The sequence below is a fragment of the Pelobates fuscus genome, chromosome 11 (genome assembly GCF_036172605.1).
Source record: "Pelobates fuscus isolate aPelFus1 chromosome 11, aPelFus1.pri, whole genome shotgun sequence".
NCBI classification, from domain to species: Eukaryota; Metazoa; Chordata; class Amphibia; order Anura; family Pelobatidae; genus Pelobates; species Pelobates fuscus.
Genome location: NC_086327.1, coordinates 91,278,090 through 91,422,268, shown reverse-complemented (window position 1 = coordinate 91,422,268; position 144,179 = coordinate 91,278,090). Strand labels below are relative to the sequence as shown.

Sequence of the window (144,179 nt, the reverse complement as noted above, 5' to 3'; positions counted from 1 at the left end):
TGACTGGCCTACAACCTACCCCCTCCCTGTGGTGTTCCCTGCCTATCATTGTGTTCCAAGTTACATAAAATTGACATTGATCACGTAAAAGTGAAAATTCCACATTCTCAATGTGGCTAAGCAAAGGCAGTTCTGGGCACTGAGGAGAGCCCTGTTCCTAAACTGTAAACAGAACAACTAAACTAAACTGTGGCAGTTATGTTGCTTATAGTGTGCTTTTAATTGCAATCATTTTGATATAATACATTCGTCAAATATTTAGCCGTTTAACAGTATTGTATGCATTATATGCAATTTTCTATCAAACATAATAGGATTGAATCAAACTTTGAAAGATGAAGATGAGAAATGTGTTAATCGCTAAACTGTGAGATTATCACAGATTAGGCAAAATGTGCTGAATTCTACAATATGGCTAATTTGCAATTCCACTGTTGACTTGCCACAATTTATTGTTTAATTAATATGTCCCATTCGATTTCTATGATTTCTTTGCTTAACAGTCTTAAAAATATATTTATCTAAATTTTCCGTGTTATTTAAAGTTAATGATTTTTGTTTATCTCTCTCTCTGAAGATGCTCAGTACTGCATGACAAATGATCAAGATTCCTACTATGAAGGTTACTATCTGTGCCTTAAAGAAACAATGGGTTTTCTGCATAAACAGAACCCGGAACTGTATGTACAATCACAATCATTACATCATCTTGACTTGGAAAAAAATGGAACAGACTCCAAAAAGTGCCTAGTACGTTCACCTAAAACAGTCTTCCAGCTAAGAACTTCCTATCAGACTTCACAATGTCCCGAGAATATATGGAGACCTTGGTAGTCACCTTTATACAAACTTTAACAGAGTGACTACAGAAAGCACCCCTCATTACCCACTGTGTAAAGTGAATGGAGACCTTTATATGCATGAGCGAAACTTCTGCCAGGGTTACAAAATGAGGGCCAAGTCTTCAAGCTTGTCAATGTTAAATCTGAGGCATTTTAAGACAGGAAGAAGACGCACAAAACAAAATGATATCTTGCATTAAACTGAGCAGGCATATAAAATGGCTATAAATATATATTTTGTAGCATACTAAACTCGGAAGTGCCCGAAGCACCACTTGACGTGTTAAAAGGTGCCAATCATGGCTTGCCAACTACTGGATGTCAATTGTGGTTGGAGAGAAAGTCCTGGTCTGGGCCACCACAGGATATTCGGGGCAGTAGAGGTTTGAATAAAACTATGTAACATTTACCTGACTCTCAATATCTTCAAATAAAAATACATATATAATAATATATGTTTATATATAATAATTAATATATATTTAATGTTAGCAGGTAACAGTATGAAAAGCAATGAGTATTGAGGTGCTATATGTTTTTATTGGCAAGATTTGTATTTGGAACTAACTAGACAAATCTAGACCAAAACAGCAGAGATCTAAATAATATCCTGTTACCATCTCAGCTACATATAATATGCTAGCTGTTCAGTGTAACTCACTGTTTACTGAGCAATCCACAAAATATGCAAACAGGGTAAGAAAAGCAAGTGCATGCTTGGAGATCTCATCAGCTCAAGAGATGTAAAGCATTTGGAAATGTCAAAGACTGCCCATATCACCTTAATGTAAATGTTAACGTAAAAGAAACTTTAATTGACTGATATAATGCTTTACCAAATGTCAGGTCAGCAGCTCTTTGAAGTGTTTTGCGGGGAAATAGTGTTTTTGTTTTTTCTTCACAGGGGTAACGGGTGCAGTGCATCCAGGTATCCCTTTACAGTCACCCACCATCCTAGCTTATTAAAATTGTGTGTGGTTGTAGTAAGAACCCACCCTTTCTCCTCGCCTGCCCCCATAAACTTACAGTCACCTGTCATGCAACCAATCTGTCTTATACTGTCAAATCCAGTTGCATTCACTCAGTCACATAACATGTTACATAGCCCAATCCAGTCACACACAACTACCCACCTATTCACATTCACCCAGCCACACACACTGTCACATACAGCTACCCACCTATTCACATTCACCCAGCTACACACACTGTCACATACAGCTACCCACCTAATCACATTCACCACACTCTAAAATCCACCGATTTATTAACAGGCCCTCATTCACACATTACAAACAGGTGCACATGCACCAATTACATATGTAATCACGTACACACATTTGTAAGACATATGCAGCTTTAGGCTGGTTTAGGATTTTGGGAATGGTAAGTATGTTCCACCAACCTATGTCTTATGATTATTATTACTAGTGACCATGTTTCCCTGGATTTTTAAGAAATGTGCTTTCTATGGTGGCCTTTATTATAATAGGAGTGAGGCATATAAAACAATTTTTTTTTAATTTAGTCATATTTTTTCATGGTATCCAGAGAGGTCAGATACTAGAATTAACAAGAAGGAAAAGTGGTATAATATTTCCAAATTGGGAGCATTCAACATAATCTGGTCTGACTGGTTTTATTAAAGGACTGGAATACGCTAATTGTGTCCATAATTGCTCTGATATATTTGTATTTTTTTATATATATTGAATGCGTGAATCTAGGGTGTTAAAAATAAATTGTAAAATAATGCACTGACATTGTATACCAAAAGACTATACAAGTAATATATATATATATATATATTGTTCAATAAAAAGTATTTTGATAATGAATTTTGTGTTTGATCTGTTTGCTTATAAGATAACACAGGACGAGTTCCATGAACAATCCAGCTACATAAAACCCTTATTTTTTTTACGTAGCAGATAGAAAAAGTAAATTCAATTGTTTTATATAACGACAAACTGGGGGAATTTAACTCCAAATGTTGGCTCAGAAAGAACAACCAAGAACAGCAACTCACCAAGTTTAATGACATTTACCAGTGGGGGATAGAGATTTGTTAAAAAATTAATTCTACTAATAACAACCGTCGAATAGTCAAGAATGGCAGACTTAACACCAAGAATAATTTATGTATGTAGCCAGGGATAAAGGTACCCCTCACTGCACTGAATGTGGTGGTTATTTTAGATTTGAGACAAAGGAAATAAGCATTTAAGCATTCCGTGGATCTCTTTTGGGCTTGGATTGAACCAGAGGGCTTGAGGGGGTATATCTGGCCCAATCAGGACATCTCTTGGTTAACAAATTATTGGACAAGGGGGATTGGTGACTGCAATTTATTACCTTCCTCCATGCCATGTGAAAAGTATGGAGGAAGGAGGAGGGTCTTACCCATCATGCTTACCTGGTTTTGGTAAAGCGGTCATGTGGGGAGGAGGAAGAGGGGATTTTTCATCAATCTCCATTTGTCTGGTTTACTGGAAGGGCCATTTGCTGTGCTCTCTCAATTTTGGGGGTTTCCCATTCATTGGTTATTTTTTTACATTAAAATAAAAAACAGTTAGCAAAATGCTAAAATTGGGCCAATAGAATTTAAAATTGATTTTACCCTGGTTTTAATCCTGGTAATACAAGCTTTTTGTAACAAACAATATTCTTTTCCTAAAGGAACACAAACATAGTATTCCTGACACTATAGTGTTAAACCCCCTATTTAGGTCACCGAGCCCCTGTTAGAGCAGTGAAAATTTGCTTTTTACTCACCTTTTCTCCCACTCCACGCTGGCCTTGTCTTGCTCTGCCCCCATGGGTGAGATAATCAAACTTAATGATCTCAGCCAACCAAATGCTTTCCCGTAGGAAAGCATTGGGAGGCTATTGCACATGCGCTGTAAAACACAGAGCTGCACCAATCAGAATCTCTGCATCGGGATTAATTGAATCAATGCATCTCTATGGGGAACGTTCAGCGTCTCCATGCAGGGCATGGAGACTCTGAATGCCAGTGCTGCACACTATGACACTGACACAGAAAACATGTCTAGAGGGCGTCTGAATGACTGCCACTAGAGGTGTTACTAGACAGTAATGCAAACACTGATTTTTCTCTGATTAAGCTGTAGTTGTTCTGGTGACTATAGTGTCCCTTTAACCTTTCCATCCCAACAGCCGATGCTGGAAGTAGAAGAGTGCATCTGCACCTCCCCATTCAGTGTAGTGACGACCATCTAGTCACACATGAGGCGGGGGAATTTGGGGGCCATTCATTAAGTACAACCTTGTGTTTTTTTATCTTCAAACCATCACTCATTTGGAATGCCAACTTCATTACCATCTTTTTTAATTTTTAAGAAAAATACTTAAAATGTCAGACTTTGGTGTGTAGTCCAACACTTTATTCATAATTTTCCGCCAAATCCTTACAGCCTTCTTGTGATAACATGGGTGCAGTGTAAAAAAAAGATCGACCAACATAACCAGAATTTTGGATGTGTCACGACTACTAATGTGATCCAACGCGAAAAACTATGTAACATCTACATAGAATAGAAAACAGACAGAACGTAAACCGATCCTTTGAATGGCCGGAAAGATAGAGAATAGTCAAGGGAAAGCCGAGATCTAGGGAGCCATAAATACACAAGATCGATAAGAGAGCCAAGTCAGGGAAACCAGAGATTAGAGTAGTCAGGAATAGCCAAAGACAAATACCAGGAATATCAAATACAAGGACAAGAAAACGCACTCTCGGATACCAGGAACGGAAACCACGACAGGGCAATGGGCTAGGGAATTCAGGAGTTTAAATACCCCTCCTTGGGCTGTGATTGGTCAGAGCTTGGCCTCTGACCCCAGAACGTGCGTGTGCGTTGGCATTGTGATGTCATATGCATGTTTGCGTGACCTTTGGAGGCAGGGCTACTAATGGCCGAGACCTCGTGGTCGGCGCCATTTTGGATCCCACGTGTGGATGGGACAGATGCCCCAGCGGGTCGGCTGAACAGGTAATTTTGCCAACCTGGGGGTTTCCCATTCATTGGTCACCGACCCCCTGTTAGAGCAGTGAAAATTTGCAGTGAAAACTTTTTACTCACCTTTTCTCCCACGCAATGCTGGGCTCGCTGTGGCTGGCCTTGTCTTGCTCTACCCCCATGGCTAAGATAATCAAACTTGAGGATCTCAGCCAACGTGGTGCGACCACGTGAAGTCGCGAGCCGGGGGCCGTGACAGGATTGAAACACTCTAAACCTTTGCAATAACACACACTGTTACATCACTATAGTGGACTGTTACTGGGTCAGGAGATTGATTGAATCTCATTGAAACCTACATTTTGTTTTTATGAGAATACATATATATCTTGATAAAGACACGCTGGGGGTCAAAAATAGGTGCAGCCTTTATATCTATATATTTAAAAATATTTTAAATATATATATATATATATATATATATTAATTGTTTATTATTATTTTTTTTATTAACTTCAAATCCATTGCAATATAAGAAAATATATTAAAACCACTTAGAGCTACATTTTTTTTTTGTTTACAGATCAGTCTAATATTGGTATAGTTTATACTTAGTTTTATATTGTATTCATTTAAAAGAGTAATTGGTTTCAAGAACATTAAAACAAACACATGTTTTGCATTGATGTGTGCAATGTGGGTTGAATTCACATGAGTCCAGGTCACAAAATTAATTAGTGAATCCCTTTTGAATTGTGATGAAGTGAAGGTTCCCAAGGGACAATCTGCAGGCCAGAGATAATGGATCGACTCATCATTAAAAACCTATAAATGAATTTGCAACAGCGGAATCAGTAGCTCATTACTAGGAGAAATCTTTATTAACGTGTCACCACCTGATTTAAATGGTAGAGACCTTAATGATCACATAACAGCCTGTTAATTTTTTGATTTTCTAAAAATTAATTATTATTACATTTTCAGGACTGATTTACACACATTTTTAAAGTTCTTTTCATGGTGTTTGGTTCGGATGCTTTTTCGCATTATGCTTTTCCAGGCATCTACTCACTTTTCTGTTGGTGGATGATTTAGGCCCTGGGGAGATAGCGCAGCTAAGCGGACAAGGGCACATGTAGGAATGTGGGGATAGATGCATGGGATTGGTTGGGAAAGAGTGTGTGGGTGGGATTATGTTCTTTTTAAGTTAGTGTGGGGGAACATTAGGTTGCCTGAGGTGTCGTGCCCATCGAGCGTGGGGGAGTAAGAGGGGAGGTGGGGGAGTAAGAAGAGGGGAGGGGGGGAATAAGAAGAGGGGGAGTAAAAAGAGGGGAGGGGGAGCAAGAGGGGAGGTGGGGGAGTAAGAAGGGGGAGGGGGAGTAAGAAGGGGGAGGGAGAGTAAGAGGAGGGGAGGGGGAGAGTAAGAAGAGGAGGAGAGTGAGGGGGGAGTAAGAAGAAGGGGGAGTAAGAAGAGGGGAGGGGGGAGTAAGATGGGGTGGGGAGTAAGAAGAGGGGAGGGGGAGTAAGAAGAGGGGAGGGGGAGTTAGAGGGGAGGGGGAGAGTGAGGGGGGAAGTAAGAAGAGGGGAGGGGGAGTAAGAGGAGGTGGGGAGTAAGAAGAGGGGAGGGGAAGTAAGAAGAAGGGGGAGTAAGAAGAAGGGAGGGGGAGTAAGAGGAGGGGAGGGGGAGTAAGAGGGGAGGGGGGAGTAAGAAGAGGGGAGGGGGAGTAAGAGGGGGAGGGGGATTTTGAGGGGAGGGGGGAAGTAAGAAGAGGGGAGGGGGAGTAAGAGGGGAGGGGGGTAAGAGGGGAGGGGGAGGGGGGTAAGAAGAGGGAGAGGGGGAATAAGAAGAGGGGGAGGGGGAGTAAGAAGAGGGGGAGTAAGAAGGAGGGGAGATAAGAAAAAGGGGGGAAGAAGAGGGGGAGGTGGAGTAAGAAGAGGGAGAGGGGGAATAAGAAGAGGGGGGAGTAAGAAGGAGGGGAGATAAGAAAAGAAGGGGGTGAGTAAGAAGAGGGGGGAGTAAGAAGGAGGGGAGATAAGAAAAAGAGGGGGTAAGAAGAAGAAGAAGGGGAAGTAAGAAGAAGAGGGGGAGGGGGAGTAAGAAGAAGAGGGGGAAGGGGAGTAAGAAGGAGGGGAGATAAGAAAAAGAGGGGGGAAGGGGAGGGGGAGTAAGAAGAGGGAGAGGGGGAATAAGAAGGAGGGGAGATGAGAAAAAGAAGGGGGTAAGAAGAAGAAGGGGGAGTAAGAAAAATAGGGGGGAGTAAGAAGAAGAAGGAGTGGAGATAAGAAGAAGAAGAAGGGTGAGTAAGAAGAAGAAGAGTGGGGAGTAAGAAGAAGAAGGGGGAGTAAGAAGGAGAGGGGGAAGTAAGAAGAAGAGTGGGGAGTAAGAAGAAGAAGGGGGAGTAAGAAGGAGAGGGGGAAGTAAGAAGAAGAGGGGGGAGTAAGAAGAAGAAGAAGAAGGGGGTAAGAAGAAGAAGGGGGTAAGAAGAAGGGGGTAAGAAGAAGGGGGTGTAAGAAGAAGGAGAAGAGGGGGTAAGGAGAAGAGGGGGTAAGAAGAAGAAGGGGGAGTAAGAAGAAGTAGGAGGGTTAAGAAGAAGAAGGGGGAGTAAGAAGAACACAGGGAGGAGGGGGGTAAGAAGAACACGGTGGGGGTGAGGAGAACACATAGAGGGAGGAGTGAGAAGAACACAGGGAGGGTGGAGGGGGGATGAGAAGAGCACAGGGAGGGTGGGTGAGTGTGAGAAGAGACCGCTAAGGGAGGGTGGGGGAGAGCTCTAAGGGACAGAAGGGACAGCTCTATAGGACAGGGGGCAAGACAGGGAGCTCTTTCATACTATGCGCGCACGCACACACACACACACAATGCATCCCTATACATACACAGAAACACACAATGCATCCCTATACATACACAGAAACACAACATGCTTCTCATACACACAGAGAAACACACAATGCATCCATTACACACACACACAATGCAACCCTTACACACAAAGACAATGCATCATTTGCACACATACACAGAAACAGACAATGCAAACACACACACACTGCTTTTCTTACATAGAGACAAACACAATGCATCTCTTACACCAGGGCCGGACTGGGAAAAAAATTAGGCCCGGGCATTTTTCAATCAGAGCGGCCCCCTAAGAAGGGGGCGGGGCCAGAGAGGGTGTGTTTTGTCATCACTAATGACAAGCACACCCCCTCTCAAAGTGAGCAAGTTGGTTCAATGCGCAGAGCCGCGCTGAAGAGCTCTGGCATTAGAAAAAGGCTTGCGCTGTGTTTGCTTTTAAATTGTCTCTGGTGTCTCCACAAGTGGGATACCAGAGGACAATTGGGCCAGGAAAGTGTATGGTGCATGTGTTTGGAGCCTGCTTGTGAAATTGCGTGTGTGTTGAGTGTGGTGTGGTATTGTGTAAATAGGTCAATTTCATTTGTGTTTGTGGTGTAATATGTGTGGCTAGGGGCTGTAGATAGTGTGTGTATAGGGGGCATAGTGTTATAGGGGATGTAGCGAGTGTGTGCATACAGGCTGTAGTGTGTGTGTGTGTATAGGTGACGTAGTGTGTGTAGGGGTTGTAGAGAGGGTGTGTAGGAGATCTAGTGTGTAAAGGACCCAGAGTGTGTATAGGAGATTATGTGTGTGTGTGTATATATATAGAGGATTAAGAGTGCATATAGGGTAAGGGATCTAGCGTGTATCTGGAGCGTAATGTGTGTGGTGGTGCAGTGTGAGGGGTGCTGTAGTGTGTGTGTTTGTATATATATATATATATATATATATATTTGGACGTATTGTATGTGTGAGGGGCGCAGTGTGTGTGTATTTAAGAGGGGTGCTGTGTGTGAGGGTGTTTTTATCTGCCGTCACATTCTAGGTTTCTAATTTTCTTTGTCTGTTAACTCACTGAGGGTTATTTTATATATGTGTATGTGTGTGAGCGAGGGTGCTGTCTGTCTGATGGTGCTGTCTGTCTGAGGGTGCTGTCTGTCTGAGGGTGCTGTCTGTCTGAGGGTGCTGTCTGTCTGAGGGTGCTGTATGTGAGTGAGGGTGCTGTCTGTGAGTGAGGGTGCTGTGTGTGTCTGAAGGTGATGTGTGCTGAGTGTCTGAGGGCGCTGTGTGTCTGGGTGCGCTGTGTGTCTGGGTGCGCTGTGTGTCTGGGTGCGCTGTGTGTCTGCGTGCGCTGTGAGTGTTTGGGTGCTGTGTGTGTCTGGGGGTGCTGTGTGTGTCTGGGGGTGCTGTGTGTGTCTGGGGGTGCTGTATGTGTTTGGGTGCTGTGTGTGTCTGGGGGGGCTGTGTGTGTCTGGGGGTACTGTATGTGTTTGGGTGCTGTGTGTGTTTGGGGGTGCTGTGTGTGTTTGGGTGCTGTGTGTGTTTGGGTGCTGTGTGTGTCTGGGGGGGGGCTGTGTGTGTCTGGGGGGGGCTGTGTGTGTCTGGGGGGGGCTGTGTGTGTCTGGGGGGGGCTGTGTGTGTCTGGGGGGGCTGTGTGTGTTTGGGTGCTGTGTGTGTCTGGGGGGCTGTGTGTGTCTGGGGGGCTGTGTGTGTCTGGGGGTGCTGTATGTGTTTGGGGGTGCTGTATGTGTTTGGGGGTGCTGTATGTGTTTGGGGGTGCTGTGTGTGTTTGGGGGTGCTGTGTGTGTTTGGGTGCTGTGTGTGTCTGGGGGGGCTGTGTGTGTCTGGGGGGGCTGTGTGTGTCTGGGGGTGCTGTGTGTGTCTGGGGGGGGGCTGTGTGTGTCTGGGGGGGGCTGTGTGTGTCTGGGGGGGGCTGTGTGTGTCTGGGGGGGGCTGTGTGTGTCTGGGGGGGGCTGTGTGTTCTGGGGGTGATGTGTGTGTGTGAGGGGGCTGTTGGTGTGATTTTTTTTTATTTAAATATTTTAATTTAAATATATTATTAATAATTACAAAAAAAAAAAAAAAAATTAGATCCCCCCCTCCCTTCTTACCTTTAGCATGGGAGGGGGGAGCCGTTCTGCCTGCGAGGAGCCGAGGAGCAGCTTCCTTCCCTGGTGGTCCAGTGGTGAGAGTGAACTCTAACCTGCCGGCTAGAGTTCACTCTCGCGAGATCTGAGCGTTGCCGCGGTAACCGCGGCAACGCTCAGACCTCGCGAGAGGACCCGGCGGAGCTGCTGGATTGAGCTCCGCCGGTCCTCTCTGCTGCTTCCCTCACACCCCACAGCCGGCGGCCGCCTGTCAGTGTCTCTGGGCCGGTGAGGGAGATCTTTGATCTCCCCACCGGCCCATGAAGGCTCAGAGCAGGGCCGGCGCTCGGATAGCGCTGGCCCTGCTGGGGCTGGCAGGGGAGATCCTGTGATGTCCCCTGCCGGCCTCGGCCCCACGGCCATCGCGGCCCACCGGGCATTTGCCCGGTATGCCCGATGGCCAGTCCGGGCCTGTCTTACACTCAATGCACACACATACAGACACACACCTTGCATCCCTTATGCATACAAACACAGATTCACACAATGCATCCCTTACACACAACCAGAAACACATAATACATCCCTTATACACAAATACACACTGCTTCCACTACACACAAACACACTGTATCACCTACACAAACTGGTATCCCTATACACTACATACCATAAGCACACATATTAGATCCTCTACAATAACACATAACACATCCCCTACACACTCCACTCCCTGTGAGTGAACTCATGGGTGGGTGGAACATATAAGTGGACTTATGAGTGGGCCTTATGGGCATACTCACCGTCAGGCCCTGGGGCCCAGACCTTGAGCTGTGTAAGGGGCCCCAAAAAATGGAGCTGCTTCCAATTCTCCCAGAACATTGAATTTTGTGATCACAGTTGCAAACAGCCTCCAGAGATCCTGTTCTACGCCAGACCAGTGGAGCCAAACTGCAGCCCATCATCATCCTCATCTAATTGTAAGTAGGAAATCTAGTATATTATTAGTGACACTAATCTATAATTTACCTCACATTAAAGGGACACTATAGCTTAATGAAGTGGTTCTGGTGTCTATAGCTGGTCCCTGCAGGCTTTTTAATGTAAACACACACTGTGTGCAGCACTGGCGTTAGTTCATATGGCAGATCATATGGGTGGGGCATTGTGATGTCACATAGGGGGGCGGCAAATTTATATTTTGTCTAGGGCGGCAAAAATCCTTGCACCGGCTCTGATCCTGGGCAGGTGCACCAGTCTACTGGTGACCCACAGGAGGGGAGTGCACTGATTGCACTGCACTCTCCTCCTGCCCAGACCCGTCTTGACCGCAGTGCAAGTGCCCTCTGCCCCTAATTTACAGTGGCTGACACTCACAACAAGCAGTGCCTGGAGCCCTTTGCAGAGACGGAAACAAAGAGGTTCTGCGGCAGCTGGCCGTCCTGCAAGCATTACATTAAACAGCTGTTCCCCATGCAGCCACAGGTGGCGTTGTGCTGGGAGACTGTGATTACTCTTCACTTCCTCCCAGCCTACAGAGCAGCGCATGGGGGAGAGAGAGGAGGAGGCATGATTTAATCTTACAATAAATCCTCTATGCAAACCTTTATAAATTTGGGGGGATCAGCTCTGTTTCCACAGTTTATTGGTGTTTACTCTGATGTCTGTATTAATATTGAGGGCTGTCTAAGTAGTTACATGAGTGTGTGTCGGCAGGGCCAGCCGTCGGGGTGTGCAAGCTGTGTGGTCACGCAGGGTGCCATGACAATAGAGGCGCCCGGCGGCCGACACAGCTCACAAGTTGGGTACACCAGCATATTTAATTTAAACAATTCGCTGGTGGTCGGCTGGTGTGCACCAGCAGTAGTTGCAGTCAACTCTCCCTCGTGGTTCCGGTGCTCAGTTAGTGAGTCAGAGCACAGGCTCAGAGATTCTCAGCCTGCACTCTGACAACATTGAAAGTCAGAGCCGTGAAGGAGTGGGTATGGCAAAGAGCTACTGATTAGTATAACATCAATCTCCGTTATAAAACCAGGAAAAGGTGGGCATGGATGGTGAACTGATTTGGTGGTGCAATGTGCCACTTGACTGGTTGTGCCCCTCAGGCCTAAGGCTGCCAGCCCTCCCCTGAGCATTTTCAATGCATTAATACAACCTAGCTACGAGGTACTGGTCCCACAACAGCCCTCCAGTGTTTGGGTTATATTAGTTTGTAGTGTGCAGTGGTTTTGCTTCAAGATAATATGTTTTTAAGTTGACAGATGTGTGCCTAAGTAAGCTATTGTGTCTTTCCTACATTCAAAGTCATATAGGCTCTTCAATTCATTCAGTTGGTGATGGAGAAGATGCACAGGAAGCACCGTATTATTCTTGTAAAAGGACACTTTGCCGTACGCTTCAAGGAGCGATATTATGGGCTTGAGGGAGAATTGTGAACAAACAAGAAATAGAAGGATGTCATCCGCAAATAAGGCAATTTTTTTGTTGTGTAGGGACTCCCTCTATATCCCGATCATGTTTGATCTGATAAACCAAGGGTTCTAGTGCCAAAATGAAGATCAAAGGCCTTGTTCCATTAGTGAGGTGAAAACGGCGGGATATAAAGCCTGCATTCAACACCCTAGCTGATGGTGTGGAGTACAAAGACAGTAGCCCCTGCAAAAATTTGCATGGGAAGTGATATTTCTGTAGGACCGCAGTCATATAGCTCCAGTGGAGATGGTCAAAAGCCTTCTCTGTGTCTAAAGCAAGGGCAAGGCTAGGCAGCTTGTTAGTCGTCATTAGTCCCAAGAGATCGTCGGGTGTTGTCTTCTACCTGTCGATAAAACCTGTCTGTTCAGGAGATACAAAGATGGACAGAAGGGGTCTTGTGCTATTGGCCATTGCTTTGGCAAACAGTTTTGTGTCAGCATTTAACAGCGATATTGGGTGGTAATTTGCACATATTGTGGGTGGGTTTTCTGGCTTGGTGAGTGTAACAATAGTCACCTCCAACATTTCTGGAGGTAGGTGTCCTGACTCCAGAATGTGGTTAAAAAGGGCGGTCAAGGGATTAAAAGATCTTCAAATTTGGTGGGGAAAGTTTTATTTGCACATGATGTTTGGTTGGGTTATATTGGATTGATGTTTTTTCTGGATTAAGGCTATAGACAATATAGTTGTTTTGTATAATAGTGGTGGCACTACTGTGTAATGTTTGTAAGTATTATTAGGTTGTTACGTTTTTTATTTTTACGAAGTCTTGGTCTATTAGAGGAACACTATAGTCACCGATATAAATTTAGTTTTAGTAAATAGATCATGCCCCTGCTGTCTTACTGCTCAATTCTCTGCTATTTAGGAGTTAAACCACTTTGTGTATACAGTTCTAGTCACACCTCCCTGCATAAGACTTGAACAGCCTTCCTGGACATTTCCTGTAAAGAGAGATCTAATGTTTACACTTCCTTTATTGTTAATTCGATTTAATTTAAAATGTCTTATCTCCAGCTCTGTTAATATCTTGCTAGACACTGCAGGAGACTCCTGTATGTAATAAAGTCCAATTTACAGAGCAGGAAATACAGACCTTTAGAGTAAGTTACATTTGATCAAAAATTAAACCATTTTGTTTGTATGCAGGCTGTGTCGGTCACTGCCAGACGTACATAATCTAGGACTGCATAAACAGAAACAAAAGTGATTTAACCCCTAAATAGCAGTGAATTTAGCAGTGAAATGAGGCATGATCTACACACAAAAACTGCTTTATCAAGCTAAAGATGTTTTGGTGACTATAGTGTTTCTTTAATGATTATGTAACGCATTATGTAAGCGTTACATCCTCTATTTTATTGTATATTTTATCAATCACTACTTTATTTCTGATCGGAGGCCAACAACTTTTCATTCTTTGTATGAACACTGCACAGTGATAATAAAGTTAAATCTAATCTAATCAATAGTCAGCTCCAAACAAGAGAGGGCACCAGACAGCAAATGGCGGCTCTGGCCTCCCTAGCCTTTCTGCCTATGTCTTTTCCTCAGCCTCTACTCCTGAAATTCTCACCACTATGGCGAGGGGGAGTGAAGAGAACCGAGGTGCATCAAGCTGCAGGGAGAACTTGAAGCTGTAACGTAGTAAAATTTTTGCTGTTTTCTTAATTTTTTTGTTTTTTTTGTTTTTGGAGGAGTAAGGGGAGATCCTATATAGAAAGGGTTTGTCTAAACAAAAGGCATGTTTTCTTACAAAACTGTTTTTTTGATTGGATGGTTAACAACATACCCCAAAATATTGTTCAAACATATTGGTTGGACTTTGTATTTTGATATTGTATATTATATTTTAACACATCTTGGTAAATAGGCCATATTTATCTACAAAACAATGTGCTGTGTGGGTGTTAGAAAACTTTGTGAAATCTAGGTAAAGATTATTTTTGTCAAAGCACATGTTAAAAAAAACTTTTATATCTTCATACACTTTCTGTACATTGAAGACAAGTAAGACAACTATTTTATCTCATAATCTGATACATATATTTCTTGTAATGTCACTATCCTCACATGAATTGCCTCTCTTCTGTAATGTTCGTTCTCACGATGAACAGAAGATGTTTATCTTCCATAAATCAAAATAGAGACTATGTAGGTTATTATGCTACGATCAAGTAGTTACTCAAAGGATTATGCCAACAAAAAAAAACTATTGTTTAAAAAAAAAAAAAAAAAACACTAGTTTTGGTTTTAGTAACCATTTCTATGGTGCCCCCCTCCAACCCACAATTATTTTACAGAAAATGCGTATACTTGCCTTTTTTTCCCTATGCTGATGTCACTCATCCTCACCAGGAAGGTCAGGGAGAGTGGTCTGAAAGGAAGACATGGAACATGTTAACATTTTCAATGTCAGTATTACTAGCTGGTCAATAAATATATCACCCTCACACTCATTATAATTTATTTCTGCTTAGCTAACATTTTAGTGCTACTGATTAACGAAAGATAAAAAAAAAAGTTTTAAAGAAAACCCTCAGTTGCAAGTATCTGTCTGGGTATGAAAACATTTACCTACTGAATATGAGAATTATAACACATATAATATGACAGCTATATATCCCTACAATTAAGTATAATGGCTAAGGCGGGGAACTTACTCTACTCCTGATCCATACCTCCAGTGTGTGGGGCTGGATGTCAAGTACCCTGATTCAGTCTTAAACCATTCAAAACATTGAACGGAGGAACTGCACCAGGGGACTCCAGGCACAACAACCCCTTAAATGGGTTGCAGAGATTATAGAGTGTCTAATGCATCAAGAATTCAGTACTTTTGTTTAACTTCCTCAAATAACCAACAGATTCACCTATATTTCTCAAACAATGAAATATATCACAAATATTCTGTAAGATTAAAAGCAAAAATAAATAATAAAAAAAAATAAAAAAATTACAATCCAACCATACAGCCTTCAGCATTCGAAACACGTGCACTCCCCCTTGTGTCCAGATTCATTAATTACAATAATGCAAGTAAGGATAGAATACTATTTCTTTTTTTAAAAGTAAGAAGGCAGGCTTATGGAGAAACTATAAAAATAGTAAAATAATTCAGAAGTCCATTCCCTAAGAAGTTGCATGTGGAGAGTTTTGGAGTACACACAATTGCGATTTTAATTCAAATTGAAACAAGAGGTACTGCAAAAAAAACAACAACATTTTTTAAATAAAGCAAAGCGGTTGATTTTTTTTTTTTAAAGTCAGTTGTCCAATTGCAACAACATAATATTTAGCGAAAAAGGCTGATTTATTTGAGTTCTTAATATTTCTTGCCAAGTTGCAATGTTCACAACCAGATTGACAAGATTTCACATTTTGTTTATGTTGTTGGCTTGAGAAGTGGGACTTTCTAAAGGTTGGATAATTCATGCTTATATATGGATTCTCAAAATGACAGTTTTTGTAATTAGTTTGTTTTTGAGTTTAATGTTAAAATCTCCCATGGAAGCTTTACGAGAAACCTAAGAAAAATGTAAATTTTGGAACAGGTCCTTCAGCAAATTTTCGATTCTGAGAAAGAGATATAAAGTTTGTAGCATAGCCGAAGGGCCTGTTTAAGCACTGAGGAAAGCAATTTGCAGCTATTAACACAGTACATTACTTAATACATATTTAATTATATGAAGGGAACAAAGCGCAAGAGGAAAATATTTTTCTCACGAAGGTTGATATTTAATGTTTAAATCAGAAAACCGTGTATTAGTTGTTTTTTTATGCCAGCTGTCCTGGGTTGGAGGCTCTTAAACTCTACACTCATTGTTCTACTTCTAGCATCAGCCTATACGAGATGACTCAGACGCCTCTATTCCATTTTAACCTATTATAGTCCAAATGTTAAACTTTTCTCTTATAATGATTGAGTTCAGCATTACACATTTTAAAAAGATTATTAAAGGAACACCATAGTATCAAGAAAACAAAAAGTATTCTTAACACTATAGTGCTAGAGTAAATATTCAGGTTACCTCTTCAGAGTGGAAAGAAAATGTACAGGGGATCCGTTACAAGAGCCTACAGAAGTTGTCACATGTTTAGAAGACAACAATTCTATAGAATGTCCTGATTGTACTATCATAACTCGTACAAGTGGATTGACAGAGGAGTTACCAGTAAACCTTGGTCAGCCACAGTCCACTTTGGGTTGTCATCCTGAGTCTACGAATCTAGATTTTTAGGAGGCTGTCACAGTTCAAGAACAAGGTATTCTTCTCGAGGGCCCAGTTAGCCCCTCCAAACGATACACTGGTGAAATGTTAAAGGAGCGGCCAGTAAACACTGACACTGTGATTTATAACTGTGATTTGGATTCTCATATTGTTCAGCCAGAGGAGTTGCTTCTAATCAAACAAGAGAGCACGCCCTGAGCAGAAGCAAACTGAGATAAAGAATAATAAACCTGGATCACATGTGATCCTGAGCTGTGATCCTGAAGAGCAGCCATTGCCAGAAACACAGGGCCGGCGCGTCCATAAGGCAGCACAGACGGCCCGGAGGCGCAAATGTCGGGGTGACTGGCCCGGAGGCGCAAATGTCGGGGTGACCATCAGGAAGGAAGCGCACAGCTCCCCTCTCCTGCCGGTCACTTCTTGTAGCGTGGCCGAGCGCCAACCTGCATTGCTGCGGACTGTGTGGAGGGGGCGGGGATATGAACACGTCATATCCCTGCTCCCTCTGTAGCACACAGCATGGTTGGCGCCCTGCAGGGGCGGAGCTATTACCGGCCACCTTCTTATCGGAGGGGAGGAAGTCATGTCCTCCAAAGAAGACTGAAACAGGAGAAGGCAGAGAGGAGGGGGGCTGGGCAAGACCAGCTCCTCCAACTCCCAACTTCCTCAGGCAGCACTTTGGATGAAAGGTAAGCCACCCTCCTGAACCTGTCTGTCAGTGTGTCTGTGTGTGTATATGTCTGTCTGTCAGTGTGTCTGTGTGTGTATATGTCTGTCTGTCTGTCAGTGTGTGTATATGTCTGTTTGTCAGTGTGTGTGTGTATGTCTGTCTGTCAGTGTGTGTGTGTGTGTGTGTCTGTCTGTCAGTGTGTGTGTGTGTGTGTGTGTGTGTATGTATGTCTGTCAGTAGGTGTGTGTGTGTGTGTGTGTGTGTGTGTGTGTGTATATATGTCTGTCTGTCAGTGTGTGTGTATATGTCTGTCAGTGTGTGTGTATATGTCTGTCTGTCAGTGTGTGTGTCTGTCATAGGCGTGCGCACGGGGTGTGCCGGGTGTGCCTAGGCACACCCTAATCCCCGCGGCACGCCTGTGAGTCCTGCAGGAACGCGTGGGAACAATGTTCCCACTGTTCCTGCAGGCACTCTGCCACCCCCAAATGCCCTCCGAGTTCCCCCCGAGTTCCCCCTGTCTTGGGGGGAGAAGGCAAGAGGTAATGGACCTCCCCCTGCCGGTCTCCATCTCAGCCGCGGCGAGAGAGCTGTGTGCTCTCTGCTCCCTCTCGCCACGCGCTGTTTGCTTATGCCGGGAGCCGGAATATGACGTCATATTCCGGCTCCCAGCTACAGCAGACAGCCCGCGCGGCGAGAGGGAGCAGAGAGCACACAGCTCCCTCGCCGCGGCTGAGATGGAGACCGGCACCCGACCCACTGGACCCCAGGGACAAGTCCACGCCAGCACTCCAGGTAAGGAGGCTGGGTGGACAATTTTTAATAAAAAAAAATTTATGAGTGTCTGTGTGTGTGTCTAAGTGTGTCTGTGAGTGTCTAAGTATGTCTGTGTGTGTGTGTGTGTCTGTGAGTGTGTGTGTGTCTAAGTATGTCTGTGTGTGTGTGTGTGTGTGTGTGTAAGTGTCTGTGTGAGTGTGTGTGTGTCTAAGTATGTCTGTGTGTGTGTGTGTGTGTGTGTGTGTGTGTGTCTAAGTATGTGTGTGTCTGTGAGTGTGTGTGTCTGAGTATGTCTGTGTGTCTGTGAGTGTGTGTGTCCCCAAGTATGTCTGTGTGTGTGTCTGTGAGTGTGTGTGTGTCTGTGTCTAAGTATGTCTGTGTGTGTGTCTGAGTATGTGAGTGTGTGTCTGAGTGTATGTGTGTGTCTGTAAGTGTGTGTGTGTCTGAGTATGTGTGTGTCTGTGAGTGTATGTGTGTGTGCGTGTGTATGTGTGCCTGTGAATGTATGTGTGTGTGTGTCTGTGAGTGTATGTGAATGTATGTGTGGGTGTGGGTGTCAGAGTATGTGTGTGTCTGTGAGTGTATGTGTGTGTACGCGTATATATATGTGTGTGTCAGTGTGTGTGTGCACTTTTATATATACACACACAAGTGTATATTTTTTTTTGGGGGGGGGTGGGAATCTTGGGAGAGTTCTTACACTTTATTCCCAGGACTTGACCCCTGCCGGCAGGAGAGATCTCCGGATCTCCCCTCCCGGCTCATGCAGAGCCGGCACTATTTGAGTGCTGGCTCTGCTCTAAGCCTCCATGGGCCGGCGAGGAGATCAAAGACCTACCTCACCGGCCCACAGTAGCATGGAGGGAGGCAGGAGAGGACCCGGGGAGCTCTAGACAGAAGCTCCGCCAGGTTCCTCTCGCGAGATCTGAGCGTTGCCATGGCAACGCTCAGATCTCGCAAAAGTGAACTCTAGCCCCGCAGGCTAGAGTATACTCTACACTGGACCACCAGGGATGGCACATGGCAGCAAGGATCTCCCCTCCCTACATAAGGTAAGAAGGGAGGGGGGATATTTACTAATCTGCCCCCACCTTCACAATCCCTCCAAACATACAGCACACAGCACACATACAGCACCCTCACACACACAGCACCCATACAGCACCCTCACACACACAGCACACATACAGCACCCTCACACACACAGCACCGTCACACACACACAGAACCCTCACAAACACACACAGCACCCTTACAAACACACAACACTCACACACAGTACACTAACAGCACCCTCACAAACACAAGGCACCCTCACACAAACAGCACACTCACAAATACACGACACAAACAGCACCCTCACACACACACATATCACACAAACAGCACCCTCACACAGCACACTAACAGGACCCTAACACACAGCACACTACCAGCACCCTCACACACAACACACTAACAACACCCTCACCCACATAGCACACTACCAGCACCCTCACACACACACACACAGCACCCTCACACAGCGCACTAAGAGCACACACACACAAACAGCAGTGTGTGTGTGTGTGTGTGTGTGTGTATGTATATATATATATATATATATAAATAAATAAAAAATATATATATATATATATATATATATATACACATACACATACATGCGGCGTGTGTTTGTGCTTTAGGGTGCACACCCTAATGCAATAGGCTGCGCACGCCTATGGTGTCTGTCTGTCAGTGTGTGTGTTTGTATATGTCTGTCAGTGAGTGTGTGTCTGTCTGTCTGTCTATCATTGTGTATGTGTTTATCTGTATGTCTGTCTATCTGAATGTGTGTCAGTGTGTGTATCTTTGTGTATGTGTATCACAGTGTGTGCGTGTGTGGCAGTGTATGTGTATATGTTCATATATCTCAGCAGTCAAACACCAACACTACACACAAATAAACACCTGCATACAAACGTCAACATAACATACAAACACACCCCTGCATTCAAATGTCAACACTACATACAAACACACCTCTGTATCAGACACCAAAATTAATATAAATGGCTGTGTGTCTGTATATCTTTGTGACTGTGTGCCTGAATAATTATGTCTGTGTGCTTGTATGGTTGTGTGTCTGTATGTTTGTGTATTTGTGCATGTATGTATGTCTATGTGCGAGAAAAAGAGAGATAGATAGGGGCCGGGGGGAAGAAAGAGACAGAAAGGGGCTGGCGGGGAAGTAAGAAATACAGAGGGGTTGTGGGAGACACACTAAAGTGGATATGCAACACTAATGGTGGTAAGAAATTCAAAAGGGGGCTACAAGACACAGAGGTGAAGATGCATTGTTTATTTTTTATTTTGGGGGGGGGGGGGGGGGGGGGGTGTCAAAATGCATCTTCGCCTGTGTAGTCAAAAATCCTAGCACCGGCCCTGCAGAAACAGAATGCAAAGAAAAAGAACCACCTGGTGAGGCTGATATAGTTGCAAAGCAAATCACAGAAAGCCAAGACCTTGCAGTACATTTACTCCAAGAGGAGCCAAATATCAAAGCAAAGGTAGAAAGGATATGCTATTACAGGGATTTTTTACCTCAATTAAAATCTATCATCACACAGCAACCAAAGGACTTCTCTGAAATCTGTAAAACCTACCAAGGTATGGTTATTAGACCTCACCTTTCGACCAGTAGATTCATCACAATTGATCAGAAGAAATTGTACATCTCTATCTGCAAATTTCTGCCCCCCTGTTAAGGGTAATCTAGACTGCCACCTGGAACAGGTTAAATGAGATCTCAGCATGCTCCTTGTAAAGAACCTCACAAAACTATTCAATTATATTAAAATGTTAAACAGCAAACATCTAAAAAATCTTGGAAACCTCCTATGAAAAGGGCAAATGAAGATCCCAATAGTGTGAAGACTCAAGAACTGTTTTGCAGAATACGCAGTATTCTGAATAAGATCACTCCTCAGACATTTCAACACTTAATAAAACAGGTTAAGGACCTCTTTATAGACACAGAGTATCAGCTGAAAAGTGTTGCTGAACTCATATTTGAAAAAGCAAAACAGAGCCATATTTCACAGTTATATATGCAAACATGTGCAACTAGCTAATGATGCTTGAGGTCCCAACAGAAGACAATTGTAAAAGTCGGCATTACGTTCCGTAGGCTGCTACTAAATCTTTGCCAGCAGGAGTTTGAGAGAGGTGAAAATGGGGTTGAAGGAATTCAAAAACTGCAAAAGGAACTGGATGCAGCTATGTCACATAAAGACAAAATTCAACTAAAGGAGAAATCGAGTGATGCCTGTAATAAGGGAACATCAAAATTATCAGGGAACTATTTAAATGAAAATGGATTTCAGAAAACATTATGAACGACTGTATTATTAATCTATTGAACAGGAACAGCAAGGAGTCCATGGAGTGCATCTGCATTTTGCTTAAGTCAGTTGGAAAATACCTGGGAAGTGGAAAGTATTTCCATTGACGACTTTTTCAGGAAGATATCTTTATTAAAAACAGGAAATCATCTTCTCTGATTGGATGTTTTGTTAACATTCTTTATTTATTGATGTTTTTCCAAAGTAAATGGGATACAAAAAAGAGTGGGTAGGGTACCGCATAGTTACAATATGTCAAGCAAACAGCAAATATAGCTACAACATCAACCCTTCGTATAGCAAGGGAGTTTATCTGATGGTTACAAACCAGTAAGTGGGTAGTGTTCAGGTTTTTTTTTTTGTACTTTATTTATTTTGTTTGAGGTGTCTTCTCGTGGGGGATAGGCCGTGTACACAATTGCGAGTATTCCTTTTAGGGAGTTTTGACTCTTTTGGCAATGTCAAGTCTCACGGGGTTCTGGTTGGACGCTGGTCAGGGAGTGCAACACCGTAAGGGTGTTATTTACAACAGAACTGGGGTGGGGTATGAGGGTGTTTGGTGTTCAGGCCTCTTGGGATTCCAATTGTCTCATGGTCATTGTGTGGCTGCAAAGATTTTAGGCCCGGTGTTGGTCTCTTAGGGTTGGGGACGTGGGTAAGGGTACATAACTATTTACAGGTTGCGGGTATGGAGTGTGTGGTGTTTGGTTGTGAAATTGTTAGTGGTTAATGTGGAGCGTGGAGATGTGTGGGAAGAAAAGAATTTATCAGTTTGTAAGAAGAGTGGGCGGTCCTAGAGAGCCTCCCCCCATCATGCCCCATAGGGTTGCGGGATGCAGGGTACAGTTCCTACAATGTGGCATAGAGGGCGTGGATTTGTGTCGGAGAGTGGATATGAACGGTTTGTTCTTGTAATTGGGTGGATCACATTCCACTGTTGACCCATGGGTCCCATATTCTGTGAAACACCTTAGGTGTGTCATGGAGTTGTGCCGTCAGTCTGTCCATTACTAATGCTTTGTTGATTTTACGTTTCACTGTGGTGCGCATCGGAGAGCATTTGTCAGCCCATAAGTCACCAATCGCCCTGTGCACTGCCAAGGACATGCGTGCTGCTAATTTTTTTTAATGTCTGGTCATTGTGTCGGTCGGTCTAGACAGTAGCAGGGCCCAGAGGTTTTTCTAAAACTAGTTAAATTACTTTTTTAATCTCTAGCCAAAATAGTTGTAGTTTGGGACAAGACCACCAGCATTGGAGATATGTGCCCTGTTCGCCACATAGTTTCCAACAGCCTACTATCGGGAGTCGACCCATTTAGTGCAGTCTGTGGCGTGTGAGGTACCAGCAGAAGAGTGTCTTGTAGGGCTGTTCTTTATGTGTCACATAGATTGTTAAGGTGCTAATCTCTTCCCATATATCCCCCCAGTCAGTCTGGTCATCTGGTGGGCCAAGTTCTTGTTCCCAGGCTTGGATGCACGGCAATTTGAGTTGTGAGTGTGTGTTGTCAGGGATATGTACAGTGTGGAAATTTGTCCTTTTCATAAGGGTGAGACCATGCTTTGTCGTTCGAATGTTGTGGGTGGCGCCGTGCCTGCCTGTTTGACTGCTGGGTTATTTGCCAAGTCTCGCAATTGGAGGAAGCGATAAAAGTCTGTGGTTTGCAGTCCATCTTTGTCTGGGATTTCTGCGTATTCTAATGGTTGTGAGTTGCGGTAGAGATGCCTAAGTCTATATATATCTCGCTTTTCGGAGTTGCGAAAATGGCGAGCTATCTGACCTGGCGGGAATAGTTTTTTGCACAGTATTGGCGTTAGTGGTGAGAGGAATGATGTGAACTCGTATTTAATTTTTAGTCTGTCACACAAGTCTAGGGAGTGGGTCACCACCGGTGAGGTGGGCGGGGAGAGAGCCCACAGGGCCCTAGGGGTACACATTTATTGGGTGTTCAAAGTCTACCCGGCGTTTCCGTTCTGGTGGTGCGTGCCACTGCTGCAGAAATAATAGTGCAGAAAGTTGGGTAATCCCAATCCTCCATCGGTTTTAGGGACGTACAATGTGGCCCTCTGTACTCTCGGCCTCCCACCTTTCCATATGAATGAGTCTATTGCCGATTGTAGTCTTTTTTTTTTTTAAATTCTTTATTTGTCAGGTCATGCACAAACTGGGTACAAAAGTGAGCACATTACTCATGGTAACATATACATAGGGAAACATATTCAATCGATTTTGCTTAGTCTCTGAGAAGGTCTAGGAAAGATGTCGGGTTAGCCATGCACATTTTACATATCTGTTACACATATACAGAGGGGCGGCCACACAGGGATGCCAAGATGGACACATGTTCATTGTAAGCTGTCTATTTACATTCAGTATGGTGGTTACAGAAAGCCTTCACAGTGGTTATATACAGGCATCATTGCTTTTGTGTACCAGAGCCACAGCCCCCATGCGCGGACATCCAGGCGGCCACACAGAGACACCAAAGATGGCCCTGCACAGCCGCCAAGACGGCCACACACAGCCGGCCACTCGTTCCCACCCCGACACCGGCCAGGGGCACCCCACACGATATACACCTTCAGTTCTTCTGGTTGCTGTTGGTGGTGCTTTTGCCAGTACCTGGCCATTGTATCTCAACGTTGCGTATTAGTGTCGTTCCCTATCCGTAGTTTGTACTTTAAGTACTAATGCCACGATCGAGAGTGCTTGGGTTTAGGCATGAGTTTTCCTTTATTTTAGTAGAGGTGAGATGCAGTATGAGGTAGTGAAAAACAAGGAGAGAGAAAGAAAGAGAGGTGGGGGGTGGGGAGAAGCTTAGGGGGGAGGAGCGGGACGGACTTACACTTTGCAGTTGGAGCCTGAGCTATTTGTCTGTAAATGCGCGCAATGTTCTTGCATGTGTGTGCGAGTCGGTGTTATGTCGTCTAATGGTCGGTATAGTCTTCCCAGGGTTCCCACGTTTTGATAAAGGAGGGGTACGTGTCTCTGAGTTGAGCTGTGAGTTTGTCCATGATATGTGCCTCTTTTATGTTGCTAGTAACTCTGTCCATTGGGGGTAAGTCGGCGTGCAACCACGTCTGTGCCATGGCTCGTCTGGCAGCTAAGTTTATTTTATTGAATAGTTTTTGTTCCCTGTGTGTCAGAGCATCTAGTGGTTTTGCGATTAAGAATGCACCGGGGTCCGGTTGTATGTGTTTGTGTAGTACTTCTGTTTGTAGCTTGGCTATCTCGCTCCAGAAGGCGCTCGCTTTTGGGCAAGTCCACCACATGTGGAAGTATGTCCCCTTGTCCCCGCATCCCCTCCAACATGTGTCTGTGGTTGTTTTACCCATTCTGCAGAGTTTGACTGGGGTGGTGTACCACCTCATCAGGGTTTTGTAGCATTGTTCCTGGTGTAGGACGCAAATGGATGCCTTTGCTGCCGCCTCCCACACGTCCTGCCATTCCCCGCACTCAAGGGGTTGTTGTAGATCTGCCTCCCATTGTGCCACATATGTGGATGTCTGTGTGTTTTTTGTTGGTGCGCTTAACTGTGTGTAGAGGAGGGTGATGAGGCCGGTACGTGGTCCCCCGGTTGTGCACAATGTTTCGTAGAAGGTAAATTTGGCCTGAGCTGCTGTGCGTATTTGCGGTTGTCCCGCAAAGTCACGCAGTTGCATATAACGAAAGAAGTCTTTCGTGGTTAGTGGGGCCAATGCTTTGAGGTCGTCAAATGTTTTGATGTGATTCCCCTGATATAGTTGGTGATAACGCTGTATGTCCGTATTTTCAATGTTGCGGAAATCCCTCGCCACTAGTCCTGGCGGGAATGCTTTATTACGGAGGTATGGGGTTAGTGGCGACACTTGGTGTGTTAGGGCATATTTATGTGCTGTTAAGTCCCAGATCCTGATTGAGTTCAGGATGGCCGGGCACCTCGTTCGAAGTTCTGGTCTGTCGGGTCGTGGCACCCAGATCCAGAACTGCGGGAGGTCGGAGCTCATGAGCAGGGTCTCTAAGTCGACCCATCTATGGGCATCTGGTGGTGAATGCCATTCGATGATTTGTGCAAGCTGTGCTGAAAGGTAGTAGAGGTAGAGGTTCGGGAGCCCTAGTCCCCCCTTGCTCTTTGGAGTATACAATGTCTGTCTGGCTATCCTGTGCCTCTTGTGCGCCCAGATAAAGTTGTCTATGGATGTTTGTAGTGTTTTGAGATCTCCCTTAGTTACTTTGACTGGTAGTGCTTGGAAAAGGAACAGGAGGCGAGGGAGAAGGTTCATCTTAACGCTATGGAGTCTCCCTATCCAAGAGATGGGTTTTTCGTGCCATTTATCAAGGTCTTTTATTAGGGTGGTCATGAGTCTCTGATGGTTTTCCGCGTAGAGGTCTTTGGGGTCGGCGGTTAGTTGTACACCTAGGTACTTGATTGGTCGGGGGCTGATGTGTAGGTTCGTGGCTCGTTGCAGCCAAGTCACTTCCGTCTCTGTCAACCCCAGTGGCATGCCCACCGACTTGTCCAGATTGATCTTATAGCCAGAGACCAGTCGGTACTCTTCCAGTAGGGTGATGAGGTTAGGTACTGAGCGTGTTGGGTCGGTGAGGGTGAGCAATATATCATCTGCGTAAGCAGAGACCACGAAGTCTGTCTGCGCTATAGTCATGCCCGTTATGTGGGGGTGGGCTCTGATGCGTTGTAGTAGTGGTTCAAGGGCTATTATAAATAGAAGGGGCGAGAGGGGACAACCCTGGCGTGTTCCGTTCGTCAAAGTAAATGGGCGTGCTTCAGCGCCTTGGATAAGCGTTTGCGCTCTGGTGTTGGAGTACAGGGCCTTCACAGCCGTTATAAAAAGGTCTGGTAGTTGTAGCTTACGCAAGACCGCGAACATGTAGTGCCACTGGATTCTGTCGAACGCCTTCTCCGCATCCAGAGAGAGGATCAGAGAAGGCGTTCGAGTCCTCCCGGCCCACCACATGAGGTCAGTGGCCCTTCTCGTGTTTTCATAGAGCTGTCTGGTGGGGACGAAGCCCACTTGATCAGCGTGTATGCATGTGGTAAGGAGGGGGTTTAATCTATTTGCAAGTACCTTGGCATAGACTTTCACGTCATAGTTTATGAGAGAGATGGGGCGATAGTTGGTGACTTGCGTGGCATCCCTCCCTGGCTTGGGGAGGAGTGTTATATTCGCGGTCGCCATGTCTGGGTTGGGGGCAGCCCCCCCAGTCCACTGTGTGTACATTTTTGTTAAGTAGGGTGTTAATTCGTCCTTGAAGGCCCTGTAGTAGGTGCCGTCAAAGCCATCGGGGCCCGGGGCTTTGTTCCCCTTGAGCCCTGCGATTGCTCTTTCTACCTCTTTCGCATCTATGGGCTCTCCCAGGGGTGCCACTAGGTCGGCCCCTATCTGTGGGAGCTGGGTTTCAACTAGGAAGGAGGACACCGTTGCTGCGTATGTTGCATTATCTCCTGCTAGTGTGGGGGAGTGGTTATACACGGACTCGAAATAGTTTGTGAATTCCTCATTTATCTCTTTAGGGGTTGTGAGGACCTGTCCATGTTTGTTTCTTATAGCTGTTATTAAGGTGTTGGCAGCTCTGGGTCTAAGGGCTCTCGCAAGGAGGGTGTCCATTTTGTTAGACTTTTCATAGAAAAGTCTTTTAGTCCTGAGGAGGTCTTTAGCAACGTCATCTGTCATGAGTTCTCTGAGGGATCTTCTTGTGTTTGTCAATGCGCTAGTCGTGGCCGGGGTGGCTGTTTGCTTGTGTTGTGCTTCTAGCTTGCGTAGTTGATTTTGCAGGTCTACTAACCTCTCGTGTTTTTTTTGTTTTTGTCGTGTCGCTATCTTTATAAGGAGACCCCGGATTACTGTTTTATGGGCCGCCCAGAGGGTGGTTGGGGATATATCAGGGGTGTCGTTGGTTTGGAAGTAGAGGTCTATTTCTTTGAGGAGGTCCTCTTTGATGTGTGGATCCCTGAGGAGGGAGGCGTTTAGTCTTGCTTGGGGTTTTTAGAGTAAGAGCAATGTCTGCATGATCAGACCACGATATGGGGTTAATCTCGGTGGTCTTAAGCCAATGCATGCCGAGTTTGTTTGTAAGGAACAGGTCTATACGTGAGTAAGTGGTATGTGCCGCGGAAAAGAACGTGTAATCCCGTTCACCAGGGTGCTGGAGTCTCCATGGATCCAGCAGGCCTGTGCTCTGGATAAACTGGTGTAGGAGTTTATCTTGCGCTCCCCTGTTATGCGAACGGGGGAGGCGTGTGCCTCCACTACGGTCAGAAGCGGGACAGGGTGTGGCATTGAGGTCGCCTCCCAGGATGAGTATCCCCCTGGGGAGGTCCCTAATCAGGTTGGTTAGGTTCGTCCAGAACTGCGGGGTGGGGGTGTTTGGGGCGTATACATTTATTAGGTGATACGTATTAGCGTGCAGCGTGCCTGTGAGTACCACGTACCGGCCTTCAGTGTCAGTGTGTGTGCCCGTGATTTGAATGGGGCACCTTTTATGTATGAGGATCTCCACTCCGTTTTTTTTATAAGGAGCTCTGGAGGTGTATGCTTTCGTGAAAATATGGTTTGTTAGCTGCGTTTTAGCTGAGCGCGGTATGTGGGATTCCTGTATGAATGCAATGTCTGCTTGTTGTCTGCGTAGCTCCCTGAGAAGTAACCTGCATTTGTTAGGGGCGTTAAGTCCGTTAACATTCAGTGAGGTCAGTTTGAGGTCCATTTTTTGTCAGTGTGCGTCGTAAAGGTGTACTCACTCTGTGCCTTGTCGCTTACTGTAGGTCCGAGGCTCGTCCGTCTGCGTCCGTGTTATCTGTGTCCTTTCAGGTGTTGTAGCTCCTCCGAGGGGGAGAAGGTGGGGGGGGGCGGGGGGGAGAGAGAGGAAAGCAAGAGAGTGGTAGGAAGAAAAGAGAAGATGAGGAGAAGGGGTAGTAGACGATAGGTGGTCTGCTACCTTAGAGAAAGCAAAATACAATTTAGTATTGATCTGCGTGTTTACCGTTCACAGTTCTAAAATACAACCCCCCAAGTGGTGGGTCGGTATAACAGTGTATAAATACGATACTGTAACAAAATAATAATATAACAATTCCGGGTCTTACCAGTCGCCAGGAGCTATGGGGGTGTGCATCCACCGCGCCGAGGGATTCGCCTCAGGCGGGGTGGAGGCTCAGCCGCCTAGCACCCTAACGAGGCTCCCATTTAGAACAAATACAACCTTAGATAGTAGGGTTCACATGCTGTAGTTGGTGGGCAGGGTAGGACTGGGGTAGGCATAGGGCCTTTCATTTTCCTTCTAGGGTTTTAGTATAGAGTTCGTAGGTGGTTGGTGCTTGTAGTTGTTTTTTGTTTTTTTTTTTATTTTTTTTTTTTAAATATATCAATATACATTTTTACAATCATATGGTTATTTATTTATTCCTAGTTTTTCTTATTTTTTGTGCGTGTATGCTTGTGCTGGGTCTCCCATATCATGCCCGTAAGACATCGCTGTCCGATGGCTGCGGTTAGGCAGAGGTGACCAGGCTGCCCCCCGCAGGGCGGGCATCCAGGCCGCTCCCTGCTCTAGTTTGGCTAGCAGGCCTGCGGGCGTCCCCCTATGCTGGTGGCTTATTGCCACGTGTTTGGGTGGTCGGGGTTCCCACATCACCCCCTGTCCGCACAGTAGGTGGGCTGGTGCTTGTATGAGTAGCCAGGGCCCCTGAGGCACAACTCGCCTCCCCCTCCATCCCCCCCCCCCCCCCCCCCGCCCGTAGTAACATAGTGCAAATTACCCCCCTACTATCCTATGTCCCAAACATAATGAGCTATCTTAGGTGCAATAACAATATGCAGTATGGCAATGTAAAACTTATGGTTATCAGCTGAAGCTTGCGTGTTTTATGTCCTTCTTATCTGGAGTCCCCCGTGCTGGGGTGGTGTGAGCCGCCAGCTCCCCACGCTTCTGGTAGCAGGGTTAGTCCCTCCGTGTTGCTTGTGGGGATGTGGAGGTCCGCAGGAGCCGTGATGTCGACGCTCTTCAGAAAGGCATGAACGTCCATAGAGGGTAGGAGGACGGCAGGCTTCGCGCCATGAAATGCTATTATCTTGAATGGATTCCCCATGCGAACCGGATTCCCTTTGCTCTGAGGAGGTCTGTGATCGGTTTCCATTCTCGCCTTCGCTGTAACGTTGCCGGCGCTACGTCCTGGTATAGCTGCAGCTCTACTTCGTTCCATTTATATATTTGCGTTCTGTTGCGTTTCAGTATGGCTTCTTTGGTTTGGAAATAGTGCCACTTTATAATCACATCTCTGGGTGGGCTGTTGTTGGGGCCCTTGGCCCGGAGGGCTCTGTGGACTCTGTCAATTAGCCAGTGATGATCTGGTATGTCAGGCAGACCTTGGCGGAGGCAGTGTATAAGGGTAGTCTCCAGTTCAGCATCTGGTACAGACTCAGGTAGGCCGCGGACGCGCAAGTTATTTCTGCGCGCTCTGTTAGAGATATCTTCTATCTCGAGTTCCATGTCCGTGATTCGCTGTTTCATGGCGTTGGAGGCTGCTGTGGAGCCGTTGTGTGCTGTAACTATGCGAGCCATGCGTTGCTCTATGGCCGTGGTGCGGGCCCCAATGGCGGCGATTTCGGCCTTAACTTCCGCCGCCGTTCGTGCGATCTCTGCTGCTAAATACCCCTTTACCTCTGCCAGGGATTGGAGGATGGCAGCGTTGGAGGCTTCTGGGGGGGCATCCGACCACGCGGGTGGACTCTCGTCTCCTCTCTGAGATGCAGCCTGGTCTCTGTGTGCGCCACGTGCAGCGGGCCTCGGCGTGGTGAGCATTTCTGCTACTGATACTGCCTCTTTGCGGCTGTGCTTGCCGGTTTTGCGGCTGGACATCCGCGGGTAAGTGGGTGCACCTCCTCGGGCTGAGTCAGGGTCGGGATTTTATCGTGGTGAGTCGAGGTTTTCAGCGGGTTACAGGGCGGTATTGGGAGTCTCGGGTGCGGAGCTCCTTCTCTAGGCGGCCATCTCGTTCAGCGCTCAAACCACGCCCCCTCCGATTGTAGTCTTTTAAAACCTGGGAGTCTTATTGGGATGGGAAGCATCTGGAATAGATAGAGGAACCGTGGCAGTAGGTTCATCTTGATGGTGGCGACCCTTCCCAGCCACGAGATGCCCACTGAGTTCCATCGCAGCAAGTCTTCATGGTCTGTATGGAGCAGTGGCATGTAGTTTAGTGTGTAAAGCTTGGTTAGGTTGGGCGGTATACGTATACCAAGGTAGGAGAGCGAAGACTGGAAGGTGCGGAAGGGTAGGGTGCGCTGTATGTTACGTAGTTCGTTTGTCTCAAACGCTATGGGTAGTAGCTCAGATTTCGATAAATTGATTTTGTATCCTGAGAGGTCTGCATATTTATCTATTAGGGATAGTACCTTGGGTATGGAGGTGGTCAGATTTGCAAGTTTGAGGAGGATATCATCGGCATACGCTGCCACTTTATATTCTGTTCCCCGCACTCGAAAGCCCGTAATGTGCGGATTCAGGCATATTGCCTGTAGAAGAGGCTCGAGGGATAGGGCGAAAAGGAGAGGTGATAGAGAGCAACCTTGGCGTGTGCCATTGGAGATTGGAAAGGTAGGGGCCTTTGTGTTTGGCAGTAATAATTGGCCAGTTGGTGCAGCATATAGTGCTCGTAACATGGTCATGAATCCTGGTGGGAATTCAAGATGTTGCAGGACCTGGAATAGGAATGGCCACAACAGGCGGTCAAATGCCTTTTTGGCGTCCAGGGAGATCAGTGCCATGGGTATGCTATGGTGTTGGGCGTACCATACCGTGTCTATTGTTTGTCTTGTGTTGTCTGCCGCTTGTCTATTTCGGATAAACCCTACTTACTCTGGGCGAATGAGTCGTTCTAGGTAATTGCTTTTCTGAGCAATTTGAAGTCAGAATTTAACAAGAATATTGGGCAGTAGTGTCCTGGGTCTAGGTGGTCCTTTCCTGGTTTAGGTATAAGGCAGACGTCGGCTGATTATTTCGGGCGGCAATGGTTTCCCGTCCAAGAGGTTAAACACCTTGCACAGGTATCGGAGCAGTTGGTCGCTGAATGTTTTATAGTACAAGGCTGTAAAGCCATCTGGACCTGTGCTCTTGCCTGGTTTACAGGATTGGAGGGCAAGTTTGAGGTCCGTGACATCTATTTCCCTCGATAGGGTGTCTTGCGCTTGTAATGACAGTTTTGGGAGTTTCAGGGGTGCCAGGAAGTTTGTGATCTGTGCTAACAGTGCGGGCGTTGGTGTTGTGTGGTTTGGGGAGTGGTTATATAAGGAGGAGTAGTAGGTGGCAAACGTGGCCGTCACTGTCCCGGCGGTCATGCGGATCTTGAAAATGCATTTGGTCTCTATTTTGCGCTTGAGGCAGTTGGCCGGCATGGAGTCCGCTTTGTTCCCTTTTTCATAAAATTTTTGTTTGGTCCACATTTAGATTTTAGTTTGTCTCGGGCTGCAGTCAGTTTTATCAATAAGGCTTCAGTCGGTCGGCGTTTGTGACTATCTTCCAGACGTTTTAGAGTGGCCATTGTTTCAATTAGGTTTCGACTATAGCTTTGTCGTGTAGTAGTAGTGGGTTAAGCCGCCAGGACCATGGGCGGGTAGTGTCAGGGATGGTCAGTGTCATTGAGATATCTGAATGGTCTGACCAAGATATGTTCCCTTTAGACATTTAGGAGAGCCAGGGCTGTGTTTTGGGTGTGACTAAGAATCTATCGATCCTAGACTAGGAGAGGTATGTGTGTGAGAAGTAGGTGTAATCTAGGGTTAAGGGGTGTTGGGCCCTCCATATGCCTATCAGTGGGGACGAATCTATGAAGCTTGAAAATATGTGATTGTTCAGTGTGAGTTGGGGGGTACCCCTGTCTCTTGACTTTCTGTCAATGGTCGGCGTCAGAGTTGCATTGCAGTCTCCGCCTACTATCAATTGTGTGTTTTGGAGTGTGGCGATGTGGGTCTGAAATATTCCCAAAAGGACTGGTCTGGCAACGTTGGGGCGTACAGAGCGCAGATCGCCAGCTTATGTGTGCCCATGCTGACAGTCAGGGTTAAAAAAAAATCCACCTGGGTCTGCCGTTGTCGTCAGGTCAGTTAGTGGGCAGCTGGACTGGAGAAGGATGGCTACCAAGTGTCGGTTGACTAATGAAAAGTGGCGTGCATTAGTGAAGTGGGTCTCTTGTATGAATAGTATGTCCGCCCGTGTGCGGTTAGCCCATGTCTTTTAGCTGGTATGTTGAGGCCTTTATGGAAACACAGGTTAGTTGAAGTGGCATTTTGGGAGTAGTGTGGCCGTGCGTGGTTTTCTCCAGTGGCTGCTCGTGGCAGGAAGTAAGGCTAGTTCGGGGAAGGGTCAGTGGTGCTCCCCAGCAGCGCAGTAGCAAGAGAAAGTGGGAGCAGTAGGAGGAAACTGGGCTTATCATGTGTGCCAGTTGATGTTGGGCGGGCAACCGCAGTGGGAGTACGCAGTAGTCCCCTTGATGTTGGAAGTGTCAAGTGGTGGAATAAGAAAGTATAGAGAATGTCGGGCAATGGTGTATAAGAAGTGTGTACAGAGTCGGTCGCGGAACTGACGTGGTCCGACCATTTGTAAGGAATTATCCCCCAGGTAAGTGTATGGGTAGGATGGGTATGGGGGCACGGTCGTTGAGGCATCACAGTTGGGGTTATAACTAATAGGGGTGGAGCGTGGCCCATGGCTCTGCAGGAGCTCGTGTGTCAAGTCTGAACATGAGAATTAAATTTCAACATTAAAACAGTATAAACCTAACAGAGTAGTTGTCCCCAGCATGCAATAAGATGTAGGAATATAGAGTTACTCAATCATACATCGGTAACAGGTTAGTCATTAACATCATTACCAGGGGGAAGAAGTGATCAGGCCCTTGATCCCTTGGATAGGTTATGCTCTGTGCCCCATGTTTGGCTCAATCTCTTCTCCTTAAGTCTTCCTCCTCGCTTTCACCTTTTTCCCCCCCTGTGCCCTGTTGCTTTCCCCTCGTATTCCTTTCGTTCCCTTCTCCTGTCATTGTCCCCCCGCTCTTCCCTCATTTGTCCCCCGTTACCCTCCTTGGACTCACCTTTCTGTCTCTCATTGCCTTTTCCTCTTCCCGACCCCTTTCTTTTAGGTGTCCCACTCCTCAGATAGGTATGCGTTCCTGGCTATGGCTTGCGATTGCGGAGTGGAAGGGATTCTTCCCAGCCTAAGGGGTTGGCAGTTGGGTTCCCAGGTAGCATCTGTTAGCTTAGGGCAAGGTACTGGTGGTAGTGACAGGATGTCATGTGGGCATAGTGTAGAGAGCGGGATCCAGGAGTATGTGCTCTTCCTGTGTGTGCCTATGGGCCCTGGGGGATTGTTATCCGCTATTCAACTGGGGGTGTGCCAAGACAAGCATTAGTTTTCTACACTGTGGAAATTAGTGCGTGAAATGGGACCCAGGGTCGAGTAGTCTAGCCCTGGTGGTACGGGACATTAGAGGGATATGCCTTCTCAAACTAGTAGTTGGGAACTATAGTAACTATAACACAGGTCCAATTTTAAGCAGGTGAGTTAAGGATTGATCAATAAGGTTACATCTCCCCATTTCCTCCCATCCCCAAAAGTGTAACATGCATAGTCTGTTTAGTTTGGTTGCAGTTGTTGATCCGGGTAATCAGCTTACTCACGGGTCAACACTATATATACCAGAGCAAGTCTTGCTCTGGAAAATGTGAGTATGCTACTTTATTTATTGGAGTATTCTTTTTGTATCTATTTCTACAACTCCATTTGAGCCATTTGGGACGCCTAGAGCAATTAATATCCTTAGACTGGGATTGTTCCATCCATGCACTGAAACAGCTGAGCTCTGGAAAAGCTCAATCACGTACTTATAGTTCGTACTGTACTGCACTATTATTGTTTCTTCTGTTTCATTTGAGGTTCAATACGTGTATAATTTCAAAAGACCTGTGTACATATTAAGTTCTGTACATAATCTTTAGGCGCGGTTACTTCCCTTTTTTTTCTTGATACACATATATTTTATATAGTGTTCATTTTATTATAACAAACTATGTTCTTCAAATTAACCCTTTTATATTGATGTTGGTTTGTTCTTTGGACTTATTTTATTGCCGAGGACATTGCTAGGTTTCAAATATACCCATAGAGCCTACACTTTATCTCATGGACAACATTCCTAAAGCCTCATCCCTTGGTTTCTCTGTAGCTGTATAGTACACACTCCCTAAAAGGAAAACTCCAAGCACCAGCGGGCTATAGTGGTTATGGTGCCTGGAGTGCCCAGCTGCCCTCCCAGGATAAGTAGTCAACCATTTTGAGACAAGGCACTTCCATCTGTGTGCTTGGAAGCTCCTGCGTTGAGCTAACCCAGCAATCCAGGGTTTAGCTCATTGGTTGAGAGTGCTTAGCTTACCATCTCAGCCAGCGGGCTTAAAAATGTGGAGTTAACGGAAGCTCCTTATTTGGCTATTTACACTGCAAGGGTACATCTAGCACCATAATTACTGCAGCAGACTGCCTATGGTGCTTCAAATCAGTGGCGTACACACAACCCATGGGACCCCGGTGCGAAACTGATCCGTGGGCCCCTACCCCCCACCCCTGATTTGTGGGCCCTCAGACACATACATACAGACACAGACATACATACAGACACACACACATACACACATACAGACACATACACACACAGACAGACACACTCATACATACAGAAAGACACACATACACCCCCAACAGACACACATACTTACATACAGACACACATATATACAGACACCCCCCCGACAGACATACACACAGACACAGACACATACATACACACACACAGACACATAAACAAAGACACATACAGACACACACAAACACAGACAGACAGACACACACACACACGCACAGACACATACATACAGAGACACACACATACAGACACACACATATACACAATGTTTAAGTCACCCTCCTGTTTCCTACCTTTTGCAGGAGGGTCACTTTCCCTGAGGTCCAGTGGGGCCTCAGTCTGATGAGAGTCAGAGTTCCCACTCTGACTCCCTCCTCTGCTTCCTCCCGCATGGCTCTCTGATAGCTGGGAGGAGAGACCGGGGCAGTCACTTCCTCCTAGGGTGTGATGTCATCACTGGGGGCCCGGGACGCACTGTTAAAGCGCCGCAGCGCTGAACGGGCCCCCTGAAAATCCATATCCATCGGGCGGCCCTAACAGCATGGGCCACCTGATGGGCCCCTTCATGTGTGGCCCCGGCAGATTGCTGCGCGGGCCAGGGCCGCAAAACATGGCGGCTGGTACCTGGTCGCAGGGGTCCGCAGGGCAGCCGGACCCCCTAGAGTGAGGGGCCCGGTCGCAGCTGCGACCCCTGCGACCGTGGTATGTACGCCAGTGCTTCAAATAATTCTTTAAACCCTTTCAGGGCTGGAGTATAAATAGTGCACTGAAAGGGTTTCCCTATGCAGGCTGTTAAACTATGTATCTCTTGTTGTAGTCCGGTGGGCATTAATACTAGGGGGTTAAAATATTCATTAATAGTTATTGTCTACATTATGACTTGAAAGTGAATTTGAAATTTACAGACAAAATAGTCAAATTGGAAGCATAGCTGTTTCCATTTCGGCTTTTTGGCCTCAAATGTTAAATTCACATTGAATTCCCAGTACTTCTCACTTTAGTGCATAACTTGCTGGCAGGCTGAGAATCATCTGTGTTTGATGAAATTATTATCAGTGCAAAGTTGTCCCACATGTATCTGGAGTAGCAATGCAAATCAGAAATATCCTTTAGTTATGTACAAAGCTGTTATTGTACTTTTATAAAGAACATCAGAAAACATTTATGTTGCACATTGGTACTCCAAATAAATGTGTGTGAAACTAGTGCATCCTTAATATGCCATTTGCACGTTTAGCTATTTGTCCTTGCTTCATCCTGTAAATTGCATTGTAAGAATCAAACAGTGCTACTGCTAATGACTATATTTGGCAGCATAGGGGCAATCACATTTTTCAGTTACCACATTCACCTGCTCTATTTTTCAATTTGAACTGACGTGACTATGAATTCAATACATTTTCGAACGTGTTTTTGCAAGGAGTGAATTATCATTTTAACACTAAATATTTGGAAAAATGTTACGTGAGGGTACTATATACACCTAAGAGCATTTGGACACTTTTTATATATGTATCAATAACCTCTGCCAGAACAGCTTGTTATATAGTTAGCACTTTGTGTTTTCCACAGAGATATTTTAATTCAAGGTGAAATTCACAGACCTACTGTGTACCATTACAGTAAATACTGAAGATGTTTATTTTTGGGAAGTTATGGGGTTATATTAGGGTCATTTCATTTTCAGTGTTGCAATTATGTCAATATGCTTTATTGGGTCCACGTGAATATTTTTTATTTTAATACAAATATTCACAAACTGTACTTTGTCGCCATTGTGGCTTTCTCTTTGCAAAAGAAGACAAACTGGGCTATTTCATGTGAGTGTTTTTCAAGGCTTTTAATTTCATCACCATTGTTTTTTACATTTGTTAAAAAAAAATATTTATTTTGGTGTGCAAGTTCAAAAATACAAAATGCAGTACACATGCATATAACTCAGCAAGAAAAACCACATAAAGCAAGACCATTTACAAGAAGACATCAAGAGCATATATAAATGATAACCACAACCAAGACAGGGAACTCGCACTATGGTAAACTAAGCTATCTGTAGGGTCAGTGTTAAATATTATGCTGCGCATTATGAGCTACACTACCAAAAATGAAGAACTACACTTTCAAAAAAAAAAATTGTAACTAGGGCTTTGTATACGAGTCCAACTCCGAGTGGCCCTCAGTCTAAGTAGGCATATGGAGTGAGTAGAAGCTTGGAAAGCTGCTGTGCCCTGAGGGGGCCTTCCGACCTCTCTCCAAAATGCCTCTGGTATCCCCATGTATAGGCATAGATTCTTTAGCTGCTGAACGTTCCCCCAGCCCTGCCTTGGAGTGCTCGAGGATAACTTCCAATTTAGCCGCTATATGTTGCAGTAAGCTTGTCTGATCGACTTGAATAGGCAACAGGCCTTGCAGGAGCTGAAGTTTCATCCATTTTGCTTAATATGGTCTGTTGCCGACCATGTGGTGTATCGGTCGTCCCCACCGTGCAAGGCTATAGAGATTGAATCCAGCAGGGAAAAACCCCTATGGTCCAGAGGGGGAAGCGTGACCCAGACTGTGAAGGGGGAGATCAGATGCGTCTTCCACCCAGGAATAAGTCGGATGCCACAGGAAACTTCAGGCCCTGCAGGGCAGCCATTGAAATCGGCAAAGTAGGTTCAGGGGCTGCTAAAGTATATAGTTCCCTCACATAACATTTTCCCACATATTTAGCGTTAAAATTATAATTCACTCCTTGCAACATAACGTTCAAAACTGTATTGAATTCATAGTCACGTCAGTTCAAAATGAAAAATAGAGCAGGTGAATGTGGTACCTGAAAAATGCTATTGCCCCTATGCTGCCAAATACAGTCATTAGTACACTAGTGTACACCAGATATACACACATACACCCAGGTGCACACTAACAAACACATACATACAGATAAACACTGACACAGCCAGCCTCCTGTTTCTTACCTTTTGGGTGCAGGCGAGTGGTCTCTGCTAGCCTGGGCTGATGTTAGGGTCTGGCTCTCCCTTCCAACCTGCGTCCCCTGTGCCTCCTGCGCGTGTGTTAGCTGGGAGAAGATGTGACCAGAGTTCACTTTCTCCCAACACTGCCACGGTCATTAAAGGAGCCCGGGCGCTATTAGAGAGACACAGTGCATGACCAGGCCCCTTAAGACATATGTCCATCGGGTAGCCATAAGTGCATTGGCACCCGTTGGGTTCACTTAGCTTGCAAGCCCTGGTGCAGCCACACATGTCTAACCAGAGGTAGTTCCGCAGCGGCACAGAGAACATATATATAGTGATACTCGCTATATATATATAAATATATATATATGTGCACATTTGGAATGGGGACTGGGGACTGATCTCCCCAGGACCTCAGGGCTTGTGACAACCATCACGGCTGTTGCTGATTGGCTGAGAGCTTCCGCTGACCTGAAATGCATTGCCGCTATTTTTAATATACCGGTAATGGCTGTGGTGGCAACCCTAAATATCCTACTAAAATGTAAATTAGAACAAGAGCAACGTATATTATTTACACAAACTATTTTCTCTATAGATTCAGACACACATTCAAGACAAAAGAGGGACAGTGGGATTTAGGCAAAAGTAGGTACTGTCCCTCCTGAACTCAGACACTAGTCTTTTTATAGATATGTTATATTGATACCGGAGAAACTGACGGAAGCCAAGCACAGAGAGATGGACACAGGTTTCTTCAGGAAGGAAGAGATTCTTTATTGGATCACCGATCGGGACTCAGAGGGACTAGCGTCACCAAAATACAGCAAGTTCTGAGCCCCGGACAATAGTGCAGGCTCCTTATATAGGCACATAACTCCTCCCATATTAAGCTCCACCCGCACATTCTCTTAACCAATCAACACAAATAAGAATTAACTTCCTGTTTGACCGCATGGCTTGTCCAGCACAATGGAGGAGGGGAATACTATATCCTGTATTCTTGCACATGCTCCGTACACTACTGATCGTATCTTGCCTCGTGCAACCAACTGATCGATACGTCAGCATATGCACGTACACATGCCACGTGGTAATCTCGGCCTACTAAATTTATTTTTACCGAGATTCCACCACATTCCCCCCTTTGATGCCTCTTGATATTTTACAATTACTTGAGGCATCACTTAACCTTAGTTTGCTTACACCGCAAGTTACCTTGAACCAGACCAGACTTATCTTATGATGTGAATCTTCAACATTCATCTTCCTGCATTGGTTCTCCCTGATCTAGAGCCTTATATTTATATATTGCCATTATCTGTGCAGCAGCCTTCCTCTCTGCTATATTTTCTATCAGACTTTGCACAGATCTAACTACTAAAGGTATAAGACAGGTCTTTAATCTCCACTCAGATTTACCTCTAACACTCATATGATAATCGGCTTGTGTAGATATTAGTTGGTCAACTGCCTCAGAACCGGACATTAGCTCCTTTGCTTCCCAAGGCCATTGGTCTCCCATGTTAGTACCTCCACACACATAGCAGTTGGTAACATTAAGACTACCGGCAATACTTTCGGCTAAATCTATGAACAGGTTTTTAGCGTTATGGGGGATCTTATTATCTATACTCATCTCTTCGTAAAAGGAATGATATACTTGGTGAGTTTGGGAGGATACCGTATCAGTCTCTATCCCTATAAATAATACTGTCCCAGGATCTAAACCCGTCCCGTATATCTGAAACCCAAATAAATTTCCATACTTGTCTAAGAACTTGTCGGGGTTATTAATAAGTATATGGACTGGGTTGCATTCCATAGACTTACAATATGGGCTAGTCGGCAACTTAGTCACTATCATGTCCTTGTCTACTGTCTGTCCCCAAGTTGCCCACCCCACACAAGACCAATATGGGCAAAAGTTATATTCTCTATTTGGGCACCTAGGACTCACGTATTTATTTTTATTACTGGGACAAATATATTTATCATTAGACCCATACGTCCTCTCCCATCTAAGATCCCCACATACATTCCACGGCTTTCTACCACTTGATATCGCCTTACATGCATCAAATAGCAGAACACCCGAAGAATGTACGAATTCTAACACCGTCTTATTAATTAGGGTCCCCTGAGGATCTCCATTCCTGAGAGTCAACCAAATTGTACGAGGTTGATACTCTGGACTGAAGCACTTAGGTTCTCCTACTCCTAAATGGCACACACTATAGTCTATATTTAGGTATCTACATCTCGATACATCTCCTTTACACTCGTATTGTGAATGCCAAATTAGGGTTTGGGAAATATGGTTACCTGTTCTCGTAGTCTTAATGCATACCTCACAGCTAGGAGTGTCGGTACCTCTACCTTCCTGAATATAAAAACACACATAAATAAACACTATCAAAAGCACATCTTTCGCCGTCATCCTCAGTCTTCGTCCGTGCGAAGGCACCTCAGCTTCCAGGATGTGAGGGCTGCAGGGAATGGAGTTCTGCTCGTCTTCACAGGTGTCCCTTCGAGACTTTCCTGGCTTATATACTATGTGTTGGTAAGCGGACAGGCTTTATTATGGCCGTCTAAAACACTCACTTCACCAAATCCCTGTAACAATAAAATTTGTAATCCACACGATTCCTCGTTACTCCGACTGAGTAGTGCGTTTTAACCGGATCTTGCAGGGATTCTCTGGATCTGCTGTAACTTGCCAAGAATCGACTGCTGCTGGTTTAACCCTGGAGTGATGTATCCACGGAGTCACTTCGGCTACTTTTATCGCTGTAGGTGTAGACAAAAGAACAACATAAGGACCTCTCCACTTGGGCCCTAACGGTACATTATTCCACTCTTTAATCCACACTTGATCTCCTGGATGATAACTATGAACTGGGGGATAAATATTCACAGGTAATCTATCTTGTACCCATTTCTGTACCTCCTCCATAGTCTTACCCAACTCTACAACCTGCTGCCGGGTAATTCCTTCTCCCAACTGACTCAAATCCCCCCTTAAGTTACCAAGTACGGGAGGTGGTCGCCCATACATGATTTCAAAAGGAGAGAGGCCCATCCTTCTGGTAGGGGTACTGCGGATTTGCAATAGAGCTATGGGTAAGAGAACGTTCCACTTAAGTTGGGTTTCCTGACACATTTTAGCCAACTGGTTCTTAATAGTTCTATTCATTCTCTCTACCTTACCAGAACTCTGGGGTCTATATGCCGTATGAAGCCTCCACTTTATACCAAGCATATGAGTCAGTTGTTGTAGGCACTGGTGAACAAAAGCTGGACCATTGTCCGATCCTATAGAACAGGGTAGTCCATATCGGGGTATTATTTCTCGTAGCAGGAATCTCACAACTTCTCCTGCTTTCTCTGTACGAGTAGGACATGCTTCTAACCAGCCTGAATAGGTGCACACAATTACCAACAGGTAACGATGTCCACCCGATTTAGGCATCACTGTAAAGTCTATTTGTAGATCGGACATGGGGAGTCCCCCCATAAACTGGACTCCTGGTGGCTTTACTGGTCCTTGTCTTGCATTATTTTTAGCACACGTTACACATCTGCGTACAATGGCCTGAGTCAAGTTGGACAATCTTGGTATGTAGAAATGTTTCCTGAGAGATTCTTCTGTACTGTCTCTCCCAGAATGTGTCCCGTTATGATAGTTTTGGACAATTTCTACCGCTAGTGATGCTGGTATGACTATTCTTCCATCTTCTAGCTGATACCACTTGTTCTCCAAATACTTTCCCGGTTCAGTCTTTAACCACTCCTCTTCTTGAGCTGTATAAACTGGAGTCCATTGAGACAGTGGAGTTGGTATTAGAGCAGCTATATGCCCCACATATTCCTGTCTTCCTGATTCAGCGGCACGCTTAGCTGAACTGTCTGCCATCCGATTTCCCTTGGTCACATCACCATCTCCTCTCAGATGCGCTCGACAATGTATGATACCGACTTCTTTCGGCTCCCACACTGCTTCCAATAGTTGTAGGATTTCAGCTGCATACTTTATTTCTTTGCCTTCTGAATTCAGTAGTCCTCTTTCTTTATACAAAGCTCCGTGGGCATGAGTGGTTAAAAACGCATACTTAGAGTCCGTATAGATATTCACTCTTAAACCTTCAGCCAATTGTAACGCTCGTGTTAGTGCTATTAATTCTGCCTTTTGTGCTGATGTTCCTTTCGCCAGTGGCCGAGCTTCTATCACCTTGTCTATTGTTGTTACTGCATATCCTGCATAGCGGATCCCTTCTTTCACATAACTACTGCCGTCGGTGTAATATTGGACATCGGGGTTCTGGATGGGAAAATCACGAAGATCTGGTCTACTTGAAAATACTTCATCCATTACTTCCAGACAATCATGTTGACTTTCAGTAGGTTGTGGCAAAAGGGTAGCTGGATTTAAGGTATTTACAGTCTCTAAATGCACTCTTGGGTTTTCACACAACATTGCTTGATACTTGGTCATACGGCTGTTACTGAACCAATGATTTCCTTTGTAATCCAACAACGTCTGTACTGCATGTGGGACTCGTACATAAAGTTCTTGACCCAGAGTGAGTTTATCGGCTTCAGCTACTAGCAGGGCGGCTGCAGCTACGGCTCTTAGACAAGGTGGAAGTCCGCTGGCCACTGCATCCAATTGCTTAGACATGTAGGCAACAGGTCTTTGCCATGATCCCAAGTACTGTGTCAATACTCCCACAGCCATTCTTCTTTGCTCATGTACGTACAGGTAGAATGGTCGTGTGTGATCAGGTAGACCTAATGCTGGGGCACTCATCAAAGCCTTCTTCACATCTTCAAATGCCGTTTGTTGTTCTTGAGTCCATAAGAAGGGGTCGTGCTCTGTACCTTTGATAGCTGCATACAGAGGTTTTGCCAGTATCGCGTAGCTGGGAATGTATATCCTACAGAAGCCTGCTGCCCCCAAGAATTCTCGCACTTGTCTTCTATTCTTGGGTATTGGTATTTGGCAGACAGCTTCTTTTCTCTCTGGCCCCATAATTCTTTGACCTTCAGAGATATGGAATCCCAGATATTTGACAGTTGGCAAACACAACTGAGCCTTCTTTCTAGACACCTTGTATCCTGCCTTCCAGAGAATGTGTAGTAGATCGTGCGTTGCTTGCTGACATGTTTCTTTTGTAACTGCTGCTATCAACAAGTCATCTACATATTGTAACAATACACACTCTCCTGGGATAGACTCGAAATCCAATAGATCTTGGCTTAGAGCTGAACCAAATAGGGTAGGTGAATTTTTAAACCCTTGGGGCAGTCTTGTCCAGGTCATTTGGCGTTTTGAGCCCGTTACAGCGTTCTCCCATTGGAAAGCGAAAATACATTGACTTTCTGCGGCAATTCGGAGGCAAAAGAAGGCATCTTTGAGATCTAAGACTGTGAAGTAAGTAGCCCCGCCCGGAATTAAAGCAAGCAGGTTATATGGATTGGGCACGACTGGATGTATACTAACAACCGCATCATTGACTGCTCTCAAGTCCTGTACAGGTCGATACTCATCTGTACCGGGCTTTTGAACAGGCAGCAATGGGGTGTTCCAGGGGGAAGTACAGAATTTTAGGATACCATACCGTATGAACTTATCCAGATAAGATTGGATGTTCTTGTTAGCCTTCTGCGGGATGTGATATTGTCTTAGGCTCACTGGATAAACCCCAAGTTTTAGTTCGATTTTAATAGGTGGAATATTGCGGGCCAGTCCTGGTGGGTTGTTCTCTGCCCAAACTCCTGGTATGTTGAATAAGGATTCATCACTCCTAGGGTTTTGGATAGTCAATGCTGTATAAAGTCGCCACTCTTCTTCCTTTGGTACGGATAAAGTCATAATACCTGAAGGTCCATTAAACTTTAAGGATGTTGTTCCATTTGGTAGGAACGTAATCTGCGCTTGTAACTTAGATAGCATATCACGTCCCAGCAATTGGACTGGACATTCAGGCATATAAAGGAATTGATGTTTTACTACGTGGCCTCCCAATGTACAGAGTCGACTTTTAAGAACCGGTTTTTCAGCACTTCTTCCAGTTGCTCCTATCACAGTAATAGTCCTTCCAGATGGAGGAGCAACTAGATTAGTCACCACTGAATGTTCAGCACCAGTGTCGATCATGAACGCACTCCTTTTTCCCCCTATTGATACATCGACCATAGGCTCCGCTCGACCAAGGGGGATGGAGCCCGGTCGGTATCAGTAGTCCTCCATGACCGTGTCAGCCAATCCTACAAAGTCCCTACCTTCTCTATCGCGGGACCTTTGCGCTGCTGGAATATACCTGTCTTCCCTAACACTTCCTCTGTTCCCATTACTCCCTCTATTACCATTACTCCCTCCGGGGCCTCCTCTACCTCTCGCTCTGCCTCTAAAGTTTCCATAACCTGTCCTAGGTCTGTCTCTCTCAGACTGTTCTCTTCGCGGACACTCATTTCTCCAATGCCCTTCTTCCTTACAGTAAGCGCACTGATTTCTACTTAGAGGTTCCTCATTCCACTTACTATCGCCTCTATCTGGGCCCCGTCTATCTACGCCTGCGATCGCTACCGCTAGCATATCAGCCTTTTTACGCATCTTGCGCTCTTCCTCTTTCTTGCTTTCTGTTTCCCTATTCATATAAACCTTATTCGCTACCTCCATTAGTTGGGTGATTGACATACCTGCAAACCCTTCTAACTTTTGTAGCTTGCGCTTAATATCTCCGTAAGCTTGGCTGACAAAGGCGGAGTTCACCATTCGGGAATTATCTGCGTCTTCCGGATTAAAGGGGGTATACAAGCGGTATGCCTCCAATAATCGGTCATAAAAGACACTGGGCGCTTCATCGCTTTTCTGAATCACCTCAACTGTCTTCGACATGTTAATAGCTTTCTTTCCTCCGGCTTTCATGCCAGCAATTATAGCGTCTCTATAGGCTCTGAGCTGGACCATATCAGCACCGTTTACATTCCAGTCGGGGTCGGTATTGGGATAATGTGTTGCGGCCCATGCTGATGGATTAGCTTGGTTCAAAGTACGGGCTTTATCCTCTAACGCTTTAATGGCTGCTTGATTAATTCTTGTCCTTTCCTCATTGTTAAACAAAGTCATTAATAACTGCTGGCAATCAGCCCATGTCGGGTTATGTGTCTGTACTATTGAGGTGAACAGATCAGTCATAGCTTGTGGTTTCTCGGTATACGAGGAATTGTGGGTCTTCCAGTTTAAAAGATCGGTTGTAGTGAATGGGACATATACGAAGACAGGGTCAGCGTGTGCCATTTGACCTGCGGCATCGATATAGGCTGACCCAGGATTCAGGCGGAGAGGCATCTGATAGTGTTTTAATTGTTGGGTACCGGTCAGTTGTCGGGTCTGTATGGGGCTACGTGGAGGGGCGTCAGTCATGGGTTCCAGTCGGGGAGAAATGGGGTATGGGGATGTGGGAGCTTGGTTTTGGGAAAAGGTTGTAAATAAAACACTTCGAGTCGAGCTAGATGAAGCTTGACCGGAAGTCTGAAGTGGCGCCAAATCAGGATATTCGGATTTAATGGGGGTTGGTTCTGATTCCGGAAGGGGAGATTTAGTACGAGGAGGGGTGGAGTCTGTACTAGAGGAGGAAGCGGAAGTGGATGGGGGTAATGAGGGGAGGGTTGCAGGACTTCCTGCATTTGCGTCACTTCCTCTTAACGGAAAGTAAGGGGGCGGCAAAGGGATCTCGGACTCAGGGGGCGTGTCCAAAATGGGCCTAACACCAGTCCTAGTGGACAAACAAGTCCTAGCTACCATGAGGCGACACTGCTCCTCGTGGCATGTCTGAAGCCATTTTGGCGAGTCATTTACGGCCTGTCTCCAACAATCAATATAAGGAAACTGGCCGTAAAGTTCAGGCCTACCTGATACAGCCACGTGTAAGCGCTGTACCAGAGTTGGATCCAAACTGCCACGTGGCGGCCATGCCGCAACCAAAGTAGGCCACTCCCTAGTACACAAAGTGACCAAACGTACAGGAGACATCTTAACCCCAAAATCACAAGTTTTGAATCCCTTTTTAAAATTCTTCACCATACAACCTAAGGGATCCGGAATCGTTGACTGCGACGCACCCATACTTAACAATGGAACGTCGTCGACAACGAATACTATACACGCGTACTATTCAACAGTCACACCCGTTTCCTCTGGCAACAGCACCACGTGGTACGGTTACCAAGTGAAACGTACACAATAACAATAAACACTCAGGGAATTCCCGTACACACACAGCTGTTACACCAGTCACTATATAATCAATATTATGCCCTTTGGCGTAACTATACAGTCACCCACGCTATAATTCTCTATATATGAATTACCCGTCTATAACACACCCCAGTAACATCGTCTTTTACAAATAGCGGTTACAGTACGGTTAGCATAGGTCAAAGCACAAGTTAAGGTCACAATACAATTATTAGTGGTTATGGTGTTAAACATGCAATAGACGACAATGATTAGTACTTATATACAGTGTCAGTAAATATACAGGGTTATGGTACCGTGCACTATAATACAGGAACACACTATTAACACTCTCGCTAGACGGCTGAGCTCTAACAAGATATACACTTTACTAAACAATCGTTAACACATTTACAATTCCCAACTAAACTATTGGCCAGTACCTTGAATGGACTACCTAAAAACAATCTACATACGTTTTGGTTAGCCACACTGCCCAATCACCACATATATAGCGAGCTAGAGGACCGAATTTACACAGACGCCTCTTAGTCGCACTATCAAAAGTCTAGTGGGTTCCAAATTTACACGCCTTCCCACTTAGCCCAGATAGATTGAGAGCTAGCGAACCGAATTTACACAGACGCCGCTTAGTCTCCCGGTCCCTCCGACCTAGCGAACAAAATATACACCCTAGAACGCTAGTCTAGACAAGACACCGGTGTCCGGCTAGGGCTATTTACACCAGAGCCCCGCCTGACTAACAGAATCAAACGGTCTGACTAAAGAGCGTTCGATCGAGCGGTGCGCCTTCGCTCCTTCCCTCCGACAGAGGGGGCAGATACACAGATTCAAAACCCCTTTGGGCCTACCGCACAATCGGTATACCCCTAGTGGGTCCTGCCGTCTAAAACAGCAGTTGTCTTACCTCCTCGTTCCTGAACCCGAGTTCACACTCATCGACGGGGACACCCCAGCACTTCTCACGTAGAGGCCGATGATCTCCTGGACAACAGACCAGTGGCGCCGAGACGAAGGGAGGTCCACGCAGAAGTTCAGGGGTGCAGCCGTAGAGAACGTGGGCAAAGATAGACCGTCTCACGCCTCTGCCTCTCAGCTACCGTTGAACGATGAGCTTCCCGGCCAATGCACCAAATGATACCGGAGAAACTGACGGAAGCCAAGCACAGAGAGATGGACACAGGTTTCTTCAGGAAGGAAGAGATTCTTTATTGGATCACCGATCGGGACTCAGAGGGACTAGCGTCACCAAAATACAGCAAGTTCTGAGCCCCGGACAATAGTGCAGGCTCCTTATATAGGCACATAACTCCTCCCATATTAAGCTCCACCCGCACATTCTCTTAACCAATCAACACAAATAAGAATTAACTTCCTGTTTGACCGCATGGCTTGTCCAGCACAATGGAGGAGGGGAATACTATATCCTGTATTCTTGCACATGCTCCGTACACTACTGATCGTATCTTGCCTCGTGCAACCAACTGATCGATACGTCAGCATATGCACGTACACATGCCACGTGGTAATCTCGGCCTACTAAATTTATTTTTACCGAGATTCCACCACAATATGTGTGTTCTCTTTATATGGGTTTACATGAGGTAACGCGTTATATGCATAGGTACAGCCCTATTGACCACCTACACATTATTATTATTATTATTTTATTATTTATATAGCGCCATCACATTCCGTAGCGCTGTACATTGGATAGCTGTTTGTTTGCCCAATGTTTACTATCCTGATTGTCTGTATCTTTTACAATACCCAATGCTGGCAAATTAGCAAGAAAAAAGTAAAATAACTGTCTGTTAACCCTTAGGCATCCTTAGCAGAGGTATAAATATATATTTTATTTGAATATGATGTAGTATCACTGCTGTCATGGCAACTATTTCTCTCTTAAAATGGCCGACAGAGTCCCATATTGCCACACTAAAGATGGTGTTCGGTGCAGTTACTGGCGGTCACGCCAAGCAAAGCCAATATTATTATTTGGACTGCATATTCATCTGTCTAACACATATATAAAACGACAGACAGGGCTACTGTTTACTTCTGAGCGCTCGTTCCGCCACACAAAATATGTCCGACGTGCCACCCCTAAGATGGCCGCCACGAGCAGTCACCGCTGCACGCTCTCTAGGCAGACTTAGCGTCCACAGCCGGTGACGTCACGGATCGCTAGCCTGAGCCACCGGAAGCAGCTGCGCAGTTTGGGGGCTGGAGCCAGAGCTGCTGGTATTGCAGTGGGAGCAGGTCTGGGGATATTGTCCAGGTACTGTCCTGTGCTGAGCCCACGTGAGGGGATGCAGGAAAGGGGTGTGAGATTCAGGATAGATGGTGGCTTCTAGTGTTCCCTTGTGATCTGCTCACTATATGTAATGCAATAAATAAATAATCTCTGTATATGTAGATAGTGCAGCATAGTCTGTGAGTGTGAGTGTGAGTGTGTGTGTGTGTGTGTGTGTGTGGGGGGGGGGGGGGGGTTACACTGGGACATTAATGGATACTGCTCAAATTATTTCATAAATATTTTATATAGTTATTTTAGTTCATTCAAAGTGTACCATGCAGTGTGAACATCTATCATGTGATTGTTATATGTCATTATTTATGGTGAGATTGTAAATGTGATCAACAGATTTGAAATGTTTAATATGTTTTTTTTTATTTTTTTTTTTAAATTCTATTGCTGTTGCAGTTTGTTGTGAAAGACAAATTATAGGGCACATTTCTAAAAGCTGGAGTAATCAGAGGTGACATGTATTAGGTTTCTCTAACTGTTAGATTGGAAAACCCCTTTTATGCAACCAGATTGCTAGCAAATTATTAGATGTGATTTAGTTATTAAGGTTCTAATAGGCAACCTTTGGCATTCCAGATGTCTTGGACTACAGATCATTTGATGCTTTACCAGCATTTTGACTGTAATAGCATTATGGTAGATGTAGTCCACAACATCTGGAGTGTCAACATCTGGGTTGTATGTTAATAGAGATATTTACAACTGTGGCAGCTACAGTGGAGGTGAGTGTTTAGTATCCCTTTATGCTAAGTGCAAACCCCACATTACTCAGTGTGAAGATGCTACAGGTTGTGGATTGCTGCAGTAAGTATTTTGGGTCAGCAGATGCACTTATATACAAAGTTAACATATAAATGTGCTAATTTCTATTGAAATCTATTTTTGTAAAATGGAAAAAAAGAGAGAGCCCTTCAGCAAGCTATAATACTTTAGGGGTCTAGAGTACCCCTTTAAGAGTAACTGGTGAACAAAACTGTCAAAATGTTTCTTCCATCAGCACAGTACGCGGACTTCAAAATTCTCTTCAGATATGTTAGTTTGGTCTGTACGTTTCCTTGGCAAAATGTATACCTGTGTTATTGCAAGCATAGATTACAAGATGTACTAACTAATGCAGTGGTTCCCAACCCGGTCCTCAAGTACCCCCTAACCGTACAGGATTTGGGGATTACCCAGTTGTGTCGTAAGGTGTTTTAAAAAACAACAAAAAAAAAAAAAACACTTTAGTCACAACAAGGTAATCCTTAAATCCTGGACTGGTAGGGGGTACATGAGGACTGGGTTGATGAACTAAGATATTGTATAGTGACAATTTTATCTATAAATTGCCAGCTTGTTATGTTTGCAGAACTGTCACATTTTAAGATTCTGGTTAGTCAATGATAAGGAAATAGAAAGCCCAATGCAAATAAAGTCGATGTGTGTGTTTGTAGAGGGACCTGTAGACCATTACATGCTTACTGCTACCAAACATTTTTTGTTAATATTTAAAGACAGCCTGCCATTAAATGTGTGTCAAATCTAGAATTTTTTTGGAGGGGGGGTGCTTCTTACAGAAAAGCAAGCATTGTTACCACGGTGCATGAGTGACAATCTTCTCACAGAGAAGCAGAGGCTTACAGTGGGTTTGGCTAAGACAGGCTTCCCCAAACTCCGGCCCTCCAGATGTTGCTGAACTACAATTCCCGTGATACTCAGCCTATCTATCTCATTCATAGAATCATGGGAGTTGTAGTTCAGCAACATCTGGAGGGCTGGAGTTTGGGGAAGCGTGGGCTAAGGTGACAGGTTTATGGTCCAGCGTCCTGCAAAACGAGTGATTTGAGCATTCAAAAGAAAAATGATATATACAGAATCTTAATGAGGTCAAAACCTATTAAATTAATTAAAATTGTATTGATATCTGGAGTGTCCCTTTACAATGGAGCGTTTTTGGTGCTTAGACTGGTCCTGGAAAGTGAACCTCTCATCCCTAGATTGTGTGGGTGGCACATTCATTTTCTTGTTGGTATACCACTAGCCTGGTCTGGTCTGGAAGTCCACAGAACCCCTGCCATATCTCTACTACTCAGCTGCCATGGGTTATCTAAATTTGCACCCCCAGTGCTCAGTTACCACTTGTGGTTCTGAGGGAAATCTTAACCATTGTTATTTTAATCTGACAATCCCTGTAATATATATATATATATATATATATATATATATATATATATATATATATATATATATATATATATATATATATATATATATATATAGAACATGGGGGGGTGGTTGCACTCACCTGAACATGCTTAAATGGGGTGCTGCTGGGGGCCATATTATACAATACACAAGATCCAGCGCACTCTCCTATCTACTAAACAGCAACTTCAATGTTGACAGATTTTATTAGTTTTTAAAAAAATTTATTTAAAAACACCTTATCTAGGCAAAAAATAATGGGGATTTAGTTACATTATATGATCATACATTGCATAGTATGCAATGTATGATCATATAATGTAACTAAATCCCCATTATTTTTTGCCTAGATAAGGTGTTTTTAAATATTTTTTTTTAAAAACTAATAAAATCTGTCAACATTGAAGTTGCTGTTTAGTAGATAGGAGAGTGCGCTGGATCTTGTGTATTGTGTGTGTATATATATATATATATAATATTAAATAAAAAGAGCTATAAAATTACATGTATGATTTTGTAAGTTGCTCACAGGGCCCTCAGGTGCAACTAGGTCTGGGTGGTTGGTGGTATGTTTGTCTTAAAAGTAGGACAACAGACCACAGCTCTCTCATAAGACCACATCATGGGCCAGCCAGTTAAAATCAAAAGATAAACCAATCTCTGTTTGATCTAGTTGCTGGGATATAGGATGTTCTTGCAGTTCTGCACTTCTTTTCAATGCTCTCATGGGATCTAGAGTGGTTGACATGTGTTTTTTTTTTTTTGTGTGTTGTGTTTTCTTTTTCACCATACTATAATATATATACTTACAACACTTTATTGTATAACATATGCATGTATCATATTTCTGGCAGCTTTACACAGACTTTTTTTTATCAGTTTTACCTCTCCCTATGTACCACTAACTAAACTAACGCCTTTATAATTATTTTTTCGCAGACAATGGACAGTGTTTTCATACAGCGCAGTGTTAAAGTATTGCAGGCTCTGAACAAACAGAGGGAAGAAGGCAGATATTGTGATGCCACGCTGGTGGTTGGCAACACTAACTTTAAGGCACACTGGAGCATTTTGGCATGTAGCAGCCATTTCTTTCAAACTCTTTATGGAGACGGGACATCTACAAACATAGTGTTACATGAAAGTTTCTCAGAAGTCATTGGACTTGTGCTGGATTTTTTGTATACTGGGGAGCTGGCTCTTTCTCAGCATAATGTTCAGAAAGTTCTTCTGGCTTCAAGGGAACTTGGGATTTATGAGGCTGCAGAAGTCTGTGAAAGGTTTCAACCAAAATGCTACGAATCGGGTGATCAGAATGAAGACTACTTTCAAGAGTCCGGCACAACTGAAACTTTAAACGGGCACTTGAAGCAAGCAGAGGAGTCTGATGGTGAAGAAGTCTTCAAAGGGATTACAGAGTTAAGCAACACATTGACCCAAGAAACTGTACCTGGACAGAGCAACGGACAGGAGAGGAGCCTTTCCTTACTTCAGATGAGTGAGGATGATTCCCCCACCCAACCTACTGTCCTTAAAAATATAGATTATACAGGGGACGGACAGGAACAAAGTGATTTTAAAGGGCAAAGGAAAGGACAGAAGAGCGAACATTGTCTCAATGAAGGAGATTACATCACGGTATAGTGACTTACCTGCCTTGCCTTATAGTTTTGTAGATTAAATGATGTATCTTGCATCTATGTTTTTCTGATTCAGAACATATTTCCAGGTAAACCTGCTTCTTAAAGGTATGGAATTGGCAGCAACTGGACAAATAAATAAATAACGAAACAGATCGATATATAGATATATACATACACACACACTAATTTAATAAATATTGAAGGCTTTTTGAATGTTTTAAACACTCCCGGTGTAGCGGACCCTGGGTAACCTGACTGGTTACCTCCGCTAATTCCCTTCCGTCAGCCGGTCAGGAACCAGGTACAGTATGAAGAGGCCCATTTCCCCCCCAGTAACTGGACGACACACAGTCCTGAAAGGTACAACACAATTTTATTGGCCACACATTGGCTTTTATGCATAACCCGTGCAGGGTTTTTTCCACACAAACATACAAGGACACATCCCAAGATCCTCCCCGGGACCCTAGCACAGGAAGGGACTTTGTTCCCTTTGTTCACAAAACCCGCCACTGTGCTGCTGGGGGGGTCCTCTTCCCCGGGCGTCCAGGCATGGGAAAAAGGGGCCGTCCCTTTGTCTCCCAGGCACAGAAAAGCCCTCCCCCAGGAAAATAGCTGGTCTCGTTGTCCCTGCAGGCACCAACAAGCGCACCAAAGTAGCCAGTGCCCCCACCAACCTCAAGGGTCGATCCTCATTTGTAAGACGAACGAGTCGGGAAACAATCCACGAAGGCTCCCCCTGGTGGCGTTCGTCTGCACAAATGGCGGCCACCCGGTGAAGCACTCATTTACTGTTTCCCTTTGCGGTTTGACACCTATATAGCAAGGTTTGAACATTCTAAATGAGGTATCAGGGTGCTCCCCGTTCCGGAGGTTAAAAGGTTCCCTTTGTAGAAGACCTCCCGAAAGGGGAGCAGGCACAATAAATGAAAGAATAGGGAACACACACAATGTAAAGACAGGCAATTCACGGACAGGCAGTGGTTTTGGTGCTATGGAGGCCACCAGGCACCTTGTTGCGCCGCCATTCTCTTTTGGCTGGTCCTCTTTTGCTCCTGGTATGGTCCTCCATAGATAGAGCCAATTTCCCTGCAGCTGTCAGTAGCTCCACTCCGTGTCAAGAAATTTCAGGTGCAGGAAAAATACTGAGACAAAGTAGTTCTTACTTTGTCTTAGTATTTCAGTGAAATTCCATCACAATCCGTGAGAGTATTTCATAAAGATTTTGTCTGTATGAAATTATTATTTTGCAGGGAGTTGACAGCGCCGCTTTAAATTATTTATCAAACTGTTTCTGAGAAGTGTGTTAATGACAAGGGAATCACAAGTTGTTGTCCAAAGTAGTTTAACAGGAAATGCTGGTATTTTTCTTACATTGCTATGTAGGTCTACATTGTCAGTCTGCCACAGATGCTGGCTGGTTTATGGAATTTGAAATATCTTTTTTTTTTTTTTTCTTCTTCTTCTTTGTATTGACTATACATATGTCTCTGTATGTTCATGTTTAAATTACTCATAAACTGTTTTTGGAATGGTGTAGTTTATATGATGCAATTGATGATGATGATGATGATGATGACAACGAAATGAAAGTTCCCAGCATTCCACAGGACCAAGACACATTTCCAGTTTAATAAAGTGGTGGAATTATATAATAATATTAAACACCAGGACATACTTGGAAACTAACCATGTGCTAACTGTACCTTTCCTGGTTAAATACTTTAATATTATTATATAATTAATGATAATATGGTAAATGTGTTCATTATAATCTAACCAGAGGTGCTTCTGCTCTGCATGGAGACACTGACCTTTCCTCATAGAGATGCATTGATTCAATGCATTTCTTTAAGTAGATGCTGTTTGGCCCCACCTCCTTGGCAATCTCAGGCAATCCAATGTTTTCCCATGTGGGAAAGCATTGGATTGGCGGATATCATCAATTCTGATGATGCCAGCCAAGGGGACAGGGCCAGCGCCGGCAGACCTATGGAGAGCTGGGAATAAGGTAAGCTTTAACCCTATCTAAGGGGGCTAAGTGGAGGTAAGCCACCTTAATGATGGCTTTAGCACTATAGGGTTAGGAATACGTTTATGTTCCTGACCCTATAGTGTTCCATTACATGAGATCTAGACTACAGAAATCTTCAGAATTCAGACAAGTAGGTGCAGCACTTTAGTTTTGCAAATTATTCAATTACCAAGGAAAAAAATGTATGATATAAAGAATGCTGGTATAACTGTGGTAATAGCCATAGAGTAAATTTATTTTTTTTGGTAGCTGCAGATACACATAGGTTTGTGATGGCACTGCACACAGCGTGATACTGGCACTTATTTATCTTTTCGGAGTTCATTAAATGTATTGTCTACTGAAAGATCCACAGATTTATTTAATAGATCACTTCCTATACTTAATTAGGACCTAGAAGAGTTTAGAGATTAACACCATGCCTCCTCTTTAATGCATTAGTGCTATGAAACCTGGACAAGAGCCCAGATTTATTTAGAGGTATTAAAACATTGACATGATACATTTTACAATAAAGGTGTGCAACCTTTTTAGTGGGGGGGGGGGGGAGGGGTCATATTTCGGACCGCTGCCATGTGATGTCAAGGTGATGATTGCGCTTGATCTTTGTAATGTCTAGTTGCTGGTTGGCATCTGCAAAATATTTTTTCATCTTCTCTCATCCTCTCCTCTGCTTCACCTACAACAAGTCCTTCCCCAACCTCTTTACAAAAAACCCTTTCCTTGTGTCTTTCTTTATCAGCCATTTGTCTCTTCCTATTCTTTTTCTCTGTGTCTATACTCTTTTTTCAAACTCCCCCATGCACCTCTCCACAGCCCGCCCTCCCTCCCCATTTTACAGAGGCCGTTCTTCCCCATGCAGCATACCTGGAACGATCCGCTTTCTCTGTCAGGCTGCTGCTCACCTCCCCACCATTCACACACGTGGTCTCTCCAGTGCCCGTTTCCTATTCTTCATGTGCAAAGCTGAGCTGTAAAGTAGAGGAAGAGACCTTTTGCCGGTTCTTAAGTAACAGGAACCTGATGCCAATATGTTTCCATGGGCTAACAGTGGTGATGGCATTTAATATAGTTTTTCACTTGAATAGGAGCCATCAAATATGTTTCGTTCTTCTGTTTCTTCTCTGTCAATTTGTTTAATAACAAAATTGTATTTTTATTTTGTAGTGGGAGCTGGAAGTAGAGCAGATACAAGATGTTATAGCAGACAATGCCCGATTCATTAATGAAGATATTGATGAAGACTTTGTTTCTGAGAAGAAGACACAAAACCCCAAGCCAAGATTATGTTCTGGCAAAAAGATTATTCCTGCAGAAACCCCGGCAGAAGCGATCGCGCTTGATGGTGAAAATCTCAAGAATAGAAGAAGTGCAAACATGTCCGTAGAATGCCCCACGTGTCACAAAACATTTCTCAGCAAATATTATCTAAAGGTGCATAACAGGTAAAAATTTAATGATGTGATCCACAAAGAATTTGACTTTTTTTTTTTTTTTTTTTTAAAAACCCAATTCTCAAAGACTGTCTTACAAAATATTTTTGGTTTTCTTTTTTATATGCAGTTTGAATTTGCAAAAATAAACTTAGTTAGTTTTCCTACTACTGTTTTTTTTATAAATAATAAAAAATAATTCTAGAGATTAAAAGCACATTTTCATTTATTTTATGACAAGATTGTCCTTTTTTTTTTTTTTTTTTTTTTTTTTTTTTTAAACGTTTTGGGTTTTGTTATGCAGGCTATTTTGTTTGAGTAATCGTAATTTCCACCTGTTCTTTATAACTGCATTTTATTTATACGTATGATCTTTACACAAGACCATGTGTATAAGTTACATTTTAAATCTAATTTGATTTAACCTATATTATCTGTACAATTTCTGGATGATCTATCCAGTTGTATAACAAATGTTTTGAATTTTTTTGTGAATAAACGTAGTCTATTTTTTTTTTTTTTTTTTATTTTTTTTTCTTGTCCTGAAAGATGTTCCGGAAGCACTTGGTATTAGCAACAATAATCTAGTTTGGGGTTTTTTAGACTCTGATTAAAGTAGCTTTCTACAGTATTAAAATCATTGTATTGTGGTGTGCACTACATAAAACTATGTATTCAAGTACTTTCTGTAGATATTTCAAACTATTATTTTTATTAAGTGCAGCGATGTTTCACAGTGCTGTTTAGTGGATATATTTTTGTAATATTGAACATGTTACAATATTTTTGTATTGCCTTCAGTAGTAGGCAGAGATGCCAGGTAAGTACTGCTCAGGAGGACACTTTATATGTAGTGGTTATATCCAGGATCACCTTAGCTGTGGTATACAATGTTAACTTATTTGGAAAGACTATGTTAATCATAATAAATGTGCAAATTTATGTGATATTTTAAATATATATATATATATATATATTTATTTTTAAAAAAAAAAATTCCTAGGAAACATACAGGAGAGAAACCTTTTGAATGTTCGAAGTGCGGCAAAAGCTATTTCAGGAAAGAAAACCTAATGGAACATGAGGCACGGAACTGTATGAACAGATCAGAGCAGGTAAGTGTAACACATCATGTTTTTGGTATTAACCGTGTGATAGTCAAAGGAACACTATAGGCACCAAAACAACCTTAGCTTAATGAAGCAGTTTTGGTGTACAGATCAGGCCCCTACAGTCTCACTGCTCAATTCTCTTTCATTTAGAAGTGAAAGTATTTCTATAGTGTCAGGACCCCCCTGCGGTGCTTAAGGGGTTAAAACAGTCACTTACCTGAATCCAGCACCGATGTCCCTCAGCCCAGCCAGCGGGCCGACCTAATGTGCATGCGCAGCAATGGCCGCGCTCGCAATAGGATTTCTCCACAGAGAAGAATTATTCAGTGCTTTCCTATGGGGATTCCGGCGGCGCTGGAAGTACTCATGCATAGCGTGAGTATGTCCAGTGTCATTTAGATGACCAAAAGTTGTCTGTCTGGTAGACCGCCACTAGAGAAGGGCTTAACCCTGCAAGGTAATTATTGCAGTTTCTCAGAAACTGCAATAATTACCACTATATGGTTAAGGGACATGGGACATTGCATCCAGACCACTTCATTGTGCTGAAGTGGTTTGGGTGCCTACAGTGTCCCTTTAAATCACTTTTGTTTCTGCTTATACAGTCCTAGCCACCTATCCCAGCATGTGCTTGCTGTTTTTGTTTTCTTTTTCAAAACATGTACCTTTTTAAAGTTATTGTAAAGCTAAAATGTGGAGTATTTAATATGTAACTCTATCCTGAAGACTCTAAAAAGGCTGAATTCTATTCATTGTGAAATCCATTCTACTTTGACTAACAGAACATTTGCTTATCTTGACTGTCTAGATTGTCTAAGCAGAAATCAAGTTATATAGGAAGTCAAACCCATAGGAAAAAGAAATAATAACAATATTTTCCCTTTCATAATATGTATAGTAATATATGATTTGAACAGTTTTTGTTGCTGTGTTCGCAGGCTTTTTCCTGTACGTTGTGTGATGAGGTTTTCAAAAGGAGAATTGAGCTACGGCTTCACATGGTGTCCCATACTGGTGAGATGCCCTATAAAGTAAGTTCAGTGTTCCTTATTAACCAACTTATAAATACTCTATTAAGATCATTCAGCAGTGGAAGATACATTGACCTAATAAAATTCAGTTTATTTTAAATGTAAATCCTTACTATTTTGAGAAAAGGAAGTATAAAAATGAGCTGTTGATTCTCTGAAAATAGCAGATACACATGATGTATTGGATGCGCTTGGACAAAGAAGTTAATTGTGTAGTGCCAGACTCGCTCATGCACTCTGTGTATTGCACTGCATAGATTAATCAAATATATATGTTGTTCTCCGCAAGGCATGTCAAGTAAATACAGAAAAACTGGTGCAATTTTTAGTTTAAATAGTTTTTTTTTTTTTTTTTTAAAGAAAGCTTCTTGTGACTATTCCACTTTAAGGAGTTACTCTAGCTACCATGACCAATTCAGTAATTTACAGTGGTGGTGGTGGTGGTAGCCTGGATGTGCAATGCACACTCAATTTTTTGAACACAGATTTTGACTGTGTTCCTGGCTACCTAATGTCAATGTTGTGCATATTTTACTTCTGTTAGCTCGCAAGGCACGCTAGCAACAGATGTAATAATCTTCCCCATGCAGGCAGAGCATCTGCAAGAGGAAGATTACAATCCCTTCCTCCCTCCTACTGTGTGTTCCCTTCTGCCATTTGCTCCTATTTGATTTGATATATTTGTTTAATAAAACTAAATCCCTCCCACCTCTTCCCCTGCCAATTAAGATTGTGTGCATGCGCTCTAAGCTGGCAAAACTCAATGAGAAGCCTGTGATCGGACTGTGTGGTTTCATACTTCTGCTGGACATCTGTAAGTGATACCAAGATCCATCAGAATATCCCGCAGAAAAATAAATATGGTGGCCAAAAATGTCCACCAAATCTACCCTCATGAGTGAGGCAACATATATTACAGTATCCCCAAGGGTAATCTTGAGAGAAGTCATTTGACTAAACGTGAATTTTGTGATGTTTCCTGTGATGAAGTTAATTTGTTATACTGAAAGAAGCTGAGCTAAAACACTAGATGCATTTAACAGTAATCTCTCTACATTAACCATAGGTTTAATTCTCATCTTTTTCTCCTCTGTTTCCAGTGTTCTACTTGTACCCAGCAGTTCATGCAGAAGAAGCCTCTACAAAGTCACATGACCAAGATGCATGGTGCCCCTAAGCCCCACTCTGTAAGAACATCATGTGATAACATAGTGTTTGATGTGTCCATTGGGATATGTTTCTATAATGTGTTTTAGGATAACCTGGGTACTGGATACATACTTAGCCAAACGTTCACTTGTCCAAATTACAGCAAATTAAATTCCAAACTGTAAAAATAGATGATGTGTAAAAATTGTATATCTATAGTCAAATTTAGCTTATTTTAGCTGTTTGTTACAGTTCAGAGTTTAGTGAATAAACTGCCTAGGATTACAGATATATTTTCTTGAATATGGCCTAATTTTATTACTCCAAGTAGATTAGATGAAAGTTGCAGATTATCTTTAATTGCGTCATGTAGGATATTTAATTTAATTAGCAGTGGTGAATGTTTCTCTGTAATGCTTGGACTACACACAACTTCCCAGATTATGGGTTGCTGTAGGGGCATTTTCGAGGTGATAAAATTAGGGCTGCACCCATATACAACTAGCCATTTTTTATATACTGTGAGTTATTCTTACTACAAGTACAAGTGAACAGAAACAAACGCACAACCCTTTTCTGTCTGGTGTATGATTGAGTTCAAACTAAGTTTAATAGATAAAACAAGGTATGCAAAGTTAAATACAGAAAAAACTGGTGCAATTTTTAAGAAAGTCTCTTGTGGCCCACTTTAAGGGGTAACTCCAACCACCATGGCCACATCAGTGATTTTAAAGTGCTCATGGTGGTAGTAGCCTGGATGTGCAGCCCAGAACAAAGTCAAGGATAACCATCAGTGTTCTACAACCTGGTTTTAGAAGCAACACTCTGGGCATCAGCACAACTTAAGTGCATGTGATTTTGTTATGAAGCTATCCAAAATAAAACTAAAATATACAAAGAATAGCATTAGGCAGATGTCATGTACAGATGCTAGCCCCACATTAGTATTTCTTTAAATTTGTTTCAGCTTTCTGCAGCCTAGCCCTGCCCACTTAGCCATGCCTTCTTTTCAAAGAATGTCTTCCTGATTGGAAGTACACAGCATATGAGCTCAGCCAATGAGACAACTGTGTGTTCTGGGCAGCCAATCACTGTCATCCTATTTTTGTATACTATTTCAGAGCCATGCTAAAGGGAAAGCAGGAAGATAATAAGAGAATAATGATTGGCTGTTAAGCAGCTCAGCTCACACCAGTCTCTCATTGATGGAGAGGACTACATAACACTGTACGTCCAATCCGAAAGATCTTTTGATAAGAGGTGTGGCTAAGTGGGTAGGAATGTGCTCCAAAAATCCGCAGGTATAATTCTATTTTTTTATTTTTTTTTCAAAACTAAAATTTTAACATGGGGGAAAAACCTATCCAATATACTTAAAGATACACTTCAGATCCCTTAAGCACCGAAGCGCCTTATGTGTAAAGCGTGTGTCCCCTTTTTTCATTTTACAAATTAAGAAGATTTCATTAGAAATTGTCACTTTTATAAATTAACTCAATCGGGCAACCGGTCCTCTTACTTACTCATTGTTTAGTTTAGTGGAGCTAAACCCAAGAGGCGGCAATTGCTTAGAGCACCTGCCTTGTAAAGGCTTCTCTTTCAGATGTAATGGGAAGTCTGTGATTGGACAGCCACAGAGAGTCTGTAGATGGGGAAGAGGTTGCAGAGGCTTCAAGCAAAAGATCTGCAAATTTTGTTAGCTTTTTTAAGATATAACCCCAGTGGAAACAAAATATAATTAGCATACATGTTTTCATTGGGGGGTTTAACTAGTAATTTGATATTGATTTTTTTGTATTTGGGCAGTGGAGTATCCCTTTAAATTGTTTAAATGTTTTGAGGGTCCCTGTAAGTATGTGTTTTGTCTGGAGCAACATTATTCAAACCTGTATCCACAAACAGGCCATCGTTTCATGATGTCTGTGCTTTAGCTATGGTAAAGCAAGCAGTGGCTCTGGATTTTTTAACTGTTAATTGTTTTAATGTAAAACCATTAACTCCAATATTTTGTGTGCATTTTCCCTCCTCTAAAAGTAGAATGAATGTTCACTTAAATAATTGAGTGGAATACTTACATAAAATATTTCATGGTATTTTTTTTATAGGAGGGGTTTCTGTTACGTAAGAAACATCCTGAGCAGGTGGCTTATAGAAGGTATGGGTGTTAAGGGAGAAAGCAACTTTCAGATATGTTATCGTCCGTCAGGAACAGTTATTCACTAAATTCGGGATTGTACGGAGATTAACCCCTTAAGGACACATGACGGAAATATTCCGTCATAATTCCCTTTTATTCCCAAAGTTGTGTCCTTAAGGGGTTCAAATCAAAGTGTCTGAATTCTTCAACTCATTATAATGACAACCTGGCAATGGAAGTTCAATATTACAGCTATATTTTACTACAAAGGCTTTATTTTATGTGCATACATAGTGACCACCAGGGGGCAGAAGTGATTTGATATACTAGTAGTGTTAATATCATTTGTGTTTTTTCTTTTTTTTTTGTAACTTCAGTCAGTAATATAATTGGCAATCATGTTACATTATATATTATTAATATGTATATTAATTGGAACTTCAAAACAAACAAATTAGGACGTTTTGAAGGACCTGTCCAACAGTTTACAGTCTTGGATAGAAGTAAACAAACCACCAGTAACAAAGAAGTGCTTTATTGCCCCCATTCCCAAATTCCCAAATTAAGTTTATGTATGTGTTGTCTATGTACAAGCCTCATAATGTATGATCTTTTTCCTCAGTGCTCTACATGTGGGAAATGCTTTTTCACACGGACGGAGCTTCGGTTGCATGAAGCCTTTAAACATCGAGGTGAGAAGCTCTTTGTATGTGAAGAATGTGGACACCGAGCTTCAAGCCGAAGCGGGTTACAGATGCATGTAAAAGCCAAGCACAGGTGGGCAAATTATTTATGTGTAACTACTTATCAGAAGCCGGTTTATACACTTGTGTGTGGGGGTGTTTTTAAAATAGTTTTTGGAGTAAACTTTTGTACCATTTAAATTATGTCCTTTTGTGTTTATGGTTCTCTAATAGAGAGAGCTCATTTTGGAATGAGCACTAAATTGTTTATTTCAACTTGTACCACTTGACCACATTTGTGCAAAGAAAGTCATATAGGTATTACAAGCCAACCTTTACAATGATCTAGCAAGACCCATGAAAATGTGCCCAGTAAATATTGAGTACGGGTCTGTGGGAAATTGTGGGGTGCCTCACTGAGTATTGTAAGAATGCTTCCAGCCACATCCACTGCAACAGGTCTATGTGTGGCTGATCAGTGTACACTGCTCTTCCAATGACGTGTTTAAGACATTTCATTCATACGATAAACTGTACTGAAATTTGTGAGCAGTTGTTTTCGCACAATGTGCAGATAAGATTTGCTGAACTCTTAAGATAAATTCTTAATCACTTTGGGCAACACTTATATTGATGCTTTTGTACATATTGTGCAGTGTACTCAAAACACCGCTTATGTTAAAGCCTTTTCCACTGTACCCCTTACAGAAATGAGCGTCCTTATGTATGTGAATTCTGCCATCATGCATTCACTCAAAAAACCAACCTAAATATGCATCTAAAGACTCACACAGGAGAGAAACCATTTCAGTGTCATCTCTGTGGAAAGACATTCAGAACACAAGGTAAGAGGTTAATACGATGAATTTAGCAAGAGTTGACACCAAATAAGCATTACATGAGGTATAATTTAGTATACACATAGTACTTGGGATATATCTACTATTTACAAAAATAGACTACAATGTGTGGTCTCCATGCGTGCATGGTTGAGATTTTTTTTTTTGTTGTTATTTCACCCTTGGTCTGAAGACCCTGGTGTTTTGGCCACATGGCAATGCCCCTATTGAACAGCCAGTGCACAACTGGATTGCCAAAGGCTAGTTGTCACTGCTGTGAAAATGTACCATGGGGGTTATATATAACAGCCAATACTGGGACGAGTTCTAAAAGTAGGGCAATGAGCAATAAAATGTTCCCACTATTTGCTGGAATTTAGCACTTTGCCTCCGATTCGCTTTATAAATCCATAGAACTCATAGTTATAATATAAGATTCAAGTTTTTATTATCAAGCAAGACAACAAGTTAGAATTTTAATAACATTTTTGCACGTTTAAAGCAATGAGCATCTGAAACGCCCCAAAAAATTGGAATGGAAAATATCTGTTTACCTAGAAATGTAAGAGCAGTGACTTCTCTAGTAATCTAAAAACTGTCACACATTTTTTTCAAACATTAAAAGCTAAGATTAAAGTCAAATAAAGTAATCCATATGGTGCTTATATTGTATACCCTCACAAAACTCAATGGTTAGTTGCCCCACATTGGGACTGTGTATAGAGGGGAATTCTGATTCTGTGACCGTAACGCAATATGCAAGAATATCTCCTTAATTTCTAAGGTGATTGCTCCACTTTGATAATTCTGCCCGAAATTGCTCTTTTTAGATAATCTACATTGAACTGATAAAATACAGATTCGCTGTATCCTTTAAATGTATGCAAAACAGTTCAGGTAACACGATTCAGAGACACTGTCAATTAACTATTAAGCTTTTTTATTCCCTACACTCATTCCTTATCACCTTTTTATGTAATTAAAGTCCCTGTGTAGATCTGTTACCTTTGAGATGTATTTCATGTTTTCTCCTCTCCATTCACAGAGGTAATTGCAGTCCCAAGGACAGCCAATGTGTTAAGATGAGAATGTTCTGCATAGTTTGTGTTGGTGATGAAACTGCCAATCGCATGTCTTCTTACTGCAGATCATTCATTTCAACCTTTTTAGCATGAGCAATTAATGTTGCATTTAAATGAATGTACTTCTTCGTTATGCATTATTACCAATGATATCGGTTTCTGGAATATTTTGCTCTTAGTATTTCAGTAAGTGAATCGTTTTAACCCCTTAAGGACCAAACTTCTAGAATAAAAAGGAGTCATGTGTCCTTAAAGGGTTAAAGTACTCGTGTGAGCAGCACATTTTTCTACATGTTAATATCTTGTATGGAACTTTTAGGATTGAAGCTTGGACAATTTTACCCCTTTTCAGTTATTCCAGAACTGTATAGCATGGAAATTTAATGTAAATGAGTTCTGTAAACACCATAATCTGTGTTGTGGTTATAAATTCTCTGAAGTTCTGCCTTTGCATAACACTCAGAACGACCGGCGGATGCGTATTATGACTAAGAACACAGTAGGGTCAGCGCTAAGTAACAAGAGTAAAATAAGGCAGCAACCCTAGGAAGGGGATCCCTCTCAGCCCTTCAAAATGACATCCAAAACAGGGAAAACAGAGAAGGGCTGCGCCAAAGAAAAAAGTACTTGAGATCTTGTCACAATAGTGCAAGATATATTAACATGTGAAATGTCTCTTTAAAAGCAGCTGTGGCTTCTGGGTTCTTTCTACTTGGGGAAGGTGGAAGGTCTGGGTCTCTTCAGTCTCCGTATGTGGAAAGAGAAAAGACAGAGCGGCCTAATAGTGCAATATGTCTGGGATTGACGGACAACACATAAAAAGTATAAATGTTGCACTCACATGAAATAGAGCCATGACCAGCTCTAGTATATATTGCATAAAGTGGTATAATCCCCACTTATGGGATATGGTGGTGATGGTCCTTCACAGCAGATAGTTATCTAGGTACTCGCAGAGAAAAAATAGCCACAATAGTGCTCTGAGTAATATAGTACAAGTATTTAAAATAAACAGAATATTACTCACAAGCGTGGAGCAGACTCACTGCTCTTTGGTGACAGAGTTAGTGGTACAATCCCCACCTAGGATATTCTTGAGAGTAGAGTTGGTAATAGTCTTTGGATAAAAATAGATAAAATGCCAGGAACAAAGCTGTTTTTGAAATAAGGAGGTAGTAGGTTGTAATAAAACCAAAATCCTTTATTCAATATAAGTATTTGTTAAAAAGTTATGTCCATAACGCGTTTCACCGTGTAGGCTTTCTCAAATGGATCAATAACAGATAACCTGGCAAATAGGGCTTGCTAACACAATGCAGTGTCCTTGGTGCGGATTCAGAGTCTGGATGCATATTATGGACTTTAACTTGTGGATTGGTGATTGGTGTCGGGAGCAAGGTTTTGGCTTCATTTCTCAGCGGAGGAGAACGGTCGCACGCTCGATGAGCTCCAGGCCGCGATAAGGGAAAACCCTCCATCCACACCCTTAACCGGGTAAAACTTGTCTCTGAGGGACCCCATCAGACAAAAGAGCATAATGGGGCGAAAACCGAAAAAGCTTAGACCTGAAAGGCCCATGCCGGGCATGGATATCGGCGAGCTCTGGCGGCAGGCCCGCAGCGCCTCAGGCCCCAATATGGCGTCTCTACATGGCGGGTGCTCTGATTTTTTTCGAGGAGACCTCGGTCGAAGGTGAGGAGGAAATCCCTTCGGGTCACCCACAGCCACAGCCGGCCAAAACACAGCATCCACCACCGGCCAAGGCCACCACGCCTGTAAGCATGGAGGCCATCAGAGAGCTAATGGCAGAACACCACACAAAGATTTCGGCAGATGTCGCCTCGATCAGGGACGCACTGCAGGGCTTGACAGGCCGCATTGGGACTCTGGAAGCCTCCATGACCACCCACATCACCCAAATCCAAACGCTGCAGCAAGAAGTTCAGGAACTGAAAACGCTAGCAGGACAGACTGAGCTAAGGTTTGCGGCACTTGAAGATAAACACCGCATGAGGCACCTTAAGATCATGGGCATCAGCGACGACATACCTGATAACGAACTCCCCCACCTCACCAGGCGACTCCTTACAGCTCTGCTGACTCCAAAAGCAGCTAAAGCTGTAACAATAGACGGAGTATTCCGTATACCAAAGCCTACTAAAGCTCCAGCCACTGCCACACGGGACGTAATCTTACAGTTCCAAGCCTACAGGGACAGAACAGCAGTACTAGCAACTACCAGGGATCAGCCATCCTACCTCTTCGAGGACATGTCTCTCACAATCTAACCCTGATTTATCAGGAGCGACACTGGCGTGGAGGCGATCCCTACAACAAGTGACGGCCCTCCTGCGACAGCACCGCACTTACGATACGCAGCATGCAGGAGGCATCGGCGACGCTACGAGAGCTACAGCTTCCAGCGGACTCTCTGGCACTACCGATGCCAGCGGACAGACACAAGAATCCACCAACCTGGTGCACAGCAGGCGCAGCGGAATTTATCCCCAGGAAGCAAGCAGAAATCCCTAAAGCCAAGACCACCACCTGAAAGGACTGGGACTCTATACCATACTACCGGGACTTTGCCCTCTAGTACTGACCCTGAACCACCCCAAGCTAACCTTTCTGCCCAACAACATAGAATAGGAATAGGAATCTGGCCCCCACCTAGCTCCTAAACCGAATACACCTCCCACCGCCCTTCCTATCCATGCCCTTAAGGGATTCACCGAGAAACTCACCACCCGACAACAACCGGGCACCACACATACCCCCCACTAGGCATAGCAACCCCGAACACAGCAAAGGCCATACTTACCTCCAGGCAGGCAACTACCGATGCTCGAGAAGACATGGGAGGTTAGGCTTGTCCCTAGTGGCTGACTGCCTGAAGAAACACTACCTACATAACTGTCCTATTAGCTATGATACTCTCTGGGGCATACAAGGTCCAACTCTACCTTCCATAACACAAGATCTTAGTCCAAACGCTAATAACATAAAGCATATAGGCATCATGTGGTACTATGTTACGTAGTATCTTTTTATATTATGTGGAATCGAGACGTTTCTCTAAAACGTGTCCAAGTTATGTTTACGCTAAAACAAGCGATATGACGAGGTTAAACGTTTTAACATTTCTGTTTTGTTTTATTTACTTACAACATACTTTTAGTCAGGCCTCTTTTACTAGTTAACGGCTTGGAATACAAGAAGTTAAACTATGCTTTGAGACCCAAATTGGTTTACCCAAATTTAGTTGCCTAGCAACACCAGAGAAGTTACCCTTAAGCCAAGTAACAGAATTAACAATCAGTCCCCTTAAGACACACTGAACCAGATGAGTTATTTAGCAAACTGTTTATTGTAATTCATTCATTACTGCCTAACCTATTACCATGCTTTTTTTTTAAAATAAATTTTTGTGCAATGTCTTTCTGCCCCTGTCTTATTCGCATATGTTCCAGTATAAATGCACGCTGTTGTGGCGTATGTAATCCGTATGTACTCACCTGCACACCAAAAATAAAGAATTCAAAAACAAAAAAAAACAGATGAAAATGAAGGAAAGGGGCTTCAGTAAGGAAAAGGGACAAATGAGTCATTTTGTTACATGTGAGTTTACATAGGAAGAGGTTCTATTTCAACTGTCAAAAGTAAAGACAAGTTAATGGGACCTGATGGAATACACCCAAAGTTATTAAAAGAGCTTAGTGGTGTACTTTTGTTTTTGATTGGGTAACTAAAATAATAGATCAGGGTGGTGCAGTAGACATTGCTTACCTAGATGTCAGTAAGGCTTTTGATACTGTTGCACATAGAAGGCTTATCAATAAACTGCAATCTTTAAGTTTGGATTCCAATATTGTTGAATGGGTGAGGCAGTGGCTGAGTGACATACAACAGATGGTTGTAGTCAATGGACTATATTTGAAGCATGGGTTTGTCGCCAGTGGGGTACATCAGGGATCTGTACTTGGACCCATTCTTTTTAATATTTTTATTAGTGATATTGTAGAAGGTCTTGATAGTAAGGTATGTCTTTTTGCTGATGATACTAAGATATGTAACAGGGTTGATGTTCCAGGAGGGATAAGCCAAATGACAAATGATTTCGGTAAACTAGAAAAATGGTCAGAGTTGTGGCAGCTGACATTTAATGCGAATAAGTGCAAGATAATGCTTCTTGGACGTAAAAACCCATGGGCAGGGTACAGAACATCTGAGGAAAGGGATTTAGAGGTGGTTATTCCTGATGACTTAAAGATAGGCAGACAATGTAATGGAGCATCAGGAAATGCTAGCAGAATGCTTGGTTGTATAGGGAGAGGGAAGTGCTCATGCCATTGTACAGAACACTGGTGAGACCTCACTTGGAGTATTGTACGCAGTGCTGGAGACTGTATCTCCAGAAGGATATTGATACTTTAGAGAGAGTTCAGAGAAGGGCTACTAAACTGGTTTATGGAGTGCAGGATAAAACTCTATAGCTTAGAGGAAAGATGAGACAGGGGGGATATGATAGAAACATTTAAATACATAAAGGGAACCCAGTAAAGGAGGAGACTATATTTAAAAGAAGAAAAACTACCACAACAAGAGGACCTAGTCTTAAATTAGAGGGGCAAAGGTTTAAAAAAAATAATATCCGGAAGTATTCCTTTACTGAGAGGGTAGTGGATGCATGGAATAGCCTTCCAGCTGAAGTGGCAGAGGTTAACACAGTGAAGGAGTTTAAGCATGCGTTGGATAGGCATAAGGCTATCCTAACTATAAGATAAGGCCAGGGACTAATGAAAGTATTTTAAAAAATTGGGCAGACTAGATGGGCCGAATGGTTCTTATCTGCAGTCACATTCTATGTTTTCAAAACTCCTTTATGGTGGTATTTTCTCCTAATACACATTCGATTTTATGTTAACTTATGAGTTTTGGTTGTCTTTTAGAGGGGGGGTTAAATTATGGTTAGGGTTAGGTTTCCTTTAGTTTCTGTGCAGTAACAAGGCATACCTGTTGTGACCTAACTTGCAGCCCTGATCTCTCTTAACAGGAAGTTAACACAGCCCCTGCCTGTGACTTACACAGCCTTGCCTACACACTTCCTGTTAAGAGAGATCTAATTTTCAAACATCTTTTAATGCCCAGTCTGTTTAATTTAGAATTGATATCCTGCTCTGTTAATAGCCTGTTAAGAGTTTGCAGGAGCCTCGTGTGTGTGTTTAGAGTTAAATTTACAGAGCAGGAAATAAAAACTTCTAATGTTAGTACACTGTGCTGTAACAACTGATTGAAAATAAAACAATGTGTTTTCATGAGGTGTGGCTAGGGCTGCATAAACAGAAACAAAAGTGGGTTGACACTTTAAATGGCAGAGAATTGAACAGTGAGACTGCAGAGGCATGATCTATACACCAAAACTGTTTAAGCTAAAGTTGTTTGTGCTTAGTGTCCCCTTTAATGGCAGTAGCTGCTGCCCGGTAGTGTGTATTTCGACCCTATAGTGTTCCTTTAACAACAAACATGGTTCCTGACCCTATAGTGTTAAAACCACCATATAGCCCACCTGCCTCCCTAAATATAGTAAAATCTTGCTTGTATTCAGGTCTGCAGCTGCTGCCTCTGCCCCTTATCTGCCTGCTTGGGTGACATCATCAGATTCTCTGAGCCAATCACAATGCTTTCACATAGGATTGGCTGAGACTGTCAGCCCCGGCCAATCAGCATCTCCTTATGGGGATGCATAGAATCAATGGAGAGGGTGGAGAAACTGAATAGCAGGAAGCATCTGTAGCAGCCATCTGTGGAGTGGCCAGTGAAGTTATCACTAGGCTGTAATGTAAACACTGCATTTTCTCTGAAAAGACAGTGTTTAAAGCAAAAAGCTTGAAGGGAATGATTCTACTCACCTGAAGAAATTCAATAAGCTGTAGTTGTTCTAGTGACTATAGTGTCCCTTTAAAATAAATAAAATCTAGGGGTTCTGGAAACATCATATACACACAGACTTAAATGTATAATAAAAAAAAATGATCCTTTTTTTAATGTTTATTCTTTATTTTTTTTATTTCTAAAGCAGCTGGAGTGCATGAGATATTCTATTACCTAACAACCCAGCTGCTGTGGAATGAAATGTTATCTATATTCAAACACTGAGGCACATACCCACCCACATACTGTCTGCTCTTTCACTCTGACTCACTGGTGGAGAAGTAACTTTTCCCAGGACAACTTGGCTCATCCTGCGCTAACACTGCGCTGGGAATACTGTTTCTAGCACGTTCCAAGGCGTCAGATTCTTGCTGACTCCTGTTAGGTGGGATTCAGCATTGAGTATGTTTGGGAGTACAGGTGACACAGTTGCTGGTTAATGCTTCAATTTTGAACTGGCAATTATTTTTGTGTTACAAAGTGTGACATCACACGGTTCTGTACAGCAATTTAACCATCGAGTATGTTTTAAAATGACAGTCAGACCATGCAATATATATTTAGAATTATATTTCATTCACCATTCCTAACCTTTCATTACAGCAAGTCTACACAAGCACAACCGGACTCACACAGGAGAGCGTCCATTCAGCTGTGAGTTCTGCGACCAGAGGTTTACCGACAAAACCCCTCTATTGAGACACGTCGCCAGCCGGCATCAGGAAGGACGACCTCATTTCTGCCACATTTGTGGCAAGACGTTTAAAGGTAACATATTTACACACGGTTTGTTGTCTAATGGTGCAACATCACACTTAGTGATTTATCTGGATAGTGTTTTGCATGTCCCAATCAGTCCCGAATTTGTATTACTGTCTTGGAGAATGTGCCAGGTATCTACTGTCTATTTTGTTGACCATTCTGTTACTCTGTTGTTTTGAAGTAAGATGGTCTTTAAAACTTTGTGTGGATAACCTTTGCGTATTCAGTCTATGCACAGTGCTAGCAAAATCACCAGCAGACGTAAAGATAAAAATATATACTTCCAGAAAATCCCTCCCTCCTCCCATCATATTGCCTGCCTCAATTCTTGGCACACAGCTGCATGTTATGGATTGCCATGCCATGATTTGGAGGTGAGGAGGCTGCACATGCAGCCAATCCTGGCCTCCAGGTTTATAGTCTTAATCAGCATAGCAAGCAAAGCCTTCAATGAAATAAAATAATACAATAAAGTTTGCTATTCAGTTAGCATGTACAGATTCAATTGGATTCTTTATAATGATACAATGCCAGGTATAGTTTAATATTTCCCTTTACAATTTCCTCTTTTTTTTCTTCTTCTAATAAACATGAATGCTTTTTATGCAAATACCCTGTACAGATTTTATAGTTTCCATATCCAGCCACAATGGACCATAGATGCTGCAGTGATCCAGGTTTGGGTCTACAGCATGGATCATGTTAACAGTGACTAAACAGTGCTCTCATCTCCCAGAGTTTGTTTGACTGGGGGAATCTTGGAAGAACCGATCAGTTGTAAAGATAATCAGTTATTCTCCGACTTATAAATTGTTAGGAATTCAAATTCAGATTAAAAGTTTAGGTCACAATGTAGGAACAATTCTGTGATTTCTGCAAGACTATTACCGAGTTCAGACAGCAGAGGGCAGTTAATTCTCTATATCAAGCATGTCAAACTCAAAGTCTGGATCGGGCCACATAAACAAGGTTTAAGTTTATGTGGGCCGCAAAAAAAAAACCATTATATTTTCATAGATGTAACGGATCACCTGGCACCCCGACTTGGTACCTCCGTTAATGGATGCTCCTAGTGCTTCCTGAGGACTCCAAGCACTCTGGCAGACACCATAATCACCGAATCCGAGAAACCTTTAAATTCTCCCAAGCGTATGAATGCTGTAGACCATTGAATAGGAACCATACGAATAGGCTTGTACTCCTAGCAGTCAACTGGAACAGCATACAATAAATCCTTCCCCCAATAATGAGACGACACATCACTTTGAGGGTAAAACAGGAACTCTGGACTGGCTCATCCAGCCCGGCTTTTATTCACAAACAGGTACATACAGGACACTCCCAGGGGGAGGATGAAATTGACCAATCACATGGATGTACCTCCCACACCTTTCCTCCCCTTAGATTAACACTTAACCCAATTATACAGTACACACTTTTCCCCAATTCCTGGATGTACCCCAAATACATATGATACAACCCTAAAACAGGTATCCCCTGATAGCCCTGATCTGGGTGATCAACATACTCAAAAATCACCCAGATCAGACCAGGGGTTCGGGAGTTATGAACGGTAATTGGAGGCACACTCATTCCTGGGTGGTCTGGTTGTTCGGTAGTTTCACTCAATATGCTGAATGGAGTGATTCTACCGAACAATCAGATGAATGCTGCATACAAATCACCCAGGATAAACTTAACACATATATAAATACATATATAATATTACAGGCAGTACACTCGAATATGCTTCACAGTCTTAAAGGGACAGTAGTCCCAAAAGTCCCAATGTGTCCATAGATGCTGTTAAAAGGGCCAGTAGCAGCAATATACAGTATAACAAGCCCAAATATAAATCTTTAAATGTACCAGTTTTCCAGGGGCCATAGTCAGCGGGTAAGAGGCAGGCAGCCAGGCCCCTCCAATGTCCAGTGGCGAGGTGGGTTCCGCCACAATAGAAACGTAGGTTTATTTTAAAAAGTTCAGTATAACCTCCCCAGCATCCCCCTCTACTAAACCACAGCATCCCATCTACTAAACCCCAGCCCACCCCTACTAAACCACAGCACCCCCCTGTACCACCCTGTGCCAAATATGATCCTCCCGCTGACACACACACATATTCACTGACCGACACACACACATATTCACTGACCGACACACACACATATTCACTGACCGACACACACACATATTCACTGACCGACACACACACATATTCACTGACCGACACACACACACATTCACTGACCGACACACACACATATTCACTGACCGACACACACACATATTCACTGACCGACACACACACATATTCACTGACCGACACACACACATATTCACTGACCGACACACACACATATTCACTGACCGACACACACACATACTCTCCTTACCTTATGGAGCAGATGGGGGGCATCTCCCTGGGGTCCTTCCTGCTCCTTGCGCGGTTTAGTGATGCCGGGTGTCGGAATATGACGTCATATTCCGGTGCCCGGCTTCACTTCAGACGGCACGCACGAGGGAGCAGTGAGGAGCTGGAACACTGAGCTCCCTCGCGGTCCTCCTCTCAGGCCAGGTAAGTGTTAGCATAGTAGGCACCTGCAATATGGGGAAAGCAGGTGCCTACTCTGCTTTATTACACCAGAATGTACTCGCGGCTCAGCGGGCCGCAAAGATGGTCCTTGTGGGCCGCGAGTTTGACATGCTTGCTCTATATACTCTCACTTGCTATTTGAAACAAATTAAATGCTTTGCATGTTTGGAGGGTTCAGTACTCTGAAAAAAACATCAATAGCATAAATGTGACCGATGCTTATTGAGAGTTGTGATTTTCTTTCTCTTTTATCATTTTAGCAAATTTTAGCAAAGTTCGTCGCTGTAAAATTGTGTGCAATGTTATTCTTAAAGCATACGTGTCCTGCTACTTTTCACTGACCTGAAATTAAATCTTCATGAGTCTTGATCTATACATTGTCCTAGTAAAATTGCTAGCAATCGTATAGATTTATTGCAATAAGTCCTAAACAGTTGCACTGCCCATCACTCCTGGCAGACAGACTATCAGCATAGACTATATGCCGATCTCGGTCTGCAAGAAAGCCTGCCTACTGGTTGATCACTGGCAAAGCTTCATTTAATGTTCCGTGCACATGCAAGGAGGCTTATGGCATCCCTGGAACTGTTGGGAAAGAGGTGAGTGTGCCTTAAAACGCAATTAATCTTTATACTAGGTCAGTAAAACAAATTTTAATACATATTTGGCAATTATAAAACAAAAGGAACCTATTTTAGGAACGTTGCATTTTAACCACCAGGCTTTGTTTAAGAACTCTAAGCACCCTAACCGCTACAGATCATTGTCGTTGTCCGTTTGGTCCAAATTTAGTCAGTTGACAAACTCAGCCATTCCATGCCATCCAAATTTGTTTCCCTGTGCGAGATTTCTAAACTGTAATGGTAAATGAGGCATTCATTGTTTTTCCATAATCATATATTTATCAGTCTCTTCTATGGACATGAAAAATAAGCCTGCACTATCTTGTCATCACAGACTACTTAATGGTTTTTTTTTAACTCTGTGAGAGACCTATGTTTTGTTTTAATGTTATATGTCTGTTATATTATTCCATATAATTTAAATCTGAATCTTTCAAGACTACTTAAATAGACACTACAGGCACTGTAACTGCTTCATTACATTGAAGTGGTTATAGTGTCTGGAGTCCCCTAGCCCTGTCCTTTCATTCAATGTCAAACCGTTTTTAATGTTTTATTGTTAGATGAGAGTTTTCAGCAGCCTATCCCCTTGTACTGCATGGTCTAATGAGAAAGCATTAGCCTGGGCAGCAATAAGTGACTGTGATTGGCTGAAAGTGTTAGCTGACTGCTTTCAGCCCATACCAGCACCATTAATGGTATGAAATTGTTTGGCTTAAAGGAAGTGTGGAATCTCTGCCTGAGCCATACGTCCAGTTGGGGGCCAGGCTGTGTGTACCCTGGAATCCTAGTGTTAGAACTGCTCAGATTGGTTTAATATTGAATGGAGGGACAGTGCCAGTGGACTCTAAGCACTATAACCAATGCAGTGAGATGAAATTAGTATAGTGTCTACATTGCCCCTTTAAAAACACACTGCAATGAAAAATGAATACATTCCTGTGTTTAAAGGAACACTATAGTCACCTAAATGACTTTAGCTAAATAAAGCAGTTTTCGTGTATAGATCATTTCATTCCTCTGCAATTTCACTGCTCAATTCACTGTCATTTAGGAGTTAAATCACTTGGTTTCTGTTTATGCAGCCCTAGCCACACCTTCCCTGGCTATGATTGACAGAGCCTGCATGAAAAAAAAAAACTGGTTTCACTTTCAAACAGATGTAACTTACCTTAAATAATTGTATCCCAATCTCTAAATTGAACTTTAATCACATACAGGAGGCTCTCGCAGGGTCTAGGAAGCTATTAACATAGCAGGGGATAATCTTAATTAAACAGAACTTTCAATAAAGAAAGCCTAAATAGGGCTCTCTTTACAGGAAGTGTTTATGGAAGGCTTTGCAAGTCAAGGTGTGACTAGGGTTCATAAACAAAGGGATTTAACTCCTAAATGGCAGAGGATTGAGCAGTGAGGCTGCAGGGGCATGTTCTATACACCAAAACTGCTTCATTAAGCTAAAGTTGTTTAGGTGACTATAGTGTCCCTTTAAGTCTTATATTATGGCCATTAGAGCCTAAAACTCATAGTCAATGTTTTTCTACACTGTTGGTCCTAACCTAATTTTGTTCATGGGAAACAAATGAATCTTCTTAATCTGTACTGGAGCCCATCTTAATTTGCTCTAGGAGATTCCTATACAAATCATATACATTTCTACACATTTGATATAATTGTTGAGATAGCAGGATAGGGCCATAATAGGACCAAGAGAGGCGTTTTTGGTCTTGGTATGCTGAAATACATGTTCTGGGTAGTGCTTGCCAATCCTGTTTTTTTGTTTGTTTTTTCTCTTTTCTTTCCTTTCATACTGGTAACTGAACCCACTGTGTTTTTGTTCTTTGTTTTGTGTTAATCATCTATCAGCTAGGAGTATGCTAGTAACACTTTGATCTTTGTTTACAGCTCCTAACAAGAGTTTTGTAAATAAAGGGAATTATTAGATCAGATTCGATTTAGCAGGTAATTAAACTAAATAGAACATTTACATTGTGCTTTGCCACAGGAGGTACTTTATTGCATTTTATCTGTTTATCCATTCACTTTATTTGTGTATTTCTGTCTGTAGCTATTGAACAGCTGCGGGTGCATGTGGAGCGACACAAAGGAGTCAGAAAGTTTGAATGCACTGAATGCGGCTACAAGTTTACTCGACAAGTAAGATTTTGGGTTCGGTTCGCTTTTTTTCTTATTTATTTGTAAATGTAAGCATTGCCATGGTAATTACTGTAAACATATTCATACAGGGGTTTGAGCAAATCCTGTGATATTCTGACAGTCCTAGCATGCCATGTCTCATGTAGGGGTTAAGTAAACATACATTTAAAACCTTAATAGTGGGTACTGGAAATCCCAAGGTTCTTATTGGTGGCCTGTCTCGAAACTAAAAGTCAGTGGAATATTAGTCAGTCATATGCATGTCGTCCCACTCCCCCTCCCTCCCCGAGAGGGCAATACATAGATACAGCCATGAAGGTCTTCCATGTGTTTCTAAATGATATTCACTGCTCCTGTTTGCTTATGTTTAGTGCAATTCCTAAACTTTGACAATTAAGCAAACATTTACCTTAAGTTTTATCCACTACATTGGTTCAATCTGTGGACTATACCACACAGTAGCTCTATATCTGGTTTTCTTTTTAATTAGTTCAGTGCCCACACATTGTTTTTGATCATATGCTTTGCCATCAGAATGTTTTGTAATAACTCTTGCCTGACCATTCTCTGCTTGTGCTTCCATTGTCCAACTTACTTACTATGAAAACCTATTTGGGGTACATCAAGACAATATGAAGGCAAAATTGTAGAGGTGGTTGACTGAATCTAGTATTCTCTATAATTTACTAGGCAGCCTGCAAATTAACCCCTTAAGGACACGTGACATGTCATGATTCCCTTTTATTCCAGAAGTTTGGTCCTTAAGGGGTTAAAGGACATCTTCACACCCCAAAAGCACTTTAGCTTGCTGAGCACCCTGTTTTTTTAACCCCAGTTTAGAAAAGTGCTGAATCTTATGAGAAATAAGCACTTTTATAAATTAACTGTCAAACAGCCAGGGAGGATTCCTTCCTACTTCCATTAGCTCCACTGAGTGGCAGGCATGTCACAGACATCAGACTAGCTCCTCTGTTTCTGCCATGCGTGTGCATGTGGGCACCAAATTGGTTATTTCCCTATGAAAAGTCTCTTCCAGGAAAAAGGGGATGTCCATAAGATCTGCAGCCTTTGCAAGCTCCTTTAAGATATGCCCCCAATGAATGCATGCATGTATTCACTGGAGGTATATATACTAAATAGTGATTTATGGAGTGGCAATGGAGGGCTCCTTTAATCTGGAAGAAATGTGATTTAGAACCCAGAGTAACTCGGAATTCATTTCAGGATAATCTCAAACTCTTCTCAAACTCTTCTCAATCTCAAACTCTTAATAACACTTATTCATACGTTTGCCTGCAGTAATAGGCTCTAACTCTCTTTTGCAATATGATAATTTCCACTATAGTCCCCTCTGGGACTCCCTTTGGCATCTATCCAGCACTCTGGCAAACACAGGGTTAACTTCTTTGTTACCCCCCTGCCGGATGGCTGCACATGCCACTCAAACATTCACTCCCCGCCCACCGACCAATGCCGCTCGAATGTGATGATGACGTCGGCAGTCTGATGGGCAGGCTTATGTCCTTTAAAAATACGGCGGGCTTACTCATACCGGTAAGCTCTTGACAAAGGCGCAAGGTTAAGCGCCGAAACGCGCGTTGAGCAAATACCGGGACCATTTGGTCCGAGATTCAATTAGGGATCTCTCTATCTACTACTAGCACTATGGAAGCTTTTTACCTCTTAACAATAGGAATCGATGTCTAGTCAGCATTAGCCAGTACCGGGACCTTTGGGGTCCGAGCTTTGTTTAAACAGACGTTTGCAGTAGCAATAAGGGAATGTATGCCTCTCAAATATAGACTTTTGGGCTCAGCCAGCACTTGCCTCTCTCTGCTAACATAGCACCCAGACTGCCTACCGTAGCTCTTATCATATCTATTGTAGGCAGGGAGCTCTTTGTAGCTTAGCTCGTTAATAGACCAGTCCTTTTGAGTATTTGTTTGGTTATCTGATGGGCTGTTACTCATCGTTCTATCCTTTAGACTTAGACTCTGTATTAGGACTTTAGTCTATGTTTTTTGCGTTCTGAGCTACATACCTTAAGTGACGGAACACTAGGAGCCAACGATTTTTTTGCAGGCTCTCGTCACTGCAGTACCACTGCATGGGATGCTAAGCTCTACCCTCTATTTACAGCCAGTGGGTTATCTATATTAGGGGTCCACTGTCTGCTATTTTACAAAGGAGGAACTTATGCTAATCAGCTCTATTATCTGGGGCCAGCCTTTAGGGTGCCGGTCTAAATCATTTATCTTTTCCAATTACTACACCCTATTGCTTTAGTACACCTTGTGAGGGGAGGTTTGTGTTGTCATTCCTCTCTAGCGACTCTGCTACTTTGCAACTTTATTAGGGTGACACCACTGTCCTTCCCTAGATACAGATTAATAGCTACTTATAGCGTCTGAAACATTGTTGCAATCTATATATATATATCTCTTGATAACAAGGTTTGCTGTGAGGTCACCTTTTGATAGAGGATCCCCACTCTGTCACTTTTTGCTAACTGTATATACACTTTTAACACTGTATATACACCATTTAATTTAATTTATTTTACTTTACTTTATACCTTATCATGTTTTTCTTCCCTAGAAGGGACTAATAAAAATTTATTATTTTTCATATTTTGCATGTATGTCCCATACCGGCAACTCCTAGCCACTACTATGGACTATTCTATTCAGGGGTATTGAGACTGACGATTGGGAGGACCTGCTTTGTAATCCCTTTCTGTCAGCCTTCCTCTTTTCTGTTTATTTTTATTATTTATTATTTTGTTTTTTTGTTTTGTTTTTTTAAATTAATGCACATCTAGCAGTCAGTTAAAAAAAAAAAAAAAAATAATTCTTACATTAGTAAAATATTAGCAGTGAAGGATCTGTGTATGTTGTCTCTTATTCTTTCATCATAGGCAGACTACCGAGCTGCTTTGATATGGAGGTCCAGATGACCCACTGTACCTGAAGGTTTTCAGGGGTGCTCAATGGTCCTCAACTCCCCTCACCCCCCAGTATGTTGTCCATGTGATGGGGACCATTCTATTTTAATATGGGGGTCCAGAGGTCCCTATAACTGCTCAGTGGCAAGAACCTTTCTCAGCAATGGTCAGGCCTGCTATAAAGTGAGCATGCCACTTATTACCCGTAGTTTGTATAGTTTTTTGCTGGTTGGGGACATTTCTCTGTAGTTCCAAATCGAGACATGATACAAACCCAGGGCGTCAGGACAGAACCCTGGATACAATATGGTCCTAACGAAGGGTATGCATGTTACGATGAATACATAGAGTGAAATGTCCCAAGTTGATCCGTGAATTATTTTAGTGAATACCTAAAGTACAATTTTAGATCCAATTTGGGGTCGGTTACAAGAAATAGCCACCTGTGTGAAGCGCTTGGTTAAGGAATGCAATATTACGTTTTTGCAATGTCTTTAAAAAAATAATTAACTAAATCCAATTCCTTGTGGGAGTAGTGATAGGAATGTGCTGAGATTAGGTAATGCTGTAGAGAGGGAGGGAATACGTGGCTGTAAGAAGTGCTGAATCAATGTAATATAAGGCTAGTTTCGTGATTTCCAGTTAGTTTTTTTTATTCTGCCTTGCTATGGAGAGAGCTCACAAATGATATATATCATATGCAGTATGAGTGCATTTGTTATACACTGATCAGCCACAACATTAAAACCATCTGCCTAAAATAAACAGCTCTGATGCGTTGAGGCTTGGACTCCATGAGACCTCTGAACATGTCCTGTGCTATATGCAAATCTTTTAAGTCCTGAAAGGTGCGAGGTCCATCGATCAGATTTGATATTCCAGCACATCCTACAGATGCTCAAACGGATTGAGATATGTGGAATTTGGAGGCCAAGGCAACACCTTGATCTCTTTGTCATGTTCCTCAAACCATTCCTGAAAAATGTTTGCAGTGTTGCAGGGTGCATTATCCAACTGAAAGAGGCCACTAACATTAAGGAACACAATTGCCACTAAATGGTGTATGTGCTCTGCAGCAATCTCTAGATAGGTGATACTTGTTAAACGAACATCCACATGAATGCCAGGACCAAAGGTTTCCCAGCAGAACATTGCCCAGAGCATAACACTGTCTACACAGTCTGCCTTCTTCCCATAGTGCATCCTGCTGTCATCTAAAATAAAATAAAACATGATTTATCAGACCAGGCAACCTTCTTCCATTTCTCCGTCCGGTTTTGACGCTCACGTCCCCATTGAAGGTGCTTTTAGTGGACAGGGGTCATAATGGGCACTCTGACTGGTCTGTGGCTACGCAGCCCATACGCAGCAAACTGAGATGCACTGTGTGTTCTGCCACTTTACTTTTTTTTTTGATGTGCAGAAGAATACTTATTGACTTGTCATGCCCCAACATGGTCTTGACAAGGAAGTCAAGATTACTTGTGGTAAGGCATTTCGAAAAAACATGCACAATTTGCAAAGGAATAAACTATCTAGACATGAGAATAAATAATAACGTTGGTCAACCATGCTATAACCACAAGCTGCAGCTGGGCGGCCATCTTGGACACCATGCTGAGACAGAACCAGTAAGGTCTGTTCAAATTCAGCAAAGGAACAAGTTCCCAGGTTTAAGAACCGGTGGGGGGAGGATGATGACGGGGCTGTTGTGTAGTCTCTTTGAGCCTTGCGAGTCAGTTCAGAAGATCAGCTGCCTCTCCAGCCTTTAGGTCACCAGCTTCAATAGACCACAGGTCTGGATGGACCAATTGCTTGTCACTGCTGTGGTTTACAGGACCGATAATGTCCTCTCTGGTGAGTCGTTGGACTGCTAGTCGCTCTGGGACATTTCCAGCGATATTGTGTCAGTTTAAACAGGTTAACTGCTCAAAAGTACGTCCAGCCATCTTGAGTAAGTCCCCGTGTTCTGACACCTTTCTAAAATGACCTGCATGAAGTTTTTCAGCAATTTGAGCTACAATAGCTTGTATGTGTGATTGGACCAAACGTATTAGCCTTCGCTCCCCACTTGCATCACTGAGGTTGTCCTTCCTTGCACCACTTTTGTTAGGTACTAACCACTGCACACTGAGAACACCCCAGAAGACCTGCTCTGACCCAGTTGTCTAGCCATCACTACTTGACCCTTGTCAAAATCACTCAGATCTTTCCCCTTGCCCATTTTCCTGCTTCCAACACATGAAATTCAAGAACTGACTGTTCACTTGCTGCCTATTATATCCCACACTTTGACAGGTGTCATTGTAACAAAATAATCCATGTTATTCAATTCACCTGTCAGTTTTGGCTGATCAGTGTTTAATTTATTATGTGTGAGTATATAAGAAAAAGTGCATCTCTGTTTGTGAATATGGTAAATTTGTGATCTCTGAGGAGGAAGTACCGTATATACTCGAATATAAGTCGAGACCCCTAATTTTACCCCAAAAAACTGGGAAAACTTATTGACTCGAGTATAAGACTAGGGTGGGAAATGCAGCAGCTACTGGTAAATTTCTAAATAAAATTAGATCCCCCCAAAATTATATTAATTGAATATTTATTTACAGTGTGTGTATATAATGAGTGCAGTGTGTGTATGTGATGCAGAGCCTTGGTGGGGGGTGGGCATTTTTATTATTTTATATTATTATTATTGTTTTAATATTTTTTTGTTTTTTGTTATAATAATATTTTTTTTTATATTATTATTATTATTTGAATATTTTTTTTTTTAGATATATTATTTAAATCTTTATTTATTTTTTTCGACCCCCTCCCTACTTGTTAGCTGGCCAGGGAGGGGGGCTCTCATTCCCTGGTGGTCCAGTGGCATTGGCTGTTCAGTGGAGGGAGCTGGCAGGAAGCGTTTACTTACCTTTCCTGCAGCTCCTTTCTCTCCCCTCCGGTCCGGTCAGCTCCCCACTGCAAGTCTCGCGGTGTGAGTTCCACATGGAGCTCTGACCCCGCGGCTCTCGCGAGACTTGCAGTGGGGAGGTGAGCTGCCGGAAAGGTAACTAAACGCTTCCTGCCAGCCCCCAACAGCCCCTTGTCTGTATTATGGCAATGTAAGTTGCCATAATACAGACACTCACTCGAGTATAAGACGAGTTGGGGGTTTTCAGCACAAAAAATGTGCCGAAAAACTCGTCTTATACTCGAGTATATACGGTAACTAAATGCTCTTTTCACAGAAACACTAGCATAGAAAGGCTTTCTTTAGGAAAATATAGTTTTGAATGCGTCGTAATTTCTTTGAAATTCCAGTGTAACTAAAATGAGACAAAGTAGGGAATATTTTGTCTTGTGCTTTTTGTTATCTTTTGCAAAATATGGAGTTTGCTGTCATTTCCTATCTACCATTGGTTGCAATCGCTGATAGATACGTGTATCTTGCATGATGGCACCTTATTGCTCATGCATGAGCTTATGTAGGCATTATCTTGCGGTATCCCCGTGGTAAACTGTCTCACATGCACAAAAGTGCAGGGACAGCAGCAGATGAAGAATTATGGTGGCAAGACGATGGCTACGATGAAGAGGGACAGGTTAAGAGAAGTATGTTGTCTTAAAATGCAAAGGCTAGCATGTGACTGTGCCACTTTAACGCAGCTGTGATTGTGTGTACTTGTGACTGTGTATAGGTCTGTGATTGTATGTGCATGTTTGGATCTATGATTGTGATTGTGTGTATGTATGTATGTATGTATGTGACTGTGTATAGGTCTGTGATTGTATGTGCATGTTTGGATCTATGATTGTGATTGTGTGTATGTATGTATGTATGTGACTGTGTATAGGTCTGTGAATGCGTGTGTATGTAAGTGACTGTGTGTGTATAGGGTTGTGATTGCGTGTATAGATCTGATTGTGTGTTAGGAAGACTGAGACTGTTTACTGAGAATGCATATCTGGTATGAGTGAGGGCATTTAAAACAACCAGCAATTCTGAGCTGTGGGAGAGCAGAGTGCAACAGTAGTGCCGTGATTAGAATGAATCTATGTTGGTGTGGAGCAAGCATGTGAAACTCGAACCTTGTTTACGTGGCCCAGGCCAGACTTTGAGTTTATGTGGGCCGCAAAAAACAAAACAAAAAAAAAAAACACGTAAATTTAGTTTATTTTAAAAAGTACAGTATAAAAAAAAAAAACACAACAGCATTGCACTAAATCCCAGTTCCCCCCCCACTAAATCACAGCATCCACCTCTACCACCCTGTGCCAAATTTGATGCTCCTGCTGACACCCACACACACTCACTGACAGACACCCACACACACTCACTGACAGACACCCACACACACTCACTGACAGACACCCACACACACTCACTGACAGACACCCACACACACTCACTGACAGACACCCACACACACTCACTGACAGACACCCACACACACTCACTGACAGACACCCACACACACTCACTGACAGACACCCACACACACTCACTGACAGACACCCACACACACTCACTGACAGACACCCACACACACTCACTGACAGACACCCACACACACTCACTGACAGACACCCACACACACTCACTGACAGACACCCACACACACTCACTGACAGACACCCACACACACTCACTGACAGACACCCACACACACTCACTGACAGACACCCACACACACTCACTGACAGACACCCACACACACTCACTGACAGACACCCACACACACTCACTGACAGACACCCACACACACTCACTGACAGACACCCACACACACTCACTGACAGACACCCACACACACTCACTGACACACCCACACACACTCACTGACAGACACCCACACACACTCACTGACAGACACCCACACACACTCACTGACAGACACCCACACACACTCACTGACAGACACCCACACACACTCACTGACAGACACCCACACACACTCACTGACAGACACCCACACACACTCACTGACAGACACCCACACACACTCACTGACAGACACCCACACACACTCACTGACAGACACCCACACACACTCACTGACAGACACCCACACACACTCACTGACAGACACCCACACACACTCACTGACAGACACCCACACACACTCACTGACAGACACCCACACACACTCACTGACAGACACCCACACACACTCACTGACAGACACCCACACACACTCACTGACAGACACCCACACACACTCACTGACAGACACCCACACACACTCACTGACAGACACCCACACACACTCACTGACAGACACCCACACACACTCACTGACAGACACCCACACACACTCACTGACAGACACCCACACACACTCACTGACAGACACCCACACACACTCACTGACAGACACACACACACACTCACTGACAGACACACACACACACTCACTGACAGACACCCACACACACTCACTGACAGACACACACACACACTCACTGACAGACACACACACACTCACAGACACACACACACTGACTGAGACACACACACACTGACTGACACACACACACTTACTCACTGACTGACACACACACACACACATACTCACTGACTGACACACACACACACACACACACACACACACATTCATACTTTTCTTTATTGCTCCTTACCTTTTGGAGCCGGTGTGGGGGGCATCTCCCTGGGGTCCTTCTATCTTCTCCTCACTGCTCCCTCGCACGGTTTAGTGGTGCCGGAATAGGATGTCTTATTCCGGCGCGAGGGAGCAGTGAGGAGCAGAACACTGAGCTCCCTCGCTGGCCCTCCTCCCGGCCACGTAAGTGTTAGCAGAGTAGGCACCTGCAATGTGGGGAAAGCAGGTGCCTATTCTGCTATAACACTGGCATGTACTCACGGCTCGCCGGGCCGCAAAGATGAGCCTTGTGGGCTGCGAGTTTAACATGCTTGATGTGGAGTATTGACTGCCTGATTATGCTATTAAATGGAAACTATAGTCACCAGAACAACTACAGCTTATTGAATTTGTTCTGATGAGTAGAATCATTACCTGCAGGCTTTTTGCTGTAAACACTGTCTTTTCCATAGAAAATGCAGTGTTTACATTACAGCTTAGCGATAACTTCACTGGCCACTCCTAAGATGTCTGTTAGAGATCCTTCCTGGGTCATTGCTGCCTAAAATGCATCAAAACATTCAGTGTCTCCTCCCTCTGCATGCAGACACTGAACTTTCCTCATTTTTTCCCCCTCATTCTTTGATTCAATTCATCTCTATGAGGAGATGCTGATTGGCTGTGTTTGACTTGTGCTGGCTCTGCCCCTGATCTGCCTCTGTCAGTCTCAGCCAATCCTATGGGGAAGCATTGTGATTGGATACATGTTTGTGTTCCTGACCCTATAGTGCTCTTTTAAGACACAATATAAGCATACACATAAATTAACTTGTAGTTTTATTGTCCCTGTCCCTCCAACATGTTTGTTGAACAAAATCCATCCTCTACACCAACGATGTCAGATAGCACTGTCTTACAACATTAGAGATAGGTCTGTCGGCCTAGTAACGTACTCAAACTTGCATTGATCAGAAGCAAGATGGAAAATCATAATTTTATTTTAATGTATACATAGTTAATCAGTTTTCTTGAATGTTAAACATGTTCTTATGCATTCTATGCTTGCTTTTTAAGGCACATCTTCGACGCCATATGGAAATTCATAACCGCATTGAAAATTACAATCCACGTCAAAGGAAACTTCGCAATCTAATAATTGAAGATGAAAAAACTGTGGTGGTCGGTTTGCAAAACTCAGCTGAGATAGTTGACCTGCAGAACCAATCAATGGTGGTTGGTTTGCAGAATCAGCCCGTTATAGTCACTTTGCAGAGTCCATCAGTGGTGGTTGGCTTGCAGAGTCCACATGAACTTGAGGTGGGCCCTGGTGAAGTCATAGTCGAGTCTATTAATTCAAACCAACTTTCTGACGATGTTACAGAGCAAAGGATATGCCCTCCTGACGCATTCCCTCCTGATGTTATAGAGCAGTCCATTTTCATTACAGCAACAACAATTCCTGAAGATGAATGTGAAACATGATCACCTACCCTGTGTTGCATTATTAATAAAGTTGTTTTTTTGTTTTGTATTTTTAATATTTATTAGCTTAAGCTATTTTCTTTACTCATGAAGATTGTTTAAAGCTACTTATTTATACTCTCAACCATTTTCAATGCCAGTTACAATTTACCTCTTTCAATGGACCTAATAGCAATAAGCAGACAGGATGTCATGTGCATTAATAACCAAGAGCACAGGTCTCCATCTTAAACAGCTTTAGCAATGTTCAAAATAAATGCTCCAAACTTCAAATCTGGTTTATTATTATTATTTTTTTTTTTTTAATTATGCTTAAATTGTGAAGTATCAAACAGGTGAATTTACAAGTGAATTGCAAAACGTGGATTGGATCTAAAACCGGTTAGTAGACTTTAATAAAATAAGCACAATACATAACAGGTGAACTCAATTTTTATTCAGATTGTGACCATAATTATAAGATATTCATAATATTTAAAGATGTTACCCAATTTAAGCAAAATGTGTTTTACTGTTGATTACTCATACCAAACATATTAAGTTCTAATAAGGGATATAATTATAAAACAAATCTACGCCATCTACAAATTGCAATCTTGTTTGTATATGAAACCGTTTATAATGATTTAATTTTGTTTTGAAAGCCACTTCAGCTTTTGTAATTTTGGATGCGTACGTTTTGTGATTAACTTGTGTACTCAACTTCTGACCCATCACAACATACAGTCAGGTCCATAAATATTGGGACATCGACACAATTCTAATCTTTTTGGCTCTATACACCAACACAATGGGTTTGAAATGAAACAAACAAGATGTGCTTTAACTGCAGACTTTCAGCTTTAATTTGAGGGTATTTTCATCCAAATCAGGTGAACGGTGTAGGAATTAAAACAGTTTGTATATGTGCCTCCCACTTTTTAAGGGACCAAAAGTAATGGGACAGATTAACAGTCATAAATCAAACTTTCACTTTTTAATACATGTTTGCGAATCCTTTGCAGTCAATTACAGCCTGAAGGTCTGGAACGCATGGACATCACCAGACGCTGGGTTTCATCCCTTGGCGATGCTCTGCAAGGCCTCTACTGCAACTGTCTTCAGTTCCTGCTTGTTCTCGGGGCATTTCCCTTCAGTTTTGTCTTGATCAAGTGAAATGCATGCTCAATCGGATTCAGGTCAGGTGATTGACTTGGCCATTGCATAACATTCCACTTCTTTCCCTTAAACTCTTTGGTTGCTTTTGCAGTATGCTTCAGGTCATTGTCCATCTGCACTGTGAAGCGCCGTCCAATGAGTTCTTAAGCATTTGGCTGTATATGAGCAGATATTGCCCGAAACACTAAAGAATTCATCCTGCTGCTTTTGTCAGCAGTCACATCCTCAATAAATACAAGAGAACCAGTTCCATTGGCAGCCATACATACCCACGCCATGACACTACCACCACCACCACGCTTCACTGATGAGGTGGTATGCTTTGGATCATGAGCAGTTCCTTTCCTTCTCCATACTCTTCTCTTCCCATCACTCTGGTACAAGTTGATCTTGGTCATCTGTCCATAGGATGTTGTTCCAGAACTGTGAAGGCTTTTTTAGATGTTGTTTGGCAAACTCTAATCTGGCCTTCCTGTTTTTGAGGCTCACCAATGGTTTACATATTGTGGTGAATCCTCTGGTGAAGTATTCTCTTGATTGTTGACTTTAACACACATACACCTACCTCCTGGAGAGTGTTCTTGATCTGGCCAACTGTTGTCATCCACCACAGTTGTTTTCCGTGGTCTGCCGGGTGTTTTGGTGTTGCTGAGCTCACCGGTGTGTTCTTTTAAAGGATTTTCCAAACAGTTGATTTGGCCACACCTAATGTTTTTGCTATCTCTCTGATGGGTTTGTTTTGTTTTTTCAGCCTAATGATGGCTTGCTTCACTGATTGTGACAGTTCTTTGGATCTCATATTGAGAGTTGACAGCAACAGATTACAAATGCAAATAGCACACTTGAATGAACTTTGGACTTTTTAGCTGCTCCTTGTAAATGGGATAATGAGGGAATAACACACACCTGGCCATGGAACAGCTGAGCAGCCAATTGTCCCATTACGTTTGGTCCCTTGAAAAGTGTGAGGCACATATACAGACTGTAATTCCTACACCGTTTACCTGATTTGGATGTAAATACCCTCAAATTAAAGCTGAAAGTCTGCAGTTAAAGCACATCTTGTGCTTTCATTTTAAATCCATTGTGGTGGTGTATAGAGCCAAAAAGATTAGAATTGTGTCGATGTCCCAATATTTATGGACCTGCCTGCATGAACCTAGGCTTGACAAAGACCTCAGAAAGGGTCGAAAACATTGCTGGTTTGCATTGTATGGGGGCTGAATAAACAAGGGATAGGGAAAAAAAAAATCCAGACATGGATTTTGGAACATTTTATTTAAAGGAACACTCTAAGCTACTGAACCACAACATAGCGTACAGTTGTAGTTATGGTGTCAGACGTGCCCTGGCAAATAGTCTAACATTTTAGTAATAATTTGATTTCTTAGCTAGGGCCCACTGTTCCCCACTACAATATTGAGGAGAACTGGAAGCTTCCACTTAGGAGCTTCCATTAGCTGTCTGGAGCTAAGCCCTGGCTTAGCACTATGGATAGAGCTCCTGGCTAAGAGGAGGCAGGAAGGAACCAAGCTAAGAAGTTAACCATTAATAAACAAATTTAACTTCCTTCATAGCACCATGCCATCTACAGCATGGGTGTCCAACCTTTGGGCTTCCCTGGGCCGCATTGAGAGCAGAGGAATGGACTTTAGCCGCACCTAAAATCTATAATATAATAATTTTATATAATAAAACAAAAGCCCTTAAATTTGTTTAGTAGATAACTCCATTATTTGTTATCTTTGTGTGGGATTGCCGTAATTAAAGGGATTCTCTAGTGCCACTAGAGGAGGACTTAACTCTGCAAGGTAAATATTGCAGTTTATGAAAACTGCAATATTACACTTGCAGGGTTAAGGGTAGTGGGAGTTGGCACCCAGACCACTCCAATGGGCAGAAGTGGTCTGGGTGCCTGGAGTATCCCTTTAACCCATTAAGGACACGTGACATGTCATGATTCCCTTTTATTCCAGAAGTTTGGTCCTTAAGGGGTTAAGGATACCAACTTAGGGAGCGATCAACTAAACACATACACATGCACACATAATCAGACACATACAATCACAAACCTATGCAGATACAATCAAAGATCAGTACACACAGTAACGTTCAGACACACTTACAATAACAAATACACAATCACAGACCTATACGCACAATCTCACACACACATCAGAACCACACATGCACATACAATCACTGACAAAACATACACAAAAATGTCATTCATATACATTTAGTAATTGAGAGATCCACACAATCTCCCTACCTTGCTCAGGGAGGACTGCTGCTGAGTGGGTGCTCTTCCTGCATAGGTCCCTTGCGCGCCCACTAGTGATGTCAGGAGTGGCAAACTCACTGCAGGGCGCATGAGGCAGCTGTCCAGGAGGAGCACAGAAAGTAAAAGGCTCCCTGGCAGTGCAAGCACAGGTTGGACACCCCTGCTCTATGGCGTGATGTAGTGGTTATGGTAATTTTCAGTGTTTCTTTAAAGTAGATGAGTCAGTTTTATTTCCATAGCAAAATGTGTTCACTAATTGATTGCCCTTTGTTAGCACAGTCTAAAGATTAACCTTTTTGCCTGCGTACTGCCAATATGTCACTATTTCAAGGTACTTTACAAGTGAATCAGTCTTGCAGTTATTCCCAGTGTATAAGGAGTTTTAACCTTGCATCCAGTAAGTACTTTTTATAGTCACAGCATTACAATTACAGGCAGAGATTGTGACCTTCCTGAACCCTAGAGATCTGTACTGTAATGAATTGCAATTATCACATTTAACGAGTAGAGTAGCCATGAATTCAGGCAGCATCACGACAATTTGAGCAGAGAAGACATAGAAGGGCAGTGCGATGTAACTTAACATGTCTTTGTAATTATATGATCGTGTTCTACCTGTGTCACAATACTTTTTGAGAAGTTCTTTTGGGAAGGCAGTAAAAATTGATTGCCATCTGCTAATCTTGTTAGCTCCGGAGCATATACCAGTTCTGATTCAGGGAAATTGTTCATCAGTTTTAATACACAATGACAAGCATCTGCAATTCTGATTCAGGGGTATTTTAATCTACTACTAATATTATTATTTGAATGATGTTGCGTTATTTTGGAGTTTGGGCAGTGCCCACCAATAAGTATTACTCGGGTTATTGGCTTATTTTAATGCACTGCACACCCAGTGAATGACCCCCTCTATGACCTCGTCCACATTAGTAAGAAAAGAAAGAAATATATAAAAATCAGAGTGCAAAATACCTTGTTTTCATCTTTCCCCCGTCAAAAAGCCCTCCTCCATCTATCTCCTGTTACCTGATCTCAAGCTTGCTGCCTTGGAGTTACCTGTGACTCAGGCCTTTTCTCCGCACGTACAATTGGTCTCCAAATACTTTAACTACCCTTTTTTAAAAAAATATTAAAGATAATAGACAGGAGGTGATCAGCGCTTAAGATTATATACACATACGATACAGATGATCTTTGTATATTATTATAGCACCATCAGATTCCGAAGCGCTGTTCAATGAATCTATAAGTACAAAGCAAGAAACAGATTATGGTGCAATAAAGTAGATGTTTGTGAAGGGAGAACAAATAGGCAAAAGTGTACACTCACACTTTAGAGCTGCCTCAGACCGATTATGAAGGCCTGGGCGGAATAATTACCATCCGTGGATATAAATGGAGGGTCTTTGGAGCTTGTTTTCAGTAGGTATAGAACAATCCCCACCTAGGGATATATGCTGGAACCGGAAGGATGATGAGGGCTGTATGAAGGATGTACTCCACAGGTGATGATGTATAAAATAGTAGGTTTATTAATATATATTAAACAAAAAGCTGGAAACAACAGCTCTATAAGTAAAAACAAATATCAAACAAAATAGATAAAATAAGCCCTGATTTAACTCGTTTCGCCAAAGGCTCACTTTTATATATCCATAGCCTGGGATTATTCCGTCCAGGCCTTCATAATAGAGCTGAGGCAGCTCTAAAAAGTGTGAGTGTACACTTTTGCCTATTTGTACTCCCTTTACAAACATCTACTGTACTGCTCCATAATTTGTTTCTTGCTTTGTACTTATAGATTCATATACTAAGATCATAATCTGTATTGTATGTATATATAATCTTAAGCGCTGATCACCTCCTGTCTGTTATCTTAACGATCCCCTTCACATGGGTGGAGAGAACCCCTTGCTGGTGATTTGCTGCTAATTATAGATATTGAGCACTTCTACTCACCAGTTTTCCATATCTTAAAAATATTGCCTGCATTCACCCTTTTCTAACCCAGTTTACAACTAAGACACTCATTTCCCGACCTGACTACTGCATCTAACTACACATTGGCCTTCTAATTACCAGCTTTGCCCCTCTTTAGTCTGATGAATTCTGCTTCCAGGCTCATCTTCCTGACTGACTGTTAATCCCACGGCTCACGTTTTTGCCAAGCATTGCATTGGCTTCCTGTATCCTTTAGGATCCAATTCAAACTGTTAACATTTCCCTACAAATCCCTCACTAACTACACTCCTCACGATTTGTATTCAACAAATCCATCCCTCCTTGTTCACTTCGCTCCAGAAGCTCGTTTTCACACTACCAACACTTAAAATTTTTCAAGAGTTGCCCCATTCTTATGGATTTTCCTACCCTATGCCATCAGATTTAACCCTAGCATCTAGTAAAAATAACTGAAAACACACCTTATTAAGAAATCTTATCATCCTTCCTGTGTGACGCTCCTCTTATTACAATTGTCCTCAATTTCTTTGCCGGCGTAGCCCGCTCACTCTCCATCTTTGAACTGTTCGCTTCGTCAATACCACTTTTTTTACTAGCTTATAATGCAACATAAGGTCCCTGCCCTCCCCACCATCTCTTCGGATATTAAAGGTGATTTTACTCACGTTTTCAAATGTAAGGTTGTCTGCCAAGGAGAATACCTACTTGTCTTGTTTCGAAGGACATTGGATAGCAGTTAGCCACCCAAATTATTCATCCCAAGCTCATTTCAGCAAAGGATTAGCCACCTTTTCTTCTTTCACGTTCAACTTGTTGTCTTGTTTGCATTGTACTTTACTGATTAAAATGAGGGTTTGAAAACGTGATCTGATGCAAGTGAAATGCATTGGCCTTCATGAATGACACATTTTTTTTTTCTCTTTAAAACTTTATTTTGGTTGTCTAATCCCAAACTACGCAATGGTAACGTAAAATAGATATTTAAATAAAGTGTTCTATAAAAATAAGGCAAAATCAAAACAGCACAAATTTCAAAAATACAAATGTCAGCAATACAATTTGCAGCCAATTGGTAAAATATAACATTTATTGTAAAAGTATTTTATCCCAAAAAAACAAACAAAAAAAAACAAAACATAAAAAGTTGTGAGTTGGCCATTAGGTTGCAGAGCCAAGAAGAGACTGCTGGGAATTACACCTTTTTTTGACCATAATTCTGTAATTTAGGTTATCCATTTTAATATATATATTAAAATGTACGGTAATTGCTAGTGTTAGCACCCAGTTTGGTTTTGAATGCCTTTTCTAATGATGCTCAGCCTGGCACCAAACATACTGGGTGACAAAGGCAGCAATCAACAGATCACCAGCAGTAGACAACAAAACCCTCCAATTGTTACAGAACTACAAGTCATAACTCACAACCAGCAGCATTTATTTTGATTAGTGATAATTGCTAAGCATCATGGGACATTTCGTTCCACCACTGTCGTACAGCTACCTGCTGATTACTGGCTAATCAGCTATTTCAAACTTGCAGCTCTATATGGTTCGATTTTTCTTGTTTTGAAGACATAACGCCACTGCATTTAGGAAATAATCCCTTCAGAAATATTAAACTACTAAGCAGCCTTCCGGTTGTATTGTTTTAACCCCCATGCTAGCATATATAGGTAATAACAAATTGAAAGTGATCTGAACTGAAATACATGGTGAGATCATACAGTCGAACGACATTGATAAACTATTTAGCCTTCATACTGAACATGCAAAACAATACACAGAAGACACAAACGTACAAAATTAAGCTCTGCGCTCAAACTCTTTTTAATACACAGATGTCTAGTACATCAAGACACCATGGGTTTTTGAGAAGTTACAAAAAGTAATAATGTGATACTATAGCTATAGGAAGTTATTTGAGTAGACCTGATCAACTATTTTTATGGGGACAGTGCTGGAAAATATTTAAAGTGATACTATAGTGCCAGGAATACAAGGATGTATTCCTGGCACTATTGCTCACCCTGCGTCCCCCCTCCCTCACGCATCCTCCTTACCCGTAAATAATGGGTTAAAAACTATTTATCTGATCCCAGCACCCAGATCCAGCCCCTCCGACGTCCCGCGACAAGCGGGCCACACCAGCATCAGACCTCCCCATATGAAAGCATTGAATCAATGCTTTCCTATGGGGGGAAAATCGGATGCTGAGGTCCTCATGCAGGACCAAAGGTCAGTTTCAATTCAGGAAGTCCTCTAGTGGCTGTCTGGTAGACAGCCACTGAGGGCAGACTTAGAGCTACAATGTAACATTGTTCAACATTACAGCACTAAGTGCAAAAGTGTCCCTTTAAACCTAACTCATTTGATGTCAAACATGCAGTGCTATCACAATGGCAAGATTCTAGCAGGAAATTCCCTTTTCTACACATACAAGGAGAAATAGCGAATCCCAATTATTAGTTAGCATTGTACAGTTTAGTGTCATCCAAAATCTAGTGTTATTCAAGTGCCGTATCACAGTGAGGGTAAGGCAAGGGAACATGTAGGATTAAGAATCTCTATAAAATTGCATTATCTTAAAATACCTCTGAATGCAAAAATATAAAAATAAATCATTGTAAACACAACAGAACAAATCACTTAAACACTATTGTGCAATCATATAGTAACAATTCTTTTAAGAGATCTATATCAATGCAGCAAAGACTGTGATGAACAGTACACATCCGTATCTTTAACCACTAATTTATTTTCCGTGGGACAGTGGAAAAACCAATGATGTACTGCAGAGTGTGAGCAGAGCCTGTCGGACTGACATTCACATTTGTGTAGTAAGCAGACCGTCTCATCTAATTCCACAACCTTAAATGTCCCAGTCTGAGGACTCCGTATTGTATGATATGTCAAGGTCTGTGATGACAATACCACATGGAACTGGTCATAAAAGTATAGTATGATAACATAGCTCATTCATCAAATATATGGATCTAGGTAAAGTGACCACAAACAGAATGCAGAGCATTAAAAAGGAACACCCCAGCGTTCTTAATATCTTTACTTATAATGCTGGTGTGAGTAATAAACTATTTTTCTTGTACAGCAAACTTGTATTGTTTCAATAACTTGCACATCTCATCCACCCATTGTGATGACAGCAAAACATGTTAAAACTGCATGTATTATAAAGAAATACCCTTTTTCAGTACTCCTGGTTTGCCTTTGCAACATGGGGACGGCCATTTTAAATCCCTCAGGTGAGAAGCACAGCTTACCCAACCAAAGCCCATGCTAGTAACAGACTTAGTGCTCATTTGCAAATCTAGAGGTTATGCGCAAGTTCCATACATCTCAAAAATGTTCTCCGAGCAGGTTTCAGCCATTCAAATTGTGTAGTCTTAATAAATACATGTTGCATCTGACTAAAAAGCACTTAAAATGGCATCTCCACAGATCAAGTGCAATGCAGTTGATGCACTAAAAAAAAGGCATTTACTTGTATGAATGAATTACAAAGCAATGCAGAGAGGCCAACAAGAGCAGTCTTGGTTTCAGTAATAAAAAAATGACATTTTTTTTCATTACGGGGTTAAATAGGTTATGTCAGCTTGATTTACCTTGCCATGAAGATGTTAAAAAATAAAATATAACAGTGATTTTAATACGTTTTTCACTGTATATAAGAAAAGAAAAAAAATCTAATAAATAGTTACAGCATTTGTATTCTTCAAAATATTTGCACACAGAAAAAAAAAAAAAAACAAAGAAACAAAAAACAAAGCTTTAAATTCTAAATACATGAAAACACACAAACGGTCTCTTGATCTCGATATATGTCTCAATCTATATATTGAATTGATATAGAGCAGACAAGAAAAGCCTGGTGACATCTCTCCGGGATCAAAAGTGATATCCTATTACAGAAAATGCTTAAAGGAACACTCCATAGTTATAAATAAATACATTTATTCCCGACACTGCAGAGACTCTACTCAGCACAACTATGCTCAGTTTTTCAGAAAACCATTACAAGTAATGATCTCCCAGGCCTATCCAATGTTTTCCAGTGAAAGGCATTGGGGTCCTACTGTGCATGTGCCGCACCAATTGCTTTTCCACTAACCATTGAATCCGGTCCATCTCTAGGAAAATCCTTGACTTTTGCTTTGAGCAGAAGGGTGCAACTTAAATTAAGACATAGGTGTCTCACTGTTACCCGCTAGAGCACGTCAGTAAGCTTTAGTGCCTCAGTGGTTTGGAGTGTTCCTTTAACTATTATTTATTTAAACATAGTAAGGGGCTTTGCAGAAATAGGTTTTTTGGGGTTTGTGTTTATAGAGTGTAAAGGGCCTAAAATGTCATCAGACAGCTGTACATTTTAAAATACAGACTGCACAGAGCAAATAAATCCACAACAGAACTCTGGTTATCACTGCTGAGCAATTCCCATGGAAAGGCAAGAAGTGAACTGCTTGATTAAGTTACAATGTACCTAAAACTACGTCTTGGTTAAAGAAGCATTCGTCAAGAATTCAACAACGCAAAGTATTGGATGTTTTAGAAGTGCTAAATTATGGGGATTCCAAAAGAATCCTAAAACATTATCTTCATTGGCATTTTACTAAAATCAGAGTGTACAAAAAATGTACACCACCCCTAAATTCTCCTCTTGAGCCAACCCATGTTTAATAAATATACCAATAAATGAGATTTCAAACTCCCCAATCTGTTTCTTGCTGCAACATTTACATAGTAATATAGGCTAAAAGAAGAAGTCTCAAGTCCATCAAATCTAGCCACATCTATTTTTGCTGTTGATCCAAAACACAAATCCCATGACCCACAGCCCATTGCTGTGGAAAACACCTGAAACGTTATCTTTATCTTCTCAGAAAACAAAATAAAATGTCCAGCAGAGAGCATGTTTAAAGACATCAAGAAACTCCTACATACCGTACTATAACTGTGTATAAAATCATATTATTTACCAGAACATGCAGAATGTATATAATCAGGCACCATGGTTACAGTAACAATCTCTAATGCATGCATGAAAATCAATCTGAACTAAAGAACAGTGAGGAAAGTCGTGATCAAGTGCATTTTAAATATTTTATGTTCACTAGAAAAAAAAAAAAATATATATATATATTTTCTTACGGCCCTGTAAAATTTCTCTCTTAAGAAACAGCATCAGTCCTGTACAAACATACAACTACATAGATTTTGGTTAAGGTATGTGGAAGAAAAATATGTATGATGTACACATTGCATTAAAATAGGAACACGGGTCCTAGCCATTTTATAAACAATGAGGGCTTTATAATCCCTGCTGTTTCCACATACCAACCAGTTTATTCATACTAAGCAGCAATGTCTTCTCACACTCTTGTCATTAATTAGACTTCCTATCACCGGTGTAATTCGTTCAGGTTGTGATTGTGCAAGTTCTGTCGTCGTCTGTTGAGGTTGATTGTGTGTCGTTCGTGGTGGGCATTGTCCAACGTGACTCCATCAAAACTGTACTGTGTGTGAGGCATGAATTGCCGGAATATGCTAACGCTGCCGTGCCAGAATGTAGGCTGAGGGAGGTGGCCCACAATGCTCCATGTTCTTGTTTCGGGGTCAAATGCTTCCACCACGTCGGAGAGTTCAAATGTGTTGTCGTAACCGCCTGATACATAAAGTTTTCCATCCATGGCTGCCAAACTGCCTCCGACATGAACCTGAAATAATAACAATATGAGCTCCATATTAGCTACTGCTAAACATTACAATATTAAAATGTTATTGATAATACTTTCAAATTTAAAGAGGACTGGTCCTCCCTTTTTTCCCACTTCAGTATTTGCCAACTAGTTTGTAACTATATGTAGGCAGTTACTGTTTATGTATTTTGCAGCTACTCAAACCATTTACTAAAAGCAAATATTGAGAGAGGAGGGAAAGTTTAATTCCCAGACAGTTTCCCCGAGTGCAACATTACTTTTAGAATTGGATACCTGCCACGTAAACATTGTCGTTTCTAAAATGTTACTAAAAGGACCACTGCATTCACACTAGTTCATTGAGACAAAGTGGTCTGGGTGACATTAGTGTTTCTTTAAAACACGAGGAAGCTAATCAAAATATAGTTTGTGTGTTTACATTACAGAGGGGTTCCAGAAACATCTTAATGAGACCAAAGGCAGAGTGGTTAATGAAGATGGTAATTTGTTTTCCTTTGATAGGCCTAAGCATTATTCAGGTTTTATATTACACTAATGTTTTAAAATGAGGGCAGAGGTGGAGTTTCACAGCTCTTCTCCTTTAAGAGGCACTCTAAGAACTATAATCACTACAGCCTGTTGTAGTGGTTATTGTGCGAACATGCACCATAGAGATCCCTACTGTTCAAGTCAAACTACTATAAAACAGTTAGATATGGAAACAGGTTGTGGTGCCGGGAGCATAGTGGCACCACAACTGCTATAGCAGTGGTTATAATACCTCTTTAATTCAGTTCTACTCCTAATTCAGTTCTATTCCTGGAAGCATATCATTAATGGGCGAGAGGCTGAATTAACATTGGCAGCTGCAAATTGTAGATAGGGTCCCCCACACTCCACAGTCATGAGGAGAGATACATGATTTAAAAACATGATTTTGGAAGAAAACATAAAAAAAAAAAAAAAAACTTTTTTAGTCTGGTTTTCATGCCCTTTATATTTTGCAGTCAGCTTCATAAGTCCCCATTCGTGTTCCAAGCAATACTGATAAAAGGTTAAAAAAAATCATGGATGCAAGTAATTTGTGGATTCTAAAATTGTGTTTGAAGTATCAAATGTATCCATGGTATTTCTATTAAAGGGCTATACCTCTGCAGCTTTCCTTGCTATGAATGATACCAGACTGGCTGCCAAATTCAACAACGCTCAGTTTAAACTTTCTATATTTGTTATTCCAATGAGAGAACTGTCTGCAAGGAAAAAAAGAAAACAGCACCTGTTTCATTGGAGGAATCTTGTCCCACTCGTTCTTCAATGGACTATACACATCCACCTCTGCTGAATCATCTCTGGTGAGGGAGGAAAAAAAAAAAAAGGTTTTTATTGAGTTTTTCATTAAAAAATAAATAAAAAAATGAAATATCAACGTGTGTGTCACACTAACATATATTCAGAAATTGCATTGTGTTTATGGATTATGAAAATACAGAATATTTGGAGCATTTCTTTACAAAACTACCGGCTCCTTACACACCAACAGGGTTATTTACTCAAGTATGGAATATCAAAATGCACAGTGAACTCCAACATTTAATCCAGATTAGAAAAAAAATTATCCCATATGGCTAGGTTTTTGAACAAAAAATAGCTATATAGTCCTATAATATGAAATTGATTTAGAATTCCTTAAATTCCAGATTATTAAAATAAACACAAACACAAACACATTTATATGTTGATCAAGGACAGAAACACAATATTACAGGGACATACACATTTTCCAGCAAGGCTTGGCAGGATTTATTTTTTTTTAAGGATCACTATAGTGTCAGGAAAACAAACCCTCACCCTCAGGGTCCCCCTCCCGTGGCGCAGAAGGGGCTAAAACCCCTTCAGCAGTTTACCTTAATCCAGAGTCAGGCTCCCTCGGCGCTGGTGACCTCTCCTCAGCTCCCGAGTGGAGTGGAATGCGCGGTAAGAGCCGCGCGCGCATTCTAACAGTCCATAGGAAAGTATTTCTCAATGCTTTCCTATGGACGATCTGCACGCTGGATGCAAATTTTGCATCCAGCGTCGCAGAAGCGCCTCTAGCGGCTGTCAGGAAGACAGCCACTAGAGGTTGGATTAACCCTGCTATGTAAACATAGCAGTTTCTCTGAAACTGGTATGTTTGCATGTGAAGGGTTAAAACATGAGGGACCTGGCACCCAGACCACTTCATTGAGCTCAAGTGGTGTGGGTGACTATAGTGTCCCTTTAAGGGAACAGTACGGCCTCATGACAAATGAGCCTTTTATAACAATATACTGGCACTACATTAAAGACAATGCTGGCACCTATGAATGTGTGTTAAAATGACACTCACAAAACCGAATGTGTATTTATACTTTGATTTAAAAAAAAAAAAAAAAAAAAACCTTGAATCTTAGCGCTACCTTTTTTTCTATCGCACAGAGGCTGTAGAAGAATGTACAGCAATGTGTGCAATCGGATATACAGACGCATTAGCTGATTCTAACACACACACACACACACACAGAAAAACTGATATCTACTCTTGTACTTCAAAGACCCCAACAGATGCCAGGTTCAGACAATTTCCAACTGAAATCTAACATAGCCAACTGAAATCTGCACTTCCTACACAGATTTTTGTAGGAGGCACTGTAAATTATCAGGAGTTATATCCCTTATATTATGCACATTCTTTTTCCTAACTATCCTGCATACGTGATGAAAATGGGAATCAGGTGTGGGTGCAAAAACACTATTAAAGGACATCTACCAGGCCCATTCTTCATTGTGTTTGCAGAGATGCAGGGTCAAATGCACCTTTCTCCACCTGTGCTGGACATGTCCACTCATTTAATCACAGTAGAGATGGGTGTCTCAAGATTGGTATGTCAATTGTGGAGCATCTGGCACCTACCCCTCATTTGCCTTTCTTAACAGACCTAATGCTCTCAAAGGCTTGGCAACACCTGCTGTTACTGGTTTGAATCGCCACCAGCCTTAGTGCAGCCAAGGACTAGAAGAGCACTCCGCACTCACGGTCACTGAAACTTTGCATAAAATGTTCTGTATCTTTAAAATAGAATTTTTTTTATAATTTATTTTTATTTCAGTATATATACATACTACAACAATTACATAGACAAAAAACAGAAAACACAAAAAACAAAAAAAAAACAAAACACAAATCACTAATCAACATTATTTAGTGGTGTTTAACTCCAATCTCCATTATATTCTCAAACCATTCTTGCATATAAGTATATATAAAAAAAAAAAAAAAAAAAAGAGACAATGCTATCATACTTTACATTTTTTCATATCCCCTTCTTTTCCCTTTCTTTTTTTCCCTTTTCCCCTTCTCTTTTCTTTTTTCTTTTCCTTTTTTTCCCTCTTTCTTTCTCTCTTCTTCTTCTTCTTCTTCTTCCTCCTCTTTCCTTTCCCCCTTTTCCTTTCCTTTCCCTTACGCCCATCCAGTACACTGTTACTTTAATATATTCTTTTAGAAATTGCATTAACCAATCTATAAAGCTTATTTGCGCGCCTAAGACCTTTTTATAACGCCACTAACTAATAACTTATTTTATTTAAATTAATTTAATTTCTCTACTACCTTCTTGACCATAACCTAGCTCCTATATATACATATTCCTAACATTAAACCATTTTTGCCACAAAAGTTTGAATTTTCCTTCCCTTCCTGCCAAACGACTTGCCATTCTCTCATAGCAACTTGAGGAGTCTAGGCGTACCATGACCTCTTTAAACAAAGGTGGTTGAATTTGTTTCCACCTATAAGCTATAGCTATTTTAGTTGCTAATAAACAGTGTATCATTATTGTTAATGCTTCCTCCTTAGGTGTTATCTGAAACATGTGAAGCAAATAGCTTTCTGGTTGCCACTTAATATCTACCTTCAATCCACTTTTAAAAAAGGTTTCCACTTCTTGCCAAAGTGGTATTATCAATGGGCACTCCCAAAAAATATGCAACAAGTTGCCTATGCTCTTTTGGCATCTCCAGCAAGCTGTAGATGTTCCTGGGTAGAGTTGAGCTACTCTGGAGGGTACCATATACCATCTCATATTTAATTTGCTGAATGCCTCCCAATGTGATAAGCTTCTAGAAGCATGTTTCGTAATTTTTAAGGCCTTATACCAACTTTCCTGCGTTATTTGCTTATCTAAATCTCTCTCCCATTTTTGCATATAACCTATAGAATCCACATCTGTAGAAACTAAACGGCTATAGCAAAATGAGAGAGCTTTTTTATTTGGCATTTTCCTTACACATTTGCCTAAGAAAGGGGAACTATTCATTCTATCTTTTAAAGTACCACTTATTTTATTCAAAATATGTTTAATACGTAAAAAAGTAAATAATTCATGTGACGGCAGAGCAAATTGCTTCTGAAGCTCCGGAAATGGTTTTATTCCACTTGCATTATATAAATCGCCTGTCTTACCCCTCTCTCCCACCATGTATCTAAAAATAGATCAGGGCTCAAAAATGACATCATTTTGATAGGAGCTTCCAATGCCAACGCCTTAAATATTCTAAACCTACAGATAGCTTGTCCCCAAATTTTTAGCAATGCTTTTGTAGCAGGCAACATATTGCATATTTTTTCTTGTTTCCCTGGGCCAAGCCAGAGTAACTGTTCCACTGAGCCCTCCTTAATACAAGCATTCTCTAACCCCAACCAAATTGGGGCTAAGCCCTGCTCAAGAATAGACATACCCTGTGCAAGGAAAACTGCTCTATAATAAAATGCAATATTTGGTATGTTTAGACCACCTTTCATATATGGTTTCCAAAGACAATTCTGTGCAATCCGCAGTGGTTTCCTTTTCCAAATATGTGCATTAATAGTTGTTTGAAACTTTTTTAGAAGAGCATTTGTTAACACAATTGGTAAAGTTCTAAATAAAAATAAAATAAGGGGCAGGATCATCATTTTAATCGTGTTAATACGACCAAGCCAGGATATTTCTCTCCCCTCCCATGCTTGAAGTTGTTTATTACTTTTATGAATCAATGGGATGCGATTATCTTTTATTAACTGGGCTGAATTGCTAGATAATTTAACCCCTAAGTAATTTATTGATGATAAGCGCCAGTCAAATGGGTATAAATCTTGCAATTCTTTTACTAAATATTTCGGAAGATGAATTGGCACAGCTTGGGTTTTTTTTTGATTATTCTTATAATAGGACACTTGTCCATAACTATTCAATAATTGCATCAAGTTTGACAGTGATGTTAGCGGATCTGTTAAAAATAACAAAACATCATCCGCAAACAGCTCTATTTTCAATTCTCCTGCGGGCGTGCGAATACCCCGAATATTGTTTTGTTTTTTAATGTGTCTTATTAGTGGTTCTAAACTTAAAATAAATAACAAGGGGGAGAGAGGACACCCCTGCCTTGTACCATTTGTGATCTGAAACGTCGATGATAAAAACCCCGTATTATGTATTCTCGCTCATGGATAAGTATATAGAGCAAAAATGCTCTCTAAAAAAGCTGAGGGGAAGGCCATCTTTACCAAAACTTCTTTCATATATTGCCAATTTAGGTGATCAAAGGCCTTCTCTGCATCTAAAGCTAAAAATTAATAATTGTTGTTTATTAATATCGGGCCAGTTCAATATATTCAAACAATGGCGGGTATTATCCCCTAGTTGCCTTGAAGGAACGAAACCTGTTTGTTCGTGAGAAACCAACTCAATCAAAAATGGTTTTATTCTTAATGCTAATAATTTTGCATACATTTTTGTATCAACATTTAAAAGTGAAATTTGTCTTAAATTTACACTTTCAGTAGGTGGCTTCCCTGGTTTGGGCAGAGTAATTACATGGGCCAATTGCATTTCAGCCGGCATAGTCCTAGAATTTTTAAAAAAATTAAATACATCCGTAAGGTGAGAAATAAATAAATTTGCAAAACTTATATAAAAAAGATTTGAAAACCCATCCGGGCCAGGGGCCTTTTTATTCTGAAGATCATTAATCACTTTCAATACTTCCTCCTCCTCAAAAGGTTTTAATAATGACTGGCTTTGAATTTCTGATCGGGTAGGCAGATCTATGTCTGCTAAAAAAGACATAATTTCTTCTTTTGTGGGCTGGTATGTATCATGCTCATTTTTTAGATTATATAACTTTTTATAATAAGCGGAGAGTTCTTCCACAATATCTTGAGGATTAAACAATTTTGCTTCATTTGCTGCTAACAAAAATGGTATTTTTAATTGTTGGACTTTATTTTTTAATATTCTAGCTAGCTTTTTCCCAACTTTATTACTCTGCGTATAATGAGTAAATTTTAGTTCTCATTTGGCTTTCCAAAAGTTTCAAATTTAATTCCTGAATTTTTATTTCAACCTTTCTAAGTTGAGAAGATATTATTTTTGATGGGCTCCGTTTATTTTCTTCCTCCAACCCCTTAAGCTCTTCTAAAAGTCGTTCTTTATCTCCATACTCTTGCTTCTTTTTTCTTGAACCTACCTGTATAAACAGTCCCCTCATTACTGCCTTAAACGCCAGCCACTTAATAGTAATATGGGATTTATCCTGAACATGTTCATCATAAAATGCTTGAATCCTTATCCTAAATAAATTTAACAAAGATTCTTCACCCAAAAGAGTTTCAAATAGAAAATAGAAATTGATGACAGCTTCACTTTTAGGCTTATGTCAATTCTGTGCGAATTCTGTGCGTGGACACTTTCATTCGCTGGACGCAGCTCAGTCACTAGAAACGGAGGCATCCAGGTAAGAAGCAAATGTTTGGGCTCTTTACTGGGAAATGGAGCCAGGGTACTCCTATCCTATTAGCAATATGTTGTGGTTATGGTACTTGGAGTAACCCTTTAAATATACATAAATGGCTAAGTAACCTATGTGTACTGCCAATCAGGCTTTGTGACTGACTTACAGACTATATATACATCTAACTAGAAACCAAAGAGCCATGTGAATAATGTACACCTTTTCCTCCCAGACTCCTACAATATTACATTTCTTTAATAAATACAGTTGCCTGTCCCTTATGTTTATTTTTCTGTTCATATTTTAACTGTTACCTTTATTATAGTTAAAGGAACACTATAGGGTCATGAATACCAATTGGTATTCCTGACCCTTTAATGTTAAAAACACTATTTAGCCTCCCAGCCTCCCTTAAATAAGTAGAAAACATACCTTCATTCCATCAACGCAGGCCCCGCACGCCATCTGCCTTCTTGGCCGAGATCACCAGAATTGATAATCTCAGTCAATCCAATGCTTTCCCATAGGAAAACATTGGGAGGCTAGTGCGCATGCACAGCATCTTTATGGGGTAAAGGTCAGCGAAGCACTGAACGTCAGTGCTCCAACCCAGGAAGAACCTCTAGTGACTGTCTGAGTGACTGCCACTGAAGGAGTCCCTCGGGAGCAATGTAAACACTGCCATTTCTATGCAAAAAGCCAGCAGAGACAGACTATACTCACCAGAACAACTATGTTAAGCTGAAGTTGTTCAGGTGATTCTAGTGTCCCTTTAAAAATGAAAAGAAAACAAAAACCTTTTATTTATACCTCGTATACTCTACTATAACCTTTTTAGGTTCCTCCTCCTCTGCTGATTGAAAATGCATTTGATCACCTAACATGTCCACAGACCAAAAAGGTATGGCCTGCTTCTCCTGCTATATCTGCCAAGATGTAACAAAACAAGTCAGACTTGTGTTCTTAAGCAACAGGAAACATGATCCTGCAGACATTTTTACTGTTTTATTCTAGGCAAAATTTGTGTGACAGAAACAGGTGAGAAGCATTAGTTGTTACTGTGAACGATGTGAACTCTGCAGCTGTTGCCAAAAAAAAAAAGGCAGGACAGTATTCATGGCAACTTTCTGGGTAATGTGACGGGATAATAAACATTACTTCCAAAATAAAGACAGAGGGTTTGTTCTCAATGGACACGATGCATTTGTTTTAACGGTCTGTATGGGAGCTATTCTTTCTTTTTTTATTATTTTTAATTTGTTCCTGGACTGTTCGGATCTTGTCCAGACACTAGTCCTTAAACATTGTATTTAGAACAGGCTTTCACAGCGAGATGCTAAATATTCCGTGCACTGGGTGAAGGAACACAATGTTCTCATCAGGTTAATAAAAGTCATTTCCAAGAAAGCTGGATAGCAATTGACTTGTGTACTCTGACTATATTGGAATAGGTTCACCCGTCATTCAATACTGGAAGAAGTGCCGTTTAAAGAGTAGGACATTTATCACAGAATAGCATATTCCATAGCTTTAGGTGAACATCTGTTTACAGTCTCTCTTGCATTTGATCACCATGTTCAACAGCAATTAAATGGCCTCTCTGGGCACCATAACATTTTATTTGAATGAAGTAGTTATGGTGCAAGGAGGTCCCTGGCGGCACCCTACCTTGAAGGGTTAAACTATTAACCAACTATTTAAACAGAGGTGTAAAGCCATTTATTGACAGGAAAGAGAGAGAATGCACATTGCAAGCCAGTGCTGGATTACATTAAGGCAATTAGCCATTCACAAGAGTGCTGCTCAAGCACATATTCTGCAGCTCCATCGGTGGGTGAGAAAGTCAAAGACTGTCCCATGATGGTGTCACCACCATCCACTAATGAAGCAAGGAATTTAGTGCCTTGCATCCCCTAAAGATAAACATCACCCTTAAAGCCCCCTTGAAATTAAAGCTTGGTTACGAGCCATTGTCACCGAGCCATTGACACTTCTACATCTAGTTTTTGCACAATTTATTAAACCTGTTGACGTTTGCCTTCCGCCCTTCCTTCACCTGTTACTTTGTTTTTGCTACTTAACCTTAATTTGGAATACAAGTACATTTTTTTTCTCATCTCAATATGTGTCCACCTTGTGAAATGGTCCATTTTTTGCAAAAAAATCAAAAAAAACTTTCCATAAAATAAAAATAAATAAAAATTAAACTTTTAGAACAATTTAACAAATAATATCAAAATAATGAATACTACCTCATGCATGCATACATGATGACGAGAATGAAGGGAGACCTGAGTGGCCAAACCTGCCGCACCAGCACAGCATGGTTACACACATTCACGGGTTAACAGATAGGATAACTCCCTCCGTGCTCAAAAGGAAAGCAATAGGTAGCAGAACACAAATGGGGAGGAGCAAGGAGGGAGAGGGGAGACAGAGTGAAAGCACAGGAGGTGAGGAGGAGGAGAGAAAAAAAAAAAAAAACAGGAGACAAACTGGAAGACAAAACACAAAACACACGGCTGCGAGAGAGAGCGAGAGAGCGAGAGAGGGAAGAAAAAAAAAAACACTGGTTTACGTAAAGGAGGAGATGTGATGTGGGTGTAAAATAAAAAGGACATAAATGAGGTAGTCGTGTACAGAAGGAGGAGGAGGAGAAGAGATCAGGGACACAGATACCGGGGAACAGCAAGGTGATAAGAGAGACTGGATAAAGGGGCACTCTAAGCACCGTAATCACTACATAGAGCCTATTATAGTGGTTATGGTGCCAAGAGTCGTGAATGCTTACCTCCCAGTTTTTGTCAACCCTTTGATTTAAAATGGAAAAAATATAAAAATTAAACAAGCTCTATCACCACCTACAGTCCTCTGCTCCTGCTCAACTGATACAGGAGTGCCCCTTCCAATTTTGGCCAGGAATGACCAGGTGAGATCACTGGGCTAACCCATCCTTAGAACGCTCAGCTTTATTGCCAAAGGTTAATTTCCATATTAGACAAGCAGCAGCAGATTGGTTGAGCAGGGGTTTGGAGTCCATTCTGGAGCACAGGCCCAGGTGCACCTCCTGCATGCTCATTTTACTTTTCGGTGGAAGTCGAATGTTGTCAATTCAATGGGCATCCACATTACCCCAAGGTGGGAAAATATGTTTGGTGCTGTGCACCTATGATTACTCATCTTCGCCATCTATAAGCTCTCCTTTTTTGGCCATATATATGCAGTAAGAATTATGCTAATCCCTAAAATATACACATTACATGCCTGTCTCTCTAACTTCCCGAATGTATATATTGCTTAGTCTTTCCTCTATTTTTTTGTAGGTCACCCCTGGTCTCGAAATCACCCTCTTGTTATTCTTTGTCTCACCCACTCAAGTTTCTCTTTATTCTCCCAAAACATCTGGCAGGGAGCACACAAGTGCTGCTAGTGCCAGGTCTCTCACAGATGAGGGGGAAGAAAGTGACAGAATATCAGTTTAATTGTGGCGATTATTGCAAGATTTACAGCAATCACCAGAACAAAATTATGCTAAATAATGCCACAGGATAAGAGGGAGCAAGGATGGTCAGGGAGACATTTCAACCTCTCCGATCTGCCTGTGAATTATTGTGTGCCTGCATGACATCAGACTGTCCAAAATTACACCAGGAGCAGTTTTTGCTTGTTTTATGAGATGTTAGGAGGAGGGTTCTTCTTTGAACGCTACGTGGACTTGCCCTTGGGTCACACCTTTGTGGGACAATCTTTTTTGGGAGGTTCTTGCGGTTACTTGGGGTCACCCTCTCCCTGTATCTAGGGGTTGCACTTCTAAACAGGGACTATACACAGGTCTTTCTTACCAATTCTGCATATAAACCTATTTTCATGGCATACTCAGCCTTAAGAAAGTGTATTGCTAGCTGCTGGAAGGTTACCTCCCCTACCCATGACAATTCAAGATACTGTTCAGCTGATGGCTCACATTCATGAATTTACAAAAAAACAAAAAACAAAAAAAAAAACACTATTAGAAAATCTCATCACTCATGATGGAGACACATTCTCTTTTAAGTTTAAATTTCCTGCTATTTTGCCAGGTTGAATGGAAGGGGTACAGTTCTCAAGGTGGCATCGCTCCCTGGTCAGCTTGTGTCATGCCCTTTGCCCCTATGTTTTATCTTATTTTTGCGAGTCCGTAGGTAACATTGCTAAGCTTTTGTCTTTTTTTTCTCCAAACTGCAATTAACCTTTTTCCAGCATGTTCTCTTATTACAATAAATATTTTATATTTCTCTGAGAAAAGAATATACCATTTATTAGACTTAAAAAGAGCACTTAATCTTCTAAGAGCATCAGCTGACTGTTCATTATTGTTTTAGTAAAAGCGATAAGTGTACTTTTCCCATTCTATCCGCTTTGACAAACTATATCGGATTAAAGCGAAACAGAAATAAAATGTGTGTGGTTTATGCAAATTTCATATATATATATATATATATATATATATATATATATATATATCTTAATTGCCAACCTTAATAAAAAATACACTATTAGTGGACATAGAGAAAAAGGCTTGATTAGAAAGCACCTGAAGATTATAACCACCCCCGGCTTGATCAGAACCATGGGCAAGCCAAGTGTACTAGAGCTGCATCTGGATTTATGAAACATTTTTGGACCACAAATTAGGGTTTTCAAGCCACATAAATAGGACTTTTAGTTAAAGGGAACCGGTCATGCCCAAAACTACTTTTGCTCTTTTCCCAATTTCATCTATACATGGTCTTAGCAGTTTTGTTAGCAAATGCATAGATTTGGGAAAAAAAACATTTTCAAATATGCCGTTCTTCAAACTGTCAATCAATCTTTGGCATAGACTAAGCCGAAGTATTGTTGGACAGAGAGAGCAGAAGAGACCTCCCATGGGCAAAAAAAAAAAAAAGAAGATTCTCCCACATGGACTCCTCTCCAACACAACACATTTGTTTTGATACTGAAACTGTAGTATCCATGCAGCTGTAAACTCACTAGTACACGCTTGGTGTTTTTTTTCGAAACGTAAAAAATATAATAAAAAAGATGAATAATTATCTTCTTCCGTTCACATGCATGATCAGCCGTATGTAATACATTAAAATTAGTGGTGAAAATCAACAGTGGACTTTACCTTTGTCACATTGTAGGATTCTCTGCAGCTTCCATGCCTACATGCGGCAATGTGGATTTTGGTTTTACATTAAAACACTGGTGTATTTTAGAAACTCACCTGACAAAATAAATAAGGCCGTTAAGTGTCACAGTTTTGGGTGCGAATGACCAAGGTGGAAGTTGCCCACAGTTGACGAGGGACCATAGATCAGTTTCAGGATCATAGCACTGCATAACCATGTTTTCTTTGCCTTCTAAGGAGCCAATAGCATATAGCTTCTCCCTGCAGGAAGTGGTCGAGCAGTTGTCCATTGGGTACAGCATGGGCCGCAGAGATTCCCATGAGTCTATGCTATGGTCATATCGTTCTGTGCTGTCCGAAGCAATAACATACAGCAGGCCTTTTAGCACAGTGGAGCTGTGGTATTCCCGTGGTTTCAGCATTGGAGACACCTCAGTCCATTCATTCACACTGGAATTGTACCTCCAAACACAATCATACAGCCTAGAGCCATCAGAACCTCCTAGAAGAGAAGAACATTTTTGATTGTTAAAAACTATTTTAAAAATGCGGTGGACATTTACATAAAAAAAAAAAAAAACAGTTGTATTTTAAGATTCCAGTATAAAGTGCTCTCCCGTTTTAATCTTAAACACGAGATCAATAGGACCCGCCACCCAACACACACAGGCCCCATTACCAAGCATCTGACCAAGCAAGTTGAGAAGATCAAAACCAACACCTGTTAAGTCTCATCTTCAGCCTATAACCTTAAGAAATCCCAGTCATAGAACATCAGTTTCGAAATTAGGTTCGTCCATGGTAAACGGTGTAAAACATTCTGTAAATATAGTCTGAAGCTCACTACTTAAACAATGTTCAGGATATGGATATGACAAAATCTAAACAATAGCTGACTTTAGTTTGTATAAAAACACAAGCCGCTAATAGTCATAGAAATGACAAATGATCATAGTTTAAAAATGCAGAGACAAATCTACATCTAGCAAATTGTTCAATCTAGTTCTACTATAAATATTAGGCAGACTCCAGAAACTGGCACAGACCCTACATACCATGAGATTATATGTTCTCATCACATTTAAAATGTGACCTCAAAACTATTTTTTAATATAATAAATCCTTTCATCAAGTATTGAAAGTAAATCCTTATATATTATATATATATATATATATATATATATAAAATAGGGAGCAAAACTCACCCCCCCCAATCCCCCCCACCAACCGTTAGTACATGACAGGGTACCGGTCAGCCATAAACATGCGCTTTGGGTCAGACAATGTTTAAACACAGATTATCCAAGGGGGGAGGCGGCAGAGCTTTCTACCACACTACACCAGATGCCATTTCGAGTAGCTCCCTACAAACTTTTATAATATGGGCGATAGTGAAACTGGCACCCATCCAGCCTCGCAAACCACCACAGCAAGCTGCATCGATAGATGCCGTTCTTTCAAGCCCAAAAGCTGCTTAAGTGGAAACGCAAATCCGGGGCCTACCTTACGCCCACGATCTCAAGGAACTCCTGTTCCGACAACCAACTGAGAGAAATAGGCTCCCTCTATCCCCCTCACTGACCGCAACTCCAGCTCATTTGCTGGCCATGGGGCGCAGATCTGAAAAACCAACAGCAGAGACATCGGTGTGATGCTGCAGCGGCCCGCGCAACCGAAGCTCGCGCCCACGCCCACAGGAGACGAGCGGGAAACAGACCACATTCCCAACCCAGAGCAGACCCCTCCGACCACAAGGGCAACACAGCCACAGCAGCTTGAATCCTCTGATGACGCGACTCCAGCCACCAAGGGAGATCTAAAACTCCTGCTAGCTAACACCCACAAGCTCTTAGCAGACGACTTGGCCCTCCTTAAGAAAGAAGTGCAAGCGGGTGAAAGCCATGGAGGAAGACGTGGTGGGGGTCAAATCTCACCTAACATCACTTCATGAAAAGGTACAACATATCCAGCAACACCAGAAACTCGTGGCACTCAAAATGGCAACCTTAGAGGACCGGCAAAGGTTCACACACATTAAAATCAGGGGAATCCCAACCGTCATCTCTGCAGAGGAGTTGCCGCACTACAAAGACGCCTTCTGACCACTATACTCCCCCACGCAGCTGTAAAGAAAATCACAATAGATGGAATCTACCGCCTCCCAACCTAAACACGCCTGAAGTCCCCTGTACCCAAAGACATAATTCTATGTTGTGTTACAGTCCAAGACAAGCTCCATATAATGGCTGTGCTTAAGGGCCAAATGCCCCTACCCTTTGAGGACTCAGAGCTCATCTTTTATCAGGACTTGTCGTGGGCCACTCTACTATGGCGCAAATCGTACGGCCCGGCTACGCACAGCAGGCATAGCCTACAGACGGGGAACAGGAGGCTCCTAGGAAGTTACCCATGCAGGGACAACACACGTTCTCACCTCAATAGATGAAGCCACTATCTTCCTGGAAGCCCTTGGCTTGTTGGACAAGACCACAAGGAGGCCTGTGAAGAATCATGGAGAGAACAGGGTCCCCGCGACCGCCTCACCTTTCATCCTGGGAACGAGTGGACTGCGGCTTCCGCTTCCATGAACACTTGCATTAACCTCGTTCTGACCATGTCGGACTACTTCCCCATAATTTTCCACACCATTACCGCTCCAACAAGATGTTATCTTTTGTTGTTATAATTTTTTATGTGTTTTCCCTTTTTAAATCAGTCACGTATACTCAGGTTTCAGGTTCCTAGGGTGCATAACTCAGATAGACGCCCAGAGACACTCCCCTAGGCAACCATACGGTCACAAGACCCCACGACCTCGAGGAACACACAAAACTGAGGACACCCCGACAGGCGCCTATAACACCCTCCTCCCCTGCAGTCCCCTTGGTTAGGGGATCTCACGCTCAATGCAGAGGCAGAGCAGGGCATTCCACACAACAGAATAGCCAACAGACCTGTCACACCTGACACGAATGCAATGTCAACAAGCCCTGCTTATACTAGACACGACCATAAACACACTAAACAAGATCAATGCCCTCAGGAGAGCAGACTACCAGCCAGACGCCCTGCTGATACAGGACACCACAGTGCCCTAGAGCTACCCCGCCTGCCCAGCATTCGCTCCACCACAACTAGCATGTTACTTAGTAGATACTAAATTCCATCACACAGGCTACATTGCTGCACAAGCAAACTATAGATAAACCCAGACCAAGATTCCTTGCACTTGACCAGAACCTCTCGGCTCCGCTGAGCCTACTCCACTGTGTAGATGTGACTAACCAAACGGTTTACTGTTCCTGTTTTTTTATTATTGAAAAATGTGCAATGTCTTTCTGTGCCATGCTACTGTTACACCACGTATACACATGCTCGTTTGAAAATATTTTGCACTACAAAATAACGAATTATTCTATAATCTTCCCTGCTTTGGTGAAGGGGTCTGAAGTGTTGCTTTAAATAACACATTTGAAAATAAATCTATATGTGACAATTTCAAAATGGTTGCCGTAGCAGTTGGCAAGCATAAGAGCAAGGAATCATAGCATGCATGTATAGTAGTAAATTATAAACATTTCACATTGCCATTGTGATCCCGCAGGAATTTACACAGTGGTGACTCAAAGCTGTACCTAAGGACCAACGTTTGGGGTGTTCACACTCTGGATGAAGATGCCAAATGTTCCCCATAGAGATGCCCTGAGCTAATGCAACTTGGTGAGGAGGTGCTGACTGGCACTTACAGCGCATGCGTAGTAGCACCCCCATTGCTTCCCTATGAAGGAAAAGCGGATTGGCTGAGATCATCACAGATTATTTCAGTCACGGGAGATGTGGCTGCAGCAAGAAGATAAGTTTAAAAAAAAAAAAAGTCACATATTACAGGGGGTGCCCATAAACCTAAACAGTCAGGAGTAGCTGTACAGTTAGAAATACAGATTTGTATTTCTAACATTAGAGTGCCCTATTTAAAAGGTTACTCCAAGCATCAAGACTAACTCAGTGATTTGAAGTGGCCATGGTGCCTTAGAAAGCTACCCAGGGTAATTCAGGCATCATACCCACTACACAGCATGCTGTAGCGTTTATGACACTTCAAGTAAACTTTTAATTATAGCATTTGAGGTCCATAGATAGCCCAATATATCCTCATATTTTTGTAACTCGTGAATGACAGCAGATGTATCCAGCATCTTCACTCACAATGTGCTACTGAAGAATAATGTGTTTTTTTACTAAACCAAAAATGGATAAGAGAATTGCAAGGTTTAATGTATTATAGCATAGAAGAAACATTTCTCCAATGTATCTAGCTCAGCAATTTTAGTTTAATAATTGCAATTATTCTGTAATTTCTCCACAATTCCCAGTTTACGCAATAATACACACACACACACACATATATATATACGGTATATATATATATATATATATATATATATATATATTTTTTTTTTTATAAACATAGAAGCAAGATATCAGCTTTAAATTGATGTGGGGAAGGAATTCGCAGTTGGAAGATGGCAGTACCAGGAACAGCACCAGGCAGAGATTCAGAATGAGAACAATCTAATTTCTAATCCGAATTTAATTTTAGATTTCAGATGACGTTCCTTTCTGTTACCCGCATGGTATTTACCAAACATATGTTATGCACACTGGGGATGGGTCTGCTTTAACATTACTGATGTACATCACAAAAATAATGCAATTAATACAAACAAAAAGGGAATCTGGCAGGAGCAAACTGTAATGGTGTATGGAAAATCATGTCATGCGAATCATTTTATGAAACAAAGACTGGAAATATTACTATGGATGCAGTTAAAATTCTATTTTATTTTATTTAACTATCCATGACAGATTAACCTCCAAAATAAAACAAAAAAAATACAACCACATGACCATTTGCAAAAAAGGAGATCTTTCTTCTTTATGGATTTCAGCAAGCACCACCTATGCCAAAATATGATGTGATCTGTCAAGGTACACAACGAGTACCGCATTTTAGAAAATAAACACTTCATTTCAGCGCAGGGGTTAAAATGGAAAGTAATGTTAATGTTTACATCAACATTAACCTTCAGAAACTATTTTCCTTTCCTTTATGCCAAGCATGTCAAACTTGCAGCCCACTATGAATATATTTGCAGCCCACCAGCCCTGGGGCCACTTTGTGCTGTGGCTGCAACCAGCCACAAGACAGGAAAGTTATTTCCTGTATGATCCTTGCATTCCCTCCCACGGCCACAAGAGGGCAGAATGGTTGTCTGTCGGCAGAGCAGGCTAGCCTGCTTCCCTCCTGCTCGCAGTGCCAGAGAAGAGTCTAGCCTGTGCAGAGAAGAGCAGAGCTGGAACTAGAGGACAGGTCATCTTAAGGTAGGGAAAGACTGCCCCGGGGGACCTTCCCGTGTAGAGTGTTAAATTGGGGAGGGGGGAAGCAGTGTATTAATTTAAGGGAGGGAGGTGCCAGTGTATTCATTTAAGGGAGGGAAGTGCCAGTGTATTCATTTAAGGGAGGGAAGTGCCAGTGTATTCATTTGAGGGAGGGGGCAGTGTATTAATTTAAGGGAGGGAGGGGGCAGTGTATTCATTTGAGGGAGGGGGCAGTGTATTAATTTAAGGGAGGGAGGGGGCAGTGTATTCATTTGAGGGAGGGGGCAGTGTATTCATTTGGGAAGGGAGGTGCCAGTGTATTAATTTGAGGGGGGAGGGCAGTGTATTCATTTGATGGCGAAAGGAGGCAGTGTATTAAATTGGAAGATGGAGTGGGCCAGTGTAATAGAGGGGGGGGGGGGGGGTGCAGTGTATTAGAGTGGTGGGAGGGGGAAGTGTATTAAATTGGGGGAGAGGGTGCAGCGTCATAATTGGGATAGGGAGTGGGCCAGTTAATTTTAGGGCCCCCACCCACCGCTCAGGGGTGGGGGCCGGGGGGGGACACTAGTTCCCCCCCCTTATTGTTAATTTTAGGGCCCCCACCCGCTGCTCAGGGGTGGGGGCTGGGGGGGGGACAGTAGGTCCCCCCCCTTATTGTTATTTTTAGGGCCCCCACCCGCCGCTCAGGGGTGGGGGCCGGGGGGGACAGTAGGTCCCCCCCCCTTATTGTTAATTTTAGGGCCCCCACCCGCTGCTCAGGGGTGGGGGCCGGGGGGGGACACTAGTTCCCCCCCCTTATTGTTAATTTTAGGGCCCCCACCCGCTGCTCAGGGGTGGGGGCTGGGGGGGGGACAGTAGGTCCCCCCCCTTATTGTTATTTTTAGGGCCCCCACCCGCCGCTCAGGGGTGGGGGCTGGGGGGGACAGTAGGTCCCCCCTATTGTTAATTTTAGGGCCCCCACCCACCGCTCAGGGGTGGGGGCCGGGGGGGACAGTAGGTCCCCCCCTTATTGTTAATTTTAGGGCCCCCCCCCTTCAACCACTATTGTGGCCAGAAAGAGTCTCTGTGGGACCTCCTCTTCGGTCTTCAGCTGTCAGCTCAAGCCACTCCCACAGCAGAGCTGACAGCCTCAGCACACAAAGCGCGTTCACAGCTCCCTTCTCCTCCGCGCCGGTCCGGTCAGCTCCCTTCTCCTCCAGTTTAAGTCTCGCGAGAGCGGGTTACCGTGGCAACACTCCGCGCGGCCGCAAGACTTGCAGTGGGACTTGACATGGGAGCTGACCGGACCGGCGCGGAGGAGAAGGGAGCTGACAAGAGCTGCAGGAAAGGTAAGTAAACGCTTCCTGCCAGCCCCCCTCCTACACAGCCCATCCACTGGACCACCAGAGAATGAGAGCCCCCCTCCCTGGCCATGTATCAAGCAGGGAGGAGGGACGAATACAAATAAACATTTAAATAATAAAATATTAATAATATTTAAAAAAAAAAAATTCAAAAATAATAAAAATGCCCACCCCCCACCAAGGCTCTGCATCACATACACAAACACACTCTGCATCACACACACACACACACACTGCATATAAATATTCAATTAATATAATTTTTGGGGATACAATTTTATTTAGAAATTTACCAGTAGCTGCTGCATTTCCCACCCTAGTCTTATACTCGAGTCAATACGTTTTCCCAATTTTGGGGGGTAAAATTAGGGGTCGACTTATACTCGAGTATATACGGTAAGTGGTTATGGGCAGAAAGATTGTCCCAATAGCAAACTATAATGTTGTGCTCGGTCAGCCCATACAAAGTCTGGTTTATGAGATGGATGACCTTCCATGGTGTCCTAAATCATAAAAACAAAATCATGTCCGATGACTGTAAATGTTGTGCCCAGCCTGCCAACACATGAGCATAGGATTGCAAAGCAAGGTGGCAGAAGTGACATTGTGCAACAGGTGAGATGGTGACTTCTCCAATACCAAAACAACTAGCATTACAGAGCACAGACATCATTGTCTAGGAATACATAAACGGTCATACACGTCCAGACCTGACATGCTGTATTACAATTCAACGGTCACACAGATATCAATGACCAGGGGATATGATGCTGTAATATGATCTCCTCTCCCACACCAATACTGTGGCCTCTTGGCATCAGGTTATAATCTCACTTATCACATCGTTACAGAAAGATACCCGACTGCAACAAAAATAACTTCCTATGATAAATATCACTTGTCATTGCCGATCACAAAGAATACTCCACTGATCGACATCCCTAGGGCAATGACATCTCACAGGTCAATTATATATCATTGCCCAGGAATGTTATACTCGCATGTGTCACACAGCCATCATTGCCCTGGCCTTCCACACCATGCTATATTGCTACCTATTATTAGATATCTTTACACAGATTATAGTACAGTGCTAGAATCTTATCGGTTACATAGATATAAATGCTAGAGAAGCAAGACTGCTAAAATTATACCCGTTACAAAAATATAACTGCCCAGACATGCCCGGCCGTTGTGATGTGACTTGTCACATTTAAGTTATTGCCCAGAGGCTGCTATGCTGCAATATAACCGATGCCCTCTTATTGATAACATTACCGAGGGGATGCTACTCTGTGTTACGTGGTCACCAGTGATATAGAGATTATGACCCAGGGATGCCATGCTGTGGTATAATGTCACATGCATGTTATGACCTAGGAATGCCATGCTGTGGTATAATGTTACATGTATGTTATGACCCATTAATGCCATGCTGTGGCATAAAAGAGACGTACTGGATAACACACTCACCAAATAACTCAGGTGCTCTGAAGCCAGGGATGGCCAGGCCTCCCTTCCAAGATATGCAGAATTAATAACAGTTCAGTCACTCCAGGATAACAAAAATAGCAGCTTTATTGTGGTGAAAACAGGAATGTTTCGACCCCACCGGGTCCTTTTCAAGCTTGATCAAGACCCAGTTGGGTCGAAATGTTGCTGCTTTTGCCTCAATAAAGCTACTATTTTTGATATCCCAGAGTGCCTGAACCGTTATTTATTATGCTGTGGTAGAATGTCACATACAGGTTATGACCCAGGGATGCCATGCTATAATGTCACATACAGGTTATGTACATGGATGGCATGCGGTGTGGTATGTTACATACATGTTATGACCCAGGGATGCCATGCTGTAATGTCCCTTGTCACAGTGTTATAATTACGAACTGACTCACCTGTCACATAGATGTCGTTGCCCAGGGCTGCCATGCTGTACCCACCTCCCAGGTGCTCGGGGAATTCAGCCAGGTACCTCCATTGCCCGGTCTGGGGGTTGTAACAGTCCACGGTAACCAGCTCATCGCAGTCCTGGTCGCAGCCGCCAATCACCACCAGGATCTCGGCCAGGCCTGTGGAGGGCCGGGGCCTCATGCGTTCGCAGGGCCTGTCGTGACGGTCGTACTCGCAGGACTGGAAGGCCCGGGCCTCTCCGATGAGCTGTAGGCAGGCCGGGCTCCGGTACACCAGTGGGTCACTCTCCACCTGGGCCAGCAGGTAGTATCGGCGGATGAAGGGCAGCCGGACATGCTGGAAGAGCTCAGGCAGGCGGTGCTGGCGGTGCGGCAGGTCGGCCTGGACCCAGCTCAGCACCAGCTGGTAGGCAGTCTCCTCCTTGTCGACGCACAGCCGGTCATCGCGCACATACTCCAGCACCCGACTCCAGGGAAGGCGCTCCAGCTCACGGGCTTGAGCTAGTGCCACCATGTGGGCCAGAATGAAGCGTTTGGTGCTCTCGGCCAGGCCCCGACACGAGTAGGCCTCGGCAAACTCCTGGATCTCCAGGCAGTTGGTGACATCCAGCTGGCGCTCCAGGTACTGGCAGCATGCCTCCTTAACAGACGGGAACTGGAAGAGGTCAGCGGCCTGCAGCAGCAGCTCCACGTTGTCCTGTGTGACTGTGACTCGGCCCGTGTAGCAGAAGTCGAGCAGCAAGCCCAGCGTGGGCCCCGTGACCTGGTGCAGCTCCACCCGCCGGGCCTGGCTCTCCCGGAGGCGGCCAGCGAACATGGCACGGAAGTAGAGTGAGGCAGCTGCCAGCACAGTACGGTGACACGGAAAGTCCTGGCCGCCCGCACTCACCGTCATGTCAAAGAACTTCTGCTCAGCCCGCAGCTCACTGATCCCCCGCAGCAAGTGCAGGGCATGAGACGGGTCATAGAAAGGCAGCGAGGAGTCGGGGGGCAGCGGACTGTCCGGGGGCATTGGGCTCTCCATGCTGAATCCGGCCTTAGTGGCTACTCATCTGCCAGGAGAGAGAAAGACAAAGAGACAGCGTGAGACCGGGGCCGGGAGGGAGATCATACAGTAGGCATGGCCACATAACTATAGTAATAGTAATCTAAAAGTAAAAATATAATAAAAATAACATTTATAATAGCCCCAGCCACATAAAAATAATAACCATCATAAAAATAAAATTTATAAAATAACCGCAGCCACAATAACGATAATAAACTAATTTATAATAACCCCAGGCACAGAATACTAACAATCTAAATATAAAATAACACCAGCCACACAACAATAATCTAAATGTGAAAACAATAACATTTATTAGAACCTCGTGGCCCCACTTAAATAAGCAGAAAACTCACCTTATTTCCAGCACTGCGTAGGTCTGCTTGCATTGGCCCCGGCCCAATCCACCACCTTGGCTGACATCAGTATTGATGATCTCAGCGAAGGAACCGGGAAGGGGTCGGAGTCAAACGCCACCCTGGCCAAACAGCATCTCCTCATAGAAATACATTGAATCAATGCATCTCTATGGGGAAAGTACAGCATCTCCATGCAGACCGGGGAGACATTGTGCATCACTGACCTAGGAAGCACCTCTAGTGGCCGTCTGAGTGACTGCCACTGAAGCTGCCCCTAGACAGCAATGTTAAACACTTTTCTCTGAAAAGGCAATGTTTAAATTAAACATTTTGCAGGGACAGGCTATACTCACCAGACTTTACTGATAAACACCCCAGCAGGTGTAAAATGCATCAAGATGATCATTTTGCCATTTAAAAAAAAAAAAAGAACTGTCAATTGCCAGTTTGTTGTTTTTTATATTGCTTGCTTATCCTTATATTTAACAGATCTGTATTTGCATGCACGCAAGTACAGCATTGAGGTCTATGGAGGATCCTGCAAGATCTTCCACAGGCCAAGTCTTGCGATTCACGAGAAGACAACACAATTCCCATAGCCTTTGCTAGTGATAACTGAAAAATGCCAAACTTGATGGTATATTTTTTATAAGACAAGATACTTTGTCTCATGATATCTTTTGACTGCACAGAAACTCCAATGCAGTTATTGTGAATATTTTATAAAGATTCTGTTGATCAAATACTTAAGATTGACAGAGTGGCTATAAAGACAAGGGATCATGCTCAGTATGAAGTATTGACAACTGTTCATGAAATGGCGCCCTTGCATAACAAACAATTACACTGTTTAGTAGAAAGGGGCGTGCTAATGAGAACACATTTGGAATGAGAAGGCCTTTATACATCTAGCAATGTAATTTGAGTTTGGGCATAAAGTAGCATCATGGTGTAATAGTCAACAAATGTAAAATCAAGTCAGTGCAAGTCAAAGATGACACATATTATTGTATTACAACGCCATTCTTTCCACATTTATAATCAAGTATATTTTTAGTTTGTTCCTTCCTTCAAATCCATAATTGCATTTTCTAGCAACTCCAACTTCAACAAATGCAAGCACTTTTTTGAGAAACTGCCTGACAGCCACTAGAGGCGCTTCCCGGAGTTTACCGACTCTAAGTCACCTGACACTGGCGGTTTTCACGCACTGCAAGAGGACATTCAGTGTCAGAAAAATCTCTATAGCAAAGCAATGATTCAATGCTTTCCTTTGGGAAGGGCCTAGTGCGTTTGCAGCGTGTGCGCTTTAGATAACCCTGTCAGAGGAGCCGGGGCAATGACCCAGCGCCGAGGGACATCGGCAGTGCTACCAGGTAAGTGAAGCAAGGGTTTTTAACCCTTATGTTCGACGGGGGTAGGAGGGGACCCAAAGAGCACTATAGTTTAAAGAATGTTTAATTTGACCCTTTTGTTATGTATTCCATTTACACAATTTGAAAGTTAGAAGTCTAAAAAAAAAAAAAAACAAAGTGCGTAGATGTATATTTGCCATTTGTACACAGACCTTTAGTCATTGCATTATTGAAGCAAGATATTAAAATGTAGAGGGATGTAGTCACTGTCATGCCAAAGCATGAGTTGGCATTTGATATATGTTATGAGTTGTTTGTGTCAACCTTGGGGTAACATTTATTGTAGGCTTTGATCTTACACCAGGCCTAAGCCAACTACTAGATAACCATCACCAGAGCTGGACATAGGGCATCGTAAAAGTTATTGGTGCATATGCTCTGACTTTGGAGTCTTCAAGGGATAATGTAATTTAAGAAAATATGGAGTGGGCAATAAACTGCCAGGAAAAAAAACTCTGATCCACCCAGGGGCAGGGGCGTATTAGCCGCGAGGCAAACAAGGCATTTGCCTTGGGCGGCATTTTCCAGGGGGCGGCAAAAGACGCCGCCCCCAAATGCCTTGTTAGCCTTGCGGCTAACAGACATGCTGGGCTGGTTGCTGGGCGGCCGGCGAGGGAGCTCTTCCCCTGAGCTCTCTGCTCAGCTCCCTCGCGCGCCGCCCGCAGAGTGAGACTGGAAGCCGGAATATGACGTCATATTCCGGCTCCGCCTCCCAGCCTCACTCTGCGGAGGCGCGCGAGGGAGCTGAGCAGAGAGCTCAGGGGAAGAGCTCCCTCGCCGGCCGCCCAGCCTGCCCGACAGTGCCGTCCTGCAGCCACTGGACCACCAGGGAATGAGAGAACCCCCCCACCCCCAGCATTCCCAAAGGTAGGGAGGCGGGGGGGGGGGAGTAAATAAAAAAAATTAAAAAAAATGTGTTAATGTGAGTGTGTGTCTCTGACTGTGTGTGTCTGATAGTGTGTGTGTGTCTGTTAGTGTGTGTGTGTCTGTTAGTGTGTGTGTGTGTCTGTTAGTGTGTGTGTGTGTCTGTTAGTGTGTGTGTGTGTCTGTTAGTGTGTGTGTGTGTCAGTTAGTGTGTGTGTGTGTCAGTTAGTGTGTGTGTGTGTCAGTGTGTGTGTCAGTGTGTGTGTGTCAGTGTGTGTGTGTCAGTGTGTGTGTGTCAGTGTGTGTGTCTGTTAGTGTGTGTGTGTGTCCGACTGTGTGTGTTTGTTAGTGTGTGTGTGTGTGTCCGACTGTGTGTGTTTGTTAGTGTGTGTGTGTGTCCGACTGTGTGTGTCTGTTAGCTAGTGTATGCGTATCTGTCAGTGAATGTGTGTGTATTTAGAAGGCGGGGCAGGGGGGAAGGGTTGGGTGGGGGTGGCGCGCGCGGGGGGGGGGGGTCTGAGTTTTGTCCTGCCTAGGGCAGCACAAAACCAAGATACACCACTGCCCAGGGGTCTGTCCATTTAGAAACAACTTGTTTTAAGGTATATATTGAGGATGTTGAATTTTCCAATTAGAGATTTTTCTTTTTAACAACTACTTGGAGAACTTTAACATCAGAATCTTCCACAAGAATTATATACAAGCAGTAAATATCTCTCTTGTGTTTTCTCCAATTTTATTTTATGGGCTGTTTTGCAATTTGTTATCTGTATTTATGTACACAGCACTGTGAATCATTTTTGTCAGATTAAATGTTTACTTAATTGTTCTCTATGAGCTCACTCTTCTGAGGAAAGCTCATGTAAACACATTACCAAAAAGGGTTAATTATATAGGTCTGATCAGTAAAGTAAGATTGTGATACTATAATTCTACTGTGTGTGGGGTAACAGAAGACGCCCGGATATAAAGTCTTGGTGGTGGCAGTAAAGTGTTTACTAGGGTATTGGTGTAAAAGGTATTGCAGGGGTTAATTTAGTGGTTAAAGGGACTAGCAACAGGTAACCAGGGGTCTGGTGTCATTAAAGGACCCCTATAGGCACCCAGACCACTTCAGCTTAATGAAGTGGTTTGGGTGCCTGGTCCAGCTAGGTTTAACCCTTTTTGCTGTAAACATAGCAGTTTCAGAGAAACTGCTATGTTTACCTATGGGTTAATCCAGCCTCTAGTGGCTGTCTCATTGACAGCCGCTAGAGGCGCTTCCGCGCTTCTCACTGTGATTTTCACAGTGAGAAGACGCCAGCGTCCATAGGAAAGCATTGAGAATGCTTTCCTATGGACTGATTGAATGCGCGCGCGGCTCTTGCCGCGCATGCACATTCAGCTGATGACGGAAGAAGAGGGAGGAGAGTCCCAGCAGCGAGGGAGCCTGGCGCTGGAGAAAGGTAAGATTTTAACCCCTTCCTCTCTCCAGAGCCCGGCGGGAGGGGGACCCTAAGGGTGGGGGCACCCTCAGGGCACTATAGTGCCAGGAAAAGGAGTATGTTTTCCTGGCACTATAGTGGTCCTTTAACCATTTTACCAATAGCCCACGCTCTTGACAGTCACTATCCAAGAATGTGTGGCGATTTAACAAAGAAGGCTATTGGATAAATTCCGAATTGGATAAATTCAGAATTGCAAAATGTATGCTAATGTACCGAACTGTAAATCTTGCCATTTACTTTTTTTATTCAAGATCTAGCAGGGATCCAGGGGTCAGCAACCTCTGGTGGAGTGGCCTTTGCATGCAACACATGGCTGCCAGACCTAAAAAAAGTTTGTAGAGATCTGAGGATCTCTCATGGGGCTGACCTGAAGAGAGGTCCCAGTAGGACTTCAGATATTTACTAACACCTGATTGTAGCAGGTGTTGAGGGGCAGACCTCAAAATCTCTCGAGGCAGCACTGGTAGGAACTGATCTGAGATCACTTCTTACCAGGATTTGTAAAGAAGAAACTGTGCGTGAGGATAGAAGCCCACAAAAACACTGGTCTTCAATTGTACCTGGCCAGCCTGGTCCCCACTGGACCCTAGTAAAGCCAATCTCCTGCCACCAACTGATAATCAAAATGGAGGGTGGCAACAAATGACAGCATTGCCAATGGGTGTGAGTCTTGCAGTTTGTTTGGCATTGTGTGTGTGAGTAGCAGTGTCTGTGAATCTAACAGCTTGTTTGTGTGTTTAGCATTGTGTTAATGTGTGTCCTAGCAGTATGCATTGGAGGGGTACCACGAATACAGCAACTGCTCTCACACTCTCACACTCTCACACACACACACACACATTACAAAACAGCCCACATGTGCACTAATACAACCCTAAAAAAACAGCTGCAGCACCCATGCATAACACAAGCGACGCGCACACACACGTTAGTTTAAAAAATAAATAAATAGGACCAGCATGCAAAGGGACTTCAAAGTATTGTTTTAGCAACATACTGCTAAAAGGTTACCAACCCCTGATCTAGTGAATAAACCCCCAAGGGATCGAAATGTTTAACAGCCATGTTGGAGAATGTTTTTAATACGGTTCCTTTCAACTAAAATGTGAAAGCCTCTTTAAATTCTCCACATTTACTATTTCAGTGAATAAAGACCAGGAGCATTAGAGAATCTCCCCTATTTGCCTAAAAAAAATAAAAATAAAAATTCTAATTTCCTTGTCAATTCTCCAAAATTCTCAGTTTAGTGAACAAACCCAAGAGCATCTGAACACAAAAATACACAAGGCCTCAGCACACACTGTTCTGATCTAGCAGTCACATGCTTTTCCTTAGGAGTACATACACACTGTAGACAGGCAGGGAATTTGGCATTCTGGGTGTGCACTCAAGCCGTACTGATCAGACAGAATGTTCATACAAATATTGCCGCTCTATCTAGCCATTCAATTGGTTTAAAGCTCACTGACCTGTGGCTTGTAAAGAGAAATGGGGAAGAATTCAGCTACAGCTCTCCAGGCACAAAGCCGGTCCTTGTCCTAGGAGATCTAGCAGTGAGCGTGTTCCATCACCAGCTCACTGGAATACTGGGCTCACTGCAGCTGTTCGCATTGGGAATTCCAAAGGTTCCACCCAGTGGGCTGCTCCCATGCACACGTGTCTCAGACTGCAGCCAGACACTGACCCCATTGAGCTCAACCCCCTGGGCCAGGGGCTGACTCACACTGCAGCAAGTGACAGGAACATTCTTAACCCTTAAGGCGGTGTTCGGAGTAAGAACAATAACCTCTTTGAAACACTCAGAGAGTGCTAGAAAGACAAAATTCAAAGCACTTCCCTCACCATTTTTTCTACAAATTGACCCAAGATGCAGCGTGTCTAGACCCCAGAATAAAGAGCGTATTGGATGAATATATAGAATGTAAGCTTGTTTGAGCAGGGCCCTCAATTCCTGTGCGTCCAGCTCGTCTTGTTGCAATTAAATGTCTGTTAGTCCACCTATTGTACAGCGCTATAGAACTTGTTGGCGCTCTATTAATAATAAATAGACTGGGCAAGGTGGAGGAACAGAAAGCTCCTCCTTATTCCTTGACGCCAAGTCTGGTGAAGTGAAAGTTAATAATTGATGGATGGGTGAGAGAGAGAGAGAGAGAAAAAAAATTCCAAAAAAAAAACAGGCCCAAGGTATCTGTGTGGTCGAGCGAGGTCATGTTTCTAATGCATGCAAAGAGAGAGTTAAACAGCTAGTGCCTAATCTAACTTCAACCCTTGCAGTGCTGGGTTAAACACGTTCAATGGTTCAGATTCCATAGTATGGAATAAGACGCTTTGCACTGACCCGGCTAGTTATAAAATGCGTAGAGCTTAAACCTGGGGATATATTGTCTGCAGATTTACACAAAAAATAAATTTAAAAAAAGCTGAACAGTTTAACCCAGTGGTTCCCAAACCAGCAACAGTAGAAATGTTATGTATTTCCATTTTTTATTCCAATGGTTATACTGACAAAGCCTGAACTGCGGATTTATGGGGCCGTATGCTCTGAGCTGGCAAAATGGTCCAATCATAATTTTTTACATATATGTTTATAATTTTAAACTGTAATGTTGATATTGAAATAAAAGCTAGGTAAAGCTCCATGAGTGCAGACCATTTATGGATTACGAAGTACTGCAGGTACAGCACCAGGCACAAGTATTTTGACTCCCATGAGTGCAAGCCGATTATGGAATATTATATAATTTGTTGTTTTTTTGTATTTTTTAGACTTGTTTTGCAGTACATAACTATGGACATACATTTTTAATAGAATACACACATGCTCTATGTACATACTAGCATTTTAGAAAATGGACAGTTTTATTCACTTATTAAACCTGGAGCCACTAAGGTAATATACTACAAATGGGAAGGTATCTGCTTAGCTGTAAACAAGAAGTGCAACATTTGGCTATGATAAGACAATGTGACAAAACTTGCAACCTATGCATGTATATATGTCAGCATTAATATGCATTGCTAGATTAGTCTTGAAAACAACAAATGTAGTTTGTGGATTGTGAAAATTAGCTCAAATAAACAAGTTAGAATTATTTATCCAAAGAATATGCAGTATACATGTTAGATTAACTGAAGTAGTGTAGCAACACCAAGAACTTCCTACTGCCTGTATATGGTCAGTGTTGATGGCTTCCTGATCTACCCACACATTTATACATTAGCAACAAGTGTGCCTTGCTTTTCACACCTTCTACAACGATGAATCAGGTTTTAAACGTTACGAAATGCATGAAGGATATCAGAAAAGTACATGTCGGAGTGTACTGTTCTGCGATTTATACACAGGAAGACAATTTGTATTTAAATAGGAAATGGCACGTTTGAGTGGAGGCATAGTCTAGATCAGGCATAGGCAACCTTCGGCACTCCAGATGTTTTGGACTACACCTCCCATGATGCCTTGCCAGTATTATGGGTGTAAGAGCATTGTGGGGGATGTAGTCCACAACATCTGGAGTGCCGAAGGTTGCCTATCCCTGGTCTAGATGTTCTCTGAAAATTATATACTTGTTATATTTAGCCCACTAAATAATTAGATTTGTTTAACATGTCTGTGGCAAGTTATTTACGGATTGCCGCTTCCCAATCTTTAATATAGTTTCTTATTCTCGGTTTGAAAGTAGCTTCTAATGCCCTCGAGCTTTTTATTCCCAGGTTAAAACCTACTGCAGAGGAGGAGGTGACCAGCAGACTCCAGGCACGTTAACTTCTGTGTCAGGGCACTTCTGGTACTATAACCACTACAGTAGGAGAATTCATTTAAGTCAACTAAAATAAAATCTTATTATTAAGACGATAACGATAACAGACAGGCGTTTATGCTCTAATGATTAAGTATTTACAAATGACAAATCTCCTCTAAACCTTATTTTATACCTTCTACAAACAGTCCGCTTACCACCGATATACTTGCGAAATGAGAGAGAGAGAGAGAGAGATCTTATACGGACTAGACATGCATGGTTGCACGTGACAGGGCCAGTGTATGTCTGACATAAGCAGAAAGGTGGAGTGTGGGTTGTGACAGTCACTACGCTTTAGTCAGCTGACATGTCACTGTTCAGGAATTCACAGAGCTGAAAATATAATCTTTAGGAGCATTGCGTAGTATACTGGAAAGTTTAGTCACAATCTGAGCTTCGTCCAGTGTCTCTGAGCTGCAACTTTATTTAGAATGTTAATTCAGTTCTATTTCTAAACTGCTGGTGGTAACCTCAGTATCTATATAAAACCCTTTTAGATTTAGTTACATGTGTTAGGGCAACAGATTTGTTGAAATATTTCATCTGATCGTTTTTATTAAATTTTTTTCGCCCACTGCTGGAAACCAATGCTTGCATCAGACACTAGCACCCATAAAATCCCATGCTCACAGTTGTACAGGCATCCCTATTAAAATAATAATTAAAGGACCACTAAAGGCAATCAGATGACATCATCTCAATAAAAGGCCTGGGTGCAGCTTCCCTGTAGTTTTAGTAGTTACACACCTCTAGTGGCAATCTTCCAGACAACCACTAGAGGTGCTTCTGCAAGAACATCTCAGAAACTAGCATTTTTGGATGAGAGTGTGGCACTCACCGCGCATCAGCTCTGCAGCCTTTGCAAGCCGTTCCCTGTTTCCTGTTTCCCCATCTAAGACTTTCTAAAGCTGTCCAATCACAAACTTCTCAATGAAAAGTCTTTGCAAGACTCTGGGCAATTGCTACCTCTTGGGTTTATCTCCACTGAGTTAACCAAACCAGGAAGTAACAGGACCTGTTGTCTGATTGACAGCAAGGAGGTGTAACCACATTCATTGATAAAAGTGCCAATTTCTACTTAAATCTGCAATTTTTTTTGTAAAAGAAAAAGAAAAAGAAAAGTAGGACATCACCCGAGCAAGAGAACTCTGAAGTTTATTTGTAGTGCAGGGGTCAAAACTTTCACTCTTGTATTTAGATTGCTCTAACTATACAGGACGTCATTGCAAGTTACGTGTAGCTGGAGTGAGTTAAAATTACTGGTAATGAGGAAGGGGTGGGGATTGCGCTACTTCTACTTGCAATGGGAATGTGATGCAATGGGGAGAATGAACTACTACTAATTGCAAAGTGGAGAGAAGGGGAAGAACGAAAGTGAACTAAAACCGGCGAATGGCTGCTTTTACACAAATACATCACAGCATTTTCATACAATGCACACAAAAAAAAGTGTGACCTGTATTTTTATTATATTTAACTTTTTCCAAGTTATTTTAATATATTCAATAAACTGGCATTTTTTATATGAAGTGATCCAGTTTTATGCTTCAGTTTTCCAGCGATATATTGTTTCCATTTTTATTGCCTAAAGCTAACAGTTCCTTGTACTGTATAGCTTATTTGTTACTTCTATCTTTTACATAGTATATTATTTGCAACAGGTATCATTTATCCCTCATGTTGTTTGGGATATAGACACCAGTTTCATACATATTTGTTGGTCATCCAGCAGAGAATTTGGTCTCTCATTTTTACCTTTTTGTATTTATATATATATATATATATATATATATATATATATATATATATATATATATATATATATATATATATATATATTTTTTTTTTTCTATTTATCACCCCCCTATATAGCACTGCTTTGCATGTTTGCACATTCTTAAAGGATATTTAAAGGCATAGCAGCATTCTTTTTGCACATTTAAAGGGATATTCCGTTTATTTGAGATCTCCACTCATAGCACCTTTATTCACATTTTTGCACATTTATAGGGATACTTTGTCTATTCCAGATTTAAAGGCATAGTACCACATATTGATATTTTTTTATATTTTTATTCTCTATTTAGTAGTATTTTAGCCATTAGTCACCAAGCCAGCTCCTGGTATTCCCACTCTTCTAGAGAGTTTTTTTCCCACAAATAAAACCATACATGTCCCTTCGTGCTGGTTCAGGCTCCATCTCCACTCTCCTCCACCAACTTCAGCCCACAGGGAGACCTAATGTGCATGTGTGGCGATCGCCAGGCTCACATTAGGACTTCCCCCATAGGAAAGCATTGTAAAATGCTTTACTATGGTTCTTTGGGTGACGCTGGCTGGATGTCCTCATGCAGAGCGTAAGGACGACCACTGTCAGATGACCAAAAGTCGTCTAACCACCCGGAAGTAGACAGCCACTAGATGCGGAGTTAACACTCCAATATAATAAGTGCAGTTTCTCAAAAACTGCAATAAATTACCCATGCAGGGTTGAGGGGACTGGGACTACAGTGTCCCTTCAAGGATTGATATTTTAAGTCCTATTCCCCAGTTATTACAGTGCGAAGGTTTTGATAAAAACTGGTGGCTTACTTGCACACAAAGCCTACCTCCTCGGCTTAAGACTTAATATTAGAAGGTTTCACTTTCCTCATTATGCTTTCAAAAATACTTGTATGGATAAGCAGTATTCAGCCACACTGAGCTGCTGTTAACTGCTGGCACCGAATCGACTTACACTCTTTACAGAGTTCACAGCAATTTGGGTGGTCCAATTCTGCTTACCCATACAAATTCACCCATAAACACTGCAATAAGCAGCCGTGAATACTGTGCTTGGATTGCCCCGTTTACGGATCTGAAAACTTGAGACAGCTGGAAGGTGCTTGGGGGAAAAAAAACGAAACTATAAAACATACGTGAAAAACATATTTCTGTAATCAGGGACTATATACACTTTAACAAAATTATAGAGGAGCATCTTGGTTCAAAACACATCCAATCAAAACACACAGGATAAGAACAAACTGTGTACATTTTAGGTGCAAATTCCCCCCCCCCCCATGTACTGCTATAAGGCCTGTAATATAAAAAGGCTCACGCTGCAGTACCCCCGAGTATGGGCCTGACCAAATACAGGCATGCTTCATGTATTAGATATTTAAAAGAAGGTTTGGACTCCTTGATTAGGAGATTTTTAAGTTATGCGGTGATTCAGGATTTAAACAGCACCATATGCTGCTATGAATCTTTGTTTAAATAAATTGTAAGCTTAGCCACTAGAGGCACCAGAAAATCACTTCTTAAAGGCACAGGATTTAAAAAAAAAAAAAAAAGCTTTACGATTCTAAATAGTGCAGCATTATTAGCGCTGCAACAATTTATATTTTACTACATGCTATTAATGCATTGTTGTGATAACACATAAAATGCATAAAAAAATCAATACAAAAAAAACGCGATAATATAACATAAGCACTTAACAGGCACTAAACTGTTAAAGTGGATCATGGAGTATTTGGAATGAAAAAGAAAAACAAAACAAAACATCATGTTGAAAACCGTGGCAAGATTTCTTCACAGCTTCCATTTAAAGTGATGGGGTTCCATTCAGAATACTACCAATAGCAAAGAACTGACAAGAGAAATGAAACTTTAAGGTTAAAATAGCAGTGATCAAGTGCAGTGATGAGGATGTTGGCATGCTGGAGAGGTGAGTTACTTCTTAATATCTACGAAAGCAACTGTATATATATATATATATATATATATATATATATAAAATGTATCGTTATGACAAAATTATGTTTGATTAGGATTTGTTCTACATTAGGCTGTGATGACAGATTCACTTTATAGGACCACTATAGACACCCAAAAAAAATCAATTGAGAAATGCTGTGAAAATCAATTGAGAAATGCTTTTCTATGGACTGATTGAATGCACACGCGGCTCTTGCCGCGCATGCGCATACAGAGGGTGACGTCGGAAGAGGAAGGAGAGTCCCCAGCGCCGAGGGAGCCTGGCGCTGGAGAAAGGTAAGCATTTTGATGCATACTCTTGTAGTATCATTGAAAGTATTTAGCTTTTTTGATTATTCTCTCTCTCTCCAATGCAAAAACATTAAAGAAGTATTATGTTTAGGAAATAAAATTGGCCCAGCAAGCAAATCTGGTAAATTTCAATGTGTAAAAACTGAAAAAAGATTTCATTCATATTAAAAAGGAAACTATAGTGTCCCCCGGTCACCCCCACTTTCCTCACAACAGCCAGAAGACAGCTAGCTAGAGGTGGAGTTATTAAAAACTGCAGTAATGTACACTGCAACCAGACCACTTCAATGAGAATACAGTTCTGCTACTTTCCCACATGTCTATTTGCTGTCTCACTCAATACCCTTCCTATTGTGTTTTTATACCCCACCTCCTCTAGACTGTAAGCGCGTTTGAGCAGGGTCCTCATCTACCTCATCTCAATTCCCCTTTTATTGTAAAGCACTGCGGAATAAGAAGAAGGAGAACGGAGGGTCTTCCGGGGGCCCAGAGTCCACCCCCATCTCGGCCACATTGATAACGTGGGATTAACAGTGTCAATTTCATCTGACCTAAACTGCAGTGATTGGCAGAAGTTGGTTAGGCCAGTATTGTCAGCCAATCAATGGTGCCCATTTTTTGCCAAATTTAGGCATACAGGAAAAAAGGCCATGCTCAAACAAACTTACAGTCTAAACCAGGGTTCTCCAAACTCTGGCCCTCAAGATGGTGCTGAACTACAACATGCATGATTCTTTGAATGAAATAGCCAGAGAATCATGCGAGTTGTAGTACAGCAACATCTGGAGGGCCAGAGTTTGGAGAACTCTGTACGAACATGGGGTATAATTAATTCTATAAGTTACATATAAAAATGACGTAAACCATATAGCATATGTTTCTTCAAATTTTTAATTTGCGGACAAAAGGAACCTAGGACCTGTCTATTGCTAACCAGGTTTGAAATATATTTGCATTTAAAAGTATATAAATCGCAATATATGTAACAAATGTTGACCCCCTCTTTATACACTACGGGTTTATGTACTAAAGTACGAACTATAATTTAAAAAAATGACAAAATTCTCCAACTCAGGACTCTGCTACGCTCAAATTTGGCCATTTCAGCCTCCATTTAACAGTTCTGCTTTTAAGTACCACAATGCACAACTAAAACCACAAGTATATTGTCCTTCTGTATTTAGCATCAAGACTCTGGCTGTGTTATTACTATGTATAGCAACAAAAAATTAAGTCGGGGGGGTACCATGGAAGCCAATTACCAAAAACAAGATTTATTTTATATAATAAAACGTTAATACTCAGGCTGCAAAACCTGCAGTTTTATGAGAATTATAATCCAAAGACCAATTACAAAGAAATGGCCAAAAGGTATTTTTTCTCAGCTGAGTTAGAATGCCTTGCCATCCAAAGCATGATGAGAGTAGTACTTCTCAAATAGCTGGGGGTGTGGCTAAGGGTGTTAAGAATTGTAGTCCAGCCCCAGTTTGAGGAGAGGCACACAGCATAATCTAGTTTGGTTGAACATTTTATTAAACATCTGAAGATCCAGCCACCAGGAAGTGTATACACAACCCACAAGCCTATTAGCATTTTCTAGGCTTGCTATTCACAAAGCACAATAAGCCAATATACATAGAATGTTACAGAGTTCCACTGATTCCTAAATGAAACATACTCACTCCCAGCAAGCAGCCCTTCACCTCAGCTAGGTTACAGCAATGTGCTCACATTCCTTGCTCTCAAAGCTATTTCTGAGGCAGGGGACTGCTGTTGCTAGGCTTGGGTCACTGCATTATCAACCACTATAGGGGTGGAAGTTTTAGGTATTTAATGTTTGCACTAAATGATTTTTACTGATGAAAACTATGCATGTGCATTCCAAGTTATTTTATTGCAATTTGAAAAGAGGGTTAATAATATCAATTTATGATTGAAGTATGCTTTGTTTCACAGAGGTTATTTGGTTTGATCCCCCCTCCTCTGTAGGAAACCACATGCCTGGAGCCATGCTGAATGAACAGCATTGTCCTGGTATGCAGAAAGAGCTCTATAACTGGAGAGGCAGCCCTGTGTGTGTCAGTGCTGTGTTCATTTAAAATTATGTGTGTCACTCCTCATTTGACACTAAAGGTGGGGTTAGGTATTCATAATCTCTGTAATGATTTAAATTAATCCCAGCAGCTCAGTAAATTCGTATTTTTTTAATTTTTATTTTTTAAATACACACTTTGTATTGTTTGTTGTTTTTTATGATATTTTTTTAATAGCAGATATACCTTGAAATATCTTATCAGACGATGTTAGGGGGGAGGTGGTATTCCCTATTGATACCGGAGAAACTGACGGAAGCCAAGCACAGAGAGATGGACACAGGTTTCTTCAGGAAGGAAGAGATTCTTTATTTGGTTCACCGATCGGGACTCAGAGGGACTAATGTCACCAAAATACAACAAGATCTGAGCCCCGGACAATAGTGTATGCTCCTTATAAAGGCATGTAACTCCTCCCATAATAAGCTCCACCCACACATACTCTTGCCCAATCAATCGACAAGAACTAACTTCCGGTTTGACCGCATGGCTTGCCCAGCACAATGGAGGAGGGGAATACTACATCCGGTATGCTCGCACATGCTCCGTACACTACTGATCGTATCTTTGCCACGTGCAACCAACCGACCGATACACCAGTATATGCACGTACACATGCCACGTGGTAATCTCGGCCTACTAAATTTATTTTTACCGAGATTCCACCACATTCCCCCCTTTGATGCCTCTGATATTTTCACAATTACGGAGGCATCACTTAACCTTAGTTTGCATATACCTCAGGTTGCCATGAACCAGACCAGACTTTGCGATTAATGATATGAATCCCTCAACATTCCTCTTCCTGCACTGGTTCTCCCTGATTTAGAGCCTCATATCTATATATGGCCATTATCTGTGCAGCAGCCTTTCTTTCTGCTATATTTTCTATGATGCTCTGCACAGACCTAACTACCAAAGGAACAAGACATGGTAGGAGAAGACACAGCATCAAAATTAGCATGACTCCCCCTACCAATGCCTTAAGTCCTCCAAACTGCTCATACCAGTTACCAAACCAACTACTTGGATTATACCCTTTCCATACCTGAGTAGGCACATGCGCTAGTTTAACCATATGGCTAGTAAGCTCAGCTATTGCTTGCCCTTCATCATCTATTTGAAGACAGCAATTGCTTAGGTTAAACTTCCCACATACACCTCCCTCTACTGCCAATAGGTAATCCAAAGCTAATCTATTTTGGTAAACGGCTGTCCTCATCCTAGTATTATGCTTCGCTAGGAGATTGAGCGCTTGCGATGTCTCATTGGTAATTATCTCAACCACCGCCTGTAACCTTATAATGCGGTTGAGCATATATATTGGGGTCCTATATCCAAAAGTACCATCCTCTGCCCAAGTGGCTGGCCCATAATAATCTATAATACGCTGAGGAGGCCATTCATTATCTTCCCAGGTACCTATCTCTAGGGGTCCCCTTTTCTTCCTATGATTCACATCATATACTTTAACTCCCAAAGTCTCTCCTGTTTCAATAGGCAACAAGAAGAAGGATGGTTTGAGCATACCTAACACACATGCCCCTTCCCAGTCCTGTGGTAACTCAGAATAGGCCTTCTTACAACAGATCCAGTACAAATTTGCTGGGGCTTTCCAACTAGATGTGATAGATCAAACCACACGTCCTTTAACTTGGTATAACTTGCAAACGGGTTAGGTGGTTCTGAGACATTTGAAGCCGACCACCAGGTTGTATTCTGTGTATTATCATCATAAGCTTTTTGCCCTAGACAAGTTAATTCTCCTACAGATGTATTAAACATTATTCCTTTCCTTGCTATGCAAACATAACCTATGATGGAGGTCTTTAATCGCCACTCAGATTTACCTCTAACACTCATTTGATAATCGGCTTGAGAAGATATTATTTGTTCAATTGTCTCAGAACCAGAATACATTACCTCCTTTGCTTCCCAGGGCCATTGGTCTCCCATGTTAGTACCTCCACACACATAGCAGTTGGTCACATTAAGACTACCAGCAATACTTTCAGCTAAATCTATAAACAGGTTCTTAGCATTATGGGGGATCTTATTTTCTACACTCATCTCTTCATAAAAAGAATGGAAAACCTGATGAGTTTGGGATGCTACGGTATCGGTCTCTATCCCTATAAATAATATTGTCCCAGGATCCAAACCCGTCCCATATATCTGGAACCCAAATAAGTTCCCGACCTATCTATAAATTGTTCAGGATTATTAATAAGTATATGGACTGGGCTACACTCCATAGACTTACAATACGGTTTGGTAGGCAACTTAGTAACAATCATATCCTTATCTACTGTCTGTCCCCAAGTTGCCCACCCCACACAAGACCAATATGGGCAATAATTATAATCCTTATCTGGGCATTTTGGACTTACATATTTGTTTTTACTACTGGGACAAATATACTTATCGTTAGACCCATACGTTCTCTCCCACTTAAGATCCCCGCATACATTCCACGGTTTTCTACCACTTGATATCGCCTTACATGCATCAAATAGCAGAACACCCGAAGAATGTACGGTTTCTAATACTGTTTTATTTCTTAGGGTCCCCTGTGGGTCTCCATTCCGGAGGGTCAACCAAATTGTACGGGGTTGATACTCTGGATTGAAGCACTTAGGTTCGCCTACTCCTAAATGGCATACACTATACTCTATACCTAAGTATCTACACCTGGATACATATCCTTTACACTCATATTGTGAATGCCAAATAAGGGTCTGGGAAATATGATTACCTGTTATAGTAGTCTTAATGCAAACCTCACAGCTAGGTGTGTCAGTACCTCTACCTTCCTGAATAATAAAAAACATAAAAATACATATTATCAAAAGCACTTCTTTCGACGTCTTCATCCTCAGTCTTCGTCCGTGCGATGGCACCTCAGCTTCCAGGATGTAAGGGCTGCAAGGAATGGAGTTCTGCTCTTCCCTTCACAGAGGTCCCTTCGAGACACCCTGGCTATGACACGTGGGTAAGTGGTCAGGCTTTATTATGGCCGTCAAAAACACTCACTTCTGATCTCTTTAAACACACTTGTAATCCCGATATCTCCTCGTCACTCCGACTGAGTCGTGCGCTTTAACCGGATCTTGCAGGGATTCTCTGGATCTGGTGTAGCTTGCCAAGAATCTACTGCTGCGGGTTTAACCCTGGAGTGATGAATCCACGGAGTCACTTCAGCCACCTTTATTGCTGTAGGGGTAGACAAAAGATCAACATAAGGACCCCTACACTTAGGCCCTAACGGTATACTGTTCCACTCTTTAATCCATACTTGATCTCCTGGATGATAGCTATGAACAGGGGGATAAATATTCACAGGTAATCTATCTTGTACCCATTTCTGTACCTCCTCCATAGTTTTACCCAACTCTACAACCTGCTGCCGGGTAATTCCTTCTCCCAACTGACTCAAATCCCCCCTTAAGTTACCAAGTACGGAAGGTGGACGCCCATACATGATTTCAAAAGGTGAGAGACCCATCCTTCTGGTAGGTGTACTACGAATACGTAACAGAGCTATGGGCAAAAGAACATTCCACTTAAGCTAAATCTCTTGACACATCTTTGCCAATTGGTTCTTAATAGTTCTGTTCATCCTTTCTACTTTCCCAGAGCTCTGAGGTCTATATGCCGTATGAAGCTTCCACTTAATACCAAGCATATGAGTCTGTTGTTGTAGGCAATGGTGAACAAAGGCTGGACCATTATCCGATCCTATAGAGCATGGTAGTCCATATCGGGGTATTATTTCTCGTAACAGGAATCGTACAACTTCTCCTGCTTTCTCTGTACGAGTAGGACATGCTTCTACCCAACCTGAATAGGTACACACAACTACTAGTAGGTAGCGATGTCCACCGGATTTAGGCATTACTGTATAGTCTATTTGAAGATCGGACATTGGGAGTCCCCCCATATACTGGACTCCTGGTGGTTTCACTGGTCCTTGCCTTGCATTATTCTTAGCACATATTACACATCTTCGTACAATGGCTTGAGTCAAGTTGGACAATCTTGGTATGTAGAAATGTTTTCTGAGGTTTTCACACAACATAGCTTGATACTTAGTCATGCGGCTGTTACTAAACCAATGATTGCCTTTATAGTCTAGCAACGTTTGTACTGCGTGCGGGACTCGCACATAGAGTTCTTGACCCAGAGTGAGTTTATCAGCTTCGGCTACCAGCAGGGCGGCGGCAGCTACGGCTCTTAGACAAGGTGGAAGACCACTGGCCACTGCATCCAGTTGTTTTTACATATATGCAACAGGTCTTTGCCATGATCCCAAGTATTGTGTCAATACTCCCACAGCCATTCTTCTTTGCTCATGTACATATAAGTAGAATGGACGTGTATGATCAGGTAGACCTAATGCTGGGGCACTCATCAAAGCCTTCTTCACATCTTCAAATGCCTTTTGCTGTTCAGGGGTCCATAGGAAGGGATCGTGTTCTGTACCTTTTATAGCTGTGTAAAGAGGTTTCGCCAATATCGCATAACTGGGAATCCATATCCTACAGAAGCCTGCTGCCCCCAAGAATTCCCGCACTTGTCTTCTATTCTTGGGTATTGGTATTTGGCATACAGCTTCTTTTCTCTCTGGCCCCATTATTCTTTGACCTTCAGAGATATGGAATCCCAGACACTTGACAGTCGGCTGACACAACTGAGCTTTCTTCCTGGACACCTTGTATCCTGCCTTCCAGAGAATGTGTAGTAGATCATGTGTTGCTTGCTGACATATTTCTCTTGTAACTGCCGCTATCAACAAATCATCTACATATTGCAATAGTACACACTCTCCTGGGATGGACTTGAAATCCAGTAAGTCTTGACTTAAAGCTGATCCAAATAGGGTGGGTGAATTTTTAAACCCTTGGGGCAGTCTTGTCCAAGTCATCTGGCGTTTCGAGACCGTTACAGCATTTTCCCATTGGAATGCAAAGATACACTGGCTTTCCGCAGCAATTCGAAGGCAAAAGAAGGCATCTTTGAGATCTAAGACAGTAAAATAGGTAGCCCCGCCCGGAATTAAAGCAAGCAGGTTATATGGATTGGGCACAACTGGGTGTGTACTTACGACCGCATCATTGACTGCTCTCAAGTCCTGCACAGGGCGATACTCATCTGTACCGGGCTTTTGAACAGGCAGCAATGGGGTGTTCCAGGGGGAAGTACAGAATTTTAGGATACCATACCGTATGAACGTATCCAAATACGATTGTATGTTCTTCTTGGCCTTTTGTGGGATATGATATTGCCTTAAGCTCACTGGATAGACCCCCAGTTTCAGTTCGATTCGAATTGGTGGGATATTGCGAGCAAGTCCTGATGGGTTGTTCTCTGCCCACACTCCTGGTATATTAAACAAGGATTCATCACTCTTAGGGTTTTGGCTAGTCAACACTGTATAAAGTCGCCACTCTTCTTCCTTTGGTACAGATATTGTCATTATACCTGAAGGTCCATTGAACTTTAAAGATGTGTTTCCATTAGGTAGAAACGTTATCTGCGCTTGTAATTTTGACAACAAATCACGTCCTAGCAGTTGGACTGGACATTCAGGCATATAAAGGAATTTATGTTTCACTACGTGGCCTCCCAATGTACAGAGTCGACTTTTAAGAACCGGTTTAGCAGCACTCCTTCCAGTTGCTCCTATTACGGTGATAGTTCTTCCAGATGGAGGAGCAACTAGGTCAGTCACCACCGAATGTTCAGCACCAGTATCGATCATGAATGCACTCCTTTTTCCCCCTATTGATACATTGACCATAGGCTCCACTCGGCCAAGGGGGATGGAGCCCGGTCGGTATCAATAGTCTTCCATGACCGTGTCAGCCAATCCTACAAATTCCCTATCTTCTCTATCGCGGGATCTCTGCGCTGCTGGATAGTACCTATCTTCTCTAACATTTCCTCTATTGCTACCATTATTCCCTCCAGGACCTCCTCTACCTCCCGCTCTGCCTCTATAATTACCATATCCTGCCCTAGGTCTGTCTCTCTCATACTGTTCCCTTTGTGGACACTCACTTCTCCAATGCCCTTCTTCCCTACAGTACGCGCATTGATTCCTACTCAGGGGTTCCCTATTCCACTTACTCTCGCCTTTATCTGCTCCCCTATACACCTCCTTTTCCCTTCTATCTACGCCTGCGATCGCTACCGCTAGCATATCTGCCTTTCTACGCATCTTGCGCTATTCCTCTTTCTTTGTCTCTGTTTCCCTGTTCATATATACTTTATTCGCTACCTCCATTAGCTGGGTTATAGACATCCCTACAAACCCTTCTAACTTCTGTAGCTTGCGCTTTATATCTCCATAGGCTTGGCTGACAAAGGCAGAGTTAACCATCCGGGAATTCTCAGGAGCCTCCGGATTAAAGGGGGTATACAAACGGTATGCCTCCAATAATCGGTCATAAAAGACACTGGGCGATTCATCACATTTCTGTAATACCTCAGTCGTCTTAGACATATTAATCGCCTTCTTTCCTCCGGCTTTCATGCCAGCAATAATAGCGTCTCTGTAAGCTTTTAAATGGACCATGTCTGCGCCATTGACATTCCAATTTGGATAATGGGCTGCGGCCCATGCTGTTGGGTTGGCCTGATTCTGTGTACGAGCCTCTTCTTCCAGTGCTTTAATTGCCGCTTGATTTATCCTAGTCCTTTCCTCGTTATTAAACAATGTCATTAATAATTGCTGGCAATCAGCCCAAGTGGGATTGTGTGTCTGGACTATTGAGGTAAACAAATCCGTCATGGCTTGAGGCTTTTCAGTGTAAGAGGAGTTATGGGTCTTCCAATTAAAGAGATCGGTGGTTGTGAAAGGGACATAGACGTAGACTGGATCAGCATATTGTATCTGGCCGTCATCGTTAATGTGTGTCGGGCCAGGAGTCAATCGAAGAGGCATTTGATAATGTCGGGGTTGGAGGGTACCGGTCAGTTGTCGGGTTAGTATGGGTCTTCGTAGAGATGAGTCCGTTAGGGGTTCCGGTCGAGGGGTAGTAAGGCATGGGGATGGGGAAGCTTTACTATGGGGAAGGTTGGTGAGTAGAATATTCCTGGCCGGGCTAGGAAGAGCCTGACCGGAAGCTAGATATGGCGCCAAATCTGGGTATGTGGAGTTAACGGAAGCAGGTACCGGAAGGGGAGGGTTTGAAACAAGGGGGCTGGACTCTGAGTTAGAGGAGGGAGTAGGTGGGGACAACGGGGCAAGGGGAGGAGCGTTTCCAACAGCACCTCCTCTTCCGGTGGAGGAGGAGTAAGGGGGCGGCATGGGGATCTCAGACTCAGGAGGCGTGTCCAAAATTGGCGTAATTACGGCCTTAGTGGACAAGCGAGTCCTGGCCACCATGAGGCGACATTGCTCCTCGTGGCATACTCGGATCCATTTTGGCGAGTCATTTACGGCCTGCCTCCAACAATCAATATATGGAAACTGGCCGTAAAGTTCAGGCCTACCTGATACAGCCACGTGTACACGCTGTACCAGATTAGGATCCAAACTGCCGCGTGATGGCCATGCGGCAACCAAAGTAGGCCATTCCCTACTACACAATGTAATCAGGCGTGCTGGAGACATCTTTACCCCAAAATCACATACTGTATATCCCTTTTTAAAGTTTTTAATCATACATCCTAAGGGATCCAAAATCGTTGAATCCGACGCGCCCATACTTAACAATGGAGCGTCGTTTCCAACAGAAACTATACAAACACTCTACCAACGGTCACACACGTTCCCTCGGCAACAGCACCACGTGGTACAGTTACTAAGCGAAACGCACACAACAAAACACTCAGGGAATTCCCGTACACACACAGCTGTTACACCAGTCACTAAGTAACTAATACTGTGCCCTTTGGCGAAACTATACGGTCACCCACGCTATAATTCCTTATATCTAAATTACCCGTTTATAACATACCCCAGTAACATCGTCTTTACAAACAGTAGTTACAGTACGGTTAGCATAGGTTAGAATACAAGTTAAAGTCACAGTACAATTAGTAGTGATTATGGTGTTAAAACTTGCAACATAGACGGCAATTATTAGTACTTATTTACAGTGTCAGTAATTATACATGGTTATGGTACCGTGCGCTATAATACAATTACACACTATTCACACTCTCGCTAGACGGCAGAGCTCAAGCTATCTAACAAGATATACACGCTACTACAACAATCTTTAACACATATACAATTCCCAACTAATCTATTGGCCAGTACCTTGATGGACTACCTAAAACTATCTACATACGTTTTGGTTAGCCACACTGCCCAAGCACCACATATAGCGAACTAGAGGGCGGAATTTACAACAGTACCCTCTTAGTCTATCTACTCTATCAATAGTCTAGTGGGTTCCAAATTTACACGCCTTCCCACTTAGCCAAGATAGGTTGAGATCTAGCGAACCGAATTTACACAGGCGCCGCTTAGTCTCCCGGTCCCTCCGACCTAGCGAACAAAATATACACCCTAGAACGCTAGTCTAGACAAGACACCGGTGTCCGGCTAGGGCTATTTACACCAGAACCCCGCCTGACTCCAAACCAAAATTAAATGGGCTGACTACAGGGCGTTTAATTGAGCGGTGCGCCTTCGCTCCTTCCCTACACTGGAGGGGGCAGATTACATACACAAATAACCCCTTATGGGCCTACCGCACAATCGGTATCCAATACCCCTAGTGGGTCCGCAGTCTAAAACAGCGGTCGTCTTACCTCCTCGTTCCTGAACCTGAGTTCACACTCATCGACGGGGACACCCCAGCACTTACTACGTAGAGGCCGATGATCTCCTGGACAACAGACCAGTGGCGCTGAGACGAAGGGAGGTCCACGCAGAAGTTCAGGGGTGCAGCCGTAGAGAACGTGGGCAAAGATAGACTGTCTCACGCCTCTGCTTCTCAGCTACCGTTGAACGATGAGCTTCCCGGCCAATGCACCAAATGATACCGGAGAAACTGACGGAAACCAAGCACAGAGAGATGGACACAGGTTTCTTCAGGAAGGAAGAGATTCTTTATTCGGTTCACTGATCGGGACTCAGATGGACTAATGTCACCAAAATACAACAAGATCTGAGCCCCGGACAATAGTGTAGGCTCCTTATATAGGCATGTAACTCCTCCCATAATAAGCTCCACCCACACATACTCTTACCCAATCAATCGAACAAGAACTAACTTCCGGTTTGACCGCATGGCTTGCCCAGCACAATGGAGGAGGGGAATACTACATCCGGTATGCTCGCACATGCTCCGTACACTACTGATCGTATCTTTGCCACGTGCAACCAACCGACCGATACACCAGTATATGCACGTACACATGCCACGTGGTAATCTCGGCCTACTAAATTTATTTTTACCGAGATTCCACCACACTATTATTTATTTTCATTATTTTTTATGTGATGGTATACACAGATTTATTCACTGAATTGAGAATTCAAGGTGAATTAAAATTAAATTTTTAATTTAAGGTCACAATAGCCAAACGGGAAAATTATCCAAGTCTGCGATCCTGTTAGTATTTCTACTCTGGCCTTCCATTTTAAATTTTCTTTCAACTCACTTTCAATTCTCATTTTAGTAAATAATCCTGTAGGCATCCTAAACCATCTCATTGGGCAGGTTATGATGTAATGAGTCTTTAAGTGACTTTCACTTATTTTTCTATCAAACCAATTTCAAGCAGTTTAACAAATACCAGGACTCTCTCTTCCAGCCCACTCGCACTAGTATTTAGAAAGGTCAAAACCAGGGATCGCCCTTATAGTTCCTCTATGTCACTTTGGTGTTCATGCTCTGCATTGAATTCACTGTGTTCTTCTAGTGTCACATATATTCAAAGATTTAAAGGAACACTATAGGGTCAGGAACACAAACATGTATTCCTGAACCTATAGTGTTAAAAACACCATCTAGCACCCCTGGCCCCTCTAAATATAGTAACATTTTATCTTTATTCCAATCTGCTGCTGCTGGCTCTGCCCCGATCTGCCTCCTTGGCTGACATCATCAGAAGTGGTGATCTCATAGGAAGTGGTGCTTTCCCATAGGCAGTCCTAACACTGCAATATAAATTGCAGTTTCTCTAAAACTTTAATGTTTTGCATTGCAAGGCAAAGGGGGACATGGACACTGAACCCAGACCACTTCAATGACATAAAGTGGCATGGATGCCTATAGTGTCCCTTTAACCCCTTAAGGACCAAACTTTTGGAATAAAAGGGAATCATGACATGTCACACATGTCATGTGTTCTTAAGGGGTTAAAGAAGGTGCTCTGAAAAATTCAATAAATATTGAGTAGTAGTTATTTTTATATGGTAGTGAGGTATCATATTTTTTTCTTGTTCTGCTTTTTTCTTTTTTTTCACCTTCATTTTGTACATGCGAACAAAGGACATATCTATACTTCACTCTTCATATACTGATAATGAAAATCTTAAAGGACCACTATAGTGCCAGGAAAACATACTCGTTTTCCTGGCACTATAGTGCCCTGAGGGTGCCCCCACCCTCAGGGTCCCCCTACCGCCGGGCTCTGGAGAGTGGAAGGGGTCAAAATCTCACCTTTCTCCAGCGCCGGGCGGGGAGCTTTCCTCCTCCTCTCCACCTTCCTAGCGATGTCATCGGCTGAATGCGCATGCGCGGCAGGAGCCGCGCGCGCATTCAGCCAGTTCATAGGAAAGCATTTACAATGCTTTCCTATGGACGATGGTGTCTTCTCACTGTGATTTTCACAGTGAGAAGCACGCAAGTGCCTCTAGCGGCTGTCAATGAGACAGCCACTAGAGGCTGTCAGGGTATTTATATCGGCAGACATTTTGTGCTATGATAGAAATTAAAAGTGTATATTCTGAGTCACTCTGAACAGACCAGACTCCATTTTGTTATTTTCAAGTTAACAAAGAGACACGAAATTTCTATCCTTTCTGTAAAACTAACCACTTTGCCAGAGCTAAAGGAATGCATAGTATAAACAAACCAAGTGATAAGAGACTGTCTAATTGCTAATGGAATAGAATAAATTCTAAACCCAGACATTTGTGACAGAGAAGATTAAATAATTTAATTTTACTTTCGATAATGTAGAACGCCCCATTGTAGTGAAAGGTGATTTTAAGTTTAAGAACTGTCATATTAGAAATTATAGCAGAATTTGCCAGACACATAGTCTGGACAAAACTTAAAGAAACTGTTTGATCTGACAGGAAAACTTAAATTATGGCAATCATATAGATAAGCCAAAATTACGTCAAAATAGCCACCAGGAAAAGCCACCAGAAACTCTTTCCTAGATAGGTATGTTTAGTGGGATGAGACTGCCCTCTATAGACCAAATACTTAAATTGTTATCTGGGAGGTAACCACACCCCAGTGTTTCTATTGGTATATC

The 144,179-nt window shown here is 42.5% G+C and overlaps 3 protein-coding genes across 4 annotated transcripts in view; 2 read left to right on the top strand and 1 right to left on the bottom strand.

Moving 5' to 3' along the window:
- Positions 1-1,305, top strand: part of LOC134577618 (transcription factor HES-5-like) — a 2,641-nt gene extending 1,336 nt beyond the window's left edge. The window contains exon 3 of the mRNA XM_063436460.1: positions 578-1,305. Coding sequence (XP_063292530.1) covers positions 578-834 — 257 coding nt within the window. The 3' untranslated portion in view covers positions 835-1,305. The remainder of the gene's footprint in view (positions 1-577) is intronic.
- Positions 1,306-48,392: 47,087 nt separating this feature from the next.
- Positions 48,393-86,185, top strand: ZBTB48 (zinc finger and BTB domain containing 48). Its single transcript, XM_063436860.1, has 11 exons — positions 48,393-48,471; positions 51,625-52,323; positions 55,531-55,808; positions 56,800-56,911; positions 57,847-57,939; positions 59,040-59,126; positions 61,848-62,002; positions 62,617-62,753; positions 70,364-70,528; positions 75,810-75,898; positions 85,505-86,185. The coding sequence occupies exons 2-11, from the start codon at positions 51,628-51,630 to the stop codon at positions 85,910-85,912; spliced, it is 2,220 nt and encodes a 739-aa protein (XP_063292930.1). The 5' UTR covers positions 48,393-48,471; positions 51,625-51,627; the 3' UTR covers positions 85,913-86,185.
- Positions 86,186-96,238: 10,053 nt separating this feature from the next.
- On the bottom strand, positions 96,239-132,383 carry KLHL21 (kelch like family member 21). 2 transcript variants are annotated; one of them, XM_063436807.1, is made up of 5 exons: positions 132,310-132,383; positions 117,592-118,658; positions 109,068-109,473; positions 98,307-98,379; positions 96,239-97,048 (listed from the first exon to the last, which is right to left on the bottom strand). In XM_063436807.1, the coding sequence occupies exons 2-5, from the start codon at positions 118,628-118,630 to the stop codon at positions 96,734-96,736; spliced, it is 1,833 nt and encodes a 610-aa protein (XP_063292877.1). In that variant the 5' UTR covers positions 118,631-118,658; positions 132,310-132,383; the 3' UTR covers positions 96,239-96,733. The 2 variants fall into 2 exon arrangements, with proteins under 2 accessions (XP_063292877.1, XP_063292876.1); XM_063436806.1 differs by lacking the exon at positions 132,310-132,383 and adding an exon at positions 124,249-124,375.
- Positions 132,384-144,179: the final 11,796 nt, after the last annotated feature.

What these genes read in the sequence shown, in the direction of transcription:
- ZBTB48 (XM_063436860.1), top strand. Translation starts at nt 51,628, where the DNA reads ATGGACAGTGTTTTCATACAGCGCAGTGTTAAAGTATTGCAGGCTCTG. An exon ending in ATGAAGGAGATTACATCACG is followed by an intron (nt 52,324 to 55,530) that starts GTATAGTGACTT and finishes TTTATTTTGTAG; the next exon opens with TGGGAGCTGGAAGTAGAGCA. An exon ending in TATCTAAAGGTGCATAACAG is followed by an intron (nt 55,809 to 56,799) that starts GTAAAAATTTAA and finishes AAAAATTCCTAG; the next exon opens with GAAACATACAGGAGAGAAAC.
- KLHL21 (XM_063436807.1), bottom strand. Translation starts at nt 118,630, where the DNA reads ATGGAGAGCCCAATGCCCCCGGACAGTCCGCTGCCCCCCGACTCCTCG. An exon ending in CAACGACATCTATGTGACAG is followed by an intron (nt 109,474 to 117,591) that starts GTGAGTCAGTTC and finishes CTTCTCTTCTAG; the next exon opens with GAGGTTCTGATGGCTCTAGG. An exon ending in AGATTCCTCCAATGAAACAG is followed by an intron (nt 97,049 to 98,306) that starts GTGCTGTTTTCT and finishes TTATTATTTCAG; the next exon opens with GTTCATGTCGGAGGCAGTTT.